At 41.6% G+C, this 144,179-nt stretch overlaps 3 protein-coding genes and 1 non-coding gene across 5 annotated transcripts; 2 read left to right on the top strand and 2 right to left on the bottom strand.

The window, feature by feature from the left end:
• Positions 1–392: 392 nt before the first annotated feature.
• SNX3 (sorting nexin 3) lies at positions 393–19,907 on the top strand. Of its 2 annotated transcripts, none has more exons than XM_060753133.2 (4): positions 393–845; positions 16,518–16,613; positions 17,035–17,159; positions 19,213–19,907. In XM_060753133.2, the coding sequence occupies exons 1-4, from the start codon at positions 693–695 to the stop codon at positions 19,316–19,318; spliced, it is 480 nt and encodes a 159-aa protein (XP_060609116.1). In that variant the 5' UTR covers positions 393–692; the 3' UTR covers positions 19,319–19,907. The 2 variants fall into 2 exon arrangements, with proteins under 2 accessions (XP_060609116.1, XP_060609115.1); XM_060753132.2 differs by having other exon boundaries at positions 394–857.
• Positions 19,908–20,429: 522 nt separating this feature from the next.
• NR2E1 (nuclear receptor subfamily 2 group E member 1) lies at positions 20,430–62,903 on the bottom strand. The gene is made up of 9 exons (XM_060753131.2): positions 62,435–62,903; positions 45,866–46,011; positions 38,680–38,767; positions 35,629–35,864; positions 33,121–33,267; positions 27,631–27,727; positions 27,098–27,247; positions 24,008–24,113; positions 20,430–21,829 (listed from the first exon to the last, which is right to left on the bottom strand). Exons 1-9 carry the CDS (start codon positions 62,457–62,459, stop codon positions 21,667–21,669), a joined length of 1,158 nt encoding a protein of 385 aa, XP_060609114.2. The 5' UTR covers positions 62,460–62,903; the 3' UTR covers positions 20,430–21,666.
• A 22,814-nt stretch (positions 62,904–85,717) lies between these two features.
• Positions 85,718–85,909, bottom strand: LOC132762207 (U2 spliceosomal RNA). The gene has a single exon (XR_009630124.2). It is a non-coding gene; the product is annotated as a U2 spliceosomal RNA (small nuclear RNA).
• A 35,870-nt stretch (positions 85,910–121,779) lies between these two features.
• Positions 121,780–139,695, top strand: OSTM1 (osteoclastogenesis associated transmembrane protein 1). The gene is made up of 6 exons (XM_060753130.2): positions 121,780–122,256; positions 127,233–127,347; positions 129,326–129,423; positions 133,514–133,675; positions 134,156–134,321; positions 135,714–139,695. Exons 1-6 carry the CDS (start codon positions 121,954–121,956, stop codon positions 135,767–135,769), a joined length of 900 nt encoding a protein of 299 aa, XP_060609113.2. The 5' UTR covers positions 121,780–121,953; the 3' UTR covers positions 135,770–139,695.
• Positions 139,696–144,179: the final 4,484 nt, after the last annotated feature.

Genomic DNA, 144,179 nt, shown 5'->3' on the forward strand with positions numbered 1-144,179 from the left:
AATGATGATAACGATTATTATGGCTACAAGCCCTTCTGCTTCCCTTTCCTCCATTTAAAAACAACCCACAAACGGGCCGAACTCATTTACCACTACCTAATTCTCAACCTCGCTGCACTTCTGTGTCAATCTCTTCTGGAGTCACTTCGGTTTGGGGACCCCACCCCTTTCCCTCGGCTTGAAAGGAAAGGAAATTCTTCGGAGTCTGGCCTTGCGTTCCGTTCCTCCCGCTCGCCCCCACTGTTTCCTGTCTTTCTCCGCCTCCTGGATGGAGGTGCATTATGGGAGAGGTAGTTTTTTCTCGCTCCTCGGAGCGTGGCGTCCAAGGAGGAAGCCGAGGCCGAGGAGACTCCAAGTCCCGTGGTCCTCTGCGCGTGCGTGCGTGCGTCTGTGTGTGTGTGCGCGCGTGCGGCAGAGGGTGCCTCCTCGGGGTCGGGGCGTCGGCTGGGCCGGAGCGTGTCGCGCGCGCGGCCCGTGAATAAGAAGCAGGCGAAGGGTCTGGAGAAGGAGGGAGGGCCGGGCTGGGCTGGGCTGGCTTCCTTCCGACGCCTGAGGAGGAGGAGGAGGAGGGGCTCCGTTCCCGGCCTGCAGCCCCGCCCTCGCGCCCCTGGGGCTTCCCTCTCTTGGCGGTTTGTCCCTGAGGCTCTCGGGCGCGAGGCGAGGCGTGAGGGGAGGGCGCGAGGCGAGGGGCAATGGCGGCCGACACCATCGCGGACACCCGGCGCCTGATCACGAAGCCGCAGAACCTGAACGACGCCTACGGGCCCCCCAGCAACTTCCTCGAGATCGACGTCTCCAACCCGCAGACGGTCGGGGTCGGGAGGGGCCGCTTCACCACCTACGAGGTCAGGGTCAAGGTGAGAGAGAAGGAGAAGAAGATGATGAGGGGTCCCAAGGAGGGCGGGTGGAGAAGGGGAGGCGCCAGGAGTAGGCCCCGAGGGAGGAGGGCCAAGGGGTGGGAGTAGCAGTAGGAATAAGAATAACCCTACAAGGGTGGAACCTCAACCTATACAATCCAGGACAAGGTCTTCTTAATTATACGTTTGTACATCTCTCTCTTTTTCACCAGAGGGTGGAACATCCTTATAGTCAAGGACAAGACGATAAGAAGAATGTATTCTTTGTTTATTACTCTTCCCCAGAGGGTGGAACACCCACGTATACCATCAAGGATAGGACAGTAGTCACAATAATTATGATGTTGCAACGCTGACTGATAACGCCCTTGCCACTTGAAGGGGCACAATCAACATTCAGGCAGCCCCAAATTACAAACAAGCTTGTTCTTAAGTTGAATTTGTTTGTAAGTCGGAACAGGTGCATTTTTAATGTTAAGTTGAATGTTTTAACTGTATTTTTATGAATGCAGGCATCAAATTTGCCAATTCTGTGAGTCGCTGTAAGGCTGAGAAAGGCAGGCTACAAATGCCGTAAAAAAATAAATAATAAAATTTTAAGTACAGGGTGAGGCAGCATAACTTCCTTTTTTCAAAACTTAATAAAACCCATTGTATGAATCAGATTTTTTTTATAATGTAGGCACATACCTAAAGTTTTGTTTTACGTCGTTTTGAAGATCAAATTAGGTAGGTGACGTCCCCCATTCTCCATACACCGAGTAAACCAATTTCTGGCGTTTGTCATGACTCTTGCCAGCATAGCAGGTGTTACGTTGGCAATTTCTTCCTGGATGATGGTCTTCAAATCTTGTAGGGTCCTTGGATGGTTCACATAAACACGGGATTTCAAAAAAACCCATAGAAAAAATCACAAGGGGCCAAATCAGTAGAGCAGGCCGGCCACTCCAAATCCGCTTGGAAAGTAGGCCTCAATGGCAAAAGCACGCTCCTCACTGTTCCAACGCATGATGGTGACTGAACTGTGTCAGGACAAAACTTTATACTCCTACCTCTTGAACGAGACCACTAGCGCTCTGCTACGTCTTCTACTGACTGAATGGTGCGCATTTTTAAAAAAGGAAGTTATGTATTGTCGAAGGCTTTCATGGCCGGAATCACTCAGTTCTTGTGGGTTTTTTCGGGCTATATGGCCATGTTCTAGAGGCATTTCTAGAGGAGAAATGCCTCTAGAACATGGCCATATAGCCTGAAAAAACCCACAAGAACTGAAAGGAAGTTATGCTGCCTCACCCTGTATAACTCCAGACATATATCTATCTACCTACTTATCTATTTTTGGACAGCATAGGTCAGTGGTTTCCAACCTTTTCTTGATCAGGGACCACTTAATCAGGGATCACTTGGCCGGGGAGCACTTGAACAGAGACCGCTCTCCAACATTAGTACCAAAAGGTTTACGAATCAGTTTTTGGTCAACTTTAGGTTCAGTTTGAGATGCTGATTCAGAAAATTGCATTGGATAGACCACATCAGCTCTAGTTTCTGAACCAGAACATATGCTATGTTCAGCGACAGGGAAGGAATGGCATGCGGTGCGAAAGGAGTGGAAATAAAATAAATAAATAAACAAGAAGGAGACTTGCAGACCAGGTTTTCGTGCTCGCGGCGCACTGGTGGTTCGCAGCCCACAGTTTAAGAACCACTCTCATAGGTAAAGGTTTTCCCCTGACATGAAGTCTAATTGTTTCCAACTCTGGGGGTAGTGTTTATCTCCATTTCTAAGCCGAAGAGCCGGCATTGCCTGTAGATGCCTCCAAGTTTATGTGACCAGCATGACTGCATGGGGTGTCGTTACCTTCCCACCAGAGCGGTACCTATTGATCTCACATTTGCATGTTTTCGAACTAATAGGTTGGCAGAAGCTGGGGCTAACAGTGGGAGCTCATTCTGCTCCCTGGATTTGAACTGTCAACCTTTCGGTCAGCAAGTTTAGGAGCTCAGCAGTTTAACCTGCTACGCCACCAGGGGACCTTTGGACAGCATAGGGAAGGGTTAATGCCTCTGTGGCATTTGTTTTGCTGCCACGTTCTAGAGGCATTTCTCCTGACGTTTCACCTGCATCTATGGCAAGCATCCTAGGAAAAAGGGTTTATGTATCTGTGGAAGACCAGGGTGAGACAAAGGACTTAACCCCCTTTTTATCAAAGGATAGAACATCGACATCAACAATCAAGAACAGAATGGTAATAATAAAAATAATATGTTTATTGATAATGTCTTTATTATTTATTTATTTACAATATTTATATACTGCTTTTCTCACCCCTGGGAGGACTCAAAGCGGTTTACAAAAAATAATGGCAAAATTCAATGCCTTACGTACATAAACCAAATCATAAATTTGGTTTTATACAAAATTATCAAAATAATGTATAAAATTACTCAGGTTATATGTCTAAGGTGTACATGAGATATGAATGTATTTCATATTTAGACTTGGGTCCTCTCTCCAAGATCTCTCATTTTGTAAGTATATGCAAATACAAGTATTCCAAAATCTAAAAAAAATTCCTACATATAAAACATTGTGTTTAGAATTAGATCCATTTCCAAGATATCTCACTATGTACAGACAGTTCCCAAGTTACAAACATGTGACTTACAATCAAAAACAGGAAGTAAGAAAACTACTCCTCCAAAAGGAAAGTTACTCCTAGAAGAGTTATGGGGAAAGGGGGTCTCAACTGAAGCTTTATGACCAATTCTTTTTTCTCCAACAAACCAATATTTTCAAGATCCAATTTTGCAAGGACAAAAAGTGAGGTGAAATCTTCTGAGAAGGAATATAAACAGCAATATAAATACCACAGGGATGTTAACCCTTCTCTATGCTGTCCAAAGCTAGCTGTGAGTGTTTGTGTGTATATGTGTTTGTTTGGGTGTGTGTGGCTGGAGTTACACTTAAAAATGTACCTGTTCTGACTTACATACAAATTCAACTTAAGAACAAACCTATCTTGTTCATAACTTGGGGACTGCCTGTGTATGCAAGTATTCCAAAATCGATGGGTGGGGATCCAAAATGCACAATCCTTCTGGTCCCCACTATGCAAGGATAATCAATCCTGTATGTATGAAATGAAATCTCCTCCCAAATCTATAGTTTTGCTGAATAAATTAAGCATCACTCACACTTAGGAGTCTACTTTAGGAGTCTACTTTAGGAGTCTATTTTAACCACACACAACACTCTTCCACGTGGGGAGGACATCCTCAGTTGTGGTTCCACTGGCAGCTTGGCATACCTTGACATAAGGCACATCAATTGTTTCATGAACTTAAAAATCCTCTAGTTAGATGAGTGCCACATAGAATGCGTGTGTCACAGTCATGAGCCCCAGTTCGGATCCTAATTCATTTTTTTTTCATTGACTCCTTATCTCAGCAGTCCAGTGCTTTGGCTGCGTGCCAGACATGTGCTGACATGCAATGGGAACTCCAGGTTTGGAGGATTCTTCTGCAAGACGTGCTCATTTGGTCAGTGGGTATTAGCAGCATTGTCAGCAGCTACTGTTCTTTTTATCCTTCATCAAGGTTACTCCTATGTGTTTGCCTGATAGGTTCAGGGAGGTCTTGTAAGTCCACCCTGTTACTGCAGCTTGGACTCTGGTCAGGGGCCTCATGTGCTGACCCTTGACACTAGCCTAACTGATCAGGCCCTGGTGTTGTGTAAAGCTGACTTCTCATATCCTGTGTTTGCAGTCTTTTATGGGTCCCTGTTAATGCTTACATACTCTTCTTATCAGCCACAGGCATTTCTGGAGTAAGGTGGGAGAAAACTAAGCTACATTTTTTGGTTTTCTTAATCCAAACTCCCTCCAGAAAGAAAGAAAGGTTTTGAGAGAAATAATGCATCCTTTTCCTTTAAAACACTCTGCTGTGTCTGAATGTAGCAAAACCACTCTCACTTGTTGTAATGGGGTATGTTTCAAAACAATATTAGAAAATTTGAGGAGATGGTGACCCTGTGGGATGGAAATATGACTCCCGTGCCACACATTCTCAATTCCTGCTGTAGATTGGTGCTGCTTTCCTTGTCTGTCTGAGAGCTTTATCTGTACTTCTGTTAATTTAAAGGTTAAGCAAGATAATGTTTTTATTGTCTTGTGGAATACTTTGCATCATAGAGTTAACTAGATAACTGGGCATTGAAGAGGTCGTTTTAAAACTGGATAGCTAGTAAAAGTGAATAATAATATTATCCATTCTTGGGGATGGGGGCAGATAAAAGGGCTCTTATGAGTAAAATCATGTTTGGTACCACCATTAGATTGTGCTGATTGTTTCTTCCATATATCCATTGTACATGGTGGAATAGCTTGGTAGGAGAAAATGATTTATTATCTTCCTATCCTAATTTTCTGATTACGGTTTAGAGCTGTCAAGAGTCAAACAAGTACTATTTTGATATTCTGCTATCTTAGGTGAGCATATCTTGATTGTATCTGAAATCATATTCTGACTGAAGTTGCTTATCACCCAAAGGGGTCGTTTCCCTTTTGATTTTGATGATATTCCTGCCTTTATGAGATCAACCTTTTAAGAATGAAACAAATTTCTTAAAAGGTCTGTCCTGTGACCAGGAGTTTTGTTGTTGTCATTGTTCCTGGTATTCTGCTCATGATTTCTTCCATGCATATGTTTTTAGAGAAAACTAGAAAGGTGGTGTAAACTAGCTCCACTGGTCACCATGTTTACAGATTGCAAAAGCAGGCAGTATCTAGAATGCTCTGACCTATTTGTCATAGACACATGTGTATTTAATGGAACCAGGAGGTTTATTGTGCATGCTTTGGTTGTGCATGTTGGGCAACTCAAGTAGGGGACATATAACACATACTTTACACTAAGAAGATCATTAACATCCCAGTTAAAGGGAATGTGTGAGATTAACTGAAGAGAAACTTCACATTAGGAACCACCCAGATGACAAAGAGTTAAACCATTGTTCCATTTTAATTGGCTGTATTGCCTTTCTTTTATGTGTTATTTAAATTTTACCTTCTTGCTAACTGGATAGCTAGACTTGGACAGTTCCATGTCTTTACTGAGCCATCAAACTCACTGGATGGCTTCAAGGTGATATCATTCTTGATGTGATGTCCCTCACATAAATTTTAGATCATAAATTGGGGATGGTATTTATGCTACCTTGAGCCTCCTGGAAGAACGATTGGATATATTAAGTGTAACTAATAAAAATAAAATGAAACTTTTCCTGCTGTATATATCTTCATAGCTGTGTATAAGCAGAAAGGTCTCGTGTTGCCTTCAAAAAGACTTTGGTATGAACTTTATAAAAACATTATTCTAATTGGGTTGGTGTTTACTGCCTACATCACGTAGGCATTCTAGGACATATGTACAATATTCTGGTCTTGATATTACCTTATCACACTGTTAATGGATTATCTACTTTCAAGTAGAGCAGTTCACATAGGCATTACTTGTAATATAGTGAAAATTATGTACACAGGAATGATGATAGTTTCTAGATCCATGTCTAAGATCTTTCAGGCTCTTCAGCAGGTGAGAGACTAAAGTAATCCTTAATATTAACGTGTACATCCAGATACTGCGATAAGTCTTCAAACAGTCTGTGTTCCATGAGTCTGTGTTTCATAAATTCAGATTAACTTTCAAATTAGTTTTTCCTGGATTTAGTTTAATCAATTTTTTTTGCATACAGCCAGGAAGACCAGACTTCCTTGTTACCTTTATGATCTGTATTCTTCAAATATGAAGATTATATATAGAAAATTAGCTCATTTTTAACTGTCCTCTAGATTAAGCTTTGCCAGAACATTATGCCATGGAGGCTGTTACAACTGGAGGCAGTTCACATATTAATGCAAGAGTAGCAAGTTCTATAAGGCCTAATTAGGATCACCTCTTGGTTCTGAGTAAACCTTTTAGTCCTTATGATCCCGGTACTTTGCCACAAAATGTGTCAAAAAGTCTCAGATACATACTTTGCATCTTAATGAAGTCAGCATTCATTAGCTTAGACTTTTAAGTGTTTCTCTTTGTCTAAACAGGAATCACTGAGAAATTTTTCCTCTACGATAACCATAAAAAGATGTAAGTTTTATAACTTGCATATACAAGTTATACATCTGATTTAGCTGTTATCTGATAGCACATGATTTCCTGTGCACCTCCTGAGAAGGAAATGGAGCAGGAAATACTGGAAACTAATATCAGACCAGCAATAACAAACATGCCCAATTTTTCATGTGCAGCTTAGGTTACCCAGTAACTGCACTGGTTTTTATATGGAAGTGAAAAGATTATTTACAGATATCAGTAAAGAGCTTGGTCCATAAATAAAGCATTTGCCACATAAGTATGCCATTTGCCTCTTGTAGGCTTTTCAGAGCCATCTGATTGGCCAGTGTAGGAAACAAGACATCGAGTGAGGTGAACTATGTTATTCACAAGTAAGATAATGGCTTTTAAATTAAGTGGATCTATGCTTTTGTCCTTCTGGGGGCACTTGCCTCTTTATTGTTGCTAACTGTTGTTGATGAAGTCCACTACAACTTAGAATCCTATTAATTGAGGGACCTTTAGATCATCCTGTTATAATCAGGTCTTACAGATTTGGGAAGTGGTTTTCTTTACTGAGTCCATCCATCCATAATGACATCTTCTGCTCCTACTGTCTTCTACACTAACAAGCATTATTTGTCTTTTGCAGTAGATTCTCTGCACTAGAAAACCAAACAATCAAGAGTAGTGGTTGAAATGTTGATTTCAAATAGATTCATATATGCTATATCAGCTGAAACGTCTGTATCCATAAAAGACGTGAAAGCTGTATTGCTGCAGGGTTAGGGGGGAAAATGCATTCCAGATTTCCATTCTCCAGAGTAAGTGGAGGATTCAAGGGTGTCTACCTCTATTTTATAGACCAGGCATGAGTGAAGGCAAAATGAGTGAGAATAAAATACCTAGGTTAATGTCCTGACAATGACAGCTTAAGTCTTGAGTTAATTAGATATTTCTTTAAGTAATTGGAACACAAGATAAAGAGAACAGTAAGGATTCAACTTGTTGAAAGACTATCCCCTGTAAAATGGGGACAGCCATTCTGAGTTTCATCCTATCCAGAACACTCATATGACTGCCTAGCTATAGAACTCTTAGTGTTCATAATGTTAAATATTCTAAGTATTCATGAAAAATAAGAATGCTTCAGTGAATTTATAGACATTATGTCTGTTGAGTCCATCATTTCTTCTCTGGAAGACTTGGGATCTGACTTTTCATAGCAACTGGGTGCCTGAATTTTTGAACCGAGCTGGGTTCTTTGTTTGTAAATGCACGAGATTCTTTGAATGTGCCCACTGGAGAGTCATCATTGTGCCTTTTGAAGGGGGTAGGATAGGGTGTCCCATCGTTTTAGATCACCATCTGTTTGTGATTCGTACTGGCCAGAGATTGAAAAAAAAGTTCTTCTGTAAAAATAGGAAGTTTTTAATAGGAATAGAAAACACCGATGTTTTTTTCCCCTTACTATTGAGAAATCCTGATAGGAAGAATCTTGCACTGATAGAGAGTCTTTGCAATTCAGGACATATTATGTACAAAAAATGGCATGTGGTTGTTTTGTGCAGGAAACAATATTTTCTGATCAGGAAACATCACAGAAGTATCGATGCCTGTGCAGAAAATGCAATGCTGTTTACTGTGTGGGGAATGTTATAGTTGGTGATTTATTGTGCACAAAATTCACACATGGTTGATTTTCATTGAAAATAGCATTTTATGTGCAGAAAACTGCATTTTATGTGCAGAAATTAATATTTATTTATTCAGAAAATAGTTTCTTGTGCAAAGCAGGCCTTTGAAAATTTTGCACAGAAATTCTGAATAACCTTTGAAAATGGAGTTGTTTTTGTAAAATGTTATTCTTGAAATTATTAATTGCTATGTTAAATTAAAAAACTCAGTGAAGCATTGCATCCTTATTTCTGAACTAGGTATGAGGTACTGGTATGAGGTGAGAAAGTGCTTAATTGAATTGATTTCGTGCACCCCAGATTTAGGCTGAATTTCTATACTTTATGGTGTGTGCTGCTGAAAGTGCTTGTACTAAATCTACTGTCTCTGTTCCTGAGCCATTAAGTGGATAGAAAAGATATATTTCCCCCCTTTTATGCTCTCTGAGCATTTACTACAGGAAGCTGTTTTAAGTGTTTCAGCATCCCAAGGCTAAAACTAATTTGTCAGCCATACTTGATTTTGAGAGCTCAGAAGGCTTTGTGGCAATGGCTGGTATCAACTGCGTGAATCTACACATAACTTGAGTACATCACCTTCACAAAAGACTAGGATAGATGCATTTCTTTGATGTTCCTAAAAGTTACTGTTGAGATTTCTAATGGAAGCTTCTTTCCCCTTTTCAGATTAGATACTTAAAGGCTATTATATATTATCTATTACAGATAACACTTAACCTATATTAACTTTTAATACAAAGCAAATGGATTTAATCCTTCGTACTCAAATGTTTTTAAACAGTAATTGCTACCTTAAGCACTCAACCAAGGAAGGTTTTATTGGTAAGTTGGGTAAATGTTCTGGCTAAACACACCTCCTGTTCTTACCCTTTTGGCTTTCCATTAGTAGGACATACAGACAATGTGAGGAAAACATAAAACTCCATTTTCACAGCTCTCCACAATTTCTTTTTATCTGAAATGGGGAAGATCTGCAACTAAAGTTAAAATAGTGGATAGTGCAAACCTTTCACTTAAAATGCCTCTCTATACACCGCTTATGCTCTTGGGTGTCTGCTGGTGTTAAATTGAATACAGGCTTTGTTACTGGGGTCTTCTCTTGAAAGAGTAGTATACTTAAACACTTGAACTTCCTTTCATTAAAGCAAAAGGGGGGCTTTTAAAAATTCTGTGACTTCTTTGAAAGTCTAGCCTCTGTTCTTTAAGTAGTTTGGGATAACGGAATCAAAACTAGAGAAATACTAATGTTGTTCTAGAATTTTGAGTTATCTGTTTAATGGTTTTTCGGTGGAGTGGCAGAATTCTTATTGTTGGTGGTAGGCATGGAGTAATGTTCTTGTGAAAACAATTAGGCCTTTCTTGGTGGCATACACTGTTTCTCACCATTTTAACTTTATAAAGAATCTTGTCGGTTGGCTAGCTTGAAGACAGTGATCTGACCTAACCTACTTCGCAGGGTAACTTAATGACTCTGATGAGGAATATGAACCAGATTCTCACTGATACCTGCTTGGCATTGATGCTGTCCTTGGAATCCTCAATTGTTCTCCTTTCTTTTAAGCAATTTGACTTTACAGATAATATCCTGTCTTGCAAACTTATATTTGCTTTATAGTCATATTGTTATTTCTCTGTAATACTTCCAAGCTTAGCCAGTTGGAACTATGTAGACAAAATATTTGCTTTTACTTTTTGTCAAAGTTACACCAGTTTTCCCAAACCTGATTCCCTCCAGCCACATCCCCTACCAACATGAAATATGGGTGAGCTTCACCTATCACTTGTTCTTTGATTTGTTCTTAGTCAACATTGGCACTAAAACCTAAATTTTATAGGCTTATAGCTGGTAGATTGTTTCTTGGGACTGGAATGTCCTGATTCAATTAATCTGAATGTTGTAATGAATTCATTTCTGTAGTCTTTGAGTTGCTTATAATCATTGGTTTAGTGACATAGCCACACAATTTCTTGGGGTGTACTAAGTGAGAGAGGTTAGGTACAGTTTCCTTTCTTCTCTGACACAAGGGAAATGATGATTCATAATGTCTGTGACCATTTTGTTTCTACTTCCAACCCTCCATCTGATCTACTTGTTTTATTATATGCTTCTCCAATTAGTGGAAGGAAGAACGATGATGAGAAAGTGATAGACTCGGGAAGTAAGCTCAGAGCATTAAGGGCTTTGAATTCAGAGAATCTCCTTGCAGCAACACTGGAAGCACTCCAAGTGGCCAGATACTGGTCAAAGGACATTTAACCAACTACCAAACTCACAAGTTTTGTATTTGTCTGTTTGTTTGCTTTGTTCTGTTAGAAATGTAATATAATGGACTGGTTGCTCTGACACGACAAATAAATAAATTCAGAGAACACTGAGGTTTCCAAATTCTCTAAGAATAAGGTGCTCCTCCTTAATGCCAGGATATTTCCCAGAACAGGATGTGTAGCCTATAACTTAATTTTAGAAGAGGCTGACCTGGTATGAGAAAAAGGTAAAAGACCTCACTTCCTTTTTGTGTGCCCTTTTCATGGTATCTCCACCCATCACTTTGGCCAAGCACTTCCCACAGCTCAAAGAGCAGCTGGCTTTGGCGGTGGTTGGCGGTAGTTATGACAATCACTGGTGCTTCCTGATCCTGAAGGTTTTGTGAAGAGAGAAGCAGAGACTTTGGAGATGGGTGGTGGCAAACCTGTAAATATTCCGGGGGGGGGGGGCACAACTGTATATTACACTGTCCGCTTTTCCCAAGTTGGTGCCCTCCAGATGTGTTGGGCTACAGCTCCTATAATCCCACACGTAACTCCCATGTTACGGAAGGCTGTTATATGTGAAATACGTTCTTGCCACTGAGTAATGTAAGGTAGTTGCAGTGGTAGTATATTCTCAACATACATACCATAACTCATGCAGTCAGATGATGAGCACTCTCTATTGCATGGAGATTCCCTCACTAGGAAAAAGGTAATGACTCTAACATAATTAAACAAATGTTTTTGGCTTACTCTCTTATTTAAATCTGTATTCAAGTTTTCGGGGTTTTAGAACTGTTATCTTCATATGAGATTGAAGGAGAGTTCATAATAAATATTGTTAGCCAGTGGATATTTGCCAGCGGGAGGCAGTAGAAGAGCACCATTATGCCATAATATGTATGTGACACTCTCAGTGTCATGCGCCTCCAGATGTGCTGGTTTCATTGTTCCATGCACTTTGCCCAGTAACTTAACTGTACAATACTTTTGAGGTCTTTAGTTCTTCCTGTATTGCTGGTTGACTCATATCAAAACTACCATATTTACTTAGAGGTGACTTTGAAACTGGAGCTATAGTGACAGGATGATCTTGTCCAGAGAGATTTCTTTTAAGGAATGTTTACTTACAGGTGTGTTATAGATTTAAATAGAAATTGGTGACCAAAATGTGATTTTTTCTCTCTTCCAAAATATCAAGTGGTAGTGGTAGAAATTGGGTAAGATTAGAACTCTGTGTAATGAAAGGTGGCATATCTAATTTTCTTTGGAATAGCAACCCAAGTGCTGTATAGAGCTGTTGGCTATACAATTCCGCAGACTCTGGCAAGTCTTCCACTGTATTTCTGTATTAATCGTATTAAATGCCAGCATACTCCTCTTGCTGGCTTAGTAACAGAATAGGCCCTTTGACAAAAGCATGTGATGATAATACTTAGAAAATGCCTTCACAGGTGCTCCAGTGACTGACTTAAGAATAAATCCCATATAAAGGCTTACAGAGCTAAGAATCATAAGAAAGAATAGGCAGATCAAGTCGAAAGCTGGAATAAAGATGCCTTTTCTGACTTCCACATGAGTGCTGTTTAGCTTGCAATTGTTCCCATTGAAACCAGAAGACTTGAAAGTTATACCTTTGTGTGCATTAGATGGGAAAGTAGTTAGCTTAGTGATGATAAAGCTGTATATATTCCCGCCTTCTATTAAGAAGTTACCTAATAGCCATATGCCTCTGAGGGGGTTGGTGGAGAAACAGATTGCTCTGTCCTGAGCACCTGGAATCTGTATAGATTGTGGAGGAAGGAAAGATGCTTTCAGCACAGACAGGATTCAGTTAACTATTCAGCGTTCCCTGGGCTTTCTAGTAGCACATGGATTCCTCTGATAGGTAAAACACAAACACAAATAAGGTGCTGGAACTTTTCTGTCCTTTGAAGGAGCTAGTTGCATGCCACAGTGTAGCTTCAGCAGTTATTTGCTAAAATTGTGTGGCTGAGTTCCAGTTGCTCATTTCTCAGTTCTAATAACTAGCATTAGCATTAACAAAAATAAAGCATATCTCTCTGGTGTCAGTCAGTAATCTTGTTTTATCAGAATCCTGAATACCAGTTTTCTTAGCTTCTGTGTTCTAGACTTTTATGTACTTCTAGCCTCATAGTTCCATCAGGATTCAAAGTACCGTATATACTTGAGTATAAGCCAAGTTTTTCAGCCTCTTTTTCGGCTGAAAAAGCCCTCCTTGGCTTATACTCGAGTCAAGGTTATTTAGTATTTTATTCTGTTGTTGTTGTTGTTGTTGTTGTTGTTGTTGTTGTTGTTGTTGTTGTTGTTGTTATTATTATTATTATTATTATTATTATTTTATTACATTTATTATTTAACTCTTCTTTAAATTATTATTACTTTTATTATTTTTCTCTACTAATGTTATTGTTGCATTTATTTTACTGTCTTTATTTTTATTGGAAAGATATGTAAGCACATTTACATTGAAGAAGGTTAGAATAATGGTTTAATCAGAATTGGACAGCCTTATCTTAAATTACAGTTTTATGTAAATACTCAAACCATTTAACCTACTGATGCCCCAATTAATGTAATTTTATTGTTATCTATTTTTATTTTGAAATTTACCAGTAGCTGTTGCATTTCTCACCCTCAGCTTCTACCTGAGTCAATGCGTTTTCCCAGTTTTTTGTGGTAAAATTAGGTGTCTTGGCTTATATTTGGGTTGGCTTATACTCAAGTATATACGGTAATTGCAAAAAAACCCCAAATACCCCGAATGTAGTAGTTGGGATTAATTTGTAAGCTTAAAGTGTTGGAAGCGATATCTCAATGTATGCGTCTGAAATGTCTTATCAGCCTAGTGAATTTAACACCTTTGCAAGTCTCTTCAAACGGCTGCCCTGCAGTAGTTTAGATCTAAACAGGAAGCTGCTTTAGAATACTGCAAGAGCCAAGTGCATTGGAGTAGAATCATGATTATGTCAAAAGTTCAAGGGGAAAACAATGAAGGGGAGACAAGTACCAGCTCAGCTTACTTTACCTAACAGTGCACTTCTAAGCCTTGTATGTTGCTTAGAGATTAACTTTTATAGGCTTCCTTATTGAAAAATTGGAATTTCTGAAGCATTTCTTTCAGGGCTTGCCTTAACTTACTGAATAAAAGAGCAGTGAACAAGAAGGCTTAGGTAACTTGAGAGAATGGAATATTATAGGTAAAATCTCTTCTGCAGAAAACATGAAAACTGTATAGGCTTTACATACTTACATTGACTTAGTTTAAAAGGCTGAACTCTGCTAAGAAGCCAAAAGGTGAAACCAGAGAGCAATAATCCGCTGGGTGTTTTCCCCCTGGGAATATTTAGAGTGAGCTATATGGAGAACTGTATAGTTGTGTTCCCTAGCTGGGATAAAAATGCTTTCATGAAAGGCTGCATCTTTAAATGCAAGCATGATTTCTAGCATAAAGGCTGTATTTTTCTTTTAAGACCTTAATACAATGAGCTGTATTGTGCCTACCTGGGAAAGATGCAAGCACCCTTTCTGATTCTGCCTGGGTTGGGGTTCATACAATATACATAGAGATATGGTATAATATATGGTATGTTTTTAAAATACCATGAGATTTATCACTAAATTGTGGTTTCCCAAGCTTTTCTACTATAAGCCTTTCCATAAAGAGAGAAGAAAGAAACAAGTGAGGGGGGGGGATTGAATTGGGTCTTAATGAATCCCTAGAGTATTGCTGGCCTAAAGATCCAATGACATTTTTGTAGTTGCCATAAATTGACAGGGAACTTGAGAACACACACAGAGACATGCTAGTGATCGGTACACATTTTCATCCTTTTTGTCAGAAGCGGCACATGGCTTAATCCTTGGGTTGCTTCTTAAATGGAATTCTTTAAATAGCTTTGGAAGAGTCCACTGAGAAAGTTATGTGGAAATCAACATATGCATCATGTACATAGTCTTGAGAGCTGGAATTCACTGCTGCTTCTCAATGTATATACGCATGGTTGCTGGAGATTATAGGAGTTTTGTTCCAGAAAAGCAACTTTCTCAAACTTAGGAAATGCCTTTACAGGTTTCTGTTGTAAGAGAAGCTGAGAGATTTTGTACCCATAGGCCTAGTGTATATGCACCACTGGCCATAAAATAAAAGATGTAAAGACTTGAGAGCTGGGTTGTTCTTTGTTTTGTTTTGTTGTTTTTTTTACATATAACCATAAACAAACCATCATGGAGATAGGAAGATGAGGTATTGGACTGCTGAGAAAGCCCTAAACTGTCAGCATTTTTACTTTTTTTCAGCCAGTATCTGACAACAACTCTCCAGATACTAGAAATGAGGTTGAGTGCCATTTTGGTAAGATCTTTGAAGGAAATCCAAATGAGGGTAAAATTAAACTGTACACATTTTGCTTTTCTCTCCACCATAGTAAAGTTAATGCTGCTTGAGGATGCAGAAAAGACATGCCATATTGTGATTCCATCCCTGTCAAGATACTTTGTTGGCAGTCACCTAATATTGTATACCTGATGGTGGATCATTGAAGCAGAAATTGGTATTTCTGATATGCTCTCTATGCTGTGGATTGTTATAGTGTGGCCTAGCTATACACTTCAATATATGCTGGCCATGCTAGTGGTCTCGGGTAGTGGTTTGACTTTCACAAGATAATGGTTTTAGAAGGTTTTAATATCCTTCAACTTGGAAGGACATCCCTTGTAATATACATATCCACTCATACTGAAGTGCATGCTCTCAAGTTGTTTTCTTGCTGGATAGAATGAGGGTAATCTGAGAATCAGAGAGACTCTGACATTAACTATTCAATAGGGTATGGATTTGCAAGGGTTTCTGAACCTTGAAAGGTGGTGCCTTCGCTGATTATGAGCCTTTGGACTGAATTGTCTGATTGGATGTGTAACTGTTATAGCAAATTGCTTGTTTCCATGACTAGCAGTCTTGTGAAACTGGATGATATGTAGGATGAGGAAATTTTGGAGCATCTTATGGCTCATATATGTTTTCCATTTCCTGGAAGCTCAAGTGCCTTGGTTTTCCAAGACATTTTCTAAGTGGCAGTGTAATTGCAGCTACAATAATAGAGAGACAGTGAAGAAGAAAATGTGCAGTGAGTCCAACCAAGACAAATTGTAGCCCATTAGAAGCTCTGTTTCATGGTGTTAAGGAAGTCTTCGCCTTTGCATTGCCACAGTATTGTCCAGGGTAGTTCCAAGTGGCCTGTTATACCTAAGCCATGGATGCAAAACATGCCTCCAGGGGCAAGAAATGCGCGCAGTGCCTAAGAATTCTAAAACTGGCATGAGATGCCTATACCTGGTGACTGTATAAACATAAATTATCATCACTCTTTAATTGGATGATTGCTTTGCCCATGGTACACAGCCCTGGGAGCTAGAGCAGTAAACGCCATTCTAGATCATCACAACTGAAACAAATGAAGTGGATTTTGAGTGCAGCATTATGAAGGAACAGTATAGCCACAACATCATCCAGGCGATCAGCATCATGGCAATTCTTTAATTGGATAATAAACTGACAGGTTGTGGACCATTTTTCTTTCAGACAAACCTTCCCATCTTCAAATTGAAGGAGTCTTGTGTCAGGAGGAGATACAGTGATTTTGAATGGCTTCGGAGTGAACTAGAAAGGGAGAGTAAGGTAAGTCAGGAGTGTTTTCTGGGATGTAACAAGTTAAATGGCTTTGTAGTGGGAAGAATTGCTGGTTTGATGCTGAAATTTATTAGAGTCAAAGCACATGCAGTACAAGGCGTTCTGCTTCCTCACAGCTGTGTTTAAGCTTTGGGTGACGAGGGGAGGGACACACATGAAATTGACAGTGCATCTGGAATGCCACCTTTCTATAGAAGGGTTACAGTCCTAAGAAAAGTGGGTGAGCTGGTGAAGAATTCTGAATGTTATAGAATCAAAAGGCATTTTCCCAAGGTGTCATCCAGCATAATTAAGTACTGTCATTTGTTTAGTGTGTATGTGTCTTAATCATCATAGATTGTCTTTGTATAAGAGGCAGTCTGATTTTGGCACAATTGAGCTGAGGTCTGAAATGTTAACTCTCCCTTAGGTTGTGGTACCGCCCCTGCCGGGAAAGGCTTTTCTCCGTCAATTGCCTTTTAGAGGAGATGATGGGATATTCGATGATTCCTTTATTGAAGAAAGGAAACAAGGGCTTGAACAATTTATAAACAAGTGAGTAAAAGACTGTTAAATAACAAAATGCATGATGGTGAGTAAGACCACATTCCTAGTGCTAACAGATACCTGATTATATATTACATGCCAACATTCCACATTATTCTGTAAATCTTTTTATGTTCAGTGGAGCTTGTGCTAACACAAAGCCGAGCTCAGTTTATGTTGTTGAAGACTCCTGAATTACTTTCCAGGTTGAACTGGCTGAGTGCTATTAATATCTAAACTGAACAGTGTACAGACGCCTAACACTCGCTGCAGTGATTGAAGTATTTGTAGTGACCTGGGTTTTGTTTCTTAATTTATGCAAATTGCTGAAATTACAGCATGTAAAGATAGAATTGTGCAAATAAGGCTGAGAGGGGGGCAGGGGTGTGCATTTCATCAGAACAATTTGGCTATCATCTCTGGCTACAAGTATGTGCCTTTCAAGCTATGGAATGCACTTGCATGTATAATTCTGAAGGCTAAGTGGATTGGGGGAATATCATGCTTGTCTCTACAATCAGAAACGCAGGCTCAACTAGGATCGCTACAACTACAAAATCAAATTGGCTATTGGCATGTCTTGGTCAAAGTTCTTAGGCTGTATGTTCACATTCAAGATAGCTGGAGAATGCAATAGTTGGAGAACCTTTGACCTTCCAGACTGTAACTTCCATAATTCTTTATGATACAAAGGTGCTCTATACCTCTTTTTCAACTCAGTAAAAAGGGAAAAATTAAGCAAACATCAGGATATTCTACTTTTACCAAGTACTTCCTTTCTGGAATTAAAAAACCCACACCACCCAGTTATGAAACAAAACGAGGCTGTCTTGCTGAAAGAAGATTGTTTTGCCTTTGCACAATTCTCTCTGGATTTAAATGAGAGAGGACAGCTCTTTGCTGACTGTATACGACCTCATCCCATTTTATCTCCATAAATGTATGATCAGCGATGCCAGGTTGGAAAAATATTCTGAAAAGCTGGTCTCCTTCATATGAAGAGAACTGCTGTGAAGATGGTGGTCACCTTAATGTTAGTAAGATGACTTTGTTGCAGTTTTGCGGAGTTGATGCAGGTTCTTAGGACCAATTTTAGAAAAAAATATACAGTAAAAATAGATGAGAGGCTACATGCTGCTGCAATATTTCCTCCTGGTTAAACCTCCCATTCTGCTGAAATGCTATCTTTTTAAATGCAACTCAGGAGTGTCGTGTGTAGGCTTAAGAGGTAGGAGTTTCCAGATTTCCCCTAGTTAAGGGAATGTGGGTTGACTTGTCAAGACAGAATTAGAAGGCAGCTTTCACTGTGAGGCTAAAGAGACTGCTAACCTTTGCATTAGAGGAGATGCTGCCACCACTGAGCAGAGGCTGTTCTTTTGTATGTGCAAGGCTCAGCAGGGCAAACTCATTATCAGTGTAGCAGCAGTGTAACAAACTGTTGGCCTTGCAGGAAAAACAGAGCACCCACACAATCTCTGCCCAGCAGCTGCTACAAATTTTAGTGGCAAATCACTGCCGATATTTTATTTTTTAGAAATTTCTGAGGAAGTTGTGGGGAAAACCAAAAAGAGGACTAGGTGCCATGAGTAGCCTGCCTATCCCAGACCGAGGGACCTGTTGCATAGAGGGATATACTAAGAAATGGGATATACTAAGAAATTAGAAATGGCTGACGTCTTCTGTTTTACATTCCCTTTCTATTGATGGGGGCAAAGTTCTTCAGACAACTGTATACTGAACAAGAGATATTATGATACTAAAGGAGAATGTGGCAGAGTTGTGGGTACATGACTCTTTAAAGTGCTTTGTGCCTTCTTTGATAGATAAATATGGGTGATGATGTAGCAATGCTGTTTTGAAGACAAATGGCCAGTGAAGTTTTTAAACAGCAATACTACCAGATACAACTGGAGATCTCCTGAACTGAGAAATTCATTTTATGAGCATGTCTATGTTACGGTTTTAGAAGCAAGTTGTTGACAACATTGTCGTTTTCATAGGAATTCATATTTTTGATGATATGTATAACTGAAATCTTTCCTGTTCACTGTTCATTTTCTAGAGTTGCGGGCCACCCTCTGGCACAGAATGAACGCTGTCTTCATATGTTCTTGCAAGATGAAGTAATAGACAAAAGCTACACACCTTCCAAAATAAGACACGCTTGAATGCTGCACAACACTTTAACTGGCGTAAATGTTAGTGATTAATTTACTTAGTCTAAGATATGTAGTTTAAGGTTTTAGCATGCTGCAGACAAACTGGCACAAGAAGCCTTCGGTATACTAAAGGCACTGCTTGGTCTTTGCATTCCTTTTATGGCATTAAAGAACTGTAGGTAAATCTGCTGTCAGACTTCTGATTCAATGGCTTTTAAGACTCTAAATATTTCGAAACTCTTTCCTCCCCCGCCCCCTTTGCAATGACCTTGTGGTGGTTACTGACTTGGCCTTACTTGAACTTGCACTGTTCTGGTGTTGCACGTTCACTTTTCTTTGATTTAAAACACTAGAATGTCTCTGTAAAATAACTAGTATTCACTCTGCAATTTGGTGACTAACATGGTGCATTGTTTTCAATACCCCCTTGTGAATATGAGCACTTCTGTAGTTGTATCCTTCAGGTTGAAAAAACAAACCTTTGTACTGAAAAGCAATGAGGGAACTATCTTTATATTGTGTAAAAAAAAAAGAAATCAGATTTGTATACTAAGATCATTTGTCTAAAGTTGTTTTGAAATAAAAAATGAAAATGCAATTAATTGTCTTTTTTGCTATGGGGGAATATTGAATTACCTCACTCGCAAGTATTGCCATAGACTGAAAACATGAACTTGTCCAATTGAATGGCATAAAATCCCCACTCCACTGGAAACTGGCAGAATTTCAGTAAGCTTATACTAGAGTCCACAGTTATCCTTAGTTTCCCTTTATGCAATCAGCTGAGTGCCTCCCAGTTTGGAGAGAGAGAGAGTTGGGTCTCCTTTCCAACTTATGGTGAACGTGTCACTGGATTTTCTTAGCAAGATCAGTTCAGAGGTTGTTTGCCATGGCTTTCCTCTACCTGGGATGAAACATATTAGAAATTATTGTAGTGGAGGATCCCATTTTGAAAAAAAACAAAAAACCTCTTAGCACACCTGTAAAGAAAACAAACAGAAGCAAGTGGCTGTTTTGATAACAATTTGTCAAAAGAATATTACCAGCAGGCAATGGCAAGCATCAGCAGAGAGAGAGAACAACATTTCATCGAAGACCATACTGTTATATATACTTAATATATTTTTATTTTTTGTAGATACAATGAGTACAACCTTAACTTCACAAATCAGTTAATCCACTTTTGTACAGGAGAAGTTTTATTCATTCTATGATACTTCAAGTGCTGAACCTCTTTTCTCAGTGCTAGTTCCTAAAACAAATAAAAACTTTAAAAGTACAGCAGTTATCTTTCATTTTCTCCTACATTTTTGATAAGTATCGTCAAATTAAGCAGCCCATTATACAGGTTTTTGTGGGTCTAGGTGGGCAAATGGGAAGGGAGATGAGAGAGAAAGACTTTTATTGGAACCTGGGATTTTCTAAAAACTGCTAAACTATTAGGTTTGTATTGATCAATCAGCCTTTCCACCTTTTCTAAGATTTCAAGCTTTTTGTTGTAGGTTAGGTACCTTCTTATACATCTCATTGACAAAGAGTTTGGACCCATTGCCTTTGGTTTCAGCACTATGCCAGTGGGACAGCAATGACTTCACTCTATCCTCTCTATTTTCTTTTATTTGGTTTTGCTGTTTAGTCTTCACTTAACAAGTGGTTTTAATAAAACTTTTTTAAAGCTCTTCTGTCTGAGATGCTAAACTGAACTGAAACATTGCCAAGACTTATATGTGAAGTTTGTTGCTTTATTACTGTTTTTAAACAGGCAATGTGGCCTGTTGATTCCAAAATACTTTACTCCTTATAAAGCCAAGGCCACTTTTATTATACGTTGGAACTGAAGGACATGGTTTGATAACCTGGTATTTAATATTTCCCCCCCCCTTATAAAAATGGATTCACCAAGAAAGTATTTTGGAGAGGAAATGATATTTTGAAGGCCACCTCATTACACATGACAACAGAATAATGTTTGGTTACCCTTTTTTTCAAATTATGAAAAAAACAAATGCTAAAATACCTTTTTTTATTCTGACAAATCTGCCACCTAAAGGACAGACTAGTACAAGCTTTTGTTAACTGAATGACAACTCAATTGGTTCAACCAAATGGCTATAGGAGAAGCAGCTGCCAAATTTAGACCAGTCTTTTTGGAGCACAGTACTTTACCCACAGTCTCAAATTGGTTGGTTCAAGGCTTCAAGAACTCTTGTTTATTGGATTTCATTTTGTCAATAGGTTAAACATTTCCAAGCTTCAGCTTCTTGTAGAGTCGGTTTTGTTGAGGCTTGCTCTCCGCTGATTAAAAAGAATTCATAATAAGCTGTCACTTTGACCATTTTGTCCCTCTTCAGCTCTGTCTATATGTCACTGGATTTGTACATATCTGAAAGCAGTCTTGTAATTGGCACATTTCCAATGGTTTTTTTGAAAAAGACTTCTTCTATTGTCGAGGGGCTAATGGAGCGTAAAGCTGGCAAGAGCAGCAAGAGTTTCCCAAAACGGCAAGGCTGTGTGGGGTACCTAGAAGGTAAACAACACACAAACTAATCAAACTGTAAATGCAATTTATCTGTTGTCTCGATAAAGACAAACAAAATGTTAACCAAATAGAATATTTGATCTGAATTATGGATCTAGACTAAAAATGCTAGCAGTAAGCCAAATGTTGCCCTCCAGATGTTCTTAAACTTCATTCCTCACCATTGTTTGGGCTGGCTCGGACTGATAGATATACAGTTCAACAACATCTGGAGAGTCACACCTTTCCCATCCCTATACATTGCAGTATTGCAGGCAAGAGAGAGCTCCGTGTTGATATTGATATCAGAAATTCACTAAGAACCTGCTACAATTTAATGTTACATTTTAGTTTTTAAAAGCTGCCTTTGAGCACAGCCCAAGAATTTGGGTTCACCGCTACAGCTATATTCACAGTCCTTTCTCCCTAAATCCATTCATGCCTGTTTCTTTCCGTTGTTGCTTTGTCAGACAGTTGGATTCTGATCAATGCCAAATGCGAAATCACCTAGATTCTATCACTGGGTTGCTGTGAGTTTTCCGGGCTGTATGGCTATGTTTCTGAAGGATTCTCTCCTGATGTTTTGCCTACATCTATGGCAGGCATTCTCAGAGGTTGTGAGGTCTGTAGGAAACTAGGCAAGTGGAGTTTATAAATCTGTGGAATGTCTAGGGTGGGAGAAATAACTCTTTGTCTGTTTGAGGCAAGTATGGATGTTGCAATTGGCCAGCTTTTTTAGCATTGAATAGCCTTGCAGCTTCAAAACCTGGCTGCTTCTAAATTGTATCAGTTGATTCTCATGTACTTTGTGATCGTCCTGAGGTAATGGACAGAATCAGTGTTCAAACTGGATCACATTTCTGTTCTGCCATGAAATATTTGTATTTCATATCAATAAGAAACTTAAGAACTTAACTTGGGATTATTCAAGTTCTTTACACAGTACATTCTCCCTGCTTCATCAGTTAAAATTATAAATATTTGGGACTAGATCCAATTGTTACTCTTAACTAGAGTATATCAGTTGAATCAATGGAACTTACATAAATGTTGACTTCGTATGCGCTCAGCGATTCAGTAGGTCTACACTTGCTGGGACAAATACTAAGATTTATCCAATACTAGCCATCTCCTGCCATGCGTTGCTGTGGCCCAGTCTGTGTATATGTGTTTTGTGTGTGTATATATGTGTATATATGTGGTTTAGCACATGTGTTGTAATGTATTTTTTATTTTTTGGCTTTTAAATCCCTTCCACTGTGTTTTTCAGTGTTTTTATGAGTCATGATCACTCGCTGGCCTGATAGGTGTATTGTGTCCAAATTTGGTGTCATTTCGTCCAGTGGTTTTTATTTATATCGATAAATGTAAAGCACTTGGAGCCCAGCAAGAATAAAATTACAAACTAAAACAGTATCTCTAATACAGCCATAGGAAATCATGAAGTCCTCCAGATGTTGAACTACAGCTTCCAGAATTCCTTACCACTGGTTTCGCTGGCTGTAGCATCTGGAGGATCCTATGCTTCCCACCTCTGTTCCAATCAAACAAATTAAAAGGTAGTGAATTAAAAGTGCAAATACTTTGAAAGAAAAGCGGGGGAAAGTCAATTGTAAACATGTCAGTTACTTCTGAAAAATAACTCCATTTCATCTTACTTAAAACAGTTTCCCATTCACCAGAAAGTGCTATACAGATGGTGGGAGACTCTGTTCAATAGCGTGATTTATGGTATAGGCAGATCGGGGACCCCTCCAAATCCTGCAGAAGGCAATTTCTGGATTAGACTCACCATGTCAGGGGTAGGGAATCTTCGGCCTTCCAGATGTTTCAGACAACCGCTCCCACCATACTTTATCACAGGCGTGGGCAAACTTTGGCCCTCCAGATGTTTTGGACTACAACTCTCACAATTCCTAACAGCTGGTAGGCTGTTAGAAATTGTGAGAGTTGAAGTCCAAAACACCTGGAGGGCCAAAATTTGCCCATACCTGCTTTATTACCACATTTAGTAATTTGACCTTCTGGGAGTTGAAATCCAAAGTATTTGGAGGGCATTCCCAAGGCCTGTAATTCCTCAGTTATCTAATCTATTACCTGGTGATTCTATTTCATATTTTCATTTGCATGTCAACACAAATACAGAGCTTGAAAGATACTCCCAACACCAGTGTCCTCACCTAGTATGGATGTAGCTGTTCAGGGTGAGCTGGGCTTCGTCTTGAAGAGCTGCAATGGCAGCAGCATTTCTAAAACTTCTGAGTTCTGAACCACTGTGCGTAGGTACTGCAAAGCAGATAAAGGACACTTGACTTCAGCCATCAGAACAGTCCAGTCCAGTCAGCATTAATTAGGTTTCACTTCTTTACCTCACAATTCCATAATAGCACAAACATGTAGGTTGTTCCAGTTTATCTGCTTATGACATAACTTGGTGTTATCCTGGTCATGATTTTGGATTACAACACTCAGCGTCCCCAACCGGCTTCCCCAAAAGCAAAATTTCCAAGCTTGTGTTGGGCTACAGTAGCCACAACCAATTGGGAATGATTATATATACTTAAGACTATATCCCAGAATCTGATCCCAGGTTTTCTGCATTAAACTGGATTATATGAGTCTCCACTGCCAGATAATCTGGGATAAACAGAAAACCTAGGATCAGATCCTGGGCTATAGGGCATGTCAGGAAAAGCCCTAAGATAACGGAGATTGGGGATTTATTTTAGCATTTGAGTTTGTTACCAAGTCAATAAAATTAGAAAATCTCCCAGGACCATTTTAATTATAAAATATCGTAAGATATTTAGGTAACAAAAAAGCAATGCCATAGCGCGTGCAATTGCAGTTCTGGAAAGCTAATCAAGATTTAAGATGGTGAGTCTGAAGAAAAAATTGAAACATTTGTCAAATGTTTTCCTCGTTTTTTCAAATATTTTTATGTATGACTATCAAATCATTACTAATTTCTTGTCTTGATTTCCTTTTCTCGGTTCTTTTATGGGAATGTGTGGCTTGTGTCTGCTTGGCTGTATGGAGAACCAGTGGAGACAACATAATTTTCTCTTTTCTTTTTCTGTGAAGCAGGCAAGTTATTCTTACCTGCTTCACAAACTGACAAAGTCAGAGGTCCCTTACCAGTCAGATGTTCCTAACCTTGTAAGTTTCATGTGTGCCAAGTAAATACATTTGATGTGTAATTACATTCTGAATAAAGTGTATTTTTACTGTATCACATGATACTTTTATGCTAAATCAAGCTCTATATAATGCATTTTATGTTCCTAAAATGACACTTTCAATTTGCAAAAGGTGCTAATACTCCATGTTAATTTCCCTCCAAAAATGTCCATATTTTTTGAGACAAACTTCTCCAAAAAAAATTATTTCTCATGGCTTCAAAATATTAGGGAATTTTACATCTCTCCTCAAAATAGGAAGATCATTAACATCTTCTAGACTTGGGCAGTTATTGAAGGAACACAAATCCTGTCCCAGGATTGCTTTAATGATACCCAAGTGTAGGATATTGATGGCAGCATTAAAACTAACATAGGGCATAGCATCATTGGAACATAAAGAAAACACACCTTAATTTTTTCCTAGACTAGGAGAGGTCACCTCCCACTATCAGCTGAGATATTATATGTACCTAAGAAACATCTCCTGCCCTGATCTTCAAATGCATCCTAACAGCAAGCATCCACACAGTTGAAGGCAATTGTGCTGGCAATCGGGATAGAGCAGAATGAGGTTTCCAGCCCCTTCCTACCATCAAGTGAGGAAGCAACAACAAGACGCAGAGCCTCTCCAACGGTTTCATCACAGCTTTGCATACTGACAGGAAGAGGCTGGAAATGTCATCCTCCTTGAACCCCATTCAGCAGCTGAAAAGACCTTCATTGCTCAGTGTGGCTGCCTGTTAAAATGGGAAGGCATTTACTACCATACTAATATTGTTACAAACATGTCCATGAATACAAAGCAGTTGTAAATGTGTATTGTTGAAGGCTTTCATGGCTGGAATCACTGGGTTGCTATAAGGTTTTTTTGGCTGTATGGCCATGTTCCAGAAGCATTCTTTCCTGACGTTTCGCCTGCATCTATGGCAGGCCTCCTCAGAGATTGCAATGTCTGGCCATACAGCCCGAAAAACTTACAGCAACCCAGTTGTGAATGCATAACTGGAATACAGGATGCACAACATTTTTTGTAGCCCAATGTTGCTAAGATTGACCACCAACAACTGGGAACACAATCATGGATTTATGGGGAGAAGAGTAACGCGAAGTCTAAAGGAATTTTTACAGTGCTCAAGTGTAAGGAACAAGGATGGCCACATTGTTTACACTGGAATTGTCTTGCCGTCCCAGCTGAGATCTGCTTGGCAGAGTACATGGTATAGCCATTCAGTGATTAGCCTCACTGTCATCTGCTATTGGAAGGAGCATTTGGGATAACCATTCATAGCTTTTTGTGTATGCCAGTAGCAATGCAATCCTGTGGTCTCTGAGAAGTAAGTATTTGAGAGGCCATAGGATGGATTGAAAATCCTCCTTCAAAATGGGTGGCATCGTTGCAACCTCAGGGGAAGACATGTAAAAGGTCCATGATCTTCATTTCCCCAAGAGAGAGGTTCAATGACAGAGATAGGGAAAGGGAGAGGGAGTCAAGGTGTGTGTGTTGTGGGCTAATAAACCATGCTGGGAACTTAGACTAGCCCTGAAAGTATTCTAAATTTATTTCTTCCTATTGCATGCAGTGAGAGGGAAATCTCTTTCTGTAAGAAAAGAGAGAGGAAGAGGAGGAGGAAAAGAAGCTAAAGCCACTTCTTCCTGCCTCTCTCCCTCCCTTCCGAAAGGAACCTGACAGACATGAATATTTCAGGTGTACTAGCCCCTGGTGGCACAATGGGTTAAACCACTGAGCTGCTAAACTAGTTGACCAAAAGGTCTCAGGTTCGAATCCAGGGAGCGATGTGAGCTTCCACTGTCAGCCTCAGCTTTTGCCAACCTAGCAGTTCAAAAACATGCAAATGTGAGTAGATCCGGTGGGAAGGTAACAGTGTGCCATGCAGTCATGCTGGCCACATGATCTTGAAGGTGTTTACGGACAACGCCGGCTCTTCAGCTTAGAAATGGAGATGAGCATCGTGTCCCAGAGTCGGACATGAATGGACTTAATGTCAGGGGAAAACCTTAACCTATCTCATAGTTCTCCAACTTGAGGGTTAGATTGATTAGCTTAGTCTATTTTCATGCTCCTCTTACCAGCTTTAAAAGTGACAATGCATTTGAGGCAGGCGAATTCTGTAGCATCTAACCGAAGCTGTCGAAATCTAGCCACAACCTCTTGTAACGCCTGTATTTCTGAGATAATCTTATTTAGCTTTTGAGAATCTGTGTTGTCACCGTTCATGCCTGGAATACAAACGTGTGAAATGCATACAAGGTTAACTCATTTTAAATATCTGATATAAGTAAAAAGATCATATGTATCAATAGCCATTCAATTGTCACTGTCTGAGATCTGCTTCAACACAAAACTGACTATATTATGGGAAAGTTAGTATGAAATCTTCTCTTGGATGATAACAAACACAGTAATTTGCATTTAAATGACAATGCAAGCCATCGTGAATGCAACAAAACAACACTATTTGCATTTAAATATAGATTTATAAATGACAGGTATACTCTATTGTTTGGAAGAGATTTGTTATTCTTTACATGTTGTCCTTTTTTCAGTAATGTATTTTTATGTTAATTTCTATAACAAAGTCATTAAATTGTGCAATTCTTACCCGACACAGCCAGTAGAGTGTTAGCATCAACTGGAATGGCCCATTGTGCTATTCCTAGAACAAACAGTTCCCTCCAAGCATCTTCCAAAAGCATCAGCTGTCATACAATAGAGGTACAATATAACATGGTGTATAATTTATAGATTGATAAACAATTCCAATATGTAAATTTCTGGGTGCTTTTTTAAAATAATGGCTTTTAAATGCGTCTACTATTTCCCCTTTCCTACTCTTGCTTCGAATATGGTAGTTAATCCTTTTCTCATTTTGATCCACAGACCATGTGCATCCATAGATGGTCTGGAAACCTGTGCCTCTGTCTGGTGTGGTATAGCTTTGAAATTACAGGTTCTTATGATGTTTAGGAACATAAATAAAGATATTGTGCTCTACAGCATGAAACCACAATGAAGCTCCATTCCTGAAAGGGACTATTACCTATCCTTCCTGGGTTTTTTCCTCAAAGCATTATAAAAATAGAGCTAAATGCAATAGAGCGAAAATATTTTTCTGAACTAATGGAGATGAATCCAACAACCAAATACTTTTGCAAACAAGTCCCACGTGAGCTTTTGTGTGGAAACTTGTGTAATGAAACAAACTAGGAGAGACAAGCAAACTACAGCCAGTTCTACAGTTCTAATATTCTATAGACTTGTTAGAAATTGTGCAGAAACATTTCTCTCCACTAGTTGGGAAACGCAGGATCATATATAGCTGAATCTAGCCTTTCTGTGGTCCTAATTCAACCCTCTGGGTTTTTGCAGATAGCCATATTTCCTTTCACATGGCACCATCATTTTGTCTCCAGAATTCTCTCTCATTCAGGAGAAATAGGAGAATACAGTACATTTACTACACTTGGGGCCCTTCCACACAGTCATATAACCCAGTATATCAAGGCAGAAAATCCCACAATGTCTGCTTTGAATTGGGTTGTCTGAGTCCATACTGTCATGTATTCCACTTCAAAGCAGATAATGTGGGATTTTATTCAGCTGTGTAGAAGGGGTCTTGGTTACTGGCAGTAGGATCTTTAAGGAAAAATATTTTGGTCGAAACGTCAGGAGAGAATGCTTTTGTAACATGGCCATACAGCCTGGAAAACTCACAGCAACCCAGTGATTCCAGCCATGAAAGCTTTGGTTTCATTAGCTTTGCTTTTTAGCCTTTGACTCTGGCCATCTCCTTATGGGAATTTCTCTGAAATTGAATGTACCTGTAAGGCCGAAAGACATTCTCCCTCCTTGCTCCCTCCTTGTAGCACCCTCACTCTGCATGTTTATCCTACAATGTGGACCACTATGTAAATCTACTCTATTAGAAAGGAATGAAGCATGTTGGAGATCAGACAAAAGGAATCTGACTTTTCAGAACAATATGTTTTGTGTGCCTTCTCTCCATTGTATGATATGGTTTTCCTGACAATTACTTCTATCAGTCATAATTAAGGTCCCTTCCACACAGCTGTATAAATCCACATTGAACTGGATTATATGGCAGTATGGACTCAGCTAATCCAGTTCAAAGCAGATATTGTGAATTATCTGCCTTGATATTCTGGGTTATATGGCTGTGTGTGTGGGGGGGGGGGTCTTTACTACCTACAGGCTGAAATGTTGAATAAACTCAACTGGGCATGAAGTCCTCATTAGTCAGGAAGAGTATCAATCTAGCTGCTTCTCTGACTTCAGAAAGACACCAAGAGAAGTAACATTTTCTAGGCTTGAATTGCCATGGAGCTTTCCTCACTTTGAGGCTGACAGCCCAGGGCCCATCCACCCAGCCCTATATCCCAGGATATCAAGTCAGAAAATCCCACAATATCTGCTTTGAACTGGGTTATCTGAGTCCATACTCAGATAATGTGGGATTTTCTGCCTTGATAACCTGGGATAAAGGGTTGTGTGGAAAGGCCCCCAGACCTCTTGGACTCAAAAATATCTGACCATCTTTAAATACTGATGAAGGTGATCTTTTCGTGTTAGAAAATTATCAATCTTTGGCCACTTGATTAGCTGTTTTTGTATCCCTGTAGTTACAAAAAACAGAGAGGCATAAGATGGACCTCCTTAAGTCAGTTCACTTGAGAGGACAGAAATGATCTGGGATAGAACTCAAGGAAGTACAACTAACACACAGTATGGACTGCTCCAAGTTCTGAGCTGAGAGCAACCTTCTCAAAGTATTAGCAGTAACATTTACCTTACAGTTGTTACATAGACATGGGGTGTCTTGACAAATCACTTGCAAATTATCACTGCAAACAGACCTGTTATACATGTCAGAAATCGGGGATATTCACACGTGTTATAATTGTGGTCAGAAAGGAAAGGGCTGTTGAATGTGTTTCACATAGCTACATCTCCACATCTCTTAATGCTACCTTCCCCAAGCCTACCTTGTTAGCATCATAGCCCCTCAACACAGCAATTTTGTGTTACCAGAGAGCAGAAGGATCAACTCAGATATGTCCAGCTCTTTTCCTTTACCTGGATGTGCCATGATGAGCATTTTCAGGAACCTCCAAGGCTCCTTAGCATGTTCTTGAAGATGTCATCTTGCAGCATGTCCAGCTATAGGAAACACCCGCGATCCTCTCACTCTCTCGCAACTTGTAAATGGCCAAGTTGGGAATGTGTTGCTGTACTGTTTACAAGGTGGGTTGGGGGAAATTGGGATCATCACATGATTGAAACCAGAATCCCAACTTTTACAATGGTTTCAAAACAGTGAGTCACAAAATTCCAACTCGCACTGTCATAATTCACTAATAGCATGCCAGCCATAGTCTCTGTCCTATCCTTACCTAAACAATTCAGAGGTGACCTTCAGAGCATTTATCTTTCTGTTGTGCTCCTTACATATGCAAGTAATTCTGACATAAATGCTGTAATCGTAAACACAATTATTTAGCGGTAAGTCCAGCTCAATGCGACTGACTGCCATCTGATGAAATATGCATAGGACCGGGCTACAAAGTGCACCATCATAACAGTACCAACAGCAACTTCCATCTGTCTTTCTGTTTCCCACATTATTGGGTATAATTATTGAAACTAGAATTTGCATTTGATGAAGTAGGAGAACAATGGGAAGAAAAATACCCTATCCTAAATTCCCCATTCTGAATTTGGGTTGAGCTAAAGCTGTTAGCTCCTAGTCTGGTCTCTCCAACCCAGAGAGGATAATGATGTCGTTAATAAAATCTTTCGGCTTCCTGGGTGGACGGCTGGGATGGGGTGATTAATTTCACATAACGATTTATGAAACTTGCCTTTAATTTTCCCTGTTAGATATGCAGACGGTTCATTTAAAAATGACAGGATAATCTGATTTCTGACATGGATAATAGGCCTATTTTGTAGAGATCTGTTCAGTGATAACTTGAATCTCTGCTAAGCCATCCAAGTATATTGATGGGACTCTCATTTCTCTGTAAGTCCCCTCTTCATGCTCTACCTCTCTTACGTCTTTTCTGCAACTTGAATGGCCTTTCAGAGAATGTTTTACAGCAAAATGAATTAAATCTTGGCCTAAATGAGGGATGGAGAATATGCAGCCTCCACCAGATATTATCGCTTCAGATGAGGGATGGAGACTATGTGACCCCCATCTAGACAACAATTCCTGTCATCCCTTGTCATCAGCTAAACTGGTTTAGGACTGATGGAAATTGGGAGCATGGGGACCTGTAGGACCACATGCTCCCAACTATGACCTTACAGAGAAATCCATACCCTGCCATATCACTGGAAGGAGGGTTGTAGAGCCAGGGAAGAGCAGGTAGTTTAGTCAGGTTTTGGAATTTTATTCTTTTGTGAAAGGCAGGGAAAGGAAAAGATGGACCTCTTTAATTCAAGTTTCAGCTGCACCTTCTCAGCATTCATACCAAATCTATGTTTCCATGGTGTAAAACAAGTGGGAAAAGGTGTGGGAACATAAGTCAAACTGAAATAAAGATAAGCAAAACAACCTTTGTCTTTCATTTCACCCAAGTGTATCTTCCTTCAAGTGAAAGTGTTGGTCCTGACCAGAGAAAATTAATTTTGCCCAATGTCTGTTGATGCGATTAAAAGACCTATTGGCCTCAGTGGGGTTGAACTGTAGTGGAGTTGAAGTTGATCCCACCCCACGCATCTCAGTCCCACTAGCAAGCGAGGCTGTGACAATCAGCAGCAGGGTCCCTATTGTCACAGCCTCGTTTGCTAGTGGGAGTGAGATGGAAACATCATCCACCTGTGTACTCTATCGTTGGTATAGCTGCTTCATGGTCAAGTAGGCTTTTTGGGGGGAGGGCCAAAACATGTCATGATTGTGACTACATAAGGTTTGTGAATACAGATCAGTTACAGATGCTATGCATCTTCAAGTATGATACTGGATGTCAGTCCTGCACATGAACAAACTCATCCACCAAATAAAAATCATACTTGGGTTCAGTTCCATACCATCTAAAATTGAGCTCATGAAGCTGGTGTCTTTGAGAATATATAATATAACAGATAGCTTGGTCTATTTTAATCAATTGTTGGACAACACAACTCTACTAATATGGTCAGAACAAGGATCTACCCAGAGCACAGAAGTAACTACCATATATTTTTTCAATTATAAGATGCACCCCCATTTCAGTGCCACCATCACCAACAAAAATAAATGAGATACACCTGTGATTCCATTTTAGGGATGTTTATAAAAGGGGGAAAGTGTGTCTTAGAGCTGAAGAAATACAGTAGTTATAGGAATAAAGTATAACAGCACATATTGCTGTTGTAACATGACCAAGGAAAACATACTCCTTCAATTTAGTAACTGGGTTGATGTAGGTTTTTTCGGGCTATATGGCCATGTTCTAGACACTCTCTCCTGACATTTCGCCTGCATCTATGGCAAGCATCCTCAGAGGTAGTGAGGTAGCCTTCAACAATACAATTTAGTAACTTTTGAGAAATTATAAGACTAGCTCATTTTGAAAAAGGACGATCTTAAAACTGCTGGCTCAGTCAGTAGTTCTAAGATTCTCCTTTTACCTTCTGAAAGTAACTAATTACCTTGAGGCAAACCAAGAATGGGCAATTTGGAAGTCCATAAACAGACTCAGAAACAGACACTTCTGGGCAGATTTGATCTGCCAGAAGTGGAGTGGGCAGATCAAAAGACAACTTGGCAAAAAGGCACTACCTAGAAGAATCTTTCACTTTGTGTGACTGTGAAGCAGAACCAACAACTCAAGATCTGTATGCTTGCCCACAATGCCCTGCCTCATACACAGAAAAAGAACTGTTTAAAGCTATAGACAATGCAGTCATTGTTGCTTGTTTTTGGTTTAAAACTGCTTAGCTGCTTGTGGTTCCTTTATTTTATCAGTTTTAACCCTATTTATTTATGTAATGCTTTTGACACAAGATAAATAAACCTTCTGAAAGTAACTTTCCAGGCTCTAGTCCCTCCCTCATTCTCAGTTAGTTAATTTGACATAAAACTTACCTGGTCTTGTAATGAAAGGGTAGAAAAAGCTGGCACGCTCTTAGCCCATTTAATGCTCATGAAGAGAAGCCTTGCCGCAGATTCACAAACTGATTCAGTAGCCACTTCATAGAGATACATGGGAGTACCACTGACTTCATGTGGATACTAAGAGTAAAATGAGAAGGAAACAGTAGGCATAAGCTCACAGCTGGCTCGGAAACTCTCTCTAGTTGTAATGAATGGTTTGATTATCCAATCCGTTTCTGACGAAGAAAAGTATATTAAAAATGAGGAGGGGAAGAAAATTGAGGAGGGCTCCCAAAGGAGAAAAGGGGAAAAAGGTTACTTTGCAAAGTAAGTGAGTACTGGGAGAATTCTGGAAGTTGTACTGGTCCAAAAACCCATTATTTTCCAAGCTCTGATTAAAATGGATACCACATTCTGGCAGAAAGGGCAATACAAATTTGCATTTTTCTTGGATGATAATAAGGAAATTCATAAAACCAAACTGAAGAATTTATTATTCAGGAAGTCTGATCCAATGAACCATTGTGTAAATGAACCATAACTTTGAGTGGAGCATAAAAGGTGGAATCTAGAACCTGTGTTTTCTGGATGGAAGAACTCTTTCCATTAACACGAAGCTTCTAATCCAGAAGAAGATATCTACTGGTTTTATTTATTTATCGTGTCAGGAGCAACCAGACAATTTACTGGTTGAAGAGGAGGGAGAATAATCTTTCCACTTTATCACATTAGGCAGGGAAGTGTGTGGCAGAGGAGAGCAGAGCTGAGCTCAGTCTTACTCAGTTTTTTTTTAATGAAATGGATGTTTTCCCTCCCTTCTATCACATTGTTAAATGTCTCTCAGTTTCCTTTCAGTATTCTTTCACGCTGCAGAGATTTGGCCCTGGCCACCATCCCTTTCCTTGTATGGCATAATAACAATAATCCTTCCCTTCTGGCTTTCCTATGCAACACAAGGCATAGACAAATAATAATAATAATAATAATAATAATAATAATAATAATAATAATAATAATAAACAACTTTATTTATATTATATTCTGCTCTATCTCCCGAAAGGGACTCAGGGCGGATCCAAACATAAAAGGCAAACATTCAATGCCCGAATACAACAACAATACATCAATGCTAACAAAAGTTATACAACCCAACATATAAATACAAATTATAACTTAACAAACTAAAATTAAATAAAAAGCACAGCCTGTTAAAACAGACATAAGACAAAACATTCAACATCAAATGGAAACATTGATTTCCCATTTTTTGGGGGCGAATCAAATAATCATATAACAAAAGGAAGGAAAGGAAAGAACCCAGAAAGGCTTTTTTTAAAAAAAGTTTTTTTTCTGGTAAAGTAAAAACGCGGTGAGCAAAAGGTAATGTTTTCCCTAACAAGAGTACTTTTGGCTCCTCCCACAATTTCCCTTCCCACAAATTGGGAAAACTAATGCCATCACATTACAGAAACGGCCAAACACCCACATAATTTCAAAACATCCACTTTCCCACCACCTCATGAAACATTTTAAAATAATACTGACCGTCATGCTTAAAATACATAAAGAATGCTCTGTCCTACACTTGAAGCCAAACTAATGTGATGAAAAGAGTGACTTCCCAGTTTTTAAGTGTAGCTCTCAGTGGAATTTAAAATAAATAAAATTGTTCTCACATAGCAATCTGTCAATCTGTTAACGAAGATATATATGTGTGTGTAATGTTCGTTTGTGGGACTGACATTACTCAAAAACCACTGAATGAATTGACACCAAATTTGGACACAATACACCTATCAGGCCAACAAATGACCATCACTCATAAAAATACTGAAAAACACAGTGGAAGAGACTTAAAAAGCCAAAAATTTAAAAATACATTACAATGCATGTACAAAACCACATATATACACATATACACATATATATACACACACAAAACACATATACACAGTCTGGGCCATAGCAAAGCATGGTAGGGGATGGCTTGTGTGTGTGTGTGTGTGTGTGTGTGTGTGTGTGTGTGTGTGTATATAAAACACAATAATATGGCTAATTGCAATAAACCATTACGTTAACCTAGTTATGTAAATATTCATTTAATGACTTGATTTGGTAAGTCTCCCTCCTAGCACCACTACCAAACTATTAAATAAAACTCACTGACTTGGACATAATATTTTTGAGTCAGAATAAGCTATTTAAGGAAGCATTTTGAAATAGGTGCTCGCCTATGCAGGTTAATTTAGCTATAAATCACATTGTGTTCTTATGATGTTTACTGGAGAGTAAACACTCAATGTGGTTGGCAGTAAAGGATTGTGGTGATCCTAGTACACATTTTTGTTATGCAAAGATCTGATTTGCACAGATCTGTTGCCATGAATTTGCCCAGGTGACTTATTGCAGTACTGTCCAAGCAGAAAATTAAATGCATGAAGGTTGCCATTTAGGAAAGCCCCCTTTCTTAAGAACCAAAAATAATAATAAAAAGCTGACCTTTGGAGTTGGTTGAGCCAGTCCCACCAAGCTCTGCCTTTCTGGAGTTGTTGAAACGGCAGCCAGTTCTAGATTATGAGGTTCCAGTTGTGTAACTGTGGTGAAGAAAGCCGGGGCAGGGAGAGCGGCAGAAGGGAAGTGTGGCGTGGCTCCATTATCTTCCTTGTGTCCTCTGAAATACAGAGCTACTTGTTTCCTTATTGTGGATGTCCTTGGTCCCCTTTCATGTTGAACAGCTGAGGATTTTGAGAAACAAAACAAAACACCTCTCTTAGTATTCAACTCTGAATCAGAAAAAATATCCTTTTGAAGCACAAAACATGTAACTGGATTAATTAGCTGTGCAAATACATCTCTAATTATATCTATATAAAAACAGGCTAAAAACCTAGGTATTGGCTACCCTTTCTACACTGTGAATCGCAACACATCTGTGTGTTGGCTGAGTGTGTAGGTGTGTCACACAAACATAATGAGAAACCTCTGAATCTATGTGAAATAAGCAATAAATCATATATTTAAAAATGTAAATGGAAGATTTTCATGAGATATACTGTGACTTCATATATCTCGTTATTACAATTTAGGTATGTGTCTGTATCTCTTATAAGGAGTTGGTTTAACTTCCGGTTTGCTAGTAAAACTGAGTTAATGTGTTGTGAAATTATGCATGTTGTTATTGTTTTTGCTTATTTATTTATTTATTTATTTATTTATTTATAGTGTCACCCCTCAGGGGACTCAGGGCGGATCACAATGCACATATAAATGGCAAACATACAATGCCATAGACAAACAACATATATAGACAGACACACAGAGACTATTTAACTTTCTAGCTTCATTAGGGTATATTTTTTGAATTCCGGCCACCGGGGGAGCTGGTCTTCACCATTCACTTGTGACACCAATGGAGAACTTCCTCATTCTTTTGCATGCTGCTGGAGAGTTTTATGGCGTCGTAAATTAGTTAAATTAGCCTCCCTGCATAAGCAGTTCTTAAATTTCCTACTTGACAGATGCAATTGTCTTTTGGGCTGCAAAGGTCAACAGCAAGCTAGACAAATGGTCAGGAGCTTACTCCGACCCAGGCTGGCTTCGAACTCATGACCTTTTAGTCAGTAGTGATTTTAATGCAGCTGACTCCCAACCAGATGCCACAACCTTATATATTATTTTATGTGTGGCACTCTGGAGGGTTTTTGTGAGCTGCCCCAAGTCCCTTTGGGGGAGATGGTGCCAGGGTATAAAGTTTATTATGTCAAAAAAATTGTCACCAACATGAAATGTTTGGTAAGCTCTGTGCTATAGTATCAACAATTCTCCATTTGCAGACCTATGGTGATTTCATTGAATGCTCACAAATCTTATAATTCATGACAGTAAACATATGAGGAATTGCATTTAGCACATGGAACTTGAATGTGGTTGGGAGAGAAACTTCACAGAGAAGCAAGAAAGAGATTTGTGGGTGGAATATTGAGAGTTAAGAAGATGGTGAAAACAAAAAGCATGTTTTGCAGTGGGTAAGAGAGTGTGAGTTGAATTTCACATATCGACATGGACAAACCAGCCAAATTTTCAGCTGCAGATCTCCAATCGCATTGAACTGACTTCAATTATGTTTAGAGGCTGATTCAAATATTTAGTGGGGCAGAGAGACGGAGGACACGTACTGCTAACAAGATTGGATAATTACAAATTAAATAGTCTCGCCAGTCTTCAAGAGAAATGGGCAGTGTTTAAATATAGGCAAGAAAGCTATCATTTAGGAAAAATCACGAAATGGTCAGCTCTTCTTTTTTGGAGTTCATTATTCAAATATAACTTGTTTATTAAAAGAGCAGCTGGGAATTTCTTATTCCTGAATTGCCAATTCAAATTCATGTCCTGGCATATCGGAAAGTAAAAATGTACTAGATCCAGTCCAGAGTTCCCCATAAAATGAGATGTTAAGTATGTAACTACTGACAAGTAGAGAAAAATGGTTCAATCAACTGGATCTCTTGATGGAAAGGAAATACTCATTTTCACCCACAGCAATAACATGTGATGCAACGTGACGCACACTGGATGATGTTCCTCTGGGGCATCTGTGTTTGTGGCATGACTCCTTGAGTTATCCCTCACTATGTGGATGTTACGTAATAGTAGTCTTTTTCTATTGTGGTAGGGGCTATGATTGTTGCTTAGAAATCTGGGGATCTGTCAGTTCCTAGGTGATATCATTAACTCAAAGTAATGGTCACATGAGGGAGTGTTTCCTTTTTTTTCATCTCTTGATAAAATACACCCGGAGATGTGGTCCTACTTGTTGGAGCATGTAAGGAATCAGTGTGTGTGTCAACTGTAAAATAAGATGCATGAAGCTGATTGGTTGGGCTATACCCGGGGAGCAGGCTGAGCCTGGAACTTTTGATACTGTTACATTTTTGTTAAGGCTTGAGCTATGCAGGTTTTTGTAGCAGCAGATAGAGAAGCAGAGAGAGACAGAGTTTGGAGTGTGCTCTCACTTCGTGAGCTGCTGAAGGAGTTTATCTACACGGACAAAGAAAGACTGTTTTAAATCTCTCTTAAAAGGACATTATGTGAGTTGATACAACTAATCACATTGTACATATGTTGTTCTGAATTACAAAGAGTAAACTAGTTGTTATTCATTGTTCATCTGTGTGGAATTTTTTCTTTCTCTGGCAAGGCAGTGTGTGGGATGATCAAACGTGAACTACACGTGGTTTATTTTACATTATTTATTTTACATTATGCTACACTACTGACATTCCCCAAAGCGCTTCCACTGTAGTTCTTCTGCCATCTAATAGTCATGTATATTAGAAACATGACTAACCTGGGTCTCATTCCCAGGTTAGATATACAGAAGGATACCTAACACCCCATATTTGAGGACCCTTTCCCTTAGCAGAGGGAGAGGTATGACAAACATATAGATGTCTCTGGGGAAGTCCAATTTTCTTTCACAAGAAAGCATTTGTCCCTGGGGCTTGGGAGCTGGATTGTTTGGAGAGGGAGGAAGATGAACAAGTTAAATACCATCTTTATTCATGTTGACTTCCAAACATTTCTTCAGCCGACAGGCCCTGCATTGGTTCCTGTGCGTCTTGTCCACTGGGCAGCCTCCCTACAACAGAGAGATTGTTTTCATCAAAGAAGAAAGAGAAAAATAGATCTCAACAATTTCAATCTGGAATAGGAAGAGACTTCATCCTTCACCTGCCGTAGAATTAATGCAGTTTGATGCCAGTTTAACTGCTATGGATCAATGATCTGGAATTATGTGAGTTTTTCAAGGTCTTTTGCCTTCTGTTATGCCAAACCAAACTACACCTCCCAGGATTCCAGATCATTGAGCCATGGCAGTTAAACTGGTATCAAACTGTATTCATTCTACATCATAGAGTAGATCAGGCATGTAGCCCCACTTGAGGGGCTTCAGCCCCGCCTGAAATTCTCATGGTGGTTCATGAAAAGGCCTTACTGGTGTATTTTTTAAACTGTTATGTTTATTCATATCATGATCTGATCACCATACTCAATATATCCCATAAGCATTGGGGTAACGATACAAAAGGTTCGCTAGGGTAGACCCTCTTTCACTCAGACTCAGCCCCCCCCCCAAAACAAACTCAGCCCCCCCCCCCCCGAATCGAAATCCTGGCTACGGGCCTGGAGTAGATGTATCAACATACCCTTCTTCCCACCTGAAACATTATGGAGGGGAAAAGGCCCATCTTCAGCAGGTGATACACAAAGACTTGGAAAAGTTACCTTCTGGACTACAGCCTTTGGAATCCCCAAAGCGTGCATTTTACACTGTAGAGGTAAAGCAGTTTGACAGCACTTTAACTATGCTACGCTATCATGGGAGGTGTAGTTTGGTGAGGCACCAGCACTCTTTGGCAGAGAACACTAAAGTCCTTGTCAAATTCCAGGATTCTACAGCACTGAACCTGAACCATGGCAGTTCAAATGGAGCCAGACTGCAATAATTCTACAGTATAGATCAGGCTTGGGCCAACTTGGGCCTTCCAGGTGTTTTGGACTTCAACTCCAGCCATTCCTAACAGCCTCAGGCCCTTTTCTCTTCCCCCTCAGCCACTTAAACATACCTGGTATAGAAGCACCCTAACCCAAAGCTTTACATAGTATCGTTCCACAAGACAGAAATTAGACACTGAGGGGATCGGTTTTTCTACAGTCCCCACATTTCTAGTATTGCAGAGAAAGAGTCCCTGAACATCATTCACTCCTACAAATCTTCCATTTGTTGTGGTCGAATTTTCTTGGTTACTTTACCTGTTTTGGAGGTGCCTAAACAATATTTCTAAATGTCCAGCTGAAGTTTTAGGTAACTGCAATGGTAGAAATTTGGAAACTGATACAAAACTTCATTGAGAGAGTAAGACTTTTTTTTTACTTGGGAATAATTGTTTTCATCCACTCCTCCCTTCAGTGAGATCACAATGTCTATAATCCACCACAGCTGTCACCTCCTCCATTGGGTTTTTAGCACTGTTCTCTTCCTTGTTTGCTTATCAGCCCAGAGGATGTCCAATGGATGCTTGAGGTAATGGATGCTTTAGGTTTCACTTGCTTAGATGAGTGCAAGAAGGCTTGGCATGAACTGCTTGGCTTGCAAGCTGTGGTGCGGGGTTAAAATCAAAGGTATCCTCTGCCTCGTGCGAGGGGAAAAGGCCGCAAAGGAGAGAAATGCCCGGCATTTAAAGCAGGCTGTTGTACAGTGAGTTCTCCCTTGTACTGGAGGAGCCTCCATTTTAATCCTCCCATTGATTTTGTAAGGATCCTTCTCCTTTTGTGTGTGAGTGCCTCCAAGTCGCTTGTCGACTTATAGTTGGAAAGCTCATGAATTTCATAGGACTTTCTTAGGCAAGGAATAAGACTCCAGGGTGGTTCACCATGCCCTTCCTCTAAAACAGTGGTTCCCAACATTTTTGGCCAGAGACCACTTGAGCAGGGGACCACTTTGACCGGGGACCACTCTCCAACATTAGTACCAAAAGGGTTGCAAATCAGTTTTTGGTCAACTTTAGATTCGGTTTGGTTATTTGGGGTGCTGATTCAGAACATTGTACTGGATAGACCACTTCAGTTCTAATTTCTGATACAGAACATATGGCATCCAGTAGTCACCATCTGCTCTCCCACAGGAAGCCATATTTAATAATCCAGAGCTGATGTGGTAGTAGTAATCTTTTGTGGGTAGTCAGCCTCTCCCCTCCCAACATCTCTGTTGCCTTAGCACTAGAAGAGGGTTTCACGTGATCAGTCGCTCTCGTTGCCGCATGGTTTTTCAAGGTAACGGTGTAGTAATGGTGAGGCTGCGGATCATATTTTTGTTCTTGCAGACCACTGGTGGTCCACAGACCACAGGTTGGGAACCACTGCTTTAAAAATATAACTTACAGTGCCTTGGCCATCTCCCATTCAAGTACTAACCAGGGCTAGCTCTGCTAAGCTTCCAAGACCAGGCGAATCTGGTGGCTTTGCTGCATTTAAAAGCATGTTTATATTTTATGGGAAAGTAGACGGAGCTAAGAATCAGCTTTGTGTGCCTTTAACAAAAAAGCAATCAGGCTATAATTGTGTATTGAAGCATTCAAATACATAGTCTCTTGGAAAGAAAAATGTATGTAGGTGCCTTCGGTTCAAAATGGGATTGGCATCTTCGTCCAAATCCTAAATCTTCCTGAGCTGTGACAGTGATGAGAGACAGAAATACAAGAAAGGAGAAAAGAGACTCTCTTGGGACTGACTGAATGAGAAATGGCTGAGTTCTAAAGTTGGCTCTGAGGATGAAGTTAGTTCTTAGAGAAAGATTTTAGGGCTGCCTTTTTCCAGTTCTATTTGATATCTACTGGCTGGGGTTTCTTCTTTTTGCAAAGGGCTTCAAGCCTGAAGAATAATGACATGGTACTTGGTATGTATAAATGCAAATTTATAAATAATCAGCAGAGTCTACTGACATTTCACAGGCCTTTACTTGGTTGTGTTGCTGTGAGTTTTCCAGGCTGAAGCATTCTCTCCTGGCCTTTTGCCCACATCTATGGTAGGCATCCTCAGAGATTGTGAGAATCCAGATTTTTGCACCTCTGATACAAACTCTTTAGACATGGGCTGCTTCTGATATGTTGCTCTCTGGCACAGATGTGGTGGCAGTTGGTGGCTTGGGCTGCATCTATGTAGAATGAATGCAGCTTGACTGTACTTTAGCTGCCATTACTCAATGCTATGAAATCCTGGGAGTTGCAGTTTTACAGGGTCTTTCATCTTCTCTGCCAGAGTGCTGGTGCCTTACCAAACTACTGCTTTCAGGATTGCATAGCATTCAATCATAGCAGTTAAAGTGGGGTCAAACTGCATTAAATTGTCTGTGTAAGTATACTCTTTGATGACAGTGAGAAGGTGAATCTGTTGTGTGTTCCAGTCTGAACTTTAAAGGAGCTCTCCCATGAGCTGAACTTTCAAGTCTGAAATAAACCTAGAATGGATTCACTGTCCCACTGGCATGGAAGCACCAACCTCTACTGCACAGATGTCTTCAGCCAGAAGTAGGCTGGTTTTTAATGTTGTCTAGCCCATTATATACATTACTGATTCAATGCCTGAATACTAAACACAAAATCAAAATGGCTTTACAAGTATTTGTGCATAATTTAGAAAGAGCCCTAGAGGAATGTTGTCCAAATGGAAAGAGTCCTCTAACCCAAGTTCCCATTGTATTGTATTTTTGCACATAATTGGTGTGGAAGAAAAGATGAAGCAAAAGGAGATGCATAAGGAGAAGAAAGAAGATAACAAAGGTCAAGGTTATAGCTATAGGAGGTGGAATGAGGGCATTGCCCCTTCCAAAGGAATTTTCCTTTAGCCCCCAAACATATAGCTTCGGTTGAATATTTATAAATACAGTTTAAACATCCAAAGAAAAAGGACAGGCAAAGTGACCAAGGAATGAGATCACAGCAAATAGAAGAGTTGTAGGTGTGAGTGATTTTCAGTGTCTCGCTCTCCGCGATGCTAGAAATGTGGAGACTGAGGATGCAATGCTCATTTGGTGGCAACATCTTCACTTTGCCCTCCCTCTGTATCTTCATCTCTGATACAGGCTAGAAGATAATTAAACTGGGCAGTAATCAGGAGGGAGGACCAGAAGACGAGGGGAGGAAAGGGGGCTTTCACAGAAGTGCACAAGAGGGAATTGCTGCAGCTGCTGTTCAGCATGCATGGGATGATCATGGTGCAAGTGAGAAGGAAAGAAAATGTGTGTAGACAGAATGAGAAAGGAGCATCAGAAGATCCCTGGAGCATGAGGGCTATAAGAACAGATTGCACCCCACAAATTCCTTACATTGGGGAGGCTAACAACTACAGCCCCTCTTTCCTGCTTTCTTTCCACCTCAGGAAGGACTACAGATGGTCTGCTATTTTTTTTCCTTCAGGTTTTCATATCATGAAGAAAATATGGAGTCGTAAAAAAGATCAAGAGGATTAAATTGCAAGTTTGGCAGAAGGTGTGAAAAATTGGTTAGGGCAAAGAGCAGGGTGGTGGAGTTGAGTGGGATGAGGTGGAGGGACTTGGCATTTTGGGAAGTCAGGAGAACCTTGATAGGAAGAGAGGCTGATCTGGGGCAACTGCCTTTAGAAATAAGAAAGTTCTTCTGCATGTTTGACCGCCACAGTGCACACAATGCTGGCTACTTCTACAGACCAACCATACTGCAGAACTATAGCAGTTTGACACCACTTTAACAGATATAGATCAATTCAATAGAAACCTGGAATCTGTACTTTATTACGACCCCAAAGCTCTCTGACAGAAAATGACAAATATCTCACAAAAGTTACAAATCCAGGAATTCCATAGCATTGAGTCATGGTACTTAACGCAATTTCAAGCTGCTATAATTCTGTACTGTGGATGGGATTAATGATTGACAAAAGGATACGTGGGTAAGGAAGGTAGATCAGCACTCAGAAGACTTCCTGTTTCCTATTTTTTGGAACACATCTCCACAGCATCTGCCCAATGAATTGTGAGAGTGGTAGTCCCCAGGAGAAAATTTCCCAAGCTTTGCATAGAAGCATTTTAAGTCCGCCAGTTCATTGTAAGTTGCTCCTTTGGAAAGCATCAGTCAATCCCCCTTGAGGGGAGAAGGGTGGGATAGAAATATACGAAATAAATAATAAATAAATATAAGAGTAGAGGGCCCGACTTCTCCTTTTTCTACAGATGGAGCCCAGCCCACAGCTACTTCTTCAACTGCTGGGCTGCCCTCTGCTGGGTGCTTCCCTCAGTCCCCACCCATTCTTGTCTTGCCTTTTGAGCAAAGAACAGTTAAGGGTGTGAGGTTGTTTTGTGTGTCAGGAGCGACTTGGTGTGAGAGAATTGGCCGTCTGCAAGGAGGTTGCCCAGGGAATGCCCTGGATGTTTTACCATCCTGTGGGAGGCTTCTCTCATGTCCTCACATGGGAAGCTGGAGCTGACAAACAAGAGCTCACCAGATTCGAACTGCCCGATCTTTTGGTCAGCAGTCCTGCCAGCAGAAGGATTTAGTCCATTACACCACTGGGGGCAATGTATGTGAAGTGATGACTGAGATTCAGGGCACTCTGGAGGCTTTGTTGGGTCTAAAGAAGGTACAGGTAGGTTGGATCTCTGTCAGATTAGACAACTGCACTCCCTAGAAGCAGTTGTCCACTCTGTCACAATCCATATTTGTTAGCAATGCAGAGGTCATATGTGACCCTCAAGTCATACAATTCTCACCCTTGAAATAGGTGTTGTTTTTTTTACTTACTAATATCCCAGGCATACCCACATTGTCTTCAAAGTTTTCTTGGTATCTGTCTGATATTAACTCTCTCATTACTTAACTTCTGTACCTGCACACATACTTGCTCATGACTTAGCTTCCCTTGAAATCAATGGGACTCATATTGAGTCTAATCCAAGTACAAACAAATGTGGAGGGAGCCCAGGTTGTTAAGAGACCATTGCAGTCTCCAAGTTTCTAGCACTTTGAAGGGACCCAAAAGTAATTGCTGGCTGGATGTGCCAACAGTTAAGAATACCAAATTCTATTGATTTTAGTGGGAGACCGAACTTCCTGTTATTGGTTGCACTACAGGGCTTGTCACATTTATCCACAAGTCAGGATGAAGTTCTTATATACATCTCTTTCACAAGAAGCATTGAATTAAGTGTGATTTAAAGAAGCCTGGCTTTGGTAGGATCAGATGAAAAGGATTTCAAAAGGGATCTCCATGGTTAAAACATATAGGATCCTTCCCTCTACAGGTCATTCTGCAGTTGTTCCCAACCTTTGGGCCTCCAGGTGTTTTGGACTTCGGTTCCCACAGTTCCTAACAGCAGGTATAATAATAATAATAATAATAATAATAATAATTTATTTTTACCCTGCCACCATCTCCCCAAGGAGACTTCGGGCGGCTTACATGAAGCCAAGTCCAGCAATTACAACAATGCAAATATACAGCATAAAAATACAGCAATAACATATAATAAAAATAAAATAAATAAAACAATACAAAGTAAATACACAGTGCAATATAAAATCACAACAATTGAACACAGCGGGCAGGGCCAGTTGCAAATATTAAAAAGTTTAAAAAACTGGGTGAAATAAGCAATGCAGTGTATCTGGGAGGAGGATCAGATGGGACAAAACAATGGGGTTTAATTGCACTAGAGGGTAAAATAAAGTGCAAGTACAAGTGGTAAGCTGGATGGGGTTTCTGGAAATTGAAGTCCAAAACACCTGGAGGTCCAAAGGTTGGGAACCACTGTATAGATGATGAGTTCAGAGCAGTCTTTGATTGTCTGTAGGTTTTGAAATCTTTAATCTCTGAAAGTGAGAGTGACTTGTCAAAAATGTTGGAGTAAATGCTTCATCACAGCCTATTGAATAATATTCGATACCTTGAATCAATCCCATAACCATGTACATAGCAAATACATTGGCAAAGGGTGAAATACAAACACAGAAATACAAAAATGTCAGGGACACCCTTGGTGCAACTCATTTTTCTCTAGCCAAATTTTCCTGTTGGATGCACAGGGTTGAGGGTAATGGAAAACAGAATAGTTTATCTATTTATCTATCTCCAAATGGAGTGGGAGTGGGTGGGTGGGAAGATAGACTAGTGAAGTAATAATAGTGTCTGTTGCAGTAGTCAATACCTGGTTTCCAGATTTGCAGACATAGGTCCTGTTTCTTCTGATGCTTCGCTTGAAAAACCCAGAGCACCCATCACAGGCGTAGACCCCATAGTGCTTGCCAGAGCTGCGATCACCACACACTTTACAGGGAATGTCCAAAATCCGGCCTGGAAGTAAGTAAGTAAGAGATTGAGAGAGAATGAGAAAAGAAAGTAAGTAATCTGCTTCTATGAAGTGAATGTTATTATGGCTAGGCACATGAAGCTGACAGAAAACCTGAATGGGAAGCAGAGCACAGAAAATGTATTTATTATTTATTTACAGTATTTATACACCACCTTTCTCGCTCCTAGGGGGACTCAAAGCAGTTTGCACATAAATAATGGCAAAATTCAATGCTATACATTGGGCACCAATACGATGCCAATACAACCAATTGCAAAAGTAGAACCACAATTAAACATAAATCATAATTAAAACAATACATCAACAAGCATTAAAACAACAACAATGTTACAGTAAGTCGTAGCAGGATCAAGTGTGTGTTAAAGAAAAACCTTATGATGCTAATTATTATGTGCAGCTGGTAATGTAGGCCAGCTAGCATGTTTGGGCCACACCTGGTGGGGTATAACTGTATGGACAGAGGGGAGGTGAGCTCCCCTCTGTCAGCTCCAGCTTCACATGTGAGGACATGAGAGAAGCCTCCCACAGGATGGTAAAACATCCTGGAGTCCCCTGGGCAACCTTCATGCAGAAGGCCAATTCTCTCACACCAGAAGCACTGCAAGTGCCCTTGGTTCAATGGTTAAACCCTTGTGCGGGCAGGACTGCTGACCGAAAGGTCTGCAATTTGAATCTGGGAGCGGGGTGAGCTCCCGTCTGTCAGCCCCAGCTTCCCATGCAGGGACATGAGAGAAGCCTCTCACAGGATGGTAACACACCAGGGCGTCTCCTGGGCCACATCTGACCATGGCCAATACAGTTTGGAGAAGCAATACGCTACGCTGAGGAAGAGAAGCAATATTCTGTAATGCTTCTATGCTCTAACAGCGATGCTCTTTGTTATAGTGGAATAGCTATTTACTCAAGGTTTATGTTTTGCTCTCTCATTTGAATGAAGATAAAGAAGCCTAATTCTGTGTTACTTACAAATACTAAGTTTATTTGATTTTGTATGCAACACTGCAAGTTTATGCCTCTGCTGATAAGAGTAAAGTTTTTCTGTTGCTTTTTCTTTTTGCCTATGTCTTTTGCATGGGACTTAACTAAAACATGCTCTGCACAACAGAAAAGTCAGGGGTATTTTTAAGACTTCTAAGGCTGTTGGACTTGGAGTTGCAGCCCCAAAAGCAGGGGCCAGAATGGTATAGTGGTTTGAGCATTGGACTATAATTCTGGCCACGAGGGTTGAAATTCCCACTCAGCCACAGAAGCCCACAAGTTACTCCTCTGGCCTCAGACGAAGGCAAAGGGGAACCCCTCCTGAACAAATATTGCCAAGAACCACCTGAAGTCTCAGTATATAACTTTTCAGACCTTTGCTACATGGTGATCTCTAAAGTCACCTAGTGTGATTCCCTGCCAGGAGTCCTTCCATATTTCAAGAGGACCCAGCTCCTTTTGGGGACTACTTTCAGGGACTGCCAAGAGTGCCAAAACTGTAGCTGAAAGAATAGGTGGAAAGTTGCTGTAAGTAACTTGGGACTAGAAGTTTTTCCTACTTCTGATATTTTGAAATACTTGAATATGCATCATGATATATTTTGGAGATGGGACCAAAGCTTAAATATGAAATTCTTTTATGTCTCATATACACCTTGTACCAGGCATGGGCAAACTTGGCCCCTCCAGGTGTTTTGGGCTCCAACTCCTACAATTCCTAACAGCCAGTAGGCTGTTAGGAATTGTGGGAGTTGAAGTCCAAAACATCTGGAGGGCCCAAGTTTGCCCATGCCTGCCTTATACACGTAGCTTGAAGATAGTACTATAAACAATATATTTAATAATCCTATGCATGAAAGATTGTATATATTGAGCCACCAGAAAGCAAAGTTGCCATTATTACAGCCATCCACATGGATAATTTTGGAGTACATTGAATTTGGGAATTCTGAATAATGGATAGTCAGCCTGTACTTCAGGTTGCTATCTGAAGCATCAGTGCAATCTGACAGGTCTATCTGGAAGTCACTGTTGGTCATCTGGCTGGAGTTGAATCCCAAGGAAGAGTGAGTAAGTGTGCAAAAGGAAGAGGGAGTTGCACCATTTAAGATAGAGGACTTCAGAATATTAAATCCATAGATTTAATGTACACATGACATTTATATCCTGGGTTTCCTTCTAGGAGTTTAAGGGATTGCATAAGGAGCTGTGGTGGCGCAATGGGTTAGGGTTAGGGTTAGACCCTTGTGTCTGCTGAACTTTGGGGTGAGCACCCATCTGTCAGTTCCAGCTTTCAATGTGAGGACATGAGACAAGCCTCTCACAGGACAATCCTTGCAGGGGGCCAATTCTCTCACATCAGAAGCACTTCAAGTCGCTTCTGACACAAAAAAGGGATTGCACAGTATACAGTTTACCTTTCCTTCTCATTGTATTTAATGGGTTGGGGTTAGACCCTTGTGTCTGCTGAACTGCTGGGGTGAGCCCCTGTATGTCAGCTCCAGCTTCCCATGCGAGGACATAAGAGAAGCCTCCCACAGGATGGTAAAACATCCTGGAGTCCCCTGGGAAACGTCCCTGCAGAAGGCCAATTCTCTCACTCCAGAAGCACTGCAAGGAGCTTCTGACATACACACACAAAAATTGCATTGTATACAGTTTACCTTTCCTTCTCATTGTATTTAATGGGTTAGGGTTAGACCCTTGTGTATGCTGAACTACTGGGGTGAGCTCCCCTCTGTCAGCTCCAGCTTCACATGCGATGACATGAGAAAAGCCTCCCATAGGATGGTAAAACATCCTGGAGTCCCCTGGGCAACCTTCAAGGGTAAAACCCTTGTGCGGGCAGGACTGCTGACCGAAAGGTCTGCAATTTGAATCTGGGAGCTGGGTGAGGTCCCGTCTGTCAGCCCCAGCTTCCCATGCAGGGACATGAGAGAAGTCTCTCATAGGGTGGTAAGACACCAGGGCGTCTCCTGGGCCACGGCTGACCACGGCCAATTTTCCTCACACAAGAAGCAAGTCGCTCCTAACACCTTTTCAGTCCATCAAATTGAAGGCCCTTCCACACAGCCCTATTAGCCAGAACTATGAAGGCAGAAAATCCCACAATATCTGCTTTGAACCTGGTTACCCGAGTCCACACTGACATATCCCAGTTCAAAGCAGAAAATGTAGAATTTTATTCAGCTGTGTGGAAGGGGCCTGGAACAGAATTAAACCTGGTCAATTGACTTTTTGGTGAGTCCAGGCATAGCTAACCCCATTGATTCAGTGGGTCTACTCTATGTAACACTACTTCTATTGCTACTTTGGATACTAAGGGTCCATTATGTTGGGGGGAGACATACTTTCATGGTCTACAACTCCTAGACCATGCAAAAAACTCCACACCAGGCAAAAATAGTTGTTTTCCCCCCCAACTGCTGACCAGTTTTGCCATTGAGTCAAGGGAGGCCACTGCCTCAAACAGCAAACCACAATAGTTAAGTTCTCACAAAAGGGCAACACCACTCCATCTGATCTAAGGGTGCGCCCGCTCTGTAGAATCAATGCTGTGGGATCCTGGGATTTGTAGTTTGGAGACTCTTTGGCGGAGAAGGCTAAAGTCCTTATAAAAACTACCGCTGGCACGATTCCATAGTAGAGTCATGTCAGTGAAGGTGGAGTCAAAGTGCATGAATTATATCTGTTTAATTTACATTATGTTTATTTAGTTTATCCTTGGTTAATTTCGGTTGTTTATAAATTGTATTGAGTTCATTTTGTCTCATGTTTCGTCTTGATTGTTGGGTTGCTGTGAGTTTTTCGGGATGTATGGCCATGTTCCAGAAGCATTATCTCCTGACCTGGCAGGCATCCTCTGAGGTTGTGAGGCCAGACTGCCCGGAAAACTCACAACCCCGTGATTCTTGATCGTTTTGTTTGTTTGTTTTTGGCAGCAACAACAACAACAACAACAACAACAACAACAACAACAACGTTGAGTCGCCGGCTAGGCTGAGAAACGGCGGTATACAAGTATAGCAAATAAATAAATAAATAAATAAACAACAACAACAATAATAATAATTCTGCGCCATCGGTGGGAAACCGCAGCAGCATTCATTAACCCCATATTGTTTACTATGATTTCTCTTTGCTTGGTTTGTATGTTTTGATTGTTGTAAAAACACCTAGAAAAGAAACGGATCTAACAACTCCCTAGGAGTTTGGTAACAAATCAACGCTTTATTTCCTTTTGTTAGGGACAGATAGATATCACCACCACCCTTTCCATCTGTCTGTCCATCTGGCTCCATGAGTCTCCCTGAAGACAAGTTTGGAATATCTGCCTACATCTCCTTCATTTCTAATATTTGGGTAAAGACAAAGGTTTCCCCTTGACATTAAGTCTAGTCGGGTCGACTCTGGGGGATGGTGCTCATCTCCATTTCTAAGCTGAAGAGCCCTCGTTGTCCCTAGACACCTCCTAGGTCATGTGGCCAGCATGGCTGCATGGAGCGCGGTTATCTTCCCGCAGAAGCAGTACCTATTGATCCACTCACATTTGTATGTTTCCGAATTAAGTTGGCAGAAACTGGGGCTAACAGCGGGAGCTCACCCCATTCCCCGGATTCGAACCACCAACCTTTCCGACAGCAAGTTCAGCAGCTCAGCGGTGTTTAACTGGCTGCGCCACCAGAGTTTGATATTTCTACATGGGCAAGCTTGGGCCCTCCCTTCAGGTGTTTTGGACTCCAACTCCCACCATTCCTAATAGCCTCAGGCCTCTTCCTTTTCCCCCTCAGCCGCTTAGGGGGCCCGAGGCTGTTAGGAATGGTGGGAGTTGGAGTCCAAAACACCTGGAGGGCCGAAGTTTGCCCAGACCTGGTTTTGGGACTAAAATGTCTTGTGAGGTCATGAACTTTAGCAAAAACCCTAAGGGTAAATGAGGCTATGCCTGAAGGTCAAGCCACCATCTGGTTCATGCCAAGCTAGCCCATGCAAAGTGTCATCATATCAGGTTGGTGAGTATCCATAAGTGATGCGACTGGCATGACTCTGAAGGCGCTGGGGGTGGTGACAGCCGACAGGAAGCTCTGGCGTGGGCTGGCCCATGAGGTCACGAAGAGTGGGAAGCGACTGAACGAATAAACAACAACAAAGTATCCATCGAAGGAAAGCACAGAAGCAGTCCTGAGTGAGATCCTCGCAAGGGAGAGTGAGCTTCAACAGGTCCTTACAAGCTATGAATGAACCCAAGCCTTGTGGGCAGAACTGGAGGAACATCTTCCAAAAGAGAGGAAGGAAGACGTCGGAATTGAGGGCTGAGGACGCTTTCCTTGTTTGGAAAGGAGTTCCTGGGGGATCCTGAGGGAGAAAAGGCGGCCTTGCCAAGGCGATGTGGGGGAGATTTGGGCTAGAAGTACGGAGAGGGGCAGAAAGATGGAGCCGAGTAATTGGAACTCCTTGGAGAGGAATTTAGGGATAAGGGAGCTTTGCCTTATTTGGAAAAGGAAGCTCTAGGGAAGCGTTTCTCAACCTGGGGGTCGGGACCCCGGCGGGGGGGGGTCGCGTGGGAGTCTCAGAGGGGTCACCAAAGACCATTAGAAAACAGTTTTTCCTGTTGGTCATGGGGGTTCTGTGTGGGAAGTTTGGCCCAATTCAATCGGTAGGGTTCAGAATGCTTTTTGATTGTAGGGGAAACTATAAATCCCAGCAACTACAACTCTCAAATGTTAATGTCTGTTTTCCCCAAACTCCACCAGTGTTCACATTTGGGCGTATTGAGTATTCGTGCTAAGTTTGGTCCAGATCCATCATTGGATCTGGACAGCGATCTCTGGATGTAGGTGAACTACAACTCCCAAACTCAAGGTCAATGCCCACCAAACCCTTCCAGTCTGTCCGCCAAGTTTGGTTCAATTCCATCGTTGGTGGAGTTCAGAATGCTCTTTGATTGTAGGTGAACTATAAATCCCAGCAACTACAACTCCCAAATGTCAAGGTCTATTTCCCCCAAACTCCACCACATTTGGGCATATTGAGTATTTGTGCCAAGTTTAGTCCAGATCCATCATTGTTTGAGTCCACAGCGATTTCTGGATGTAGGTGAACTACAACTCCAAAACTCAAGGTCAGTGCCCACCAAATCCTTCCAGTATTTTCTGTTGGTCATGGAAGTTCTGTGTGCCAAGTTTGGTTCAAATCCATCGTTGGTGAAGTTCAGAATGCTCTTTGATTGTAGGTGAACTATATATCCCAGCAACTACAACTCCCAAATGACAAAATCAATCCCCCCCCCAACCCCACCAGTATTCAAATGTGGGCGTATTAGGTATTTGTACCAAATCTGGTCCAGTGAACGAAAATACATCCTGCATATCAGATATTTACATGACGATTCATAACAGTAGCAAAATTACAGTTATGAAGTAGCAAAGAAAGTAATGTTATGGTTGGGGGTCACCACAACATGAGGAACTGTATGAAGGGGTCCGGCATTAGGAAGGTTGAGAACCACTGGGGATTCTAAGGAAGCCAAGCTTTGGGTGAGAAACTAATTTTATGGTTGGGGTCACCAGAACATGAGGAAGTAAGTGTATTAAGGGGTTGCAGCATTAGGAAGGTTGAGAACCCCTGCTCTAGGGGATCCGAAGGAAGCCAAGGCAGTGTGGGTCTCAATGGCTGAGGGAAATTTGGGGCAGAAAGACAGAGAGGGGCAGAAAAGATGGAGCCGAGTAATTGGAGCCCCTTGGAGACTTCTTCCAAAGGAGGGGAATATAGGGCTATGGGCGCTTCGCCTTGTTTGGAAAGGAGGCTCTGGGGGATCCTGAGGAAGCCAAGGCGGTGTGGGTCTCCCCGGCCCTTTGGGTGAGGGAGATTTGGGGCAGAGAGGGGCAGAAAGATGGAGCCGAGTAATTGGCGCTTCTTGCTTCCCCTCCTTGCTTGTTTCCAGGCCTGCCTGCCTTCCTTCGGGGCCTGCAAGACAATGCCTGGGGGCCTGACAATAGGGACATTAGATAAAAGTGTTAACTTCATGATTTTGCCCCCATTGAAAGCTCGTTTGACTGCTTCCAATCAGCACAAGCTGCCAGCCGGCCCGCGGCTTCTCCTCCAAATGCAACTCGACAGCTGCTGGGTGCAGGAATGGAGTGGAGGAATGGGGGGATTAGGGATGGGGAAAGGAGGGAGGGAGGGAGGGAGGGAAGGAGGGAAGGAGGGGGACCCCGGCAGAAAGGGAAGGAGAGCAGAGGCAAAGGCGGCAGCGACGACGACGAAGACAACAACAACAACGGGCCCGGCTCAGAGGCCAAAGCTTGGCCTCTCTCTCTCTCTCTCTCTCTCTGGATGGGTGGCGGGGAAGGTAGGAGTCGGGAAGGCGACCTCTCTCTCCCTCCGGGAAGTGGCGAGAGCCAAGCCGGGCTTCTGGAGCTGTGTAATTACACGCCCTCCTTGCCACCTGCCTATTGGGCCACCAGTGACCCGTCAAAAAGGGTAGCATGGGAATCCGGGCTGCACACAATGGCTGCCAGGCAGAGCACTCGACTTGCCCCCCACCCCCGTCTCCCCACCCCCATCGGCATCTTCCCAATACACTTCTCTCTCTCCCCCCCCCCCCCCATTCACACACACACACACAGAACTCGCTCCCCCTCTTCCAGACTTTTCTACCTTCGACGTGGGGCGAAAAGGCAAGGCAAATTGGGCACGAAACGAGGCCAGGCCCTCTTCTCATAATAGGGCAGGATGCAAGGGAAGGAGTCTCTCTTCTGCAAAACACCCTCCATCCCACCCTAACATTCACACCAACCCTCTGTTGCAAAGAGAGAGAACACTCGACTTTTGACTCTGATTTTAGATTTTTTTTCAAATTCTAAAAGCAGGACAGTAAATAAAGAACAACGCTCTGAAAACAAGGGAATTCCAGACAGGAAACAATCAGGACCAGCTCATCACCTCCCAACTAAATATTCCCCCAGGCAGGAAGCAGCCAGACTTTGAAGCTGAAAGGCTATTCAATGCTAATCAAGGTGTATTGTCGAAGGATTTCATGGCTGGAATCACTGGGTTGTTGCGAGTTTTCCGGGCTGTATGGCCACGTTCCAGAAGCATTCTCCCCTGACGTTTCTCCTGCATCCTCAGAGGTCGCACAACCTTAGAACCTCTGAGGATGCCTGCCATACTGATATGCCCTAGTTAAGAGTAATAATTGGATTTAAGGTAAAGGTTGTCCCCTGACATTAAGTCCAGTCGTGTCCGACTCTGGGATGTGGTGCTTATCTCCATTTCTAAGCCGAAGAGCCGGCGTTGTCCGTAGACACCTCCGAGGTCATGTGGCCAGCATGGAGCGCTGTTACCTTCCCGCCTAAAATTTATGATTTAAACTAATGAAGCAGGGAGAGCATATTGTGTAAAAAGCTTGAATAATCCCAAGTTCTTAAGTTTATTATTGATTTGAAATACAAATGTTTCGTGGCAGCACAGAGATGTGATCCAGTTTAACACTGATTCTGTCCTCAGGAAGGCCACAAAATACATGAGAATCAACTGATAGAATCTAAAAGAAGCCAGGCTTTGAAGCTGCAAGGCTATTCAATGTTAATCAAGCTGGCCAACTGCAACATCCACACTTGCCTCAAACAGACAAAGTTCTTTCTCCCACTCTGGACGTTCCACAGATATACAAACCCCATTTTCCTAGTTTCCAACAGACTTCACAACCTCTGAGGATGCCTGCCATAGATGTGGGCGAAACGACAGGCGAGGATGCTTCTGGAACATGGCCACACAGGCCGGAAAACTCAAGATGATTAATTACAACATTCTTACTTGCTTCCAGCAGACAAGAGTTTTTTCTCCCACCCTGGACCTTCCACAGACATATAAACCTCACTTACTTAGTTTCCAACAGACCTCACAACCTCTGAGCATACTTGCTATAGATATGGGCGAAATGTCAGGAGAGAATGCTTCAGGAACGTGGCCATACAGCCCGGAAAACTCACAGCAACCTAGTGATTCCGGCCATGAAAGCCTTCGACAACGCACTTGACGTGACGCTTCCCTTCACAAACAACTACCTTTTCGACCCTCGGAGTTTGACTCGCGTGGGCCTTACAGCCGAGTCTGAGGAAAGAGTTTCCGTCTCTGAACCCCTGTGGGGCCAGTTTGGGGGGCAATTTCGGTCCCAAATGGACTCCCCAAATGGCTGAGCTCCGCCTGAAGTTGGCCGAGGAAAGCGGGACTGTTCCAGCCAGGCGGTCTCCTTGAAATGAATATAAAAGAAATACATTTGTGGGAAATACACCACGGAGCATTGAAGGGGAAGTTTGCTCTCCAATAATGGTGCTGTGCTCCCCAAAACCGCCCGCGTTGCAAGCGAAAGAAAACACGCAGATTTATGCAGACTGTTTCGGTTTGCGTAGAAGAAGTCCGTGAGCATGAATTAATGCATACTTTCTCCTAAAATACATACAGGAACTACCCAAAAGGCAAACGCTTTGCACCACAAGCGTTTATGAAAGCCTAAAATAGACACTTTTCATTAATAACCGAAAGGGAGGACCCATGCAGCCAGAAATTAGATCATAAAATCTCGATCTCCCCCGAGTCCACGGAAAAACTTGTTTCGAAGCTGCCTCTCCTTTCCTTCACGGGATTCATAGCAGTCCGAATCTACTCTGAAGAAAATATCACCAATTGTGCCGACAGGACTGAGAATCCGGGGACAGCGTGGGTGAGCTCCCTCTGTCAGCTCCAGCTCCCATGCAGGGACATGAAAGAAGCCTCTCACAAAGAATGGTAAAACATCAAAACATCTGGGCGTCCCCTGGGCAACGTCCTTGCAGACGGCCAATTCTCTCACACCAGAAGCGACTTGCAGTTTCTCAAGTCGCTCCTGGCACGGAAACAAAACAAAACAAAAAACTCCACCAGAATATATACGTTTTATATATATATATATATATATATATATATATATATATATATAGGCGGGATTTATTATTATTATTATTATTATTATTATTATTATTATTGTGAATATACTGCAAGTCCTTCTGGTATGAGGGAATCCGGCTGTTTACAAGGACCTTGCTCCAGTTGCCCAAGGGACTCCCAGATGTGTTGCCATCCTGTGGGAGGCTTCTCTCATCTCCCCTCATGGTTCTGGCGGTAAATATTGTCCATAAACAGAAAATACACAGTTCTGGGCGGGTCACCTTTCAGGGACCTTTCACTTCTCTGGGACCCCATTATAATTGTGTATACACACACACACACACACCACTTTAATACACGTCTCTCTCACACACAAATATATATCTCTTAAATACACGTCTCATCGTATTGAGCTTCTTTCATTCTAAACGCCTTTCCAAATTCTCGGAATGATGGCTTTCCTGATCCTTTCCCCCTGTTCCCCTCCATCCATTTTGCTGCCGTGTTTCTCTCTCTGGCGAACTAGAAAGCCTGTTGAATGCACCTCTTGGTTTGACCCTTTCAGAAAAGGCACGATTGTATTCTCTTTAATTTCGGAATTTTTTCCCCCTAAATCATTTCCCCCCCGTGCATGCCACATCTTAACTCTCGGGAAAATATAAATAACTAAAAATAAATTCCTACACAAGTTTGAGCTTTTTCTTTTTTCTCTCCTCTTTCTTCAATAGAAGGACGTGAAGATTTTCCCCGGAAGATTACAGCGATTTAATTAGCGCGGCGAGACAATGTAATCATTAGTCTCAGTGATAACGGGTTTATGCGGTGCATCTACACCGTAGAATTAACGCAGTTTGACCCCGCTTTAACTGCTATAGTATCACAGGAGGTGTAATTCAGCAGAGATGGGTAAAGACATTGTTAAAGTAAATTGAATTTATAATGTAGATGCACTCCCCTGTTGACAACAACAACAACAACAACAACACAACCCCCGGTAAGGTGCCAATCTCGCTGTTTCAATCGCTCTACAGGAGGCTGGATCTACACTGCCATAGAACACGATGTAACATGATTTTTATTTCTGGGGTCCCTTCCACACAGCTCAATAAAATCCCACATTTCGAAGTTCGAAGCAGATATTGTGGGATTTTCTGCCTTGATATTCTGGGTTATATGGCTATGTGGAAGGACCCTGGGTTAAATGTCATAAAACTATAGGAAAAGTTTATTAAACTGCAAAAAAAAAAAAAAAAAAGGAAAATAAAAGAAAAAAGAAATAAAAAAACAAAAACCCAACAACTTTGTTTTCCGGTCACATCATACAGCACATTTTGCAATAGCTTTCCCAGGAGTGTCAACACAATTCAATATAGGGCCCTTCCACGCAGCCCTATATCCCAGAATATCAAGACAGAAAATCCCACAATATCTGTTTTGAACTGGGTTATCTGAGTCCACACTGCCACATATTCCAATTCAAAGCAAATAATGTGGGATTTTAGTCAGCTGTGTGGAAGGGGCCATAGTTTGTGGCAACCATAAAAAACGAAGTTTCTGGGTGGCTGTATGGCCATGTTCCAGAAGCATGATCTCTTGACATTTCGCCCACATCTATGGCAGGCATCTTCAGAGGTTGTGAGGTCGGTTGGAAACCAGGCAAATGGGATTTTTATATATGTGATATATAAACCCATAGATGTAGGCGAAAGGTCAGGAGAGAATGCTTCTGGAACACGGCCATACAGCCCGGGAAAATACACAGCAATCCAATACTTCCGGACACGAAAGCCTTCGACAACACACTGAAGTTTTTGGAGTATAACAACTACTTTCAAAGTAAGTACTGCACAATTAAACAGGACTAACACTTTCAAACCAGGAACAGAAACATTTTGAAGTTTGGTTCCATTGTTACATGCATTTCGAGCTGCATTACATGGCAGAGTAGACCCAGGTCTACACGATGGACTGGATTTAATCCACTGTGATTCCTGGGCAAAGCTTTCCAAACTCTCCGAGGGTCCTTCCACACAGCCTTATATCCCAGAATATCAAGGCAGAAAATCTCATATTTTCTGTTTTGGGCTGGGATATATGGCAATATGGACTCAGATAATCTGGTACAAAGCAGATACTGTGGGATTTTCTGCCTTGATATTCTGGGATATAGGGCTGTGTGGAAGGGCCTCAAGATAGAAGTGGGTGGAATTTAACTTTAACTAACCCTAACCAGGTTAGTTAAAGTTAAAGTCCACCCACTTCTAACCGGGTTAGTTTTTATGTTTCCCGGGGTCCTTCCACATAGCCATGAACCGCAGAATATTAAATCTGAAAATCCAACAATGCCTTCTTTGAACTGAGTCCACACTGTGATATATTCCGGTTCAAAGCGGATAGTGTGGGATTTTATTTAGCTGTGTGGAAGGCCCTATATCTCAGAATATCAAAGCAGAAAATCCCACAAAATCTGCTTTTGAACTGGGTTATGGTATCCTTGAAGTGACTGGCTTGACTCTGAAGAAGCTGGGGGTGGTGACGGCCAACAGGGAGCTCTGGCCTGGGCTGGTCCATGAGGTCACGAAGATTCGGAAACGACTGAACGAATAAACAACAATCTGAATCCGCACTCAGATAATATTGGATTTTCTGCCTTGATATCCTGAGACATAGGGCTGTGTGGAAGGGCCCCAAGGCAGAAAATCCCACATGATCTGAGTGTGGACCCAGTTAACCCAGTTCAAAGCAGGTATGGTGGGATATAGGGTTGTGTGGAAGGGCCCTGTGTCTCTTGTTGTTCCTTTCTTTTACTTATTTGCGGAAGGAAAATATTCGGTGGTGGGAAAAAAGTCTGAGGCTTCAGAGGGAACCCTCTCCCACCCCCACCTTGACTCGGGGTCCAGTTTGGAGGAGCCTTAACTGGGCGGGGAAGCTGGGAAGCGGCGCTGGGCCGGCCGGCCCGTCCCTCCTGCGCCCCACCGACGGGGCGTCCCGGGGCCTGGGCTTTGTGTGCGTGCGCGCCTCCGCCGGGTAATTGCTTAAAGATATATGGCAGCTTCGATTACTGTAATTACCATCAGGGGCTGTTGAAAGAAGTTAGGCGGCTTTGCGGGGACTCCTCGGCGGGGTCTGATTACCACCCAAGCAGAGAGATCACCGCTGACATCACTCCCGAGCAGCAGCCGGGCGGAAGGAAAGCAGGGGGAAAGGGAAACTTGGGCCCTCCTCGAGGTGTTTTGGACTCCAACTCCCACCATTCCTAACAGCCTCAGGCCCTTTCCTTTTCCCCCTCAGCCGCTTAAGCGGCTGAGGGGGAAAAGGAAGGGGCCTGAGGCTGTTAGGAATGGTGGGAGTTGGAGTCCAAAACACCTAGAGGGAAGGCCCAAGTGTAGACTCAGATAATCCAGTTTATTTTCTGCCTTGATATTCTGGGATATAGGGCTTTATGGAAGGGTCCTATGTTTCTCCCTCACTCGGGTCAAACGGACCCCCAAATTCTTGCTCCTGAAAAGGTTTGAGACCCTCTTCCATACCCTTATCCTCCCCAACGTGTTTACTTTCGCTTTGGGCCTTCTGTTGAACGTGTGGGTTGCCTTTTCTCCCTCCAACCTCACGCCAGAAAGACTGTTTACTCTCTAAAGTTTTGAGAGCTAGATGATACAACTGTGTAACTGAATAAAAGTTAACTCGGGGACCTTCCACGCAGCCATATAACCTCAATATCAAGGCAGGAAATCCCACAATATATGCTTTGAAGTGGAATAGATGGTACTGAGAACCTACGGACCTTCCACACAGCCATATAACCTCAATATCAAGGCAGAAAATCCCACAAAACTCTGTTTTGAACTGGAATATATGGCACTCTGGACTCAGGACCCTTCAGCACAGCCATCTAACCCAGAATATCAAGGCAGAAAATCCCACAAGTTCTGGTTTGAACTGGAATATATGGCACTGAGAACTCAGGGACCTTCCACACAGCCATATCAAAGCAGAAAATCCCACAAGTTCTGGTTTGAAGTGGAATATATGGCACTCTGGACTCAGGACCCTTCAGCACAGCCATCTAACCCAGAATATCAAGGCAGAAAATCCCACAAGTTCTGGTTTGAACTGGAATATATGGCACTGAGAACTCAGGGACCTTCCACACAGCCATATCAAAGCAGAAAATCCCACAAGTTCTGGTTTGAAGTGGAATATATGGCACTCTGGACTCAGGACCCTTCAGCACAGTCATCTAACCCAGAATATCAAGGCAGAAAATCCCACAATACTACTTTGAACCGGAATAGATAGCACTGAAAAATCAGGGCCCTTTCATACAGCCATATAACCCCAATATCAAGGCAGGAAATATCACAATACTGCTTTGAATTGGAGTATATGGCAGTGTGGACTCAGGATCCTTTAGCACAGCCATCTAACTCAGAATATCAAGGCAGAAAATCCCACAAATTCTGATTTGAACTGGAATAGATGGTACTGAGAAATCAGAGCCCTTCCACACAGTCATATAACCTCAATATCAAGGCAGAAAATCCCACAAAATCTGCTTTGAACTGGAACATATGGCAATGTGGACTCAGGGCCCTTTCATACAGCCCTAAAACGCAGAAGATCAAGGCAGGAAATCCCACAATATCTGTTTTTATCGGAGTCCACACTGCCATATAACCCAGTTCAAAGCAGATAATGTGTGATCTTATGGAGTTGTGTGGAAGGGCCCTGGGCCTGCACTCCCAGCAACACCAAGCACCCATCCTGGAAGGGGGAAAGCGAGGGGCCAAGGGCCGTTTTCCACCCGGGCACGTGTTCCCTTCTCTCCTTTCCTCCCTCTTCCCCTCAAAAGTCATTAAAAATGTAATTATGGGCCTGGGATCGCGCTCTGCAACGGCCTCCTCGGCCATCACTTGTCACCGACCAAATTGGATTGTGCACGTTACTGACCCCATCACGCACATTTCAACTCCCAAATTTCCTTTTCAGATTTTTTTTCAGCGTCTGAAGCCGACTCCGACCCGAGCAGTCAATCAGACTTAAAGAGGGGGGGGGGGGGGCAAAGAGAGAGAGAGATTGGGGTGAGGGGGGGGGGAGGAAAGAGGAGGAAATTCCCCAGTTATGAGGTGTATGCAATGCATGCACCCGGATTTAGGATTAAGCGAAATGTGACTTTTAAGTAAATTGTTCCTGCTTCCCTCTTTTGCAGGATTATTGGGTAAGGCTGGAAATGGTGTGCAAAGGATTCCCGTTCAATCCGCTTTCCCAACAGATTGCCCCCTTCTCCTCCCCACAGAACCCTCGCTAGGGCTCCCCACGAGAGGAAGTTTCAGACACCAGGCATGCATTAAATGCAGGAAAAGAAGAAAGAGGAGGAGGAGGAGAGGAAGCAGAAGAGGAAAGAGGAGGAGGAGGGGAGGAAGAAGACCAGAAGAAAAGGAAGAAGATGGAAAAGAAGTGGAAGAAGAGAAGAGGAAGAAGAGCCGGAAGAAGGAGGAGGGGAAGAAGTGGAAGAAGACCAGAAGAAAAGGAAGAAGGAAAAAGGGGGGAGAAAGAGGAAAAGAGGAAGAAGAAGCGGGAGGAGGAGGAAGAAAACCAGAAGAAATGGAAGGAAAAGTAGGAAGAGGAGAAGAGGAAGGAGGAGGAGAGGTTGAGGAGGAAGACCAGAAGGAAAGGAAGAAGGAAAAGAGGAGGAGGAAAAGGAGAAGAGGAAGAGGACCAGAAGAAAAAGAAGGAAAAGGAGAAGAGGAAGAAGGAGAGGAAGAAGACCAGAAGAAAAAGAAGGAAAAGGAGAAGAGGAAGAAGAGACGAGGAAGAAGGAGAGGAAGGAGGAGGAGAGGAAGAGGAAGAAGACCAGAAGAAAGAAAGAAGATAAAGAAGAGGCGGAAGAGGAGAAGAGGAACAAGAAGAGGAAGGAGGAGAAGGAGGAGGAAGAAGACATGAAGAAAAAGAAGAAAACTAAAAGAAGAAAGAGGAGGAGGAGAGGAAGAGGAAGAAGACCAGAAGAAAAGGAAGAAGGAAAAAATGGAGGAAGAGGAGGAGAGGAAGAGAAAGGAAGAGGAGGAAAACGTGGGATCCAGAGTTCAGCACACAACACAAGCAAAGGGCGCAGCCATTGCGTTTAACTGTAAAATGAATGCAGTTTGGCACCACTTTAGTTGCCCGGGCTCCATGGGCGTTGCAGCCCGACAAGGCCTTTCTTTCACCTTCTCCTGCCTCAACTTTCCAAACTACAACTCCCTTGCACTAAAGAGGCGGCAAACTGCTTCCAATTCCACCCCGACGAGGCCGAGGGTTCCTTTAGACTGAAATGCCCTTTGCCAGCAAGGGCTCCATGCCATGGCCTCCCGAGATTTGCAGTTTGCAAAGGCTCAGGCCTTTGCCAAACCTCACCTGGCGGGACCCCATGGCAGGGAGCCGCAGCCCTGGCGCTTCCTGGGCCCAAGTGGTGCCCAACTGTGCCCACCCTGCCGTGCAGCCTCCTCCTAATGGGTTACCCACTTGTTGATCCCGCCGGCTTGCTCATGTTGGCGTCCCCAGCAGAGAGAGACGCGGTCTCGCCGATGCTTCCCAAGCTTGGCGTTTCCTCCCGCGGCTTCTTCTTCTTTTTCAGGCGCCTCCTCAGAAACGGTCCAGCCGCCGGGAGGCGAAGAGGCGCATCCTCCTCTTGCTTTTCCTTTTCCTCTCCTCCCTTCCTCCTCCTCCTCCTCCCCTCACTTTTCGACCGAGGGAACTTTGGCTGTTGCCTTTCTTCTCGAGGGAGAAAACAGACCCGGCAGGGCGCGCGCCTCCAAAGGAACTTTTAGTTTTGCGCGCGCGCCGTTTCCTCCTCCTTCTTCTTCTGCAAGAGGGAGCAAAGCAAACCCCGAAACCCTCTCAAAGTTAGGCTTTTTTTTTCCGGCAAAGGGATGGTCTTCCCTTGGGAAAAGGGGATGCGGAGCAGCCTCCCAGAGGATAGATCTGAGAGAGAGAGAGAAGGGGCTCGGAGATTGAGAGAGAGAGAGAAAAAGAGAGACTGAGGCTGGGAAAGAAAACAAACCATTAAAAAGGGAGAGGAGAGAGAGAGAGAGAGAGAGAGAGGGCGCCCCTGCGAGGAGAGGAAAGGGAGGGGAAGGAGAGGGCGGGGGGGGGGGTCTCAGAGGAGGCAGTTCTCAGAAAGTGAATGACACAGACCGAGCAAAAATAAAAAAAATAAAACAACCCCTATTTATCAAAAAGCAAAAGAGATGGTGATGGTGGGGGTGGGAGGGAGGGAGGGAGGGAAAGGTTTCCAGAAGTTCATCCCACTGGCTGACTTTGTGCTTTGAGCGTTCAGCCTGAAGCGCCTATAATTCCTCCCCCCCCCCACCTCTGACAGGGGAGGGAGGGGGCAGGGACTCTCTCTCCTCTGGCCTCCCCCTCCCCTCCCAGGGTGTGACGTCATCGTGGGGCTGGAGGGAGGAGCGGGAGGGGAGCCTTCACCGCCAAGGATGGGAATGAACTTCCTCGCCGCCTCTTTGCGTGCGCGGTCCAGTTGGAGCGCCTCTCCAAACAGCAGAGAAAGTTTTCTTTTTTTCTTTTTCTTGAAACATGAAAAGATTTAAAGGTTTTTGGGGGCTTGTGTGGTTTGCCGGAATCCGATTTGCCTCCGCCGTGCCGTGGTTGACTTGTTAATGCCGATTGGGAGCCAAAGTGTCACTTGAGGCCACGCCGAGAAGGAGGAGGAGGAGGAGGAGGAAGCGCTCTCGAAAGGCCAGGAAAGGAGGGACCTGGGTGGGGGGCGCGTCTGCACTACACTACACTACTGTGGGATGAATGCAGAGAAAATTAACAAAACTGCATGTCGCTTTTTGGTGTGAGAGAATTGGCCGTCTGCAGGGACGTTGCCCAGGGGACTCCCAGACTATGGGAGGCTTCTCTCACATCCCCGCATGGGAAGCTAGAGCTGACAGAAGGGAGCTCACCCCCATCGGGCGGATTCCTTCAGCCGGCAAAAGGGTTTGACCCATTGCGCCACCGCAAAATGTAGCTTGATAAGGTCTTTAGCCTTCTCTGTGGAAGAGTGATGGTGCCTCACCAAAAGACAAGGGCCAGCAGGATTCCACAGCATTGAGCCGTCAAAGTGCATTCATTCCATGGTGGAGATGCACTCTGCTCCCAGCTCCAAGTTAAGGCGGAAGATTCGCCCTCAGGGCAACTGGAGTGAAGGCCAAGGAGTCTCCATGTTGACTAAGACCAAGCCAGAGGGCAGGCTCTTGGCATCTACTACATTAACATGAGATTCTTCTTCTTTCTCCTCCCCTCCTCCCCCTCTTCCTCCTCCTCCTCCTCCATTCCTCTTCCTCCTCCTCTTCTTCCTCCTCCACTTCCTCCTCCTCCTGTTCTTCTTCCTCCTCCTCCACTTCCTCCTCCTCCTCCTCCTCTTCTTGTCCTTTCTCCTCCTTCTCCTCCTTCTCTTCTTCCTCCTGCTCCTCTTCTTCCTTCTCTACTTCTTCCTCCTCTTCCTCCTCGTCTTCCTCCTCCTTCTCTTCTTCCTCCTCCTCCACTTCCTCCGCCTTCTTCTCCTTCTCTTCTTCCTCTTCCATTTCCTCCTCATCCTCCTCCTGCTCCTCTTCTTCCTTCTCTACTTCTTCCTCCTCTTCCTCCTCGTCTTCCTCCTCCTTCTCTTCTTCCTCCTGCTCCTCTTCTTCCTTCTCTACTTCTTCCTCCTCTTCCTCCTCGTCTTCCTCCTCCTTCTCTTCTTCCTCCTCTTGTTCTTCCTCCTCCTTCTCCTCCTTCTCTTCTTCCTCTTCCATTTCCTCCTCATCCTCCTCCTACCCCTCTTCTTCCTCCTCTTCCTCCTTCTTCTCTTCTTCCTCCTTCTCCACTTCTTCCTTCTCTTCCTCTTCCTCCTTCTCCTCTTCGTCTTCTTCTTCCTCCTCCACTTCCTCTTCCTTTCTCCTCTTCTTCTTTCCGGCCTATGGCTCTCTTATAGAGCTCTCTTGCTAATATTTGTTAGAGAAGAGGTTTGGCCATTGCAAGTCACAGAGTTTTCTGCGTGTGATGCGCCCTCGTGGGTTTCCATGACCAAGTGAAGTGTGGAGCCCTCCAGAGTCGTCGTCCACACTCAAATCACTACCATACTAATAATACAGTGCTCATAATAACCTACATATTAAGGGCGTTGGTCACGTTCTTAGGAAGGTTGGCTTAAAATAATTGGGGCTGTCCTTGCGTCATCAACCAAGCCTTGGAGATGCTACGAGCCGCGAGAGGGGTCACATCAGATTAATGTGATTTCTTTGGTATGTGTTTGAGAATTTGAGCTGTTAGGCTCAAAAATAACCCTCGTTGGTGTGATTCCACCACAAATATAGCAGAGTACCAGAAGTAAACTTCATAATCACCAGAAACTTACACGTGAGGAGCTGGGATAAGCTCATTTTAGGATGTCACAAGATGGCAGAGTCAAAACTTTAGGCTCAAAAGTATTTATTGAAGTAAAAGAAATACATTCTTGATAGAAAAAGCTCTTGGAGTGAAACTAGCTTACTAAGTCTCATCTAAAGAAGTAAAAGGGTAAAAAGTAAAAAAAAATCCATGCAGCTACATTTTGCCTAAGAGAGAGGCAAAATGCGTCTACACTGGAAGGAAGAAAAGGCAGACGAGACTCGAAAATGGGGGATGGCCACATGGCCAAGCTCAGGGTGCTTTTCTAAGGCACAGATTAGTCACTACCAAGGAAACAGAATCTAATCCCAAAAGCCTGGATAGAAGAAGAACCAGAATAAATGTAAGGACACCCACAATCCATGAGTGGGATCTAGGGACTGAAATGGAAAGCCCGAGGCCCTCAGAATACAGTTTGCCTCCACTTGAACTGCCATAGCTCCATGCTATGGAATCCTGGGAGTTGTAGTTTTGCGAGGTCTTCTGCTTTCCCTGCTGGTGCCTCACCAAATTACAACTGTGTGGAAGGTCCCTGAGTCCATGGAACTGAGCCGTGGCAGTTCAAGTGGGGTCAGACTGTATTAACTCTACAGTGTTATATCAGTGATTCCCAAACTCAAGTCCTCCGGGTGTTTCGGAATTCCAGCTCCTGAAAGCCTTGCCTGCCAAATTTGGCCAATGATCAGGGACACTGGGGGTTTGGGAAGCATTGGTACTCCCGTCGCCCACACGACGCCAGGCTGCCTTCTCCTAATAAGAGGAGACTCCTGAAAGTAACAAAATCTGGCTACCAGTATTGAAATACTAAGGAGATAAAAAGCAACACCCAAAAAGCAGGGGAATTCCAGACAAGAAACAATCAGGGTCAGTAAACACCTCCCAACAAAGGATTCCCCCAGGCAGAAAGCAGCTAAGCAATGAAGCTGCAAGGCCATTAAATGCTAATGAAGGTGCCCATTTGCAATATTCACACCTGCCACAAGGAGACAAAGTTCTTTCTCCTTCCCTGGACTTTCCAGAGATATGCAAACCCAATTTTCCTAGTTTCCAATAGACCTCACAACCTTTGAGGATGACTGCCATAGATTTGGGTGAAACGTCAGGAAAGAATGCTTCTGGAACATGGCCATACAGCCCGGAAAACTCACAGCAACCACCTTGAAACAGATCTTTATAGGCAGACTGTGGCTGCATCTGCTCTGTAGAATTAGTAAAGTTGAATGTCACTTTAACAGTAATGGTTTAAAGGGGTAGAATCCTGGGATTTGTAGTTTGGTGAAGCACCAGAACTCTTTGGCAGAGAGGGCTAAAATGTGGGCGAAACGTCAGGAGAGAATGCTTCTGGAACATGGCCACACAGCCTGGAAAACTTACAGCAAGTACCTTGAAACAGATCTTTATAGATAGACTGTGGATGCATCTGCACTGTAGAATTAGTAAAGTTTGATGTCATTTGAATTGTCACGGCTGCTCAATAGGGATTTGTCGTTTGGTGAAGCACCAGCACTCTTGGGCAGAGAAGGCTAAAAATGTGGGCGAAACGTCAGCAGAGAATGCTTCTGGAACATGGCTTGGAAAACTCACAGCAACCCGATAAGCCAGGGGTCCTCTATGCAGAGGCTGTCCATCCATTGAGGCCACACAGAAGAATGGTTGGAGATACTTCTATGGAGAGTGGCCTCCTGGCATGTCATGTTCCACACTTTTCAGGGAGGAGGAAAAACACAAACCTTGAATTCAAGCCTAGCCAGGAAAGGCAGCTCCCTATTGGTCAGGTTTCCCTGCACAGGGAACCCAAAGCGCCTCTTGGCGGGGAGAAAGGGCTCCCCAAATCTGCGCCTTCCGGGACACCCACCCAAACGCCCTGGGCCTCGGGGCCGATTCCGCCCGCCACCCTCTTTAATCCCGCAATGGCCCTGGGGCGGGAGGGAGGAGGAAGACCCGGCCTGGTTCACTAACGAGAGGCGTTTCTCCGCGGAGAGATTAATGGTATCCCCAGCCACGAACTTTAAACCCAGTCAGAGGCTCTGTCGGCAGAACAAGCGCTTATTAACCTCTCCCAGGGAAGGGGGCTGGCTGGGTCGAGGCGTGGGGGCAATTTGGGGAAGGGGGCGAAGCAAAAGCCCCCCCGTCCCCGTCCCACCCGCGATTTAAGGCGATTGCGGCTTTGTTTGGCGGGGACGGGGTCTCTTCCCCGACGCCGCCGGCCTTGCTGCGGGACCCGCCTCTAATTAAACCCGCGGCAGCGGCTCCCTAACGAGATAACGAGGAGATCCCTTGACTCCAAAGTCCCTGCGTGGAATTGGTCACGGCGCATTTGTGCAGTCGCCGGCATATAATCCCTTCGTTTAGAACAGTGGTTCCCAACCTTCCTAATGCCGCGACCCCTTAATACACTTCCTCATGTTATGGTGACCCCCAGCCATAACATTAGTATCTCATCCAAAGCTTGGCTTCCTTAGGATCCCCTAGAGCAGTGGGTCTCAACCTTCCTAATACAGTTCCTCATGTTGTGGGGACACCCCCCCCCCCCAACCGTAAAATTATTTTCCCTGCTACTTCATTAGTAATTTTGCTACTGTTATGAATCGTCATGTAAATATCTGATAAGCAGGGTGTATTTTCATTCACTGGACCAATCTGGGCACAAATACACCCACATTTGAATACTGGTGGGGTTGGGGAGGGTTGATTTTGTCCTGTGGGAGTTGTAGTTGCTGGGATTTATAGTTCACTTACAATCAAAGAGCATCCTGAACTCCACCAATGATGGAATTGAATCAAACTTGGCACACAGGACTCCCATGTGACTCAAACAATGATAGATCTGGACCAAACTTGGCATGAATACTCAATCTGCCCAAATGTGAACACTGTTGGAGTTTGGGGAAAATAGACCTTGACCTTTGGGAGTTGTAGTTGCTGGGATTTATAGTTCACCTACAATCAAAGAGTATTCTGAACTCCACCAACGATAGAATTGGGCCAAACATGGCACACAGAATCCACATGATCAACAGAAAATACTGTGCTTTCTGCTCAATAGTATAGACTCCTAGGATTTGTAGTTTGGTGAAGCACCAGCACTCTTGGGCAGAGAAGGCAAATTTATTCATTTATTTATTTACAACATTTCTACCCTGCCCTTTCCAACCCCTAGGAGGGACTCAGAGTGGCTAACACTGGCAGCAATTCAATGCCACAATATCACAATATGCAATAATATAAAAACCATAAATACACAACAGATTAAAACAATAACATTAACATTAATTAATCAGTCATAGTAGCTGTTTCCATTATCATAACAATCATAATATGGTTCAATTCAATGTCCAAAGTGCCGTTGTGCCTGCTAGCCAAAAGCCTGGTTCCAAAACCATGATTTCAGTTTTTTCCTAAAGGAAGGGAGTGAATTCCACAAGCAGGGGGTCACCACTGAGAAGGCCCCGTCCCTTGTCTCTACCAGACACATTTGCGAGGTCGGTGGGACCGAGAGCAGGGCCTCCTGGGTGTTTCTTAACCGACTAGGCAAGGTGAGATGGAGCATAGAGGGAGATATGTTCAGACAAGTAAGCTGGGTCGGAGTGGTATAGATAGGGCTTTAAAAGGCCAAGACCAGCACTTTGAATTGTGCTTGGAAATTGACTGGCAGCCAGTGGAGTTGACATAGCAGAGGGGTGTGTGTGCCCCTGTATGGTGCTCCACTGTAAAGAACTGGTTTCCTCATGATCACACCACCCACACGGTTGGCAGTTCTTTGACTATTCACAAAGACAACCTCTAAGGTGCTCCAAGATCTTATTTATATGTTGGTACACCCATGTTTGTAGAGGAATTCCAGAGATAAGTGAGTAAAGGAACTCCGTGGACTGAACTAGACCTAGAAATAAAATATATGGAAGAAGGGGAACCTGGATCTACCTATCTGTACATCCTTAACTCTTACTTCTTTATTGTTACAAGGGAAATACAGGTAGAGGCCAAAATAGACCTACCAGGCCAAGCAGTTTGGAAATCCCTGCCACCTATTCTGAGCTGATGCTGCCATGCCTGCATTTGAAACAGAGGACCTCATTCCAAGATCTCATCACACTAGAGAATGAATCCACTTTAAATCCGGTTTCTGCCTCCTGCAGAATTCTGGGGTTTGTAATTTAGTGAGGCTGTTGAAGGCTCCTCTTTAAACTACAAATCCGCAGAATTCTGCAGGAGGCAGCAACCGGATTTATCTACCACTCCTCCTACCCAGTGGCCATATTGGGTGCAGTTTCCAACATGCCTGTCTGGAGGATACTTGGTTTGGAAAGACTGCCACAGCTAAATGGCCAAGGAAAGAGCAATAATTCCCAGAAAAACATCCTGGGAATGTTCATCCAAATAGGATCAGAGAACTGCTGGAGATATACTGCCCGTGAGATCAATTGCCCCAGAAGGAAGGCATAATGGATTATATTGTAAGCTTCTGAGGAATGCAGCAAAACTCACACACAAACACAACATTCCCTGCTGTCTTGTCTTGATCATCCACCAAACAACCAAGATGGTTTTTGTTCCCAAACTGAACTGCATACTAGAAAGCCCGAATGTCTTTGTATAATGATTTAATCGACTAAGCATTGCAAATCTAAGTAATTGTACTCAGGACTGCTTTAGGGTGTGTAGAAGAATTATTTACATGGGTGCTCATCATTTGATTCACCTGCATTTTGTGATGTGACACCAGAATTTGAACTGACTCTGTTTAAAAGTATTCCATTTGGTGCGACATGGAAGTTCTGTCTATGATGATCTACTCATATTTTCAGTACATCATGGGGCATGAGATAATGCAGATGTGAATCAGAACTCTGGAATTGGCAGCCTAATGTCTTTTGTGTCTGTGCTTGAACCATTTGATACCAGAGCCCACACTGGTCACTAGGGCCAAAACTTGTGGGAAATAGCAACCTTCTACAAGCCTCTTATACTAGTTATTCGGATTGCTTACTGTATTATATATGTTTGTATTGGTATGCAGTTTTCCTTAACTCTATGTTGTGGGAGGGACTGCAGACTATGTGATGTGATCTGGGACTCTTCAGATCTCCATTTTAGAGGATAGATGCCATTAGACTCTCAGCCTATACAGACTCCATGAGAGATGCTTTAGACCAGGGGTCCTCAAACCCTTCAAACAGAGGGCCAGGTCACAGTCTCTATAACTGTTGGAGGAACGAATTATAATTTGAAAAAAACAAACAAACATGAATTCCTATGCAAGCTGCACATATCTTATTTGTAGTGCAAAAAACATGTAAAAACAATACAATAATTAAAATGAAGAATAATTTTAACAAATATAAACTTATTAGTATTTCAATGAAAAGTATGGGCTTGCTTTTGGCCGATGAGATAGGATTGTTGTTGTAGTTGTAGTTGTGTGCTTTCAAGTAGTTTCAGACTTAGGTTGACCTTGTGTGAGGGCCAGGTAAATGACCTTGGAGGGCCGTATCTGGCCCTCAGGCCTTAGTTTGAGGACGCTTGCTTTAGATTTTGGACTGTTGATTATAAGAAAGATGCCCAGTGTTATCTGCACAGAGAAACTACTTCAAAACCTATTTGTAACTGGATTGATGAGCATCAATCCAGTATGCTGGATACATAAAGTTTGTTAATAAAGTAGATATGTTACTTTTAACAAAGACTATTAATTTTTGTCTCTTGACAGCATGATTTAAAAGTAATATATTTTGTAGGAGAGTATATGTTTTTGGGCAGCAGAAAAAAAAAACCACTTCTGTAACTCTGCTGTTTTTGTGCATTGGCATATCTTTGTTCCTAACAGTTCAAATAGATAACCAAGTTTATCAGCCAAAAGCTGAGAGGCCTAATTTGCCTTGCAGAAGTACATGTGAATATATACCACCAAAGAGAAGATTTTACTCCAATGGGTTTTTTGTTCTTCTTAGGAAGATCATAGTTTACAAAAGGGTTATGGTTTTCCAAATGGCGTGAATGCCAATTAATTTCCAAAAGGTCACATTTCCAAAAGCCTTTGGAGATTATGGTTTTCCAAAAGGTTATGTGTCCAAAAAAAAAAAAAAAACCCTAGTTGGGAGATTCTGTGCGCTGTGGCACAAAATACATGCAATTTTCCACGTTCAGATGCAGGACCACGGAAAGAAATGTCTGAACAGAGCAAAGAGGCAGAGAGGAGATAAATGGAATGAAATGGAGGCAATATCAACTGACCATTCACCCAGCAATTTCCTTTTTTGGGCAGCTCTTGGGAGAAAGGCAAACTGCAAAGGGAGTCACAGGTGAGCTGAACAGCAAGCCAGCAGAGTGAGCCAGAAGACTGGTCACTGACACTCACTCTCTAATGTATCTTCAATGAGAGGCAAGGGGGAGGAATAATGCCAGAGCCCAGGCTGTTTGCACTAACAAAAGCTATCAGTCACCAAGCATTCTCCTGGTCCCTTCATTCAGAGATGAAGCAGTGCAGGCAATTCAGCTGCAGTTCACTTGCAGCAATGAAACGGCCCATTAATCCCAGATGCCTTCAGAAAAGGAAATGCCAGTCCCAGCCTGGCTTGTATGCCTCTGCTGGTATTTGACCCGTTTGAGAGACAAATTCTTTAACGAAGCAATTCTAAAAGAGGCCTGGGTTTACTTGTTAATTAACTTCTGTGGGTAGTATATTGATTGATCCAGTTGTTAACTTCAGCCGAGGATGACTTTCAGAGGAAATAGGCCTTGTGAGTTGTAGCCTCAAACTCTTAGTTAGAGAAGGGGAAATGCTGCATCGTTTAGGTGGCTCTCATTTCCAAAACATTGGCTCTGGTTTCTTAATACACAGATTTTATGCAGCACGTAGAGCCAGTGTGATATACAATTGGCCCTCCATATCAGTAGGTTTAAGATTTGTGGATTTATTCACATATTTGATTAATATGTTCTGTCTAGATCCTGTGGTCAGCTTTTATCTGGAAGTGACATCTGATTGCCACCCTGATTGAAGATCTCAATCTTGAACAACAACTAGTTGTTGGTTAAAACTCAGTTAGGAGGACAACAATAATATCAAGCAAAATATCTACAGCTTGGAGTAATACTGATATTGTAACAAAGGCCTCAAGGCCGTGGTGGCGCAGTGAGTTAAACTGCTAAGCTGCAGAACTTGCTGACCAGAAGGTCAGCAGTTCAAATCCATGGGACAGGGTGAGTTCCTGTCATTGGTGCCTTCTCCTCTCAATGGAACGACCCTTGATTTATCCACACGTCATATCAAACTTCCTAGTTTTGCTCCCCAAACCTGCCCTCAACTTATCCATGAGGATGACTTATATATTAGTATATATGGTAGGTTAACATGTTAAGCATGAAGGGTTGTCTAAATGTACCCAAGCATAGTTCAAAAATTTACAAGGCGTTTGTTTTTGTATTCTATATGCAAAAGGGTGTGATGTGTTTTTCTGACAGGACACCCCAGATTCTGTACCTGTCCACTTTTTTGAAATGGAAGATGCTCTGGAAAACACGATTAAAATATGTACTGTATATGCAGCATAATTCAAAGAAAGGGAGCAGCAGCTCTTTATATGAAGTACCACAATGATTGCATCATGTGCCAAGCCATGACAATTGTGAATGTGTAAGATCTATTTCAATCAATATTTTATAAATCGAAGAAGGAAAAAGTGGGGAGAAGGATTACAATAGCTAAGACCACAGTCTGTGATGGGAGTTTTGTGCTAACTTATTCATTATATGAGACAATGCAATGACATTTGATCATATTGTGACTGGATGTGTTTATCATATGGAAAGATCTTCCCACTTATTGCGACTGATCTGTTTTAGCTATTCAATTCATGTACTAGAAGTATGGCAACTTACAAAAGCAAAGCAATGTTCACTAAATCATTACAAAGAGAAAGAGCAAAGAAATACGTGTTGTCATAAACACCTTTAGTTCCGGGTATAATGATTTGTTTACAAGTGGTTATTATCCTACATTGCACCCTGCACTTTAACAAGATTGTGACTATAAGTATGCCTATCAGATTAATATGAAATTCTACAACATTAGTATTTAACCACTTTCCTTGTCTCACTAACTATTGTTTAAATATTGTTGATACTTTGCATATGAGATCATTGACAGTAAGTGGTTTGAACTAGTGAGTACTTGTCAAAGACCTCCTGGAGTTTCATGTTATATGAGTCTGAAGTATCCAATCACCTAATGGATAAACAACAGGTCATTGACTTTCAATATTCTCCTCACCACATATGAGAAAGTGATTCAGAAATATGTTCACTGCCATGCATACTTCCTCACTAAAAGAAGAAAAAGAGCTGGGGTAACATATCTAATGCCAAGGAATTCTATAGAAAATATAGAATGAACACCACATCTAATTTTATTTATGCATAATTACTATATTATCAACTTCTCCCCACAAGGTTTATTGCCCAAAACAAGCTGCTGCACATTCTTTGGGACTGAAACTATATATAATGTTTTAACAATTGAATAAACTGAGTTTAAGCTCTTTGCCTAAATACAGAATGGCAAATCCAGTGGGAAATTCAATTGCTTTGTTGTTTATTTGTTCAGTTGCTTCCGACTCTTCGTGACCTCATGGACCAGCCCACATCAGAGCTCCCCGTTGGCTGTCACCACGCTCAGCCTCTTCAAGGTCAAACCAGTCATTTCAAGGATACCATCCATCCATCTTGTCCTTGGTTGGTCCCTCTGTGCGATCACATCTTGCCCTACAAACTAACACGAGCCCTAAGATCATCCAGGGAGGCCCTTCTCTCGCTTCCGCCTTGGTCTCAAGCATGGTTGGTGGGGATGAGGGAGAGGGCCTTCTCGGTGGTGACCCCCTGGCTTTGGAACTCTCTTCCCGCTCTACAATCCTGACATTTTAATGCCCATGAACATTATCCTCCCAGCCCCGCCTTCTGAATTTTGCACTTTCCCGTAGCTCTATCTAGGAATTTGCACAAACCCTGAGCCCTTTGAACTCAGCACTTTTATTGTTCTGAATGGTACTGTTTTTAGGATGTTATGTTTTATTGTATATGTTTTTATTTGGTTTTGTTTTGATGCTATCTTATTGTGTTATGTTTTTAACTTTGTGCTCCCTGGGCTTGTCCCTTTGTAAGCTGTCCCAGCTCCCTTAGGGGAGATGGAGGCAGGATATAAAAATAAAGTTGTTGTTGTTGCTGTTGTTAATTATTTCATTTTTCTTCTGTTTTCCCCAGCATCATTATCTGCTCCAAGCTTTCCCGTCTTCTCATTATGTGGCCAAAGTACTTCATCTTTGCCTCTATTATCTTTCCCTCCAGACTTTATTTCCTGGATTATGGACTGGTTTGATCTTCTTGTGATCCAAGGCACTCTCAGAATTTTCCTCTAGCACCACAGTTCAAAAGCGTCTCTCTTCCTTCGCCCAGCCTTCCTTGTGGTCCAGCCCTCACACCCATAGGTTACTACGGGGAATACCATTGCCTTGACTATGCGGATCTTCGTTGCCAGTGTGATGTCTCTACTCTTTACTTTTTAACAAGTTTGGTCTTTGCTCCCCTCCCAAGAAGTAAGTGTATTCTGATTTCCTGGCTGCAGTCTGTGTCTGCAATAATCTTTGTGCCTAGAAATACAAAGTCTGTCACTGTCTCCAAGTTTTCTCCCTCTATTTGCCAGTTATCAATCAGTCTGGTTGCCATAATCTTGGTTTTTTTTTGGAAGTTTAACTGCAATCCAGCTTTTGCACTTTCTTCTTTCACCTTGGTTAGAAGGCTCCTCAGCTCCTTCTCGCTTCCAGCCATCAAAGTGGCATCATATGCATATCTAAGGTTGCTAATGTTTCATCCAGCAATTTAAACTTCAGCTTTGGATTCATCAAGCTCTGCATGTCGCATGATATCTTCTACATACAAGTTGAATAGGTAGTGTGAGAGTATACAGCCCTGCCATACTCCTCTCCCAATCTTGAACCAGTCTGTTGTTCCATAGTCTGTTCTTACTGTTGCTGCTTGTCCGTTATACAGATTCCTCAGGAGACAGACAAGGTGACTTGGTGTGCCCATACCACCAAGAACTTGCCACAATTTATTATGATCCACACAGTCAAAGGCTTTAGAATAGTCAATAAAACAGAAATAGAATTCAATTGCTATTGCCAGTTAGAATAGATCCAGTCAGTGACTGGGGCATATACAGTAGAATTGTTGATTTATCATTCAGGAATTGATTCTGAAACTGCACATTCTAAAACAATGTTTTCCAATCAAACCTACTGTATATCTGTGTGTAAAGCAGAACCTGGAAAAATGATTTTCCTGGATGTACAGGCCATGCTGGCTGTAGGATTCTGGGAACGGATGCCCTCAAAGTAGATTTTCTAAGCTCTTGTGAAACATGTTGAGAGTGCCTTTTTTACTTTTGTGGCCTTTTTAAAACCAACCTTTTCCTGACTCAGTCTCCATATGGTTTGCACACCATCTTACGAGAAAAAGTGTACTGAAAATGGCTAAGAAATCATCAACTTCTCTAGAGAAGCCATGGGAGATATATGCATGGGGTCATGGTATGGACTGTTGCCTGGCAGTACTCAAGTGACTGAGGAATAACACAATTACATAATTTTATATTTTAGTGCTGGGAATACATAAGTTTTCAGAGGGAGGTGGGGAGACTCATTGCAGTAGCCAAAGCTAGGGCCTATGACAGATTATTCCCTGTCTCGGTCCATACAGAGAGGTGGGTAAGCAACAACAACAACAACAACAACAACAACAACCGCAAATGTGGACAGTCAGTCAAGTAACTGGTGTATTTTAAGAACATTTGCTGTGACTTCTTCTTTGTTGTCGTCTTATTATTATTATATGCCTTCAAATTGACTTGTGGCAACCCTATCAGAGGGACTTATTGGCAAAATTCATTCAAAAGTTTGCTCATCCCTTTTTGATGACTGAGATAACAAGGTTGTCCAGTGAGTTTCCATGGAGAAGTAGAGTACTGATCCCTCATTTTTCCAGAGTTCAATCCAAAATTCAGATCACTATACTACACTGCTTCTCTACTACTTTTCATACTTCATTATAATATGTCATTGTATGTTAGGTATATAGACCTAAATATTCATCCTTTATCTACATCGTATTAACAAAATGGGAGAACCATGCCTGCCCAGAACCAGCACTTGAGGCTGTAGATAGAAGTTCACATGATTGCAATTTGCATGCACCTCGTTCAACAAAGAAAACCACAAAATCAAGAAGAAAGTGGAATTTTTCTTCCAGGATTTATGTGTGTGCAAAGGACTGCCATTTTAATGTTTTTATGAGAAAAATATTTAGTTATTTCAATACCCAACTGCTTTCAGTTAGTCAAGCTCAGTGAGACCTGGAGTTATAAAATATATATCTGTTAATGTTCCTTCAGGTTTTGAATTTAATATTCTTACATCTCTTCACTATCATGTGGACATGTATATTTGCATGTGTGTATGTTTGTTAGACCAGAGAAGACTAAAGGTTCATTTGATGAGTGTCCCTAATTTCCGTCAAAAGTGATTCTTAATCAAATTTACATGTATGGATCTGTCATCTCTGCTGGGAATACCCAGGTTATTACATTCAGGGGTGATTTGTAAAGTAATCAGATAGCTTGAAAATAGCAATGGCTTTTTTTGTTCATTGTGTTGTACCAGGTGGATTTGCCCAATGACAACAGGTTAGATTAAAATGCCACCATGGTGCATAGTTCAGGGTCTTATGAAAATCTTTTTCATATTGAATTCATACTGATCTCTTAGCAAGGCATTTGGAGGCTGCCAAACCAACCCTGCCTAATGCAATGCTATGTAGTAATCGTGATAATGATATGTAAAAGACTTTCACCCCCTCCCAAGTCTTTAAGAAGTCAAAGCAGCTGTACAAAGAAGCTTGGCTGCTACATCTGTCTTGAGATGAACAGAGCCGTTTCATCCACCCCATGGATTCCTTCGTCACCTCAGATTCAGGACGAATGTACTTAGCTGCCACACCTGCCCAGGCCACAAAGAAAGAGCACAGCGCCAAATAAATAATAATAAAAATAATAACGACAACTATGATGATGGCCTCTTTTTTTTTTCTTTTAGAAGGTTGCTGCTGACAAATCTATCTATTTGGGGCAAATTGTCAGTGAGAAACTTCCGCTCGAACTCTTTGGGACAAAACTGGCTCTTTGAAAGGATAAATCCCATTGCATGAAGGCCTGAACAATGGCCAAATGTGTTGCTGTTGCCTTTGCTGCTTCTGCTGCTGCTGCTGGGCCTGGGCCTCTGACAAAGGGCGGATTAATTGGTGCCGTGGCTGACTGGTTCGAGATGGCTCCACTCAGAGGGCACCGCGGGGAGCCCCATTGACTGGGACCCGAGTCCCACTTTTCACAAACTCCAAACAAAAGTCAATTTCTTTCTTATAAGGCTGGGGAGAAAGGGAGGGGGGATCGCTTGGTGTTTGAGCTGGGGAAGGTGACTTGTTGGATTAGAGGACGCCATGCTCTCCCCTGGCTGTCTCTCTCATGATTCAAAGTTATGTCTCCAAGAATACAAAAGTTTTTTTTTAAGTGTGGGAGAGAAAGAGAATGCCTAAAAACAGGTCGAGTTTTTGAGGAAGGCTTCCTGCTTTCTCTCTTCTGGGACAGTTAAACCTGGCATCCAATCAGGAGACCACTAAGCATGAACCTGATGAGAGGGTTCATACATTAATAGTGGAATTCAGTCCATGCACACTCAAAAGGTCCTACTGAGTTTTATGGGGCTTCCTTCCTTCCATGTAAGTGTGTGTTATACCTGCAGCCCAAACGGTTGTGGTGCTAACTCTGTATTTGTTATGAAATAGTTGCTTTCATAGGTCCCAAATACAATATGACACCCCACCCCCCACCCCCTACAATTTGTGGGGGAATGTGTCCCTGGATATAGAAAACTATGGATAATAGTGAAGTGAACCCCTTTAAAATTAAATACTTTCAGCTCAAGAATGCCATGGAGTCCTGCTGGAAAACCTAGAAAATGCCTAAGGTGTCCATATTTTGTTGGCAGTGGATAAATGAAACCATGGGCCCAATGGATGCGGAGCATGTACTGTACTTAATTCAGTTTTTAAAAGACACTGACAGTTGACCCTGATGCTCAATGACCTCTGTGCAATTACTACAGAGATGCTTGTTATTTTAAAGGGCATTCTATAGGAACTGTTATTCTGAATTATCATTGCAATGTAAAACATAGTATACTGCTCATACCAAAGTATATCAGTTCTGAGTGTAGGTTTCAGAAAAATATCGTTGCAAGATTTTCTGGTTAAATGGGAAACAGAAAACCAAGTGAATTTTAATGTTCTTCCTGCAAAGCTATGGAAATCCAGAGGGTGACCTCGGGCAAGTCACACTCCGTCAGTCTAGGAGGCAGGCAAGGACAAAGTCTTTTCTGAATAAATGGATTTGAAGGCACAGAAACAACGACACATCTGATGATTGGAGATAAAAGTTCATACTGGCATATTACTGTTGTTTGTGAACTTTGTTATTACAATCACCATCTGCATCCTCAACATTATTAGGATAGCTGTTTTTTTAAACATCCAGAATTGGTATCAAGGGCATTTGCCATTCATGAGAAACTTATGACTTAAGCAGGAGGAGTCAAATGGAAAGAAAGGGGAAATCAAATATGGCCAACTCCCTGTGGATTTTGGTTTCCTGCAGTTTTTTCAAGAGGCAGAGTTTCAAATAGACTTTTTTGTGCACTACTTAATTACTTTATTCATTACAATGATTGCCTAGAAGTTGATTTCTTATTTCATCATCCTATTCAGACTTATAAAAAATAATCTTTGATTCCTATATCACTACACAAGAGGAAGAAAAAAAAATACCCTGTGCCTACTAGATTCCTTGTTTCATTAATGCTGTATAATAGACATGCTCCATCTCCTTAGCATATGAGTGAATGAAACATTCTTGATATTATCTGGGACTCACTTTGCTGGTGCCAATTTTGTAAGAAGAATAAGGTTTTCTTTCTGTTCTTTTTTATGTCTGAAGTGGACAAATTAATTTATCTATTTATGCTTCTTCTGTTCCCATTAGGGCTTCTTAAACCTCTGATTTTTATTTTTTGAATCTTATTATTAACTATTTTGGATCTAAACTTTGTTTTTAGAAGAAAAATAGTCATGTTTACAAAACAGGAGAGCTTTTCTGACCATTGTACTGATTTTCTAACAGCAAATTTAAAGGTGGTATCTACCATAAAAGGGAAATAATAGCAAAAAAAGAGAGAATCCAAAACATTTGGCAAAATATAGTCACACACATGAATACATATATGTATGTCTATATTCAGAATCTGTCTGTCTAGAAGATAGATATAGATATATAAATATTTAAAGCTCAATGAGAATTGATCACATTCAATTGATATGGGATATTGCAGCATTTCTCAACTTGGGGGTCTGGACACCTGGGTAGGGTCACAAGTGGGTTTCAGAGAGGTCACCAAACACCATCAGAAAACCTATATTTGGATGGTCTTAGGTACCCTTTTTGGCAGAGAAGGCTGAAGATTTCTCCACCTGTCCTTCTCTTCCTTTTTGGAAACAGACAGAGAATCTTCCCACCAAAAACCCTCCTCCTCTGTGATTGGCTGGTCTCTCAGCTGGCCTCTCAGCTGAGGGGAGGGCTGTTTCTGAGACTTCAAGGGGGGAGGGGAGAGCAGGTGTGCTCAACACATGGCAACGTGGTGAGTATGTACAGGCGAGTGTGTGAGGCTGGAGTAGGTTCGCGCCAGCAAGTCTCTTCAAGATATGGAAGTTCTGTATGGAATTTTGGCCCAATTTTATCGTTGGTGGGGTTCAGAATGCTCTTTGATTGTAGGTGAACTATAAACCCCAGCAACTGCAACTCCCAAACGACAAGGTCTATTTTCCCCAAACTCCACCAGTATTCACATTTGGGCAGATTTAGTATTCATGCCAAGTTTGGTCCAGATCTATCATTGTTTGAGTCCACAGTGCTCTCTGGATGCAGGTGAACTACAACTAGAAAAATTAAGGTCAATGCCCACCAAACTCAGTATTTTCTGTTCGTCATGGGAGTTCTGTGTGCCAATTCGATCATTGGTGGAGTTCAGAATGCTCTTTGATTGTAGGTGAGCTATAAATCCCAGCAACTACAACTCCCAAATGACAAAATCAATCCCCCCCCCCCCAACCCCACCAGTATTCAAATGTGGGCGTATTGGGTATTTGAGCCAAATTTGGTCCAGTGAATGAAAATACATCCTGCATATCAGATATTTACATTACAATTCATAACAGTAGCAAAATTACAGTTATCAAGTAGCAAAGAAAGTAATTTTATGGTTGGGGGTCACCACAACATGAGGAACTGTCTTAAGGGATCATGACATTAGGAAGATTGAGAAACAATGGGATAGTGGGTGTTACTTGCAAAAAAAAGTTGGAAAGCTGGAAAGAGTATGATAGAATGGAATACTATGGAAGAGGCCAATGACTTGTTACTTGGCTGGAACCTTCAATAGAAGGATAACTGCTGCTTCCACTTGTTTAACACATTTACAGCAAGTAAATTTAGGTAACCATTGTGGCAGTAAGGAAGTGCTTCAGAAACTGCTGAATCAGTGCAACACATTCAAAACACTCAAAACAACTACAGGATGCTGTCTTTAAAACAATGAACAATGATTTCAGTTTAGTTAAATGAACATTTGACTATATGATAAAATGGTTATTGGAATATATCACTTCATATTGCAAGTGGATGATTGTATGACTGAATGTTCTTTCCTTTGCCCTCTCACTCACTTTTCCTTGCATAGAGATAAAATGTGAAGACAGGTGGTTGCTACCAAGCTGCCTGGATAAAAACATTTCATTGAAATTGTTACACACATGGACACCCATAGGGAGTGTTAGAAATGGTTCACATATGAGGTATGAGTGACAGAGCACGACCCAACCAATAATCATGCTAGGCCTTCTTCTGGAACCCAAGCCCTTTGAGGAGCGTTTTAGGGAGCTGGATATGTTTAGCTTGGAGAAGAGAAAGCTGAGAGGGGACATGAGAGCCATGTTCAACTATTTCAAAGGATGTCATATTGAGGAGGGGGCAATCTTGTTTTTTCTGCTCTGGTTACATCCCGTTTAGACTACTGCAACGCTCTCTATGTGGGGTTGCCTTTGAAGACGGCTCGGAAGCTCCAACTAGTCCAATGCTCGGCAGCCATGATACTAACAGGAGCGGAGCGCAGGGAGCATACAACTCCTCTGCTGCACCAGCTCCACTGGCTGCCGATTTGCTACCGGGCTCAATTCAAAGTGCTGGCGTTGGCCTTTAAAGCCCTAAACGGTTCTGGCCCAACCTACCTATCCGAACATATCTCGGCCTATCAGCCCGCCAGGACCCTAAGATCTTCTGGGGAGGCCCTGCTCTCTACAGGTGCGGCTGGCGGGGACGAGAGACAGGGCCTTTTCTGTGGTGACCCCTCGGCTGTGGAACGCCCTTCCTATGGAGGTAAGATCAGCCCCCTCGCTAATGGTGTTCAGAAGAAGATTAAAAACTTGGATGTCTGAACAGGCATTTGGTTAATCAGTGCAATGAATGTGATGATTACAGGAATGGAAATATGGACGACGAATTTGGATCACGACTCTAGTTATGAGATGCATTGTGTTGTTATTGTGGTGTCAGTATTGTATATTGTGCTCTTATGGTTTTAAATTGTGTATCGTTGATTGATTTTTATCCTTGTTGTAAACCGCGTTGAGTCGCCTGTTAGGCTGAGAAACTGCGGTATACAAGTAAAGTAAATAAATAATAAATAATAATAAATAATGTTAAGTTCGTAAAATGGGTTCTGCCATCACATACCTGTCTTGCCCGAGATGGAAGCATGACTACTTAGTTCATCTTCATATCACAGAAAACATATTTCAATGTGCTTTGAGAATGTTAAAATCACATTTAGCTTGCTGCAGTTTGGGCTGTGACTCCTCCCAAATCATATCCGTTCATGCCCCCTTCCCCACCAGCTGTCTTGGAGGTTTGCAAATGTGCACCACTGTACTTCCATGTTTTCAGCATAATGAAGCACCGTCTCTACAAACAAAGTATTAATGAAAAATAAGCAAGCAATTTGCAATTAAAAGATTTTTCTTGATTTTTGTATTCTGCAAGGAGGAGGTGCAGCTATAACTGAATTTTTTTTGTGATGCAAAGCCATATAAGACTTTGCAAAACAGTCTTGCCTTGTAAGGAAAGGAAACATTAAGGTTTCAGTGACCTGGTACAGTTATGGAGATGCATAGTTACTTGATTTAATTTGTTTAAGGAAGCCATCAGGAAGAAATTGAAAACTTTTGGCTTTGCAGGCAGATCTCTTCTAAGGACCATTCCAGATAGGTCCTATATCCCAGGATCTGATCCCAGGTTTTCTGGTAGTATGGCTTCATATAATTCAATTTAAAGTAGAAAACCTGGGATCAGATCCTGGGATATAGGACCTATCTGGTATCTGTCAGTCTGCTATTGGAAATGTCAGTGGCATCAGAGAGGGAATGGGCAATAGCAACGGAGAAAAGGAACACCCTGACTCCAACATGCATCACTGACTCCAAAGTCTTTGCAGAAGTTGCGTCAGATTACTGCATGCCTGAAAACACTTTGCAAGACTTGCTGAATGTGTGTTGAGCTGCCTTAAAATGAATTTTGCCCATTTTCTAAACTGGTTCAACATCACTTGAAGATGAGTTTGCGATGATGTCATGCAATGATAAATAAGGGAACCTGCAACATAGCTTACAAGCTTTGTGTGATAATGTCCTAGGACGTTGAGCAATGGGTTCAAACTATGGAAAAGAAATTCCAACTAAACATTATGAAGAACTTCCTGACAGAGCTGTTCAATATGGGAATATGCTGCATATTCCCGTATTAGTGTGATTGAGTTTTCTTTTATTGAGGCTTTTAAACAGAGCCTGATGGTCATCTGTTGGGAGGGCTTTGATTGTGTGCACCTGCATGGCAGAATGGAACTGGCCTGGATACCCTTTGTGCTGTCTTCCTACTCAATGAGTGTATGATTCTAAAACAGCAGCAACAAAACTATGGAAGATACAAAAACACAACTGCACCCAGTTCTATTGCATGTGTGCACATGCATAGATATGTATACAAACTCAAATTTGGGAACTCAGATCCAATAGTCAAAGTAATAGGAACCTCCTAGGCCTAATAAATACCCTTTTCCTGTTCTGCATCCAGCAACACAACAAAGAAAAAGAGTTCCATAAAATGTAGAGAAAGAAAAGTAAACACAGTAAACAGCAAATTACATCTAAAAATGAATAAATGAACCTGGGAGCCACTGCTTTCTGAAATTATGGGTCACAGGGCACTTCCCTACTCGTGTGCTTGATTGGGGCCTTGGGAGCAGGCTACAGCACAATGATTAACATCATTGACTCTGTCCCGACACTATTATGATTATCATTATTATTTTCCAACCACCGTAATCTATCGCTGAAGGTGTCTAAAAAAAAGAATACTAAGCCATCTGAGGCCACTCCTAGAAAAGACCTTATCATTAGCTGCAAAGGTGGAGGAAAGATCAAGGAGGAAAGAGCCTGGAGAAGGAGCTGTCTGACCTGCATAAAGAAGGTCATTAGTGATTTTAGTGAGAGCATCTCCATTGGAATGAAGTGTCTGAAACCAAACTGGAGAGTGTCAGAGAGGGACAGAAGTGAGTTCAAGAGACTGGGGAGAGATACATCATGGGAAGACAAGAATGGCAAATGCCGGGTTTGAATGCAATGGCCTTGAGAGAGTTAGGAAAGGTTGAGAGGTAATAACAAAATGGCAAAAGCATAAATGTGGAGAACAGAAGCAGGGGAAAAAAATTAAACAGTGTTGGAAAAAATGTTTCAATTTCCTAGGAGCCCAAACCATTCTTATTCCAGCTCCATACAGGTATGCATAATAACACCAGTATTCATAAGATCCATCCAAATTTGTTTTCCAGGCACAATTAAACACACAAATAAAAAGGCCTCAGCAGTGGCCCCCTGCCTCCCTAGAGATATCAGATTGGCCACCTCCGTCTTGTCTTTTAGAAGGAAAATCAAGACCTGGTTATGGGACCAAGTGTTTGATCAGTGAGCAGCAAGTGGAAGAAGATCACACAACTTATGGTGATGAATTGACCCGGACTGGTTTATTGGATTTCAGTTTTAATGCGTGTGTCTTAATTAATTGTTTTAATTGTTGTTTTAATTTTTAATATTTTGATTATACTGTGGTTGTTTTTATGATGCTAGCATTGTATTATGCTTTTGTTAGGCTACCCTGAGTCCCCCTTTGGGGGGGGAGAAGAGTGGGGTATAAATATAGGAAATAAATAAATAAATATTATTGTGATGACTATTATTACTCATCATTACTAGAAACTCATTTTGGAGCCAAGCTAAAACCTGATTATGTACCCATGCTTTTGTGTCCTAGTGACAACAGCCTGGCATGGTGATTTAGTAAGCTGCAGCTTTTAACTTTTGTTTGATTCTACTGTGTTGTTTAAGGCTGTTTATAATGTACATGCATATGTACTCTACCCTGCATTTAAAATTTAAATAAAGTCACCCTTGTGCAGTGACTTTTCAGAAATGTTGCATTTCCTACTCTACTTTTGCCTAGAGAATTTTTGATAATAAAGGCAAGGAGCTTTAATTACTGGATAGTACACAGAACAGCTGCAGTTTCATTCTATGCTCAAGCATGATGAGGACTTAAGTTGCATTATATGAGTCTACTGATGATATCTGACCATAGCTTTCTTCAGATGTTTTAGGACAGTAGCTCTCATCAGCACTCAGAGCTTCCTGGTTAAGGATAATGGGAACTGCAAACAAGAAGCCCCAAAATTAATTTACCTCAGTATATGATCTTCTGGGAAAGTATTCTTTCTACTACGAGGAGTCCTACCAATGATATGTGTGGATCTCAGAGCTCAGCATCCAGGAATCTGAGGATATGAGGATTCATGACCGAAAAAGATTCTCTATCTGGGATCTGACCCATTTACTACTTTTCACTTTTCCAGGTAATTATTGAGATCATGGCCTTGGGGCAAAAGGAGGCAAAGAAGAATGGCAGCACAGTTTACAAGGTCTTTAGTCTTTTTTGCCAAATAGTGCTGGTACATCACCAAACTACAGCTCCCATTGTTCCATAACAGTGAGCCTTGAGAGTACAGCAGTGTCGGATTGAATTATTTCTACAGTCCAGGTGTTCCTGTCGTCTAGTTTTTTTTCTTTTGATGCACCATTCCTGGAGGCACTGCAATACCAGGTTGATGCATGGAGTGGATGGAGCAAGCCCCTATTCCATCTACCTGGCCAAAAAAATCCATTTAAAATATAGTCCTCAAATAGAGGATGTATCAGATATCGAACTGATAAGAACAGATACTACACTTGACCTTAGCCAAAAGGTCGAGAAGCAATGCCTGTAGTCTAGTTTTGATTAGTTTAGATCAAGTCACTGTGATCCATGAATGGTCTACTGATAATAATAAAATAGAATGTTGACTTCAAAACCACCTTTCTTTGACATTCAAAGTGGTGGTTTGGTGTAGTGTTCTGCAACTATTTGATTGACCCCCCACCCCCAATACCAGGGCCCAGAACAATATTTGTGACATATTATCATCATGTTTGCATTTGTTGTTGTTTATTTGTTCAATTGCTTCCAACTCTTTCTGACCTCATGGGCCAGCCCACACCAGAGCTTTCTGTTGGCTGTGACTGCCCTCAGCTCCTTCAAAGTCAAACCAGTCATTTCAATTATACCATCTATCCATCTTGCCCTCTTCCTTTTTCCTTCAATTTTCCCCAGCATCATTGCCTTCTCCAAGCTTTCCTGTTTTCTCGTTATTTGGGCCAAAGTACTTCATCTTTGTCCATGTTTGCATAGTTGTCTGGATATTCTCTGCAAACTGGAAACAAATGACTTGCTGTCTGCTACTGTTCCATAGCCCATTACTTCAAGTAACACAGTAGCAATCAAACAGCAATGATTTGATAGATTATCCTATCTGATTTTCTGTATGCTGCTTGCTGGACCTGATCATTTCTATTGCAAAATGTATAATATACATTTCAAAACATTGATGATTTCAAGAATGATATATATCAGCCCCCTCACCCAAGGAAGCCATTTTAAGGAAATAATGGGTTAAAATTTGAGAATGTTGCTCTATGAAGATCTTTTGTACTTTGAACATGACAGCTAAAGTTTAAATTAAGACAGATGCTTTTTAAGGAAGGCAAAGCTCTCAACTGGTTTGCTTATATACAACTTAAGGATAGATTTCATCAGCATAAGAGAAATGCAGCCATTGATGTTGGAGAAAATGAGTTTTATTTAGGGTTATATATAGATGATTATGTAATTTAATGTTTAAATGGCTGTTGAAATTAGACCAAAGATGAACCTGTACATGACAAGGTGAGGGCAAAATGTTGGGAATAATGTTCATATCAGAGCATGGAAAAATATAGTCTAAAGAGAGAAAATGTACCTTGTGCAGTAATTTAAAATAAACCTTGTATAAGACGAAGTACAGATGATATCTAATCTCAAATAAGCTGTTGAAGATGTTCCAAAATGTTTCAAACCAATGTTAGGGTTGTCAAGATAAGGGGAAAGGGGGGGCCCCTCTTTTTTCATGTGCAGTGGACATGTAAGAAGGTGAGACATTGCTAGTCTAAGATTTATATGTTAATTCAAAAAAAGTTTAAGGGAAATTTTGGGATGTTTCCAGAAATGTTGGCATTATGGATAAAGATTAGGATAATAAAAATGGATTATCTCTTTAACATATGACAATAGCACATATTAAAGAATGGCTGGCTAAAACTTGCTGCTTTCATCCAAATTTCCAAAATAACGTGGGTTCTAAATTATGAATAAATTCAACATTTTATAAAAGGTTGGAAATTGTTTATGGACTTTTTGTTTATTGTTTATAACAATATGATAATCTGTCTTTATGACTATTAGTAATTAGTAGAATTATTTAGTTAGATCTGTAATGTTAGAATAATATTTTTTTCCCTTTTTTTCTTCTCATTAGAGTTAGGATTGAGGGCTCAGAGCCGTACTGAGTTATATGTCTCCCCTAACCAACTTTTCTCTTTTTTTCTTTCCTTTTCTTTTTCTTTTTTGGTCTTTTCTCTCTTTGGATGTATATTGCTGATAGTGAATTAGGTTATTGATTTTTTTAAAAATGGGTATGTGTGGGGTGGGGGGGGGGAGAGAAATAATGAATGATAGTTCACCTTGATGTTGTTTAATTTTATTACCTATATTTAACCTCAGTGATAACTGTAAATGATGAGAGCGTAATCTGAAAGTCATGCTGAAAGAAAGATGGTACAAAAATGTTTGAATGAATAGATCAGCAAAGCTTCATATTCCATCATCATCTTGTTCTTTCCCCACTCTCCTTCCAAGAACCCCGATCTGGCATACAAATGTATGCCAAAATTGTTATGAGGATGAGATAGTGTGAAAAGGTAAAATGAGAGAATGACCACCTCAAGGCCAGTTGGTTATATCTCTCATTTTTATTTATTTATTTATTTATTTATTTGCAGTATTTATACTCTGCCTTTCTCATCCCAATGGGGACCTGGCATCTTGGAGGCTGTGCTCGATTCTGGCAATGTGGGGTGGGACTTCCCTCCATCAGTCCTTTTAACCGCTTTGAGTCACCTGAGGGCTGAGAAGAGCAGTATATAAGTAAAGTAAATAAATAAATAATAAATTTTAAGTGCACCTTTATTACTTCCCCGATAAAAGTGGTACCTGTTTTATCTACTTGCATTTCTGCTTTTGAACTGCTAGGTGGACAGGTGAGCTGGGACTAATGGCAGGTGCTCATCCCGCTTGAGCTCAAACTACTATCCTTCCAATTGGCAGGATTTTTTTTTCTGCAGCACAGCAGTTTAGCCTACTGTCATAAGCCCAGCCCCACATTAAATCTTTGTACCAGAATATGCCTCTGATTTCACCAGTTGTTAGTTTATAGTTAAACATAATCACCATTGTTGACACTATAAGACTTTTGATAATATTTTAGTTTAATTTGTTCAACTGTTATGTATTTGATGTTGAGTTCATGTTACAACTATTTCAAACAAATTTAGTTATCTCATTGATTTAATAACATGGTGTGACTTTGAAATGTATATAGAATATAATAAAAACATTTCTTGTGAAGAAGTGTCTCATAGCTTTCAATCCTTGCAATATTCCTGCTTCTTGGCAGGGGGTTGGACTGGATGGCCCATGAGGTCTCTTCCAACTCTTTGATTCTATGATTCTTTCATTTTAGTTGGATCCTGAATTTGAAAGAAGTGGATTTGCTGTCTCTGCTTCCAGTTCAGAAGCCAGATCAGCTGAGATTCTGTCAAAAGAAAGAGGGCTGATTCCACTTATGATCCAATTTCACTATGATCTTTTAGAGACATTGATTTCTATCTGCACTGTGTAGAGTGGGTATGTTGTGTGCATATTTAACATTCAGACAGTATCACTGTTATATACTTTATAGCTCATGCTGTGGCAATGGGTTTGGTAAACTGAAACTCTTTCATTGACTAAGTTCACATTCTCTCAGAGTAATTGGAAAATGCATTTGGATTTAGAGGGACTTTGCTAATTTGTTGTATTATGCATGGAAATATTGGTATAAAAAGGTGTTTCAATTATTTTCTAAGGCAGGGACCTATGTATTCTCTGTACTCACAAAGACTTTAAATGGAGTTATTTCTCCCTGCCTGTAATCATCCCCCCCACACTTTTAAGTACCCAGGCAGAAAAAAGTAAGTTTACTGCTCCTAACACAATGGCCCTCTTCACTTTTAGGTTTGGGAGACCTGGGTGACCTACGAAAGTTAATTAGAAGGCTAACAAAGACTAAGGCAGAGTAGAATACATCGCCTCTCCTCTAGCCAAAGATGTCATCCATTAATTAGGGAAATCGTTAAGGTGGCCTTTATTGAATCCATTGAAAATCGGCAGTTGGCGGTCGACAGTTTTGATCAGATTTTCTTCTCCCCAATAAAGCTGCCCTTAATGATATGAAAAGTAGAGGGGCTGAGTGTGGTGAACTAGCAAGAAGAGGGAAGGGGGCAGGACAGGGGCTGGAAGTATGTGTTTCAGTGACATTACAGTTAAACAGCCACCAATTGTAATGGCTTTGATTCTCAGGCTACATGGCATAGTTTCTCCATGATGTAATCTTTATTGAACCTGGAATCTGAAGGGGGAAACCAGCCAATGCTGCTCTTGCTGTTCTTGGACTTAGAGAACTCCGGATGTTGATAGCACAGTGAATCCTGGTGGTTTGCTTCATGCTCCACTTTCTGCTGTCTGGCTAAAGAGGCACCTACAATATAAATGTCTACACACTTGTAAGGCAGGAGTACTTAAATGGCCATAGTATGCCTACTTTCAAGAATGGCCTTTATGAATATTGTGGCTGTTTTATTTACATTTATCTGTATTTTTAAACAACATATATTGTTTTCCTCTTCACTCTTTCAAGTGACTTGTGACTAGGATATCAAGGACTAAAATTCAATATCTAATCCAAACTGGTATATATTCATTAAATTTGTTGTTGAATGGTAAGTCAATCCTCACATAAATTCTGCGATTCAATGAGTATATTTTCATTGGACTAACAGGTGGAATTATAATTCTCTAGAGTTGCTTTTGAATTGATGGGTAAAGAGAGTCTTTCAGCTGTGAGAAGTGCATGGAGCTTTTACAATGCTTCTGTGAATTATCTTATATTCTCCAGGAAGTCATTTTTTACCCCTTTGCCTGTTAAACAGTGTATCTCTTCTAAAGGAATGCGTGCACTTAAGAATCTGATCTCTCTTTTTGAAATATAGTAAATAAAGGATTCACTGAATCAATATCTGTACAGGCCTCTTGTATCCAAGCAACTTTTCATCCAGGGAGAAGGGGGGTGGGGAAGGAGGGTGTCACTTTGCAGTGAGTGTAATACTGAAAACAGATACTCCAGAATTGCATGTTTGCCTTCTAAGAATTGTAGCAGTAATCCTATATTCACTGCATCTATCTAGTGAGAGCTTTAAGTACACAAAGAAGGAGATCATTCTCAAAATGAATATCTGGATAATCATACATATTCATTTTGTACAAAATGGTACAGAAAGTTAAGTTATTTTTTCTTTCTGTAAGAAAAGTAAGACAATCAACAATACTTTTATTTCATGTATTTCCCTTACACTAAGACTTTATTGCTATGCATACTAATCCCACTGAATCAGAAAGGCTTAATGCAGGGTAAACATGTACAACACACTGTTGTCCTATAATCCTTCCCAATTGCCTATGCTGGTTAGAGCTAATGTAAATTAGATGAAGAAAGGCACAGTTGCCCAAACCTGTTCTAACCAAATCCAAGGAAGCTAAAATTCTTTACACAAACACACCATGTAAATCAACACATTATATTGTATGTATATATGCAAACTTCCTATTCTTGACTAAACATGCTCTATTTGAATGTTTCGTGTTGAAGCTATTGCCTGACATATTTCAGAATCTAAAATTCAAGGAGAAGAGATAGGATACATTAAGCCTTTCAGATATTCTTGCTGTTTTCTCAAAATAAAGTTAATTTACATTTATAAGATCTAGGAATGGATTTTCTTAAAAGTTCAAATCAGGTTTCAAATAATATAAGCTGGTGAGAAGTATGTGAGTTATTCCACCTCTCTAGTCAATTTTGTAGGGAGAAGCAACAAAGTTAATCACTTTCAATGCTAAGTTAGTGGGAAATAAAGTTATATAATATTACTGATTTAATACTGTATGTACCACTTATGAGAAACAAAGCCTTTTAACAGATAATTTTTCTCGCATTTCATTTTAAATATCAAATTATCTATTCTTCCAATGATGCAATATATTTGATTTCTGTATTGTCCATCAGGCGGTGTCAATGTCTATATATTCACCTCTTCAGCTGCTTTTGTGATTAATGGACTGGTGAGTTTGTCAAATTTTAAAAAATATTTCTAGTGCAGATTAAGGAACTTTAAAAAAAACCCAGCCAATTCCTCACAGGTATATCTACAGTAAACTTTGATTCCTGTTTGATTCCATGGCATCATCGCACAGAATCTAGGGATTTGTAGTTTGGTGAGGTATGTAGAATTATCTGTGAGATAAATGCTCCACTATAGAACTGAAGTGCTTGGCAAAATGAGCTAAAGATCTCAGGTAACAAAATTCTGAGCCCCTCTCCAGACTACAAACACCAGGATTCTTTGTGAGTCAAGGCATTTGAATTGGTATCACACTGTTGTAACTGTGTGAAATAACTCCTGGAGATACCTAGCTGGGATTGAACAGGTACTGATATGAATTCTAGCCCTTGCTGCAGCAATGTATGAATTCCTTTACGCTGTCCTAGGTCCTGTAGAATATGCTTGTTGCTTGTTCTTGCAATTGCTGATCCAGACAAATAATCTGAAACCTTGTTGGGCTTCTCCAGGATATTTATATATCTGAACTATATCTCTGAAGAAGTGGATATATGCAAAACTGAGGCAAATGTAATATATAGGGATGGATTTTTCTAGTGTCTTATATTCTATATCAAATGATTAGAGACAATATATTTTTACCAACTAAATGGGAGAAGTCTGCCAGACCTGGTGGTCAAGTGGAGTATATGAATAATAACTGGTATAGTGTGACACAGCCATTGCAAATGGGAAAAGACTGGGCAGTAATAAATCAAGAATACAAAGGCTTCAATTCCTAGGCCATTAAATCATCACATTCTAGTATATTCAGCAGTTCCTTACTACCAAGTAGATTATTTCAATAGTTCTTCAAAATGTTAACATATTGTCATTCCCAATAAACTACTTTGATTCTTCTCTTGTGAACTATGGACTGGTTTTTCTGCTAGGCTTCTGTTTGGCGGTGAAGGTGCCATCACAATGTATCCTTTGCTCCTAGTATAAAAATGAACCATCAAAGATTTCCATAAAAAGCCACAACCAACATCTAAATAATAAAATTTTTCAGAGTGGTCATGGTGCTATCCTGTTTCAACAAAAATAGGACCATTTGGCACCTTGCAGGCTTACCTTTTGGCATAAAGTCCATGTTAAAAAGATGCTTAAATTACAATCTTCTAGGGTGGGTTTTATACTGTAGTTAGAGGCTTTACTTTATCCTGAATCTTATACTCTGTGTTGGAAACCAACTATTATTTCCCTCACATATATTTAATCTATCTACATGTTTAGTTGTAAATTACTTTCTTACAGCCCTTCTTATAGGATAGTACATCATCTTTACCATGACAGAGTCACCTACACCATATTAATGTTTTCATATAATGTGTCCTTACATCTCTGTGTCCTTGCATTATTGCTCAGGATAAGGAAGAGGGTGGATGGGTTGAGGGTGGATTCATTGGCCAATCACTCCTTTCCTAATGCTTGAGAATAGGAGTCAATCAGAGTTGGTGATGAAAGTTATTGAAATGTTTTGTCAATGCTGCATACTTACCTAGTCCTGGAGCTTTTCACTACTTACGTAATAAATATTACTTTCTGACCTTTGTTTTTGGTTTGTCTACTAATAATCTTGTTTTATCCATCTTCATTTGTTTCATCAAATCTCATAGCATAAATAAGAAACTAAGAATATGATGGATGCCTTTACTGGACACATGGAGCAGAAGCAGGCAACTTTCTTTTCATGGTTATGTAAAGGGATTTTCATAGGCTGCAAAAAGAAAGTTACATTACACAAAGAAGCCAGTCATAATGCAGACATTTGGAGTAATATATATATATATATATATATATATATATATATATAAAATTTACAACCATGAAGCATTTTATTTGCATTTAAAAAGGATTCCTAGGTTGGACGAAATAAAGTATACTGTTAAAAACACTGCCTACTGAGAAACAAAATTGGAATAATGCAAATTCTCTACAGAAGTTTTCTTAGCATTTTAGAAGGCCCAACTGACTATAGAGCAGGCAAGGGCAAACTTCAGCCCTCCGGGTGTTTTGGACTCTAACTCCCACAATTCCTAACAGCCGACTGTTAGGGATTGTGGGAGTTGGAATCCAAAACACTTGGAGGGCCGAAGTTTGCCAATGCCTGCTGTAGAGGGCTCTTTAAGTAGAAATGGCCACAAATCAGGTTCTGGAGAAATGTACAAGCCAAAAAACACAACTGGACTTTTACCTAACATATGGGACCATGCACAACAAATGAGACTTCCAGGTATACAGTATATTTATATTATACCGCAAAGAGATTTTGGGGGAAACTCCATGAAGCAAACTTGATTTCAGCCTGTTGGTTGTTGAAAATCACCCCATCTCTCTATAAGGTTTTAGTTACTAGTTTTAGATGTTTTATCCTGTGATAAATTTATACTATGCGATTATGTTTGTATGGGTTATTTAAGTTTTATCTTTGGCTAATTTTGTCTGTTATTCAGTTTAAAGTTAGGCTGCTTACATTGTTTGGTGTGTTCTGCTTTGCTGTAATATGTTTATGTTTTTCCTCGTTGGCAATGAATGTTTGCCATATATGCTGGAAACCATCCTGAGTCCCTTGGGAGATAGGGCGGTCTACAAATTTTTATTATTATTTATTATTGTTTGGCATCAAAGCATTTTTCTGTCAGGTTTTCATCCAACAGGAGAAGCTAGAGTCATTCATACTTCCATTTCTTTCTTCTATACCTTGCATGCAAGTCCCTTTTTTTCTATGGATGTTGTCTGTTTCCCTCCTTTTGAGAGAAAGGGAGGGAAAGTGAGAGAGAACAGGGAAGGAGGAGAGTTTGGGGGGCGGGGGAGAGAAAGACATTTTCTTTCACACGAGCCCTCAGAATTACAGTTCATGAACTATTCAGTAAACTGACCGGCCTGAACCTCCCCTTCAACGGCCTAATCTAAGGGGTGGATCTATGTGTTTTGTTGCTTGTCAAAAACAATCACTCCTCGGCCCATTACATTTACAGCACGTCGTCCTTTAATTGGTGTAACACACTGAAGGCTGAAAGGAAGAAAGTCCTACAAAAGAGCCCGAGTGAATGAACCCTGACTCACACAAAAATACTCTTCAGAAGTTCAGAGCCGGGCATTAACAAGGAGGTAGAGAGTTGGCTAGAAAAGAGGTTAAGTTCAGAAATGTGCCACCTTGAAGATCCTCCCATCAAAGCCATGATAACATTGACAAGGCGAAGCTGGGGGGAAAAAGTTAATCATTCCTGAGCTGGGGGGTGGGTTAACAAAATAGGAGATCCAGAAGATCCCTTTGCCCTAGTTTCCATTTATTTATGTTAAAGTCATTTTAAAACAAGAGCTGCATTTTTGTGTGTGCTGAGTCGCGCTGCTTTACTCTGTAGTCTTAGTACTGGATCTATTCCCCTGTATCTTCAGGCTTCCTGGAATGTATCTATGGATGGCATATTTCTAAAAGTAAAGAGGTGGGGGAAGAAGAGTCTGGGGAAATCGTAAGAACAAGGGCTATAATGATGGAGGAGGAGGAGGAGGAGGGAGAAAACGGCTAAACTTGACGGGAGAGTGGGAAGGAGAATAAATAGCAGGGGGTGCTGGTGGTGGGCTGCATGGTGTGTGCGGGAAGGGGGGAGAGGGGGAAAATCCGGCCCTTTCTCTGACAACTTTGATTACTGTGATCTGCATGGAATAATTACAACATATCTTCTGTGTCACAAAGTTCCAGGGACTTTTCTTTCTCTGAACTCCCAGCCATTTCTTTGCTTGGTAGCTGTCAGGGAACTGGTGAAAAGAAGTTTGGGGGGAGAAGGAGGGAGGGAAGAGACAGGCCGGGAAAGTCTCTTTTTAAAGCGCCAGTTCAGTGGAGCCGAAAAAGTCAGATTCCTGCCTTGCTTCTCTCCTCATTTCTTGCTCAAGTCCTTTGTGGAGTTTCCCCTCAAGCAAAGCCACTTTGCTCTTCAACCTCCGTACAAGTTTATTTCTTTATTGTATACAGTTATAATGTATTAAAAAATCCAAAAAGTTAAAAACTTTGCATTATACTAAATGTCCTTTGACCAGAAGCTGGACACTTGGGAGTGTCACTGCAAAAGTTGCTATTCAAAGTAGGCCTAAGCATTACTATACAGCATGCCATAAACTGTCTTGGCTTGATATTAATATTAATATTTATTTTTCGGGTCAGGAGCGAATTGAGGGTACGGCCACCATGCATACAAAACCCACAAAGTTAAAAGCTTGGCATTATACTAAATGTCCTTTGACCAGAAGCTGACCACTTGGGAGTGCCTCTGGTGTCACTGTAAGAGTTGCTATTCAAAACAGGCCTAACCGATACTATACAGCATGCCATAAACTTTCTTGACTTGGTATTAATATTTATTTATTTATCGTGTCAGGAGCGAATTGAGGGTACGGCCACCATGCATACAAAAACCACAAACAAAGTTAAAAGCTCATGATTGTACTAAATGTCCTTTGACCAGAAGCTGGCCACTTGGAGTGCCTCTGGTGTCGCTGTGAGAAGGTCCTCCATTGTGCATGTGGCAGGGCTCAGACTGTATTGTAGTAAGTGGTCTGTGGTTTGCTCTTCTCCACACTGGCATGTCTTGGACTCCACTGTGTAGCTCCATTTCTTAAGGTTAGCTCTGCATCTTGTGGTGCCAGAGCTGAGTCTGTTCAGCGCCTTCCAAGTCGGCCAGTCTTGTGTGTGCCCAGGAGGGAGTCTCTCATCCATACAAGTTAAAGAAAGTAGATCCATGATGTGAGGGAAGCTATATCTAGTGTGCTGGGGGTGGGAAAGGAAGGCGAATTTATTGTCTCATCTCCTCCTCCTTATTGTGTTTTATAAGGTGAGCTCCAGACCAAAGGTTCCACAGAAGTTAAGGGAGGACCAGGTCTGGATGGGCGCCTCACCTCACTCAGGGGAATAGATGTCATTGAAGAGGGGACTTTCTTTCTTTCTATTAAGGGCGGATCAATGTCTTTGAGTGAAACTGCGCTCTTACTGGGGATCAAGTCAGCTTTCTCCCCCACTCACTCCCCATCATTCCCAACTTTAATGAACTTTGTCCAGCACTTCATTCTCTGCCCAGATCCCCCCTTCGCCCCCTCTCTCCGTTTCGTCTTACTATTTTGATGTAAATGCCATCTTTTGGGTGGGTGCCTGGAGTAGGACGGAGTTAATGATCCCTCGGGCTGTTCTTTCACCTCCCCCTCGCCTTCCTTCATTGTTTTGGCCATGTTAATAAATTAATACACCTTTCATTACTTCTTCACACATCAAAACCCTCAGAGCTTTGCGTTTTGCTGTCTAAGCCTTCCTCCGTTTTACTTTGTGTTGGGGAATCTAAGCTGTAAGCAGGCATGTAGCGGGGGGGGGGGGGGGGCTCGGGGGGCTTCAGCCCCCCCCCCCCCGAAATTCTCATGGTGGTTCGCGAAAAGGCCTTACTGGTGCATTATTTAAACTGTTATGTTTATTCATATCATGATCTGATCACCATACTCAATATATCCCATGTGCATGGGGGTATTGGGGTAATGATACAAAAGGTTTTCTAGGGTAGACCCTCTTTCACTCAGACTCAGCCCCCCCCGAAACTCAGCCCCCCCAACCCCCCCTAAAAAAAATTCAGCCCCCCCCCCCGAAACGAAATCCTGGCTACGGGCCTGGCTGTAAGGCTCAAAAAATAACCCTCAGTTGGGGTAATTCCACCAAAATATAGCAGAAACCAGGAGTAAACTCCATAAGCAGCAGAAACTTAGGTGTGGTGAGCAGGGATAGCCTTCTGATCATTAGGATGGCTGAGGATTGCAGAGTCAAGCTTTGGGTTCAAAAGATTTATTAAAGCCAAGTTCGGTTGTTGTAGGTTTTTCGGGCTATATGGCCATGTTCTAGAAGCATTCTCTCCTGATGTTTCGCCTGCATGTACGGCAAGCATCCTCAGAGGTTGTGAGAAAGCTGAGTTTCTCAACCTGGGGGTTGGAACCCCTGGGGGGGGGGGTCACGTGAGGGGGTGTCAGAGGGGTCGTCAAAGACTATCAGAAAACACAGTATTATTTGTTGGTCATGGGAGTTCTGTGTGCCAAATTGTTGTTGGTGGAGTTCAGAATGCTCTTTGTTTTTAGATGAATTATAAATCCCAGCAATCCAAAGTGTCAAGTCTATTTTCCCCAAACTCAACCAGTGTTCACATTTGGGCATATTGAGTATTCGTGCCAAGTTTAGTCCTGATCCACCATTGTTTGAGTACACAATGTTCTCTGGATCAACATCCAGAAAGCACTATGGACTCAAACAATGATAGATCTGGACCACACTTGGCACGAATACTCAATATGCCCAAACTACAACTCCAAAACTCAAGGTCAATGCCCACCAAACCCTTCCAGTGTTTTCTCTTGGTCATGCAAGTTCTGTGTGCCAAGTTTGGTTCAATTTCATTGTTGGTGGAGTTCAGGATGCTCTTTGATTGTAGGTTAACTATAAATCCCAGCAACTCCAACTCCCAAAGGACAAAATCAACCCCCCTCAACCTCACCAGGATTCAAATTTGGGCAAATTTGGGCATATCGGGTATTTGTGCCAAATTTGGTCCAGTGAATGAAAACATATACTGCATATCAGATATTGACATTACGATTCATAACAGTAGCAAAATTACAGTTATGAAGTAGCAATGAAAATAATGTTATGGTGGGGGGGGGGGGTCACCACAACATAAGGAACTGTATTAAGGGGTTGCGGAATTAGGAAGGTTGAGAACCACTTAGACTTCATCACACTACAAGCCCCAGAATTCTGCAGGAGGCAGAAACCGGATTTTAAGTGGGGTTTTTTTTCTCTAGCATGATGAAATAAAGTAAAAAAGAAATACATTCTTGTGGCACTCTGCTATATTTTGGTGGAATTACCCTAACTGGAGGTTATTTTCGAGCTCGGATTCCCCAACACTTTAGCGAGGGAGATGCCTCCATGGGGAGGAGTGGGGGCGCCTTTAAAATAAAGTACTATATCTTCAAGCCCCCCCCCCCCCCAGTCCCCCCAGGTTTGTAATCCGTCAAAAAGCCGTTGATTGCTGCAAGCGTTACTTTTCATGAGGGAAACTTCGAAGGCATTTCAGAGAGCTGGGCTCAATGAATACATTGCTGCCCCCCCGCCCCCGCCCCCCCGGCCCGCACTCCTCCTCCCCTCTCTTTTCTCCTCCTCCCCATTCTTTGGCCTGCACTTGATGAGTTTCTCTGGCGCAAATCAGCCCTTCCAGGCGCAGAATGGGCAATCCCTTGATCCCCATCAATTGTCACCCAGAGTTTGGGCCACTTTGACCGCCAATAGTGGGGAAGTCAGGGCTAATCCTTAGGAGGAATCACGGGAAAAGAAAGGCAACAATAACCAAGTCAAGCGTAAAAAATGAAAGAGAAATCTCTATTATCACCCCACTACATTTCCCAGCGATGTCCTGAAAAAATCAGCTCGTTTGTCATTCGAGTCAGACACCGGGAGAAGAATATGGGGTCGCGGTGGGTTGGTAGACTCACACGACGTCAGGAGCAATATTTGAGAGCAAAAGGGCCTCTTCATTTGCCAAATCCTCCTCACATCCGCCATAACCATTAAATGCAGACTGACTTTATTCTGTATGGGAAGGACAAGGAGGGGGGGAATGCCAGACAAAGGAAGGAGCCCAAACTGCGAGGCATGGGCAGGCGAGGAAGGAAGGAATGGGGGAAGGAAGGAAGGAAGGCTCTCAACCTGCTCCTTCTCCCCGCTTAAAACTGAACACATAGGGAGGGAGGGAGTGACTGAGGGAGACAATGCGTGCGCCATGTTGGTGTGGATGGACGATGAAGAGTCATAACTCTGCTTGAAAGAGAGGAGGTTTTTCTCCTCAGAGAAGTCTGTGGAGCTGAAAGAAAGGGGCTTCAGAAAGCGCGGGAAAGTGTGTGTTTGTGTTAATGCCAGGTTAGGTAGATAGATAGCTATAGACATGGGCAAACTTGGGCCCTACAGGTGTTTTGGACTCCAACTCCCACCATTCCTAACAGCCTCAAGTCCTTTCCTTTCCCACCCTCAGCCGCTTAAGCGGGAGAAGAGCCTCAGTGTGTTAGTAGGCCTCCGTATAAGAAGGCCTCAGTGTTAGTTCGCCTCAGTGGGAGAAAGCGGCTGAGGGGGAAAAAGGAAGGGGCCTGAGGCTGTTAGGAATGGTGGGAGTTGGAGTCCAAAACACATGGAAGGTCCAAGTTTGCCCATGCTTGATATATAGGATGTCTGTGCCATATAGCAAAGCACCGCCTCAAAAGCCATGTCTTTCTTCTGAGATGAAAAAAACGCGGGAAAACCCTGTGGGAGGGCGCTCTTGCTTGTGCTCTTTCTGCACTCCCCTCCTGCAAGAGCAAAACCGATTCGGATTATGTATTCAGAAGGGGAATACACTGTCTTAATCCAAGTGTTAATGTTAATGCTTTGAGGAATGGGGAGGAGAGGGCAGAGGAAAAGGAATAGATTCAATATCATGGTGTGAAAAGGAGATGCAATTATTAAAGCACAGGAAGAATGACGTTTAGGAAAGTCAGAGGTCATGCTATTGTTTGAGGGCCCTTCCACACAGCCCTATATCCCAGAATATCAAGACAGGAAATCCCACATTATGTGAGTGTGGACTCAGTGCCCTTCCACACAGCCCAGAAGGCCTAAAATAAATAAGTTGGGGAGGATAATTGTATGGAATTGGGTTTCAAAACCAGTCAGGAGAAGGAATTGGGGTCCGTTTGACCCTAGTGAGGGAGAAACATAGGACCCTTCCATACAGCCCTATATCCCAGTATATCAAGTCAGAAAATCCCTCAATATCTGCTTTGAACCGAGTTATCTGAGTCCACACTCAGATAATGTGGGATTTTCTGCCTTGATATTCTGGGATATAAGGCTGTGTGGAAGGGCCCTGAGTCCACACTCAGATACTGTGGGATTTCCTGACCTGATATTCTGGGATATAAGGCTGTGTGGAAGGGCCATGAGTCCACACTCAGATAATGTGGAATTTTCTGCCTTGATATTATGGGATATAGGGCTGTGTGGAAGGGCCCTCAGATAACCCAGTTCAAAGCAGATATTGTAGGATTTTCTGCCTTGATATTCTGGGATATAGAGCTGTGTGGAAGGGCCCTGAGTCCACACTCAGATACTGTGGGATTTTCTGCCTTGATATTCTGGGATATAAGGCTGTGTGGAAGGGCCCTGAGTCCACACTCAGATACTGTGGGATTTTCTGCCTTGATATTCTGGGATATAGGGATGTGTGAAAGGACCCTGAGTGTGTGAAAGGAAAAAATCCCACGAGGAATGGGGTAATAGAGAATCGAAAGGCACTGAGGGAAAACCTTCCCCCGAAAATGTTAATGGTGAAGTGGGTAATTATAAGGAAGAGCGTCAGAGGAAGATATGTGAGATATTATATTGGTGTTGCAACACTGAAAGAGAACAGCCCTCAGGTGTTTGACAAAGTGTGGGGAGGCATGACAAAAGATACCTGTTGATCTGGGGGGGGGGGGGTTAATTTAGGGGAGAATGGTGAGGGGAATAACAGCATGTGACAGTGATCAAGTGGTGGCTCACATATGCCATCCTTACACTTTCCCCTCACACTTACATTCACCACAGAATGTACATTTTTTTCCCCTGGAGCCAGTCGCTTAAAGATAGATAGGTACCTTTCAGGTTATACTAGCTAGGCACATGAGAGGAATCTCTGCAGGAAGAATAGCGAGAGCTGGAAGGAGCTTGAATCTGCAAGTAAACAAATGTGCTGCATAAAAACATGTGGGTCCTTCCACATATCCCTATATTCAAAAATTTCAAGGCAGAAAATCCCACATCTGAGTGTGGACTCGGACAACCCCGTTCAAAGCAGACTTTGTGGGATTTTCTGCTTTGATATTCTGGGATGTGGGGCTGTGTGGAAGGGACTATAAGGTCCATCTCCATCTACACTGTGGTCCCTTCCACATAGTCATATAACCCAGAATATCAGGGCAGAAAATCCCACAATATCTGCTTTGAACTGGGTTATCTACGTCCACACTGACATGTATTCCATTTCAGATAATGTGGGATTTTATTCAGCTGTGTGGAAAGGGTCTGTGTAGAAGGAATGCAAAACATGTGTATAGAAGGAATGCAAAACATCTGGAAGGCCCAAGTTTGTCCATGTCTGTTATAATAAACATTTCATTTTCTATGGCCTTTAAGCTCCAAGCTTTGTACATAAAGAGTGGACTAAGCAACAACACACACGGTAGAATGAATGCAGTTTGACTGTTATGGCTGAAGGTTATGGAATCCTGTGGAGTTGTAGTTTAGTGAGGCACCAGGTCAGAGAAGGCTACATTTATTTATTTATATTTATTTCCGTCACTTTTACCCCGCCCTTCTCACCCCGGGGGGGGGGGGGGGACGGGACTCAGGGCGGCTTACAGAGGAAGGCACAATTCGATGCCTTTGTCACATATACATACATATATAAGCAAATTAAACAATTACATATTAAAATTTTTAAAAACATCACTACACAAAAATACAGTAACACAGTAGTAGTAGACTAATCCTGAGCTCAGCGTTCGGAGGCCTTGTCAAAGTACAACTCCCAGAATTACATAGCCTTCAAGCCATGACAGTCAAAGGGGTGTCGAACTGCATTCATTCTACTGTGTGTGTTGTTGCTTAGTCCACTCTTTATGTGCAAAGCTTGGAGCTTGAAAGCCATTGAAAATGAAATGTTTATAGCAGACATGGGCAAACTTGGGCCTTCCAGATGTTTTGGAGTTTAACTTTCATAATTCCTAAGAGCCTACCAGCTGTTAGGAATTGTGGGAGTTGAAGTCCAAAACACCTGGAGAGAGGGCCCAAGTTTGCCCATGCTTGGTATATAGGGTGTCTGTGTGTGTGCGCGCGCCCCCCGCCCCCGAGAAAGAGAGACCAACGGAATTTGCCATAGATAGAGCGCGCGCTTGCATTTGAAACGCGGGCGCGAGGGAACTAGCCGTGTGCGCATGCCCACCAGCGAAATGGAGGGCAGCTCGTGTAGCTGGAAAAGAGGGAGCAAGGATGTGTTTATGATTGGTGTGAGGAAAGGAACATGTCTGTCTGGGGCCATTTTGTGGCTGTACCACCTCTAAACACAATGACTAGGCAATAAAACCTCCCAGGCCTCTAGTGGGCCTTTCTTCTGAGTACACATGGGGCAGAAGGAGAGCAGAGGGCCTAAATAGTGTCCTCAAACTAACCTACCATTTTAGCTTTTCTGTTCTGAAGGGAAGCAGAGGCATGGAGGCAATGCTGACAGGAGAGAAGGAGAGAGACTTTAGACACGGGCAAACTTGGACCCTCCAGGTGTTTTGGACTTCCACAAGTCCTGGCCTCAGGCCCGAGGCCAGGAATTGTGGGAGTTGAAGTCCAAAACACCTGGAAGGCCCACGTTTGCTCAAGTCTGCTTTAAAGAGATGGCAAACACTGCCACTTTCCACGCTGACACATACAATTAACCCATCTAAGAGTGTGATTCCTCAGCAAAGCAAAGGGCGAAGTTAGTGCGGAAGAATGGGAAGGCTGGGGGTTTGAGCCGAGAGAAGTAAACAACTTTATAGATAGGAATACCTACCTATAGCATCCCAGAGATGTTTCTGTTATTCTCCCATTCCGTATTGATTGCATTTTGGAAAAGTGAAGGAATTGAAATTTGTGTTAGAAATGGCTTTGGGCCCTTCCGCACAGCCCTATATTCTAGAATATGAAGGCAGAAAATCCCACATTATCTGAGTGTGGACCCAGTTAACCCAGTTCAAAGCAGATATTGTGGGATTTTCTGCCTTGATATTCTGGGATATAGGGCTGTGTGGAAGGGCTCTTGGTATCCAAATAATCTTGGTTTCCTTCTTCGACATCTCCCCCCACCCCTGGAACTTTACTGAACATTTGTTTCTGCTTGCCAAACGAAACCCTAATTTCAATCTTCTCGGAGTGTTTAACTCGATTTTAAACGTCTAAAACAAATGCTCATTTCAAATCCAATTTAGCATGACAGGGAAGGAATTTATATGAAGAGGAATGTGAGCTTAAAATAACCAGAGACACAGCTTCCGGATTGACTTTCTTAAAAAATAAATCCCAAAACATGATCAGAAACTAAACAAGCATTCCTCAAGAATAGACCTAAATCCCACAGATGTAAAATCAACCTAGTTCTCAGGACAAAGACCAAGGTCTCTTAGGTTTCTTCCTCTCCTTGACTTCCAATACAGTTTTTGGGTCAGCTATGGGTCCCATCTACACAGCCATATAATGCAGTTGGTCAGTATAGGTTCATATAATGTTCAGTGCAGTGATATGAGTCTACAGTGACCACATTATGCAGTTTCAAACTGCACTATATGGCAGTGTAGATGGGGCCTATATTTCCACTAGTGAAATACTTTGATTGTGTGTTGTGGAAGGCTTTCAGAAGCATTCATTCTCAAGTTTCGCTCACATCTATGGCAGGCATCCTCAGAGGCTGTGAGGTCTGTTGGAAACTAATCAAGTAGGGTTTATAGATTTGTAAAATGTCCAGGGTGAGAGAAAGAACTCTTTTCTGCTTAAGGCAAGTGTGAATGTTGCAATTGGCCACCTTGATTAGCATTGAATGGCCTTGTAGCTTCAAAGCATGGCTGCTTCCTGCCTGAGGCAATCTTTGGTTGGGTGGTGTTAGCTGGCCCCGATTGTTTCAAGTCTGGAATTTCTCCGTTTCCCGAGTGTTGTTCTTTATTTACTGTCCTGATTTTAGAATTTTTTAAAATACTGGTGGCCAGATTTTGTTCATTATCATGATTTTCTGATGAAATTATCCACATGCTTGTGGATTTCAATGGCATCTCTATGTAGTCTGACATAGTGGTTGTTAGAGGGGTCCAGCATTTATGTGTTCTCAAATAATATGCTGTGTCCAGGTTGGTTCATCAAGTGCTCTGCTGTAGCTGACTTCTCTGGTTGAATTAGTCTGCACTTCGATTGTGGTTTTCCTGCATGGCAGGGGGTTGAACTAGATGGCCCGTGTGGTATCTTCCAACTCTATGATTCTATGATTTTTGTTTCCAGTATAATGTTGTCGCCCTTTAGAAACCAACTGAGAGAAAAAATATGACAGTATCAGCACTCAACCCAAATCCTCTGTTTCCTCTATATTCTCTGACTGTCCTGCAAACCCAGGATAGAGGGCCTCGCAAAGGGACATTGGCAAATGGCTGAGACAGTGGACTCCACACTATAGAATGACTGCACTTTGGCACCATGTTAAAGGCTAGGGCTCCATGCTATCGAATCCTGGGAGCTGTAGAACTCTTTGGCAGAGAAGGCCAGAGGCCTATTCAAAGCACAGCTCCCAGGATTCCATAGCATGGAGCCGTGGCAATGAAAGCGGTGCCAAACTGCATCCATTCTCCAGTGCAGATGCACCCTGTGGCCGCAGCGGTGCTCCTGGGCCGCCTTTGGGCCGCGGTGTCCTGGCCCGGATTTACATAAAAGCGCGCTCTTGGCCTCTCCGCCGCTCTCGGGAGGGTGCTTGAGAAGCGCGGGAGGCCCTCTGCAATCCCTAATTAGTGATTTTTGTCCTCTTGTTACTGGGCTCAGCATCGCATGCAAATGAACTCTTCAACGCAGGCAGGCACCATCACCCCCCCCCCCGCCCCGCCCGCCCTCCAACCCTCTCTCTTTCCTTGCTCCAGAATTAACTGACTCTTATCTTTAATGATATGCTACTGAACTTCCCCCGAGCCCGGCTAGCTTTTTATCTTGATTACTCTAATCAATAAGAAATGATAGAGTAGAATTATAAACTCTATTGGCTTTTTAAATGGTGCCGACAAGCCCTCTAGATCGAGGCGCTTCCCTTTCATTGTTATTTATTAACGGGATCTTCAGCTAACTGGGGATGCAAAGAGGAAAGGGAACCGGTGTGTGCGCGCGTGTGTAATTATGACACGCGAGAGGGCCTCGCCGACGCCTCCGTCTCCCGTTCACACGTCCGGAAATCCAGCTAGTTAATTAGTCTCCCGAGTTGGACGGCAAAGAGGCAGGGCAACGTTGGTGGATGTGTGCGGGGAGGGGGGGGGGTGATAGGGAGAAAAAGCAGCATTGGCAAGGCATTAGGAACCCCGATCTCTTCCCACTCCGTTTGCCCAAACCCCACCAATGGCCTCCTGACTTCCTAGTGACCAGCACAAAACCCAGCAGTGCTATTGTTTTAGATCAGAGTCTGAGGGTGCATCTACAGCGTCGAATGGATGCAGTTTGGTACCACTCTATCTCTACCATGGCTCAAGGCGGTGGAATCGCAGGAGCGGTCCTTTTACAAGGTCTTTAGCCTTCTCTGTCAAAGAGTGCTGGCACCTCACCAAACTACAACACCCAGGATTCCATAAAATGGAGCCAAGCTGCATTCATTGTACAGATATATCACGTTTTTGCAACGGGATTGAAGTTACTTGTAGGGATGCATAATGTGGGATTCCCATTTGTCGTTCCGGTGCCTCTTTATTTCCAAGGCAGTCGTCTTTCCAAAATCCGTACAAAAAATAACTAGGAGGAAGGAACGGGCTCCTAAAAGTTGAAAGCGTACAACGGCCAAGTCGTTAAACCTGCATTTGGGCAACTTCAGCCATATGGGCAGTCGCCCGGGGTCTCCATATATGCGCCAGCCAGCCCTCAGGTTTTTTTAAAACATGATGTAGTGTAACTAAATCGCACAGGAAAAAAGCCTCAGTTGAGAGCTGGAATCGATGCACACACACACACAGGGATGTATTTACACTGTAGAACTAATAAAGTTTGGCAACACTTTGGTTCAATGCTATGGAGAAATGGGAGTTGTAGTTGGAGGGGAACTTTCTCTTTGTCAGAGAAAGTTCAAGCCCTTGTAAAGCTACTAGATAGCATTGAGCCATGGCGGTTAAAGTGGCGCCAAACTGCACTCATTCCACAGTGTGGATGCATTTCAAGCGGGGATTTTTCGGCGATGCAAAGCGAGTCCATCTCCCTCTAGCTTAGTTCATAATATTCAGAAAGTTGTGTGTGTCCTTGAGCTGCGGGGGAGGCGGAGGCGCAGGCAGGGCTTCTTCTTTTTTTTTTCATGCCTCCAAATCATGCCGACATCTCTCCTCCTCGTTATTAGGAATGATGACTAAACTGCCAGGATTATTCTGGACTGTAAGTTATCAAGAGCCCACTAATTTCACATTAAAACCCATTGACTGCAACCGCGTGATTGAAGGGTTTTTAACAATTAGCATAATCAGAAAATGAGCGGAGATAATTTTTATTCAACTCATTACTTTTTAATCATGTATTTCTTTTAATTAATATCGTCTCGGTGAAAATAACAGGGGTAAAAATAAAAAAGGAAAGAAAGAAAGAAAGAAAGAAAGGAATAGAAAGAAAGAAAGAAAGAAAGAAAATCCGTGTCCCTTTACTGCTACTGCTGGCTCTGGAGGCGAAAGCGAAATGGACGAATAAACAGTACAGCTTAATCCGGAGTAGGAAGGCCATGTAAAAGAGGGAGAATTGGGCTCCGAAGGGGAGGGGGTGGAGAGTGACCACATCAGGTGCCCAAATGTCAAGTCTGCACCTCTGGTATTTCAGGTGTGGTGTACAAACTTATACAAGGCTTAGGAAGTATGGACGTAGTTTATTGTTGTGTGCTTTAGTTTGCAATTTAAGGTGACCCTATCCCATCGTTTTCTGAGAGTGGGTGACTCGCCCAAGGCCAACCCAGTGAGAGTGCATCTGTTATACTGTAGTATAAATGCAGTTTTACACCACTTTAACTGCCACGGCTCAAGCTCGTGGAATCACGGGAGCTGTACCTTTATAAGACCCTTTTGCCTTCCCTGCCAAAGAGTGATGATGCCTCACCAAATCACCACTCCCATGATTCCATAGCATTGAGCCATGACAATTAAAGTGATGTCACTCCGCATGGATTCTACAGTGCAGATGCACTCAAAAGGCTCTCGGGCTAATAACTGAAACGTTTTCCAGATAGTTTGAGCGGACTCTAAGGCTGACAGTTTCGGGACCAGAGCATCCAAGCAGAGTTTCTGCTTGTTTGTGGACTCTGACATTTATTTCTCTAGTTTTTCCCAGGCTGAGGGGCCTTTTGGGAAACGCCTCTCCAGGACAGACGGGGATGAACAAACCTTTAGGCTTTAAAGCAGGCATTTCCTATCGCCACCGTCGCTATATTTCTCACACGCAGCATGTTTTCTGTAGAGGTTTTGCTTTACTTAAAAAGTACATTTCATCAGAAGTCAAAATTCATCTATAGCCAAGCAGACCCTTCTTCTTTTCTAAGTGAGTCTAGTACTCACTAAGAAAATTTTGCTGTGGGTTCAGAAGTTTGACTTTTTTGGCATTATCAAGATGCAAAAAGACAGAAATGGTACAGAGCTTTTACAATGATGCTCTGCCTAACTACTGCATATAATGATGAAGCCTTGGGTTAATCACGATAGCCTTATGTTTTGTTCTAAGGGTGGTGTGTGTGTGTGTGTGTGTGTGTGATGAGCGCTTTTATCAAAATGAATAAAAGCCCTTCAACCTTAATGGAGAAAACAAGAAGCAAAGTCGACCCCTGGTGGAATAAATTCAAAATGGGAGCATTTGTTTTTATCTCCAAAAAGTAAGGAGGTGATTTTTTTTCCATGAACTTTTCATAATTCTAAAAGGGAACAGAAAAGGGGGAAAATTGGGAAGGGAGAAGGGAAGAAAGGAAGAAGAGGAGAAACTAAGGGAAGAGGGGGTGGGATTTTGAGCCCGAGGATTTTGAAAACTTGAGTGTGAAGGCTACAATCTTAAGTGTATTTCTATTTACTGTGGAATCACTGCAGTTTGCTAACCAGGAACAATCAGAAATGGGAAATGAAATTATTTTGAATTACATATAATTGTGAGCTTATGTAGTAGACCTTTAAGCACTTTCTACCTTGCTTTTGAGTCCACTTACTGAGTACAAGTTATCTGGACCAAATTAAACTTAAACCAAGGGTGTATCTACATCAGTGGTTCCCAACCTTTTTTTGACCAGGGACCACTTGACCAGGGACCATTCTCCAACATTAGTACCAAAAGGGTTTTGAATCAGTTTTTGGTCAACTTTAGATTTGATTTGGTTATTTGGGATGCTGATTCAGAAAACTACATTGGATAGACCACACCAGCTCTAGTTTCTGATACAGAACATATGCTACCCAGTAGTCGCCATCTGGTTGCCCACAGAAAACCATATTTAATAATCTAGAGCCACAGACTTTATTTTAGGTCTTGTGACCCACTAGTGAGCCACAGTCCACAGGTTGGGAACTACTGATCTACATTGTGAAATGAATGTAGTCCAATCCTGCTTTAACTGGTATGGTTCAATGCTGTGGAATCCTGGGAGCTGTAGTTTTACAAGGTCTTTAGTCTTCTCTGCCAAATAGTGCTGGTGTATTACCAAAGGACAAACCCCAGGATTCCATTGCACTGAGCCATAGTGGTTAAAGTACTATCAAACTGCATTCCTTCTATAGTGTAGATGCATCCAAAATGGCTGTGACTGCTGGAAGTTGAGGTCCAAAACACCCAGAAGATCGGAGTTTGGGAGTTGCTGATCTAGAAGCTGTAACTATGGCACAGCACCACTGCTAGAATGGTAACAGTGACAAATCATTTAGATCACATTCACATCACATCGAATTCATTTACCACACCAGTTTTAAGAGAACTGAACAGTCTGTTCGTTTCCAAGTTCAATAAAACCAACTACTGAAGTTCAATAGCCTAAATCAGGGGTAGGAACTGTGTAGCCTCTCCAGATGCTGTTGGATCGCAACTCCCAACAGCCCTAACCAGCCTAGCCAATAGTTAAGAATTCTGGGATTTTCATTATAGAGAGTCTAGGACTGCACAATCTTCACCTGAGACTTATAGAGATGGCACATAGTATGCAAATAACTACTCTAGCTGATCTTGAAAAAGATGATCCTTCCTTATAGTTGGAACTTATACAAAAAGAATCGACATACATGCATCCTTGGCCTCTAAGAAATATATTAAACTGCTGCTAGCCTGGGTGTGAGGAGTTTCCAGGACTGTCTTTACCCTTGGAGGTGTTTGGACCAACTCCCAGAATCCCTAGCAAGATAACTAATTAAGGGATAACTTGCATTCTAAAATATGGGTGGGGGTGGGGGTTCTAAAGTTCCCAGGCTCTGTTTTGATCCCTTAATGCCAAGAATGTTTGTTTTGAAGCCCAAATGTGGAAATAAGAATGAAATTTTTTTAGAGTTACTTTTTCTAAGTCCAAAATGTGAAAAAACATTTGAGAAATATCCTAAAAACTGCTTTAATACCCATGCAGTCTTAGAACATGGGTTCTGTGAGTAGAGCTTACTCCAGTCCAAGCTGTCTGCACTTTCCAATGACCCCCTGATGCCTTTTCTGAATGCATCTCCTTCATAAGTGAGAATGCGGTCAAGGAGAGAGAAGGATTTTTTTTGTTCCAAGGAAGAGAATGTCCTCCCAAAGAGACTTCCTTCCAGGCACCTCTGTGACAAGTGGAGTAAAAGCAAGAATGAAGACAGAATAAGACAAGAAGCAGTCTAGAGACAGGAAAGCTGGCATAATGGCAAGAAGGAATGAAGCCAGACTTTCAAGGTACAAAGCCTGAGAAGTCTAGCAGGTCTGCTCCATATTGCTCAGTAGCCTTTCATCATCACCAGTCAAATTTGGCTGGCTTATCTATGAATGTGACACTTCTGATCACTTCCTGTCATATCATTTTGAAGATTGCAGCAAGACTTATTTTCTATGGGTCAAGAAAATAGAGCAATGGATTTAAATGGCAGGGAAAGAGATTTCACCTGAATATTAGGAAGAATTTCCTGATGGTAAGAGCTGTTCAACAAGGGAATATGCTGCATCAGAGTGTAATGGAGTACTCTTTTGTGGAGGTTTTTAAACAGAGACTGGGTGGCTATCTGTTGGAAGTGCTTTGATTGTGTGTTCCTGCATGGCAGAATGGGGTTGGGTGGCCCTGAGAGTTTCTTTCAACTTAATGATTCTATAATTCTATGTTTATTGTACAAATATTGGGCACTGCTAAAAACAAAACAACAAATACCTCATTTTTGGATGGGTTGCTGCTTAATCAGATACAAGTGAACTATAGACAGTATTAGTCATAACAAATGTATTAGTATTTAAAATGCCACAGAATTCTCTGTTTTATGTACAAAAGTTGTTCATTAAAGAATTCTGAACAGAGATGAAAGTTCTCATCTCTTAAGAGTGAACAAAGAAAAAAAATCTTAATCCTGACTGATAGCTCTCCTTTCTAATTTACACAGGCATTCATGGTGGGTAGAGTCAACCCTTTGATTAATTGCAGTTATCTAAATTGCTTCTACAGCCAACATTTTGTATGGAATAGGGATAGTAAATCTCTGTTTTTTTCTGATTCCCAAGTGATGTCAGGAACTGTGAAATAGCTTCTCTTCCCATAGATTTGGGACACTCAGGGATCCCACCCATCCAACACACACATAGTGATGGAAAGCTTAGCAGCTTTTAAGGGAAGCAGATGTCTCCAGGTTTAACCAAGGACAGTTTATTAAGTTTCCCACCACACCATGCACCAGTCACAAACGGTAAATGAATGTACTTTTGAACCAATAAGATTATGGATCACAGTTTGCATTCATCACAGCAAATATCCACTCTTTGTAATGACTGTAAAATGTTTATAAAATGTCCATGCTTGTAAATATGAGGTATGTCAGAACTGGGATCACGTTGTGCTTTGACATCCAATTTGGCTTCTGCAAAAAAAAAGAATCTCTGTTCCTACCTTCATCCTTGTATGTCTTCATTGGATCAATTTGAACTTAGCACACCAGACTTAACCCTAAGATTTCAAACAACAAATTGGTGACCATCATGAAGGGACATTGAATTGGTCATGTCTCAAATCAGCCTTGCCTGGGCCGAAAATCTCCAACTGATCTTTCTCATGAAGAGACTGGTAAGAGCACTCAACTAGACCCCATTGTGGCAACCGAGCTGGTCTCCTTGGGGAGGAGACTATGATGTCAAGTCTTAGCTCAAAGGTACAATGCTCTGAAGGCAGTAACAGACATTCCAGGACATTTCACAATAATGCACACAATAAAATATCTTTTGAGATTAAAATAAGGACCAAGGGTGAGTAGGCTTTGGATAGGTGGTGGGAACAGTGTGGTGGCACCTAGTCAGGACCCCTTATCTTCTGACATGTGAAGTACTGTTGGGTACAAGAAATGGGTGCTGTTAGAGAAATCTGAGGACTGGTGAGGTAGGGAGCCAAGACCTGGAGAACCAGGCGTCACCCCACTAACCATTGAACACCCTTAGCTTAAGGATATTTTTGGACTGGTCAGGGGTATTGGTGCAGGGAAAGAGAACACATGGGTAGAACGCTATCCCAAGGTCCAGCCATCTTGGCTGATTATCCCTTGTGGAGGGTTTGGAAGAACTGGGAGGTGTTTGGGGGGAAGCCATTGAAGAAATTGAATGTACCTGCATTTACTTGAATCTAATGCTCTCCTTTTTTGGCTAAATTACTTTGCCAAAATTAGGGTGCACATTCGATTTGCGTAATACAGTAATCTTAGTGTCAAGTCAAAGCAAAAGGGGAAGTTGCTTCAGAGGCACCTGAAGCTCCTATTTAGGGAAATCACCTCAAATAATAATAATAATCATCATCATCATCATTTATATTCCACCATTCTCTCCATGGGGACTCAAGTTTGCCAATATCTATCCACACTAAACAGTTTAAAATGTAATTGTCATGGCTCAATGCTATGCAATCCTGGGCTTTATAGTTTGGTGAGCCATTAGCATTCTTTGGCAGAGGAAGCTTAAGACCTGGTAAAACTACCTAAGTTCTTAACATTGAGCCAGGGAAGTTAAAGTGGATTCATTCTACAGCATATGCCTCTTGTTTCATGTCAGAGCAGCAGGGGAGGGGGACACAGGGAAAGAGGTGCCCACCTCATTACTATTAACAATACAGTCAGCTCTTTACATTAATTCATGCTAGGGGCACAGGAGCCTTACAAAAATATAAACAATGAATTAAAAATCTATTTTTAAACTGAGAGAACACCTCTCTAGGAATTTCTAGGACCTCCAGCCTGACTCTCTGGTCAACTTGACCATAGAATTGCCTTGGAGGATCTAGAGATTCCTAGAGAGGTGTTCTCCAGTGTGAGTGAACCTGCAATGGATGTGGAGGGATGACTATAGATTTTAACACTGCCCAATTTCACTATAATTCTCTACAACTTATGCATCCATTTTTCTGAAACTGGCCTGGCTGTAGTCCCACACAAGGAATAGCTATGTCTGCATATTTCATCCAATTCTGTCCTTTAAAAAGAAGTTATTGCATTTAAAAATTTCCCCATTGTAGTGATTGGAAGTCTTCCAAAGTTTTGGAAAATGACAGGAGAGTTTGAATTCAAGGCAATGTTCATGGTCTATCTGTGTCTGAAAGCTGAGGCAACCCTTTACTCAGGCCCATAAAGCATGCTTCAAGGTGAATATTTTGTTCTATGAACAGTTCTCCTGCCAAGCTTCATCTCATCATCAGTATTGTCTTAGCTGAACTGCGAGTATTTCTTCTGTGTTGTGTAAAATGGAAGCGAGTATTTTTTCTGCGTTGTGTAAAACTATGTTGTGTAAAACTGTAAAAAATGCCTGTTGCACTGTGACTCTGCACATGACTATTGAAAGAAAGTGGTGGATGAGCCAGTACACAAACCACTTTTCAAAAGGAGGTCAGATGTGTACGGAGTATTTGAGCATACTTTATCATATAAAATTGTGTGCCTTGAACTTTTGCTGATCAAAGATTGGTATTCCTTTCTGCTTTCAAGAGTCATTCTCAATTCCTTTTATTCCTTTTTCAACACCGTTTTGTTCTTTTCAGAAGGACCGTCCTGTTCTCTTGTCATAAAAGACATCCAGTATAACAGCTTTTCTTTCATTTTATAACGAATGGCACAATTATGGTTTAATTAGAAGCATATGAGTAAAACAACTGAGAGTCTGTCAGAATCCTTAGAAATGACATATCACAAAATTGCTCAGACGTAAAACCATCTTCATTTAAAATAGTATAAACTTATTTCAAGAGGTATTTTTTCAAAACAGTATAACCACTTTAAAAAAAACTAAACTCTTTCTTTGTTATAGCTTTACCAACAACAATGCCCCCCTGTTTCTGGGGGGGGGGGGACCTGTCAGGTGCATTAAAATACTATTTATGTTGTGTTCAGTTTACAAAGAACATTATATGTAAATGTTCCAAGCCAGGAAACAGCTTCTATGGAGACATTTTCTATCTGTTGCCTCATTTCTCCCTCCCCCCTCAATATATATTCACCATTTCCCCAAATGGGATTTAAAGCAGTCACATTTGGTACTTTATTGGAGTGTTGTAAAATCTGGCTCCTAATCCAAAGAATGTAATGGTAATATCAAAACTTGTTATGTTTTTCACAGATCCACATTTTTTTGTCATTAAAGAGACATTTCCATTGTTGTGAAACTCAAATCAAAAGATATTTTATTGTGTGCATTATTGTGAAATGTGCATCTTAAAATATCTCTAAGGCCATCTTTAGAATCATAGAATCATAGAATCAAAGAGTTGGAAGAGACCTCATGGGCCATCCAGTCCAATCCCCTGCCAAGAAGCAGGAATATTGCATTCAAATCACCCCTGACAGATGGCCATCCAGCCTCTGTTTAAAAGCTTCCAAAGAAGGAGCCTCCACCACACTCCGGGGCAGAGAGTTCCACTGCTGAACGGCTCTCACAGTCAGGAAGTTCTTCCTCATGTTCAGATGGAATCTCCTCTCTTGTAGTTTGAAGCCATTGTTCCGCATCCTAGTCTCCAGGGAAGCAGAAAACAAGCTTGCTCCCTCCTCCCTGTGGCTTCCTCTCACATATTTATACATGGCTATCACATCCGCTCTCAGCCTTCTCTTCTTCAGGCTAAACATGCCCAGCTCGTTAAGCCGCTCCTCATAGGGCTTGTTCTCCAGACCTTTTATCATTTTAGTCGCTCTCCTCTGGACACATTCCAGCTTGTCAATATCTCTCTTGAATTGTGGTGCCCAGAACTGGACACAATATTCCAGATGTGGTCTAACCAAAACAGAATAGAGGGGTAGCATTACTTCCCTAGATCTAGACACTATGCTCCTATTGATGTAGGCCAAAATCCCATTGGCTTTTTTTGCCGCCACATCACATTGTTGGCTCATGTTTAACTTGTTGTCCATGAGGACTCCAAGATCTTTTTCATATGTACTGCTCTCGAGCCAGGCATCCCCCATTCTGTATCTTTGTTGCAGAAAGTACAACAAAGACACTTGCAATGCCTGTGACCATGAAAATTCTAAACAAAGCTTGTTAGTCTTTAAGTTTTCAGGAGAAATGTTGTTGTATTTTCAGGATTGAAGTGATGCTTGCCAAAGTTCTATTGAGTTACTTTCCCCCCTAAATTGTTGGGTGTCTGGGATAACTTAGCTTGTCGGAAATACAGAATGCTACTTACAGGCCTGGGTAGTATCTAGTTACCAATTTTTGCTTTCCCTCCAGTGTCTTAGGCAGATCTAACCCAAGGTATGGAAGCATGTGGCTTCCAGGGCTTTTTTGAGGTCACCAGACCCCCCCCCCCCAGTCCCTAAAGCTTTCACAAAACATTTAATGGAAGTGAATTGTTCCAGATCAGTACAGTACCAAGGTGTTCCTAGGAAATACTAGCGAAACACCCACAATGCCCCCTTTCACAAAGAATAAAAAAGAAATAGCCACAAACTGGAGAAAGTAATGAAAAATCTAGGAGTCATGCCTTACTATGGTTTGTCACAAAGAAGATTAATATGTGTAGTCACAAACAGCCGCGGAAGCTTTCCCCCTCCGATCAAGGAGTAAACTCACACCTTTGTCTATGCAGCAGACTTTATACAAAAATATATACAAAGTCCATTTACAGTGGCTAAAGACTGGAATATTTCTCCAGCCTTCTTTTCCTAATACTTCCAGATAACTGTCGAAGTCTTACTTGCAGCAGGCTAATTTTAGTAGTTAGAAAGTTCTGGGAGCACATCTGTACCCAGAAAGCCCGCACTTTCTGGGGTGTGTGTAGACTAGGATCTTGGAACATTCCCGTTTCTAAAACGGGAATGTTATCGGATTACAGGGCTGTCTGGAAGCGCCCTGAGAAAACCAAGGTACTTTACAAGTAGAAACAAACCAACCCTTCTGGAGTGCCAGCAATACAACTTAAGGGTGTAATGCTAGAAAATGTTGACTATTTCCACTACCTTGACAGCTGAAATACAACACCATTTGTATTTCAAATGTGGCTCTGCAACCACAACATTTTTTTTGAATAAAACGTGTTTGAGGATCAGGACATTTGTAGGAATACTAAGCTGCTTGTTTATAAAGATATTGTCATGAAACATTTACAAATGTCACTCTCAACCTATGGAAAAATTGCATCAGCGTTGCCTCTGAAAAATCCTGTAAATCTCTTGGGAAGACAGGCGGACAAATGTCAGCATTCTACTAGTCTTGAAGTTCCAGGATTAGTGAGAGAACCTCTTTGGCCATGTTGGAGCTGCAGTTAAGAAGGTTATGGCAATGCTCTTTCCAATGTAGTGCAATTGATTTTTTTATCCTTTAGGAGTTTGATTCCATCTGATGAATGTAGAGGGTATATGCCATGATTTGTTGGGCCATAGATGACCTTTATGGCTTTAAAGAATCCCTGTACATCAAGGACATCTGCAAGGTGTTAGATTTCTTGAACCTTTTTTGTCCACCAGGTGTTCCTGAGTTCTCTGGTCCTTCTTTGGGCCTCAGATTTTGTACTAGTGTAGATCTTTTTCTTAGCAGCACTGTTGGTGTCTTTCTGCCATATTTTGAAGGCTTTCCTTGCCAATTAACTTTGGATCTCAGTATCATTTTCATCAAACCAGTCTTGGTGTTTTTTAGTTTGGTATCCAACGGTTTCTTCACAGGCTGTGATGATTATGGTCTTCAGTTCATTCCAATGTTCCTCAACATTTTCAGGGTTTTCTATAGGTAGATGATACCTGAGTGTTTGGAGAAGGGCTCATTTGGAGGGCTCTTGAAGGGCTTGGGTGTCCATTTAATGCCTAATCTAGCTTCCTTGGAGTCTGCATTTGGAAGTGATCTTGATGGCCATCATGGATTTAATTAACCTGTGGTCTGTCATCAGCACTTTTCATGCTCTTGTAAAAAGCACATTGAGTTTGCTTTGCTTTGACCGGGGATGCTTCCATGTTGTCTTGAGCTTGTTTTTCTGGTGGAAGAGTGTGTTAGAAAATGCTGATCATTTCCACTACCTTTGCAGCCACCTCTCCACAAAAGTCAACATTGACACTGAAATACAATACTGCCTGTGCAGCATTTTTTCGAATGAAGCAAAGAGTGTTTGGGGATTGGGATATTCGTAGGGAGACCAAGATGCTTGTTTATAAAGCTATTGTCCTTTCAGCCCTGTTATACGCATGCAAAATGTGGACCGTCTACAGACATCACATTGCCTCCAAAAAATCCTGCAAATCTCTTGGGAAGACAGGCGGACAAATGTCAGCATTCTAGAAAAAGCAAAGACCAACAGCATTGACATGATGAACCTGGACTGGCCACTATTGTCTGAATGCCTGATCACCATCTCCCAAAGCAGTTACTATATTTCCAACTCAAAAATGGAAAACAGAATGTTGGTGGACAGAAAAAGAGATTTAAAGATGAGTTTAAAGCCAACCTTAAAAACTATGGCATAGACACTGAAAACTGGGAAGCCCTGGCCCTTGAGAATTCTAACTGGAGGACAGCTGTTACCAACAGTCTTCTGAAATTCAAAAAGGCACAAATGGAGGGTGAAAGAGGGAAACATGTCAAGAGGAAGGCGTGTTAAGCCAACCCTTGTTGGGACTGCTTTCCATCTGGAAACCAGTCCTGACTGTGAAAGAATATACAGATCAAGAATAGGTCTCTACACTCACTTACAGATCCATTGACAAGATCCTACATTTGGAAGGCAATCATACTCAGCCAAAAGGGATTGCCAATGATGATGATGATGATGAGTCTACACTGCCATATAATCTAATTCAAAGCAGATACTATGAATTTTATATGGCAGTGTAGATAGGGCCTCTGCCCTAGAGTGAATTTATGTGGTAAAGAGTTTGACCCCTATTTAACTGTTGTCTCCATGCTGTGGAATCCTGGGATCTGTAGTTTGGTGAGGCACTATCACTCTTTAGCCAGATTAATAACTGGGGCCTCTTACAGGGAGCGGTCAACCCCCCTGTTTAAAGAGCTCCATTGGCTTCCATTCATCTTCCGGTCCTAATTCAAGGTTCAGGATCTTACCTATAAAGCCCTAAATGGTTTGGGACCGTATCTTTCTCCACGAACCAGCCTGAACTCTTCGATCTTCGGGTGAGGCTCTCCTCTCACCCTTGCCAGTCTCTCAGACTCACCTCGTGGGTACAAGGGAGAGAGCCTTCTCTTCTGTGGCCCCTTGACCCTGGAACTCATTGCCGGAGAGATTAGGAAAGCTCCTACTTTAGAAACGTTTAAAAAGAGTCTCAAGACCTGGCTCTCCCGTTGCGCCTTTGGAGAGTAGCCACACAACTTCATGCTACTGCTCCCTCAGCATTCCTGTCCCAGGAGTTTCTCCCCGCCCCCCTTGTACATAGGTTTGTTTATTATCCCATCTCTCCATGAGTTACAATTAGTTTTACCCCTTTATCTCACTCAGAGTTTTTAAATCATTTTATGTACATGCGGCCCACTCTTTGTCCTTATGTTTGGTTCTTATGTTTTATGTATATTGTTTATATGCTTTGATGTTTTATACTTTAATGTTATGTTGTTTATTTTATTATAATTTTGTATTCTTTGTATTGTAATCTGTTGTTCGGGCTTGGCCCCATGTAAGCTGCTCCGAGTCCCCATTGGGGGAGATAGTGGTGGGGTATAAATAAAGATTATTATTATTATTATTATTATTATTATTATTATTATTATAGCAGAGAAAGCTAAAAACTTTGTAAAACTACAGCTCCCATTATTCCACAGATTTATTTGGCTCCTTCACTTCCAACACATATTTGGAACTGCTATAGTTCTACTAGTGATTTCTGTTTCCACTATGCAAAGAGATCTTATCTTATCTTAACTTTGGCCCTCGAGGTGTCTTGGACTTCAACTCCCACAATTCCTAACAGCCTACTGGCTGGTTGAACCAAATGAGCGGCCTAAGCTTTCATGGGCTGCCTTTCCTTGGGAGCAACATCCTCGTGACCAGAATGCCTTTGGGGGTATTATTGGTATTCTTACTCCAGTTGTCCCTCAAAAGGATAACGGATTCATGCTTAGTGTGCTCGATAGCCAACCTATTATTCATAGTCCATAAAGAAAGGGGCACTTAGTAATCATTTGCAAGCAAGCACACCCCTTTAGCTATTTAAAAGTGTTTTTAATGCTTTCCTAACTAACACCATGCTTCTTTCTAATGGGTTCACAACACATAAGAGAAGTGAACATGGCCATGCACTCGCTACTAAAACATTTCACAGCTACTGGCTGTTAGGAATTGTTCAAAACACCTGAAGGGCTGAAGTTTGCCCATGCCTGAACTATATACACAATAGAAGGAATGCAGTGTGACAACACTTTAACTGCTTTGGCTCAATGCTGCGGAATCCATGGAGTTTTAACCTTCTCTGCAAATGAGTGGTTTTGCCTCATCAAAACCTAACTCCCACTGAGCCAAGGAAATTAAAGTGATGTCAATTTGTTTTAATTTCACATCATTGATGCATTCTATGTATTGTTGAAGGCTTTCATGGCCGGAATCACTGGGTTGTTGTAGGTTTTTTGGGTTATATGACCATGTTCTAGAAGTATTCTCTGCTGACACTTCACCTGCATCTATGGCAGGCATCCTCAGAAGTTGTGAGGTCTGTTGGAAACTAGGAAAATTGGGTTTATATATCTGTAGAATGTCCAGGGTGGGAGAAAGAACTCTTGTCTGTTGAAGCTAGGTGTGAATGTTTCAATTGGCCACCTTGATTAGCATTTGATGACCTGACAGTTTTTAGGTGTGGCTTGTTAGTGCCTGGGGAATCCTTTGTTGAGAGGTGATTAGCTGGCCCTGATTGTTTCTTGTCTGTAGTTCCCCTGTGTTTGAGTGTTGTTTTTAGTTTACCTGTCTAAACATATCTCCCTCTATGAATCACCAAGGACCTTAAGATTATCTGGTGGGGCCCTGCTCTCGGTCCCACCGTGATTGCAGTCACATTTGGTGGGGACGAGAGACAGGGCCTTCTCTGTGGTGGCCCCTCAGCTGTAGATCTTCCTCCCTTATGAGGTTAGATTTATTTATTTATGACATTTATATGCCACCCTTCTGACCCCAAAGGGGACTCAGAGTGGCTTAGAAGATATACATACATACATACAATATATTAAATTATTAGCATAGTACACTATCAGTATTATATGTTACTATATTGTACTACACCATTATATTGTAATATTTTATTAGTATACTAGCCGTCCCCTGCGACGCGTTGCTGTGGCCCAGTCTGGTGATCTCGAAAATAAAATAATGAGAATATGTTGGTTTCTAATATATGTAATTTCTTTATGCTTGTGGGTAAACATTATTTCTTGTTGTTTCTTTGTCAGTCTTGATGTAGAGATTGTCTGGTTTCCTTCAAAGTCCAGTTGAGTTCGTATTTGGGCAAATGGAATATTTGTGCCAAGTTTGGTCCAGATCCATCATTGTTTGAGTCCACAGTGCTCTCTGGATTTAGGTGAACTACATCTTCCAAACTCACGGTCAATGCCCACCAAACCCTTCTAGTGTTTTCTGTTGGTCATGGGAGTTCTGTGTGCCAAACAAGGTTCAGTTCCTTCATTGGTGGAGTTCAGAATGCTCTTTGATTGTAGGTGTACTATAAATCCCAGCAACTACAACTCCCAACATCTATTTTTTGAGTGATGGTCACTCCTTGGGTTAGTAAGTGTTTTGTGGCCAAATTTGGTGTCACTTCCCCCAGTGGTTTTTGAGTTCTGTTAATTCCACAAACGAACATTACATTTTTTAATATAGATTATACATTATATATATATCAATGGTATTCCCCATAGTTACCTACGGATGTGAGAGCTGGACCTTAGGGAAGGCTGAGCAAAGGAAGATAGATGCTTTTGAACTGTGGTGTTGGAGGAAAGTTCTGAGAGTGCCTTGGACCACGAGAATATCCAACTAGTCCATACTTCAGGAAATAAAGCTCAACTGCTCATTGGAGGGAAGCATAGTAGAGATCAAAATGAAGTACTTTGGCCACATCATGAGAAGAAAGGGAAGCTTAGAGAAGACAATGATGCTGGGGAAAATGGAAGGAAAAAGGAAGAGGGGCCGACCAAGGGCAAGATGGATGGATGGCATCCTTGAAGTGACTGGATTGACCTTGAAGGAGCTGGGGGTGGTGACGGCCGACAGGGAGCTCAGGCGTGGGTTGCTCCATGAGGTCACGAAGAGTCTGAAACGACTGAACGAATGAACAACAACAAATATTATAAACATATTATAGATCTGCCCTATCCCTTCTGATCTTCCGGAAGAAACTTAAATCCTGGCTGTGGGATCAAGCTTTTGCAGAACAGACTGATTTGCTGGTGAAGATAAAGTTTTAGTGGACTGCAATGGACTGATTTGGATGACAATTTGAACCGGCAAACTGTTTCAATGTATAACTGTTTTTAATGTATGCTAATTGTATTTTATGTTATGATATTACAGTGTGTTGGCATGGAAGTCCTCCCGAGTTCCTCTTTGGAGATTGAGAAGGACAATAAATGTTCTAAATAAATTAATAATAACTTTAGAGTTTTTTAATACTGGTAGCCAGATTTTGCTCATTTTCGTGGTTTCTTCCTTTCTGTTGAAATTGTCCACATGCTTATACATTTCAATGGCTTCTCTGTGTAGCCTGACGTGGTAGTTGTGAGAGTGGTCCAGCATTTTTGTGTTCTCAAATATGCATTCTGGCAACCAAGGCAGACAGCCCCTAGCTTAGCTCCGCCCCTTTCTGGAGTCCGGAAGTGCCCGCTTCCTGCGAGTCTCGGGCAGCCAATGAAACGCCGCGGGGAACCCAGTTCCCGAATGTTGGCTTGGATCATGTGACTCTGTTTCGCTTTCGGCGGCGGTGTTCTAAAGGGGAAAGGCTTCTTGTATATACGTTTTGCAATAGCAGCCGCAGCCATGGGGTTCATGGTGTTCTTCCTGCTCTGTGTGCCGTTGGGCCTCTGCGCCGCCCAGAGCCCTTTCCCTGCTGCAGAGAGGCTGGAGGAGGAAGGGTCTCCCTGGCTGGGGCTGCCGGAGGAGCTGCTGCACCCGGAGGTGGAGCCGGAGTGCCGGGAGCTCTTGGCCGGCTTTGCCAACAGCAGCGTGAGGCTCAGCGGGTGCCTGGTCCGCCACGCCCGGCCCGTCACCGTCTGCCAGAACTGCTACCGGCCCTTCCGCGAAGTCACCGAGCACCTGGAGAACATCAGCCGCGCCGCTGGGGTGCGTCCGCACTGCGAGATTAACGCGCTCTGACGCCGCTTGAACTGCCGCGGAATCCTGGGAGTGGTGGTTTTACATGGCCTTCTCTGCCGAAGAGGGCTGGGGCCTCACCAAACGACAACGCCCAGGATTCCGCAGCAGTTAAAGGGGTGTCAAACTGCATTCATTCAACATACAACCAAAAAATACAGGATTGGGAATGAGTTTTTGGGCTGTATCCACTCTATAGAATTAAAGTACAGTAAACTCCCAGTTAACCGGAACTCTCAAGCAACCGGTAGAAAGAAAGAAGAAATAGTACTTTAAATAAAAATTAAAACATGTACAATACAGGAAAACCTCTACGTTAATTTGAAGCTATTGGCTTTTAATTACTGTATTTCAATATCAAGCCAATACATCAGGTATGAGCAAACTTTGGCTTTCCAGGTGGTTTGGACTTCAACTCCCACAATTCCTAACATGGCTGTTGCCTCCTTGGCAATCCTATTTCTAAAGTGTCAGGAAAGTCTTTTCGTATTATCTCGGGCTGTCATGAGGTGGTCCAAACACTGCTTGTTTCTCTCTTCTGTCTAAATATTAACTCTAGAGATACAATTCTCATTTGGAAAGTCAACTAGCGGTACTTTGCTCACTGTTCTGAGAGAAGACAGGAGGCCTACTTATGGTAGAGGAAGAAGGTACAAGAAGGATCTTATGCAACAAGGGTTATGAATTGTCCTTGGAAATTTTCAAGGGGATAAGGACAGTAGCAGTTGGTAGTGGGATGTAGCCCATACTCTGGGTGCATCTGCATTGTAGAACAAATGCAGCTTGACACCATTTTAACTGTTGTGGGTCATACCAAAATTCATAATTTTGCTCGCAAAGCCTTCCCTCGACTTATAGATGTGGCAGATTTATGCATGTGTATATATCAGGCATGGGCAAGCTTGGCCCTCAAACTGTTTTGGACTTCAACTCTCACAATTCCTAACAGCCAGTAAGCTGGCTGGGATTTCTGGAAGTTGAAGTCCTCACAGCAACCCAAACATACTACTACTACTACTACTACTACTAATAATAATAATAATAATAATTAGTAGTAGTATTATGTTTGGGTTGCTGTGAGCTTTCTAGGTTGTATGGCCATGTTTCAGAAGCATTCTCTCCTGACATTTCACCCACATCTATGGCAGGCATCCTCAGAGGTTGTGAGGTCATTATTATGTTTATTCATATCCCACTTGTTCTTTCCACAAGTAGACTCAAAGTGGCTTACATTAAAAGTATTTCAATACAGTAATCCAAAACACCTAAGGGCCAAAGTTTGCCCATGCCTAGTATATAGTAAATGTTGAAGCAGCACTACGTAAAATGTTAGCCTGCCAACCAGTCCAGTCTATTGTTTGCGCCATATTTACTGTATGTGAGATGACCAGTGATGATTCTGAAGTTGCGGGAACCTCAATGAACAGATGTCTGATTCTGGCTGGAAAATAAGGATGAGCCTGACTAATTCTGCCACACTGAGATTCTGTCATTCATGCATTTGGAGTCAGTCCACTTGAACTAAAAACACATGGAAAATGTTGATTTTCACCCAATATTTCCTTGTGTCTGCATTTTTTGTTGTCAGGACTTACTCGGTTTAGTAGAAGGCCAGTCTCAGTGAAGATGAGACTAGATCACAGTTGATTTTGATGTCAAATTGTACATTCTCATAGCAGAACATCATTCAGTAAAACAACAACATTGGTTCGTCCAGAATGGCCCGCATCACTGCAGAGTATTTTAGCTATTTATTTTGTTTTATTCAGCTAAACAAATTCAATTTGCAACATCTAGGAAGTAAAATGTTAAGCAGGAACAACCAGAAATGGGAAATTGACTTATTGTGAGTGACATATCACAAATTTGAGCTTTTGTGGCAGATTTTAATCATTTCCTAAGCTGCCTTTGAGTCCATTTAATGAGCGCAAGGAAGCTGACTCAAACCAAGCGTGCATCTGCAATACTGAATAAATGCCGTTTGATACCACTTTAACTGCCATGGCTTAGTGTTGTGGAATCATGGGAGCTGTAGATAGTTAGCAGTGAGCTGTGGCAATTAAAATGGTGTCAAACTGCATTATTTCTAAAGTGTAGATGTACCCTAAATCCAATGTTTTTGTTTCTTGTGTTATAAACCTAATTTTTCGGTTAAGTTTTTCTTTTAATATTGTGGTTGTATGACATTTCTCTTATATTGAATTTATACATTCATATACTTGTATATGGTATTTCAAAAGGTGTAACTTGTTTTTGTATCACAGCTTCCAGAACGCCATAGCTAGCACAGGCAGTGGAGAGTTCTGGAAATTGTAGTTCTGAAAAAATAACTGTCTCAAGCTTAACTGGGGCATTCTACAGGGAGCGGTCAACCCCCCTGTTTAAGGAGCTCCACTGGCTGCCATTTATTTTTCGGTCCCAATTCAAGGTACAGGTTATCACCTACAAAGCCCTAAACGGTTTGGGACCCACCTACCTTTGTGACCGTATCTCTCTCCACGTACCAACCCGGGCCCTTCGTTCCTCGGGGGAGGTCCTCCTTTCACCTTTACCAATCTCACAAGATCATCCTGTGGGCACAAGGGAGAGAGCCTTCTCTTCTGTGGCCCCCTGGCTTTGGAATTCCTTACCTGGCGAGATCAGGAAAGCCCCTTCACTAGAAACATTTAAAAAGAACCTCAAAACCTGTTTTTTCCGCTGCGCCTTTGGTGAGTAGGTGCACAGCATGATATTTTGCACCCCTCAAGGTTTTCTGCTAATGGAGTTCGTGCCCTTCAAATAGGATGTTTAGCCTCACAACTCTGTGTGTTTTATGAGTTCCATATAAATGCTCTGCTCCTATTTTATCTCATCATAGTTTGTTAACTTTTTTATCCTGAATATGTGGCCCGCTCATTGTCATCCTTACTGTGATTATTATTATTATTAAACTTTATTTGTACCCCGCTAGCATCTCCCGCAGGACTCGATGCGGCTTACAAAGGCCAAGGCCTCAATACACAACATAACAATACATCTAAAGCAAATTAAAAACACTTAAAGCAATATTAAAACAACAAGCAATAAACAATACACCAAAACGCAGTAAAACTGGGCTGGACCAGAGTAAAGGGTACAGGATTAAAAGTGCTGATGTGACAGGTAATATGTAAGGCTTCTAGGGCAAGTGCAGTGTGCAGTGTGCGGCAATCATAATTCTAATAAAGTGCTTATGGGACTTGGTATTGGAGATTTCCTATTCAGGGAAGGCACATTGGAACAGCCAGGTCTTCAAGTTCTTTCTGAAGACTGCCAATGTAGGGGCCTGTCTAAGATCTTTGGGGAGGGTGTTCCAGAGTCGGGGCGCCACCACGGAAAAGGCCCTGTCCCGTGTCCCCCACCAAACGCGCTTGCGACGCAGGTGGGATCACGAGCAGGGCCTCTCCAGATGAACGAAGTGAGTGTGTGGGTTCGTAGACGGAGATGCGGTCACGCAGGTAGGCTGGTCCCAAACCGTTCAGGGCTTTGTAGGTAAGCACCTGCACCTTAAATTGGGCTCGGTAGATAAACGGCAGCCAGTGGAGCTCCTTGAACAGGAGGGTTGACCTCTCTCTGTAAGGAGCACCGGTTAACAACCTGGCCGCTGCTCATTGGACCAGTTGGAATTTCCGAGCCATTTTCAAGGGCAGCCCCACATAGAGCGCATTACAGTAATCCAACCTAGAGGTGACCAAGGCATGGACCACCCCGGCCAGGTCAGCCTTCGCGAGGTATGGTCGCAGTTGGCGCACAAGTCTTAGTTGTGCAAAAGCCCTCCCGGACACTGCTGACGCCTCAGCTTCAAGCGTAAGCTATGAGTCCAAGAGGACTCCCAAACTGCGGACCTGTGGTTTCAGGGGGAGTGCAAACCCCGTCCAACACAGGTTGCCACCCTATACCCCGGTCAGGTTTACGATCGACCAGGAGGACCTCTGTCTTGTCGGGATTGATCTTCAGCTTGTTCCTCCTCATCCAGATAGACACAGCGGCCAGGCACTCGTCCAGCATCCGAGAGGCCTCCTTGGAATTGGGTGGAAATGAGTAGTAGATTGTGTTTATTGTAATGTTTATTTTATGATTTTTTTTCTTTTAATGTCATTTTGATAATGTTGTTGTTTGCTGTATATGTTTTGATTTTATTCCTGTATTATGTTGTCCAGGCTTGGCCCCATGTAAGCTGCTCCGAGTCCCCATCGGGTAGATGGTGGTGGGGTAGCAATAAAGATTATTATTATTATTATTATTATTATTATTATTATCATCATTATTATTATTATTATTATTAGGTAGGTCTGATGAGATTCAATCTTCATTTGAAAGGATGTTCAGTAGAGAAGTCTTCTGTCTGAGACCTTGGATGAGGTCTGCCAGAACTGATAGATGCACAACTGACTTGGTATAAAGTGAGATTTGTATGTTCACTTTTAGACTGTAGTTACTTTGTAGTGAGCCAGCCATCTTGTGATGCTGAATTAGACATTCTGGTTTCTTCCTTTCTTTTGCAGCTGTGTGCTTTGTGTATGGTGTGGCTTGCTTTTTTCATTTCATCTCTTGCCATTTCTTCCATCAACATTCTGGCATAGTTGTTGATTTCTGCTACACATATCATGCTCTGGACATTGTGGGTTGGTCTTTTGGGGGTGGGTGGGACTTCTTGGGCCAAGAATTTAGCCTTTGGGATATGTCTTTGGACTTAGAAGTTTCCTAAGTTCTAGTTCCATGATGTCATATTTTTGCAGGGATTTTCTCTGTCCTGTCTTGCTTATTGAACAGCTTGTGCAAAGGCAATGTTTCTCCCACAGACCGCAAGAAAGCTCCATAGTCTGTCCTTGGTCTCAGTGTATTGGCACTGTGAAATAACCTGTCTTTATTTGAATGTATAGTGATGTATACAAATGTATAATAACGTATACTCTCTGTCCTTTCAGAACACTACTGAGAGTAACCCCTGTGCCAAAAGCCTCTTGATGTCTGATAGACTACAGATAGTTCTGATCATGTCTAATTTTTTTAATGCTACGTGGAAAAAAGCAAATTGTGCAAGTATGTATTCCCATTTTTCAGTTTCTTGGCCTCCTGTATACAAAGTAACCTGTATCATTTTCATGCCTGTACAGTGCGTATTTACCCAAATGATTATTTTCAAGTTAATTGTGCTGGGAATAAAGAGGTACCCCAATTTCTTTCTTCATTGGCATCAGTTTACGTATGAAACTAACGGGCTCCAGGAATAAGTATGTTCTCCTGCCCTTAGGATTGCTTGGTACTAGACATGGGGACTAGAAAGAGGATCATTTTAGGGGATTCTGGAATTTTATCTCAAGGAATCCCTGTTGGTCCTATAAAGTTTTAGGTGTCACATAAAGGCTTGGTTTGCAAATAGAAATAGACCACAAATTCTGGTTGCATAAAACTATTACTTGAATGGGCTCATTCTTTCCTCTTTGTTCAAACAGAAGAACATACTACCGATGTGCCCCTCTCCACATGTTTCCACGTTTAACTTTTCAGATTTGATTATTCATGTATTGTATTAATATGTTTTCTCTAATGAAATGTGACTCTAAAGCCAGCTTCTACATGAATGTGACTATAGAGTTGCATTGGAGGAACTAGAGAGAATACATCTCTAGATATTTGTTGGTCCTCCAGTTCAATTCTGTGGTTAATCTCTGTGGAAGTTGACCATAAACTTGCACAGGAGGACCTAGAGATTCCTAATGAGGGGTTTTCTCAGGTTAAAAATAGCATTTTAAAAAATTGGCAGTTCTCCCACTTTTACAGAGATTATCTTTCCCTAACCCCAACAAAAGGGCCTACTACAGGCAGTCCCCAAGTCACAAATAGGATATGTTCTGTAGGTTTGTTCTTAAGTTGAATTGTATGTCAGTCGGAATAGGTACATTATTTAAGTGTAACTCCATATACATATACATATTGCATATACAACTAGCTAGCTAGCTTTGGTAGCATAGGTGTTTATTTTGCTGCCTGTGCCCCTGTTTGGAAGTTTTCCCCTTCCTTTATGTCCCTGTGATGATCGGATTTTGACAAATTTGGCTTGTTGTGGAAATAAGGATTGGTGATTAAACTTCAGTGGAGACACATTTTCCCCATGATAACTCTTCCCAGAGTAAATTTCCTTTCTGAGGGGTAAATTTCTTTCACTTCCTGTTGTCTTACCCCCCGTTCTTAACTATGAGTCATTTGTAAACTGGATGTTTGTAGCTCGGGGCTCCCGGTATGTAGTTGACTGCAGGATTTGAGTTTATTATCAGAAACACTCTGCCTTGTTTGAGTTCATTATTAAAATGTTTCCCCATGATTTGGATTTTGCATATGGCTCACATCTAGCTGTTTTATAGGAAATTTAGTGAAATACCCAGCCAGTGACCCACTAGTGGATTCTCATGTCATATAGTCTGTTCTTAAATTCAGACCATCAGAAACATATCCTCAAAATTTGGGGTCATTTTAAACATAGGAAAGACTTTTTTTTGTTTCCAGCAGGAGGTCACTAGGAAGTTGACTTCTGTGACATTTCCTCCTGAACAAATTCCTCTCTTGGATGTAAAACGATCTAGAGAAGGTTGAAAACTTGTTGAAATTATAGAGAAATTTAGGGAAAATATATTTAAGAAGAAGCAGGACTATCTCTCTCCAGAGTCTCATGTGGGGTACTGTATCACCCTAACATCTTAACAGTTGCCAATCTCTGCTTTAGTCGCTATAATATCTAAACCATTTGTAGATTTTCCTGTTTACCTGTGCTTCTTTATTTCCTGTGCCTATTGTAGATGTCAGCATCTCTGAGTAGATATTTGATATTGCAAACCTCTAACCTTTTCTTGTTCTCATTCTTTGTAAAGTATGGTGGACATAAGTGTCCCTAAACAACAACTTGAATATTCATCCACCTTATAAAATAAGAATGTGTGACTAAGATATGAAAAACAAACACACGCTGGCCTTTTGAAAGGAGATACAAGGATATATTACTTTTTTGGCCTTCTCTCCACAGATTGTTTGAAGAACAACAGTGAAGGCTTATCAAATAGTACAGTGACATTCCTGGCCTTATTCAATGAATCGATGGCATGCTTTGAGCACAACCTTCAGGTACGTCATACAGTTCATGTGAGAGTGAAGTTGAACCCTCTAATATAGCATATATTTGCAATATACGGGACATATAATTCAGAAATTCTTACACAGTTTTGGCAGGTAGAACAATTATCTTTCAAATGCAGGTGTTCACTACTGAAAGAATAAGATGCATTCTAATTAATGTTCACCTCCATCTCATAAGCAATTATGGTGCTGTTTTGGTCTCACAATAGTTGGTAATTATATAGGAAGAGTTGCACAGTCTCTGCATATAGTAAATCACTTTCTTTCCTTATTCTGGGCCTAGTAACCTTAGAATTTAAGTATATGGGTCTTCTGGTATTTTGATGTCATTTTCGCTAAGCCCAGATAGCTGAATATATTTTGAAATTTGAGTTTTAACATGTTTACATATGGATGTCTAAAAAGTATAGTACTTGATACAACAAGATGTAATGATAGTCATCAGACTGGGCCATTTTGAAAGGAAAGAGATTCATGTAATAGAAGGTTTTCTGTGGCTACTGGCCGTATTGGCTATATATTTTGAATATGAGAAGAAGTAGGTCTCTGAAAACTCAGTGCAGGGGAGCACAGGCATATTTTACTGCAGGCTTCTTCTTCTTATGCTATTTGTATCCGACTTTTTTCTCTCCATACGGACACTCAAAGTGGCTTACAGCTAAGAATCGCAATACAACTTAAAATATACCAATATACAAGTATAAAAACAGTATTTAACATAATTAAAAACATATAAAACTACAGCAGTCCCTGACAATTTAAAAAACTTTCTTCTTTAAAAGCCTGCCTGAATAAAAAGTGTTTAACCTTCCGCCGGAAGGACAGCAGGGAGGCGGCTATTCTGGCTTTCCTGGGCAGGGAGTTCCAGAGTTGAGGGGCAGCCACCTAGAAGGAAGGCCCGCTCTCTCGTTCCCACCAGTTAAGCTTGAGATGGAGGTGGGACCGAGAGAAGAGCCTCTCCTGAAGATCTTAGGCCCTGGGCAGGTTCGTACAAGGGGATGTGGTCGGCCAAATAGCCTGGACTTGAACTGTTTAGGGTTTTAAAAGTCATTAAAGTCAGCAATTTGAATTGTGTCTGGAAACAGATTGGAAGCCAGTGAAGCTGCTTCAACAGGGTGGTTGTCGCTCCCTTTAGCCGGCCCCAGTAAGCAACCTGATTGCAGCTCTTTGGACCAGCTGAAGTTTCCAAGCACTCTTCAGAGGCAGCCCCACGTAGAGTGTTCTTATATGTGTTTAGATTCTAATGGAAGAAGGAATCACACAGATTTAGAATAAGGGAAGGAGAAAGTTAGTATTGGAAAAGTCAGAATTAGAAGAAGCAGGGCCGTAGCCAGAAAAAAAATTTCGGGAGGGGTTGAATTTGGGGGGGGGGTTGAAAATTTCACGGCGGGGGGGGGGGGGGTTGAAACCTGCCTCCTATTTTATTTTATTTATTTATTTATTTATTTATTTACAGCTTTTATATTCCGCCCTTCTCACCCCGCAGGGGTCTCAGGGCAGATTACAGTGTACACATATATGACAAACATTCAATGCCAATTTTTGACATACAAACATATACAGACATACACAGAGGCTATTTAACTTTTTCTGGCCGCCAGGGGAGCTGTCGCTTTCCTCCTCCATCTGCGACGCTGATGAAGCACCTCTGCATTCCCCACACGCTTCCCCTGTGGAATGCTTTGCCGGAGTCTTTTTTATGGCCTCATAAATCAGTTAATTTAGCCTCCCCACACTTTAAGGTGGTACCTAATTTTACTACTTGACAGATGCAACTGTCTTTCGGGTTGCAAAGGTCGACAACAGGCTACACACAATTGGTTGGAAACCCACTCCAACCCGGGCTGGCTTCGAACTTATGACCTTTTGGTCAGAGTGATCTTCATGCAGCTGACACTCAGCCAGCTGCGCCACAATCCCCGCAAAGAGCATAGCAGGGGGCAGAGCAGCCTTCCATAGCCTGCAGCTCCGCCCCTGTCAACCTCCTCCACCAAGTCTGGCCTCCTTAATGAGAGCATTCAACACACACACCCAACTTGGTTGTTTCACTACATCGGCTGTTGCTGCAAGTAATGACAGTGTGAATAAATTGTCAATATTTGCTTGAGATAGTGCTTGCAGTTCTGGAGGGACTCTTAATTTTTTTGCATCTCATAGACTTAGCATGGGGATTAGGTTAATCAGTTAAAATTCATGAGTAATCCAGTTTTTTAAAAAAAATCTGAAACATTTGGGGGGGGGTGTTGAACCCCTAAAACCACCCCCTCGCTACAGGCCTGAGAAGAAGGGATGGAGAGTGATAGCAGAGTGAATGGAGTCCAGAGAAAAAGAGGGGAATCTCTCCCACATTCAAAGTGATCATATACAGAGGACAATGGGCTGTGTGTGCAGTTCTTGGCCTCTGTCAGGATATAGCAAATATAACATGCTATTTGATGTTGCTCTACATTTATTGGATGTAATTTTCTTAATAAATATGTAAAACCTTAATACACCTAGGCTTAAATTATCCTGGTTCTTCCTTGTCATGTGGGAGCAAGTTAAAACTGCCGTGTGTTTGAATAATCCTAGAAGCTACTCTGTGATTGCACACGTTTGCTCAATAATGAAAAGATAGATAATTTTCAGTGCATGTGTGTATCTTTTTTCCTTCCCCCTTCTTTTGTTTGTCGGTGATCAAAGCATTAAATGTTAATATGTACTGCAGTGATGGATTCTGTAATAACAAAACAAATCACTTATTGTTGATGTATAGTCATTAGTGTAACTGTTTTGCATTTATGTTGGAATAGTCAGTAGCTATTGAGTAATGAGAGTTGTCAGCAGGAGGTAAATGAAAAGAGTAGATGAAGAGTTGGTCCAACATGGATATACCGAGAGCATAGAAACCTACAAATTAAATTCATCCACAGCTCTATAAAGAGCTTCTGTTGTTTCTTAATTTTCCTCCTCCTCTGATTTAAACTGATACATCCAATTTCTTCTTAGGTTTTTACCTTATCACCAGTATGTTCTTCTCTACCTGCCTGTAGTATAAATTAGTTTTCCTATATTCTTCTTAATGGTTGCCCCCATCTGCTGAAATATCCGTTCTCTCTGTTTTCTTTTGCTGTTAGGCAAAGACATTTTTGTTTAAAGTAGGCTTATAATGTTGTTGTTTTTTTTAAAAAAATCAGATGTTCTATTTATCTTTTCAAACTTTGATTTGTTGTTGGAATGATTTAGAATGTTTGTGTGGTCCTTTTGATTGTTTTAAAATGTTATTGTAAATATTTTAAAATCTCTGGAACCTACCTTGGGTCCCACTTGTCAGAAATATTAAAAATTAACTAGGTATTTTTAATTATAAAAATGTGAGTCAGACACTGAAAGGGTTAAATGGATGCAGTGACTCAGCAAAAGTGGCAGTTCAATATAAGTAGGTGTGCCTGTAGCTTAGGTATCTCTTAGTGTTAGTTGCCCTCTGTATGAAGAGACCTCAGTGTGAGAGGCCTCGGTGTTAGTAGGTCTCAGTGTAAGGATGGCCTGGTGTAAGAAGGCATCGGTAAGAGAAGCCCCAGGTTAAAGCCTCATGTGTAAAGCTCCAGTGAGAATGGCTGCTGTGTGTAAAAGGCTACTGTGTGAAACTCCTGTGTAAGTTTAGTGTGAGAAGAGACTGTGAGAGTGAAGCTTTTTTGTTTGCATGAGAAAGAAGCCCAGCATGGAAGCAAAGAAGGAAGTATAAAGAACTTTATTTGTGTTATGGAAACCTTATTCTTGTAAATCATGCAATCATATTATTTTGCTGTAAAGAAAAGCCTCCTAAGAAAGATATAACATTGGTCTGCATGTTTTTGTTCTTTTTATCACTTTTGGTTATTGGAGCTGAGTCATGCTGCTGCTAATAAGTTACTCTGCTGTACCTTTATGAGGAGTGTTTTTTTGTTAATAAGCCCACTCGCCCAACACCACTCTGAGGGAGAGTTGACATACAGATAAATGAATGAATGAATTATTGTAGTCATGGGTTATGCATCAGAATCAGGTCTACTTTCTAAATTATGATGCTGAAAAACGAATATCCCCCTTGTGTCTGTAGAGGCAGGAAGACAGTCGGCTCCCAGGTAACATCTCAGATGTGTGCAAGAACTGCAATGCAACTTACAGAAAATTGAATGACATGTACAACAGTATGCAAAAGAGTGGGAAGGAAGATGAATCTGAGGAAGAGTTCCACTTGTGCATCGATGTAGAAGATGCTGTAAGTTTTCATGCTTTTGTTGTTGTAGGCCCCCATTCTATCATATCACCTACTGTTTTGACTATAGGATTGCAGTTGGTTATATTTTACAACATTGCCACAAGGCAAAATCAAAAGCATTTTGATTTATGCTCGAAATAATAATATGACAATGTGGTAACCAAATGTGTAAGAATACTAAAGCACAGAAACGGGCGACCAAATTGGTCAGAATGTGTTACTTTAACAGAAAAGAAATTCCAGTATTGGAGGCACTGTGAATGCTTATAGGGCACATGCTTGCAACTCTTAAAAATGGTGTTGGAGATGGATCACTAAGAACCTGTGGAGAAACTACCAGTGCAGCCAGAGTGCTTTAAATGAACCTAAAGAACAATAGGAGCCCCGAAACACATTTCTTTCTGACCCTGCACAAAATACTGATCTCCCATGGTGAATAAATTTGTGTTTTTAAACGACAAGTCCTTCTCTCCTTGTTAGATGAACATCACACGAAGACTTTGGAGCACCAGTTTCAATTGTTCTGTCCATTACAGTGACACGGTGCCAATGATTGCTGTTTCTTCATTCATTCTCTTTCTACCAGTTGTTTTCTACTTGAGTAGCTTCCTTCACTCGAAACAGAAAAAGCGTATCCTAATGCCATGTAAGTTTGTCTTTTTTAAACTGTTGAGTCTATTTTCTTGCAATTAAAAGTTGGTTATTTGTGGTGGAACTTTTGCATTGATAGAGTTCAGCTTTTTTGGTTTAGCCAGAGTGGCCTGTGGACCTCAGAAGGGCTTATCCTGAAAACTAGTTCATTTAGGCCAAAGGTAGCTGGAACAGTTGTGACATCAAGTACCATATATACCTGAGTATAAGTCAAGATTTTCAGCCCCTTTTTAAGGCTGAAAAAGCTCCACTCGGCTTATACTTGAATCAAAGTTATTTATTATTTTACTGGGTTATTATTATCATTACATTTATATTACATTATTATTATTATTATTTTATTATTATTGCATCTATTATTTTACTCTATTTTTACATTTATTATTTTACTCTATTTTTATTACTACATTTATTATTATTTTACTGTATTATTACATTTATTATTTTACTTTATTATTGCTGTTATTATTGCATTTCCATTATTTTACTCTATTATTATTTTTATTACATTTATTATTTTACTCATTATTATTGGAAGGATACGTATGCACATTTACATTGAAGAAGGTTAGAATAATGGTTTAATCAGAGTTAGACAGTTACCTTAAAATACAGTTTTATGTAAATATTCAAAAGCATTAACTGATGTTTCAATTAATGTAATTTTTATTTTGAAATTTACTAGTAGCTTCTGCTTTCCCCACCTTTGGCTTATCCCAGTTTTTTGTGGTAAAATTCAATGCCTCAGCTTATATTCGGGTCAGCTTATACTCGAGTATATATGGTACTTAGTTCAAACCCATGCTTTTGTAAATAGATTTTGCTGTGAATATAGGCGGTAGGATAGGTTGGATTTACATAGTTTCTATCCTAGAAGACGTGAAGGCCACAGACGTTTATGCTATGTTATGCTTTCCTGTCCACATGGTCTGATGTGACAAGGATAAAGTGATAAATGGAGGAATGATGACATTGCCCCTCCATAAGGAACCTCCTCCCACTCTCCTGGGAAATTTTCCTGTGCTCCTCAGATTTGTAGCATTCATTAGCTGCCTTTACCGAGAAAGGTCTGGCACATGGGACTAGTTTTGCAGTTGTGTTTGCTGGTTTATATCTCATGTGTGGATTTATTTATTTGTTTATTTTAAACATTTATATTCCGCCCTTCTCACCCTGCAGGGGACTCAGGACGGAGCACAACATATATACGGCAAACATTCAGTGCCATCAATGCAAACATAAAACCATAAATATATACAAACATTAAAATCACTTATATTCACATTAAAAGTTGCTTAAAAACCATCTCAGTTTGGATGCACTGCAAACAAATGAACAGAGTCGGAGCTCTTCTATGCGAGTCCTAACTTTCTCTTTTTCTTTCTAGCCAAGAGGTTCCAGTCAAATGATAGTTCGGTGAACATCCAAGAAAAAAAGCACTGAACCTGCAGAATGCAAGCTGCTATGGGACATATATCATTGCTCTGATGGAGATAATAACAGTTTGGAATTGCACTGGATTACAAAATGTTAAACGAGACATCGTGTGACTCTGAGACGGGTACATGCACTGAAGTGGCAAACATTTTTCCCACTCTTTGGGGCTTTTATTGTGAAAGGAAATTGAAACTTCTTCCTTCTTTTGGTACTGAGCTTTTGTCTCACTTGATTTCTGATTGGTGACTGCTGAATTATGTCCCCATGTTTCCCTTATACATTCCTATTCTTTGCAGTTTATGACTGATAAGAATCTAATTTTAATTTTCATGCTCCCAGCCTTTATTATGACACAATAACATTTTTGTTTGTCTGTGATATTTTTTAAAAGGTGAAATTAGAGCTAATGCCTTAATTGCTAACAGTATTTTCCGCTGACCAGATCACTAATCTTGATTCTCTAACCAAATCACTGGTTGCAGTGCTGCTTAGATATCTGAAATAGTTTCTGTAGTGTTCATGTAATTATTTCTGGAACTACTGGTCGTTTCAATTAAGTGGTATTTAGAATTCTGTCTTGGCCAGAATGCTGTGCTCTTGATATTACCATAGTTCGGGTCCAGTAAACAGAGTCACTTCTATTCCTTTGGGTAAGGGCTGTGTGAAGATTATGTTCATTGAATCACTGTAAGCTAATCAGGTTCCTTTTATCCAACCTGGACTACAAGTGTCAGAATCCTCTGGTTAGTTGGCTGGGGAATATTGGAAATTGTAGTACAACACACCTAGAGGAATTGGATTGGGAAAGGCTGCTCTCAAGCTTTATAGAGTGGCTTTATATTTAATGGTACATGGTTTAAATATATTTATTAGAATTACAAAAGTATTTTTCTATTTTTGTATATTGGAAAAAATATCGCTGGACATACTGAATTTTGTTTGGTCTGAACTTGTTTGGACCTAAGATATAAAAATGGTAACATATATTTTATGGAAAGTGATGGTTTTTTCATACTTAAGTGTTCTGAAAATGTATTAATATGTCAATATTTTATTAGCAAAGGAGCAACATAGGTTTTTCTACTGTTTTAATAAAATATACTTAAAAGACCCTGAATTTTAGAGTTGTAGGGTCTTTGTGGTAGACCTTTGTTACCCAGACCACAATACAACAGGTACATTTCAGATTCATCTTAGAGTTCCCGAGAGGATACTGTACACCTCCCCTCCCCAGTTAGGAGATTCAACTGACAACTGTAAGCTGCCATTGTTCAGTAGAAAGGCAAAAAGGATGCATTAGAGCAGTGGTTCTCAACCTGTGGGTCTCCAGGTGTTTTGGCCTACAACTCCCAGAAATCCCAGCCAGTTTACCAGTTATTGGGATTTCAGGAAGTTGAAGGCCAAAACATCTGGGGACCCACAGGTTGAAAACCACTGCATTAGAGGCAAATTGTAGAAAGCTTTGAATGCACTGGATCCAAAGCCCCTTGTTTGGAGGGATTTTGAAAGGCAAGAAGGGTATAAAATCTTTCTGTTGTTCCAGCAGGAATGAGTCTAGTTGTGTTGAGTTTCATCCCTAGACAGCACAAGTCTCTTGTGTCATCAAATTTGCAGACCCCAATGAGTAGCTAGACTAGAGATATGATTAGGCTGAGGGACTCCGCCCCTCCCAACACACATTCCTATGAATGTTTCCCTAAATGGCTTTGTCTTTACTCTTCCTCTTTGCCACTGTCTCCTCCCCTTTGTTGATGTAGGAATGGAATTCTTAAAAACTAACTAGGGCCAGTCGTGATTATGACTTGGATGGGAGGCCAAGCAATAATGAATCCTAAGAGATGCAGGCTATATTTCAGAGGAATGAACTGGCTAAATTGCTTCTTGAGTATTTCTTGCCTAAGAAAACTCTTGTGTTTTTCTAAAGTTGACAAGACAATTTGAAGGCATGTCACACACACCATGTGAATAAGAAAATGATATATACACCAATTCCTGAGAAACTGACCTGAGGATTCATGCCATTAAAATGTTCCTGCTTCCTTTCACACAGCAAAGCAAATGTATGTGCCAACTGCCTCCAAGGTCATACTTGTATTTCTGCTTTCACTATTGTCTCTGTTAGAAGTAATCCTGATACAGTTCTTCCACTCTGAAATGTCACTGGGTGCCTTTTTAGCTCTCATTTGGAAATTGTAAGAGTTTTAGTCTAAGATTAGAGAAAGTCCAGAATCAGAACATCGCTTGGCCATGCAACTAACCTTGGCATAGTCTCAGCTAACCTATCTCAGAGAATTATTCGGGGGATAGCAAAGGAAAGGGAGAATTGTGTATGTCACCATGAATCTATTGGCTGAAAAACTGGCTACATATTAAAGAAACACTTTCCTAGTTGAGACAGTGTGTTTATACATATTGATAATAGTGTTTTGCCAGTATATGATGGGATTAAAGAGGAAAGCTTGTGTATACATTGTCTACTGCGTGTAGAAGAAATAAGAGAGGCGTAATTCCAGTTTTTCAAGGACTATGACTTCCTCGATCTAGAGATACTATACTGATATTGATGCAGCCTAGGATTGCATTGGCTTTTTTGGTTGTCACCTGTCACTGTTCACTCATATTTCACTTGTGGTCTACTAAGACCTAGATGCTTTTTTTCCATGTCAGGAATGACTTGAGAAACTGGAAGCTGCCTCTGGTGTGAGAGAATTGGCTGTCAGCAATGACGTTGCCCAGGGGATGTCCGGGCAATTTCCATCCCTGTGGGAAGCTTCTCTAATGTCCCTGCATGGGGAGCTGGAAATGACAGAGGGAGCTCAACCCTCTCTCCCCGGATTTGAACTGTTGACCAGTCAGTCAGCAGTCCTGCCGGCACAAGGGTTTAACCCATTGCGCCACCTAGATGCTATTACACATGTACTGCTTTTAAGCTAGGTATCACTTATCCTACAACAGTTCATTTAATTTTTCCTTCCTAAATGTAATGTCTTATATTCCTCACTGTTGAAACTCATTTTATTGGTTTTGGCCTAATTTTCCAATCTGTAAGGTAATTTTGAATTCTAATCTTATTCTCTGAGGTTTTGGCTATCCTTTCCTAATTTGGTGTCATTGCAAATTTGATAATCATGCCTTCTGTTCCATTACTCAATACATCAGTAAAGATGTTGAATGGTGTCAGAAAAAATTCTCAGGAACCCCATTAAACATTTCCCTCCAGGATGAAAAGGAACCATTTGGGAGCCTTTTGGGGTTCAGTCCTTCAACCTATCTCTCGTTGAAGGGATACTCCATCTATTACTTTTTTAAAAGCAGCTATTTTTCTATCTACTGTATTGCCTTCGGCTTTCGAGATGTTTGGATTTAGTCAGCAGCTGCCCTTAATAGCATTACATTGATTTGAGGCATCATATGACGGGGAGCAGCTCAAAGCGATCTTTCATTCATGCTGAGAGGGCCTGTGTGCTTGTGGAAAGCTACGGAATGACAGATTTGCTCTCATAAGCAGTGGCTTTTTGAGCTCATTCATATTAAGTAGGTCTGAAAGTCATTATTCTTGGGTATGGTGGTTAAGCACTTGAGGTCAAGGTGGAAGAGGAAAGCTGCTTTTATGATTTCCTTAGCTGCTAAGCCAATAGAAAAGTACTCATGTGATTTTTGTTGTTGTTTTCTTGTTTTAAGCATAAGAGAATGAAAGACATAACTTGTTCCAAAACTTAATGTTATCTTTCCCACATGGTTTAAAATGTTACATTGTGCACTGAAATATTTTTACTGCTGTATAACTTTTATTTTTCAGCCTACTGGATATCAGCATATTAGTAGTAAAAAGCCCCTTTGGGGAGATAGGATGGTATATAAATAAAGTTTATTATTTCTATTAAAAATAAAAAATACTGTCAGATATAATAAAGATTCTTTGTTCACAATCACTTTGTTTCACAGGAGTGTTCTATATCTCTTATTGAGAAGTGGAATGCATGAATAGTGATGGATTGGAGGCATAAGTATGGATGCTGCAAAAACTACTTAAAATATTTGTGTCACATGGCCACTACATACCTTGCATGTTCTGTAGAATTAATCTTAAGGTCAGTCTGAAGGCATGAAGGGTGCTAAAGATGTGTTTTTCATTTTGAATATGCACATTGGGTCAACTAAAATGGACAGACTTGCACAAGTCAATTCATCTGTTTTTTTTTTAAGTAATGGGGAATATCATAGAATCAATTGCTACAACAGGTGCTTAGTTACATTGATGTAACTAAGTAAGGTCTTTTGGGTGCAAAGTGGATGACATTTCCAGTCCCATCCCATCAATGAATGTGGTAGCAACAAGAAATTGTGATTTATTTATTTATTTATTTATTTACAGTTCTTATATTCCGCCCTTCTCACCCCGCAGGGGACTCAGGGCGGATTACAGTAAACACATATATGGCAAACATTCAATGCCAGTTTGACAGACAACAAATACAGACAAATACACCAAGGCTATTTAACTTTTTTTTTTTTCTGGCCGCCAGGGGAGCTGCTGCTTTTCATCGTCCATCAACGACACCGATGAAGTTCTTCCGCATTCCACATTCCCCGGAGTCTTCTTTCTTTATGGCCTCATAAATTAGTTAAATTCAGCCTCCCACACTTTAAGGTGGTACCTTATTTTCCTACTTGACAGATGCAACTGTCTTTCGGGTTGCAAAGGTCGACAACGGGCTACACAATGGCTGGACACCCACTCCAGCCCGGGCTGGCCTCGAACTCATGACCTTTTGGTCAGAGTGATCTTAATGCAGCTTAATGCAGCTGACACTCAGCCAGCTGAGCCACAATCCCGGTGCACAATCCTGGTTTTAATTGTCATAGTTGCAGTCACTAGAACAGTGTTTCTCAACCTTCCGAATGCCTCGACCCCTTCATACAGTTCCTCATGTTGTGGTGACCCCCAACCATAAAATTATTTTTGTTGGTACCTCATAACTGTAATTTTGCTACTGTTATGATTCGTAATGTAAATATCTGACATGCAGGGTGTATTTTCATTCACTGGACCAAATTTGGCACAAATACCCGATACACCCAAATTTGAATATTAGTGGGATTGGGGGTTGGGGTTGATTTTGTTATTTGAGAGTTGTAGTTACTGGAGTTTATAGTTCACCTACCATCAAAGAGCATCCTGAACTCCACCAACAATGTAATTGAACCAAACTTGGCACACAGAACTCCCATGACCAACAGAAAATACTGGAAGGGTTTGGTGGGCATTGACCTTGAGTTTTGGAGTTGTAGTTTGTCTACATCCAGAGAGCACTGTGGACAATGATGGATCTGGACCAAACTTGGCATGAATACTCAATATGCCCAAATGTGGGCACTGGTGGAGTTTGGGGAAAATAGACCTTGACATTTGGGGGTTGTAGTTGCTGGGATTTATAGTTCACCTACAATCACAGAGCATTCTGAACCCGACCAACAATAGAATTGAGCCAAACTTCCCACACAGAACCCCTATGACCAACAGAAAATACTGTGTTTTCTGACGGTCTTTGGCGACCCCTCTGACACCCCCTCATGACCCCCACCCAGGGGTCCCAACCCCCAGGTGGAGAAACACTGTTTTAAACCAAAGTGTACTCTTATTTCAAGAATGTCATATTGCACGCCATGCAATACAAAAGATGGAATTGCTTGGTAACCAGTCGTATTTCTTTCCATGTTGCTTCATCTTAGGTCCATTAAATGAATCCTCTTTACCATTAAAGTCATTGTTGTGGTTGTTGTGGTGGTTGTTGTTGTTGTTACTGCTCTTATGGAGAAAGGGACATGAAAAATTAGTGAGAATGACTTTTGCTCCAAACATTGACTTTTGTTTCTTTTTAAAGGAATCATTGCTGCTTTTATTCATGAGATATGGACCAGTAACGGAGCCTGTCAAACAAGGTTTATAATTGGCATTCCTTCTTAGTATTAAGAGCTCTGAAATCTTGTGAACAATGTAGATTTAAAAGAAACTGCTTAAAGACATTCTTTGTAAAAAAAAAAAAGACATTATAGATTTAAATTTTCCCCAAAAATTATTAATGAATTGACACTTCTTGTACAGGGAACTTATTTTGCCCTTCACATTTGATGACTAATTTATAACAAAATGGCTTTAAACCAGCGTTAATGGTATTATGCCTGGCTCTTGTGGTCTGCTTAATCAAGTACTCTAGTCTATTCCCCCCCCCCCCATCTCATAGCAATTATGTTCTTCACGCTGAGTATTGTGTTTTTATGGAAATTTAATGTAGATCATTGCAGATAAAGTTTGAAAAGACTGACTTGTATCTTCATGCTAGATTTTTAAACTTTGCTTGTTTCTGAGGCTACCTCTAGTTGCGATCTCATACTTACCACTTGGTAATTCTCCCATGATCTCTGGACAGACGCGGGTGACCCACTCACTTTTATGTTAATTACAGTTTTATATAGTAAGCAGCTCTTCAGAAGCGCTATTTTCCTTCACACTGTACAGCTGTAGCACTTCATTTGCTATGGTTCCATCCTATGGAATCTTGGGGTTTGTAGTTTTGTTGAGTGAATATATATAATTATCTGCCAAAGGGCTCGAGTGGCTTATCAAACTACAAATCCTAGGACTCCTCAGGAAACAGACATGCCAATTAAGGCATGAGACTTATATAATGTGAAAGAGATCATTGTTTATTTAAGGCTGAATAGAAATATAGCAATGTTACCTGGTAATTTGCAGGAATTATTCACAGATTATGTGTCTTCCTAGGGCTCCCTTGATAAATCTCTTCATAAGAGCTAGGCTTGGCATTAGCAAAGCTCACCATCAGATAGCTGCTGAGCATCAGTGCCCAGGCCTCCACATTTACTGGGATTAGAGGTGTAGGACCCTGTGAAAGTGAAAAACTGAATAAAGAAATCCCTATTTTCTTATCTGAGAGCAGATAAGAAAATAAGCAGCCCCTGGTGGCACAATGGGTTAACTCTTGTGCCGGCAGGACTGAAGACTGACAGGTCACAGGTTCAAGTACAGGGAGAGTGTCAGCTCCAGCTCCCCATGCGGGGACATGAGAGAAGCCTCCCATAATTTGATGCATTTATTTTATTTGATGCATTTATTAACCGCCATTCTCAGCCCTTTAGGGCGACTCATAAGGATGGTAAAACATCAAAACATCCGTGTGTCCCTGGGCAACATCTTTGCAGACAGCCAATTCTTTCACACCAGAAGCAACTTGCAGTTTCTCAAGTTGCTCCTGACATGAAAAAAAATTCTGAGAGCATTCCTAAGATTTTCTAGAATTTTCCACTACAACTTGATGGTCAACTTCCACTGGAAACTGATCATAAAATCTCATTGGAGGACCCAGAAAGCTGTTCTCTCTAGCATTCCTTTCTAAGTGATTGCAGACTGCATCCTTAATTGTCTGCTCCAGAATCTTTCCTGGTTTTGAGGTCAGGCTGATGAGATGGTAAATGTTTGGGTCTACATTTTTCCCTTTCTTGAAGGTAGGGACAACATTTGCCCTCCTCCAATCTGCTGGGATTTCCTCTATTCTCCAAGAATTCTCAAAGATGATTGCCACTAATTCTGCAATCACTTCTGCTAGTTCTTTTAATACTCTTGGGTGTAGTTCATCTGGCCCTGGATGCTTTAATTCATTTGGAGTAGCCAGATATTCCTGGATTCCTTCTTTACCTATTTTGGGCTGCATTTACCCCATAAATTTGTCCACTCTGTATTGCTCAGGTTGAACACCAATCTCCTTTTGGGAGAAGACTGAGGCAAAGAAGGTGTTGAGCAGCTCTGCCTTTTCCCTATCTCCTGTTAGCATTTCACCACCTTCTCCACATAGAGGCCCTACCTTTTCTTTTTTCTTCATTTTTCTACTGACATAACCAAAGAACCACTGTGTTGTTGAAGTCTTTCATGGCCAGAGCCACTGGGTTACTGTAAGTTTTTTAGGCTGTATGGCCATGTTCTAGAAGCATTCTCTCCTGACATTTCACCTGCATCTATGGCAGGCATCCTCAGAGGTTGTGAGGTTGGTTGGAAACTAGGAAAATTGGGTTTATATATCTGTGGAATGTCCAGGGTGGGACAAATAATTTTTGTCTGTTGGAGGCAAGTGTGAATATTTCAATTAGCCACCTTGATTAGCATTTGATGGCCTGACAGTTTTTAGGTGTGATTTGATTTCTTACTGCCTGGGGGCATCCTTTGTTGAGAGGTGATTAGCTGTCCCTGTTTCTTGTCTGGAGTTCCCCTGTATTTACTCTTAAGATTTTAGAATTTTTTAAAAGATTGGTAGCCAAATTTTCATCGTTTCTTCCTTTATGTTGAAATGGTCCACATGCTTATGGATTTCAATGGCTTCTCTGTGTAACCTGACATGGT

This window comes from Anolis sagrei, chromosome 1 (assembly GCF_037176765.1).
Source record: "Anolis sagrei isolate rAnoSag1 chromosome 1, rAnoSag1.mat, whole genome shotgun sequence".
NCBI lineage: Eukaryota > Metazoa > Chordata > Lepidosauria > Squamata > Dactyloidae > Anolis > Anolis sagrei.

Excerpts from the sequence above, each read along its gene's own strand:
- SNX3 (XM_060753132.2), top strand. The coding sequence starts at position 693 with ATGGCGGCCGACACCATCGCGGACACCCGGCGCCTGATCACGAAGCCG. Across the intron at positions 16,614-17,034 it reads AACTAGAAAGGGAGAGTAAG|GTTGTGGTACCGCCCCTGCC; the intron begins GTAAGTCAGGAG and ends ACTCTCCCTTAG. Across the intron at positions 17,160-19,212 it reads CTTGAACAATTTATAAACAA|AGTTGCGGGCCACCCTCTGG; the intron begins GTGAGTAAAAGA and ends TTCATTTTCTAG.
- NR2E1 (XM_060753131.2), bottom strand. The coding sequence starts at position 62,459 with ATGAGCAAGCCGGCGGGATCAACAA. Across the intron at positions 38,768-45,865 it reads TCTGCAAATCTGGAAACCAG|GGAGGCTGCCCAGTGGACAA; the intron begins GTATTGACTACT and ends TCTCTGTTGTAG. Across the intron at positions 27,728-33,120 it reads CCCTTTCATTACAAGACCAG|CTGATGCTTTTGGAAGATGC; the intron begins GTAAGTTTTATG and ends ATTGTATGACAG.
- OSTM1 (XM_060753130.2), top strand. The coding sequence starts at position 121,954 with ATGGGGTTCATGGTGTTCTTCCTGCTCTGTGTGCCGTTGGGCCTCTGC. Across the intron at positions 122,257-127,232 it reads ACATCAGCCGCGCCGCTGGG|AACACTACTGAGAGTAACCC; the intron begins GTGCGTCCGCAC and ends CTGTCCTTTCAG. Across the intron at positions 134,322-135,713 it reads AAAGCGTATCCTAATGCCAT|CCAAGAGGTTCCAGTCAAAT; the intron begins GTAAGTTTGTCT and ends TTTTCTTTCTAG.